Source organism: Pseudophryne corroboree, chromosome 6 (genome assembly GCF_028390025.1).
Source record: "Pseudophryne corroboree isolate aPseCor3 chromosome 6, aPseCor3.hap2, whole genome shotgun sequence".
Lineage (NCBI taxonomy): Eukaryota > Metazoa > Chordata > Amphibia > Anura > Myobatrachidae > Pseudophryne > Pseudophryne corroboree.
Genome location: NC_086449.1, coordinates 361,713,297 through 361,847,642, shown reverse-complemented (window position 1 = coordinate 361,847,642; position 134,346 = coordinate 361,713,297). Strand labels below are relative to the sequence as shown.

Here is a 134,346-nt window from a genome sequence, read left to right as displayed (position 1 = left end):
TAAAGAGATAGTATACTACTAATATTATATACTGGTGGTCAGGTCACTGGTCACTAGTCACACTGGCAGTGGCACTCCTGCAGCAAAAGTGTGCACTGTTTAATTTTAATATAATATTATGTACTCCTGGCTCCTGCTATAACCTATAACTGGCACTGCAGTAGTGCTCCCCAGTCTCCCCCACAATTATAAGCTGTGTGAGCTGAGCAGTCAGACAGATATATAATATATATAGATGATGCAGCACACTGGCCTGAGCCTGAGCAGTGCACACAGATATGGTATGTATGTGACTGAGTCACTGTGTGCTGTGTATCGCTTTTTTCAGGCAGAGAACGGATTATAAATAAAAGTGGTGGTCACTGGTCACTATCAGCAAAACTCTGCACTGTACACTACTGAGTACTCCTAATGCTCCCCAAAATTAGTAAATCAAGTGTCTAAACGGAGAGGACGCCAGCCACGTCCTCTCCCTATCAATCTCAATGCACGTGTGAAAATGGCGGCGACGCGCGGCTCCTTATATAGAATCCGAGTCTCGCGATAGAATCCGAGCCTCGCGAGAATCCGACAGCGTCATGATGACGTTCGGGCGCGCTCGGGTTAACCGAGCAAGGCGGGAAGATCCGAGTCGCTCGGACCCGTGAAAAAAAACATGAAGTTCTGGCGGGTTCGGATTCAGAGAAACCAAACCCGCTCATCTCTAATATGAACTAGAAGGCACTGTAATATTGCACATTATGAGCTGGGGAACTGTAATGTGGCACAATTTGAACTGGGGAACTGTAATGTGGCATAATGTAACTGGAGGCACTGTAATGTTGCATAATGTAAACTTGGGTCACTATAATGTGGAATAATATGAACTAAGGACACTGTGATTTGGCATAATGTAAACTGGGGGCCTTGAAATATTGCACAGTATGAACTGTGGGCACTACAGTGTGGTATAGTATGAAATAAGAGGACTACAACTACAATGTGGCATAAAGTGTTTTGGGTCCACCACAATGTGGCATAATATGAACTGGAGGCACTACAATGTAGCATTATGAACTGAGGAAACTTCAGTGTGACATAATATGTACTGGGGACACTATATAACATAATGTTAAGCTGGGGACCTGTGTATTACATAATGTGTACTGGTAGCACTTCAGTTGGGTACATTGTGTACTAGGGAACTACTATGTGGCATACAATGAAAAAGATAAGATAAGTTAGTTTATTGTCACTAAAACCATTAGAAATGCAGAAGTGAAATCACAATACAGTACACTTATGCTTCGATAGACAAATGAGAATTCAAACCAACAATTATGGAAGGGAAAAAAAGTGATTCTCATCCTGCTAGTATGGCAACCAAGACACCTGTAACGCTTCCCAGAGGGCAAGAGAGAAAAAATTGAGTAACAAGGGTGACTACAATCCCTAATTATCTTGTTAGCCTTAGCCAGACTCCATTTATTAAATATCTCCACCAATTTAGGCAGGGATAAACCAATAATCCTCTCATCAGATTTATGTACCCCACCCAATGTTCTACGATCAGCACATTTAGTATTACCATACCACACTGTGATTGCATATGTCAACAGACTCTCAATCACGCAGCTGTAGAAATTAACTAAAATCGTTTTTTTTTTTTTAAAACCCGCTGCTCGAAGTCTATGCAAAAAGAAAAGGCGTTGCTGAGCCTTTCCCGTCACAGCAGTGATATGCGAAGACCAGGGAACTACTATGGGGGGTAAATAACTAGGATACTACTATGGGGCATCTAAATGGGGACTATTTTCCATAACACGGTTGTAGCTAGCTTATCAACATAGACACCCCATCTAAGGGTCAATCCAATTAGCCGCTATAATATTGCGGGAGCGAATCATTGCAGCAGTGGCGCACCTTACTGCGGATCGAACTTGCTGTCCCATAGGGTAGTGACCAATTTTGTGCAAATTCAGGCAGAATTCATGCTGCAAAGGGTGCGAGATCAGGTGCTGTTGCCGGCGTTTAAACGCTGCGGCAACAGCATTCCACACCCTTTGCAGATAGTTGGATTGACCCTTCAAGTCTAAACCTGCTCTGCAATGGCCAGGGAGGAAATGAAGTGATAGTGTAGTGATATCATTATCTATCCTAAATTTATGAAGTTATAAGACTTATATTAATTCTTTGAGGGCGTCACATGCCAACTCCCCAATGTAGGGTAAGTTGGTATTCTGCTACATATTAGGCTATTTTCTGCCTTAATAATTATTATATTTACTTGTTTAAGAGGCATATGTAAATGATATGCGAAGGTACTATACATGGTATAGTGGAAATTTTTTTTTGTCCATATAATAGTTTTTAAATGGTTTCAATTAAAAGTTAGGTTTTATAATTACTATTTTCTATAAATGAGTGCGCCAACACAGGGTATTTCTTTCTTGTTCTTGGTGTTGTGATTATCAGTAGGATTCTACTGTACCCGTCCCTGGTGCACCACCAACCAATTATAATAACTAGCAATTTCAGCACTTAGAATACTCAAAGTTGGTTTTATTAATTTAAACTTCCAAATTTATTTTGATTGTTTATTGGTGTGGAAACATAATTGCATTCTATTAAGGAAATTAAGTGATTAAGACTATGAGCTATCTATATTGCTGCATGTCACTTCTCCATCCAGTGCTGCAGCTTGTCTCTCTCCCAGAGCTGTAACTAGACATTTGGGTGCCCTGTGCCAGAAAGAGAATTGGTGCTTCCCCCTCCCCCCAATTTTTTTCAATAGTGACACATAATATATACATATACACAAACATACACACAAACACACACACACACACACACACACACACACTTATAGTCCACTGCAAAAAAATGGATTTGGACACAAATTCTCTTTATACCACATTCATGCACTTAACTTGAGAGCTCACTGCATCTAGTTACAATACCCTATATTAAAAAACACATTTCAATATACTGCCATACCCAGGATTTAAACCTATAACCTGTTGAATTCCAATCAAACACCCTACTCACTGAGCTATTTGATCCTGCATTAAAAACATATGAACACTATATGACGCTACTGGTACTTTGTAAAAAAAATACAGTGAAAAGTGAAAGTAATTAAAACAGATAATTGACAAATGCCGCCAACAGCGCCCCCTACTCTGCAGCGCTATGTGCGGTGCCCCCTCTGCACACACCTAGTTATGGCCCTGCTCTCTCCCTTCCCCCTTGCTCTGGACCAAAGCATTCCATCCTCTGCTCCCCCCACTCCACGCCCAGTGTCCCTGCCACTGACAGCCTCTGCGTGACATTGTGGATAGTCCCTGACCTCAAAGTTCTCTGGGAGATGTAGTCTCTGAACCTTGTGTTTCATTTCACATGTGCAGTTTATCACATGCACCAGTGCTACATTCACAAATGAGTTACGTTGTTTTTTTTAATATTAATTTTTATTATTTTGTAGTTGAACAAAAATAAATGGGAATAGGGTACAGAATAGAAAAAGGGGGGGGGAGGGGGGCACACAGGCAATTCAACATGTACAGAATTGTGTAGAGAATAATAAGAGAGTCAACTAACAATAAGACCATGTGGAACTGAACTCATCCAACAGCAGCCGCATGTCAGTTTGTCAACCTAAGTTTCTCCGCTTCACGTATTACATCTGGCGGGTGGTTATGCCAATATGTAGTCCATGAAAGCCAGCGAAGAAGAGGACAAGATGTAGTGGAGGCATAAGCAACCCCTGCGGTTTCAAATTCACAATTAGACTGTATAGCCTTTTCTATCACAGTTATATGGGGGACCACGGGGGAGCGCCACTGACGGGCAATTAGGAGTTTGGTGGTGATAAGTATGTGACCCAAGACATATCGATCGCTCGGCGACAAGTCGCCATAATAGAGGTGAAGAAGAGCTAGGCGTGGGTGTGGGATTAGGTTGTGGCCCAATACCAAACTTATAAGATGAAAAACAGAGTTCCAAAGCTGGGCAATCGTTGGGCACTCCCAGAAAACATGCAATAAGGTGCCAACATTTCCACAATTGCGCCAACATAGATTAGACGTAGAAGGTTGCATCGCATGCAAACGGGAAGGGGTGAAATATAAACGATGGAGGAGTTTATCAAATAATTCCATATGAGAACTACATTTAGATATTTTAAAGCAAGTTTGGAAGATCGTCTCCCAGTCCTCCTCCGAGACGGGGCATCTAAGATCCGCCTCCCATTTCAATTGAAATTGGGCTTTCTGTAGTGGCCGAGGATTGATAATATAATTATACCATTTAGTGATGCCTCCCCTGCCCTCCCCAGTATCAAGGAAATTCTGAATAAGCTTAGGCAATGGGGATATGGTATGGGGGGAGCAGGAATACCCGTGAAGCCAGTGTCTAAGTTGTATATATTTATAAAATTCTCCACGTGGTAATGAAAATTTTTCTTGTATTTGAGCATAAGAGAGCAGGACGTTGTCCACCATTACATCGTGGAGGGACAAGATTCCCCTGGAAGTCCAGGCATCGAATCTTAGATCGGGTATCAGAGAGGCTATACCCGTCCTTCTAAGTACCACTTCCAGCCAGGCCTTCCGAGTAGACTGGACGGTGAGAGATCTAGCGGTTAATATTTTGCCCTCATTTTTCGGGAGTAGCAAAATATCAGTCATGGGGAGCGGGGAGACAGGCCCTTGTTCGAGGTGAACCCATGATTTATGTACAGAGTGTGAGTACCAGGCACCTATTTGTGCAAGTCGACACGCTAATTGATAGGAATGTATATCTGGATAGGCCAGGCCCCCCTCTCGTTTGGGTCGGGTCATCATTTTCCTGGCTAGTCTCGGTTTCCTACCTTTCCATACATAGGAACTAAATAAAGCATTAAATTTGGATAGGAGATAGGTAGGAGAATGGGGATGGCCCGAAATAGATACATAAGCCTAGGGAGAACCGTCATCTTCAGTACAGCTATCCGTCCTAACCATGATACATGTTGCATCATCCAATCGGAGACCAAACCGGTAAATTTATGTAATAATGGGGGGTAATTTGCAGAAATCAGATCATCTATTTTCTGAGTAATATGAATCCCCAGATATTTGAGGCTTCTATCCTGCCAAGAATATGTATAAGCAGCTTTCAACGCGGATAAAAGGGGAGGGGAAAAGTTAATAGGGAGCGCTTCCGTTTTGGTATTATTAAGTTTATAATAGGATATCGCAGAATAGTCGGACAAGAGTGCATGTAAAGCTCGCAGAGAGTTAGTAGTATCAGTGAGTGTCAAGAGGACATCGTCTGCAAAGAGACATATCTTATGTGATTGTCCTAAAAAGTCCATGCCTTTAATTAGGGCCATAGATCTGATTTTCTCTGCTAGAGGCTCTATCGCCAAAGCGAACACGAGCGGGGACAGGGGGCACCCTTGGCGCGTACCGTTTGTGATCCAAAAGGAAGGAAAGAGGAGTCCATTCACACACACTGTTGCCGAGGGATTAGAGTATAAGGCTAAAATGGAGGTGAGTACTCTGCCATCAAGTCCTAACTTACGTAGCACAGCTTGAAGATATCCCCAGTGAAGGCGATCAAACGCCTTCTCCGCGTCCAGCGAAAGCAACAATAAGGGATCAGCTGAAGCAGTGAAGGCGTCCATCACATTAATTACTCGTCTAGTGTTATCGGGGGATTGTCTACCGGGAACAAATCCCACCTGATCACGATGTACGAGAGCGGGGAGAAGAGGGTTGAGTCTGTTGGCCACTAATTTTGCATATATTTTCAGGTCAGTATTTAGTAGTGCGATGGGGCGGTTAGTTAGGCATCATAGCGGGGTTCTTCCCTGGCTTGGGAAAGGCAACCACACGAGCCTCCAACATTTCTACCGGAAAGCTCCCGACAGATGAAGCATGATTATAGAATAGGGGTGAGGGAGTCCTTAAAACATTTATAGAATTTATTAATGAACCCGTCAGGGACTGGCGCTTTATCCAACGGGAGTGAGTCAATCACTTGGTCAATTTCTTTACGGGACCAGGGCTGGTTTAGAGAGTGTAGGGTATCAGGGTCGAGTGAGGGGAGGTGTATGTCTTTCAAAAAGGCCGCAATATTAGCTGGTGTGGGTTGTGGGATAGAAGAGTCTTCTTTCAAGTTGTAGAGGGTTGAATAGTATGTGGCAAATGCTTCAGCAATTGCAGACGGATCCGTTATCTTAATGTTATTTAAATCGATAATCGATTTCACCCTCTCCTTAGCGGTCTTCCCCTTCAGCTTGCGGGCAAGCATTCTACCAGCCCTATCCCTCTGCATATAAAACTTTTGTCGCAGTCGGAAAAGATTTCTGTAGACTTCAGTTAGGGCCATTTTATTCATCTCATCCCTGATACGGATTAGATCACGATATATTTTCTTATTAGATGGGTTCGACTTAAGTTGGCTGTCTAAATCCTTAAGGCGGGTTTCAAGTTTTTCTGTTGTTCGCGGGAAGTTCTACGAATATAAGCAGCAGCTTGAATTGCTGCTCCCCGAACCACCGCCTTGAGGGCACACCAGTGCGTAAATATGGACGTGTCAGCTGGGATATTAGTCTCGATATATAGGGAGAGGGCCTGTGCTATAGATTGTTTAGCATCCGTGTTCGTGAGGAGATAGTCTCCAAGACGCCACGGGGTAGGAGAAGTCCTATGGCGTTGAGGATTCCAATGGACAGAGAGGGCAGAATGGTCAGACCATGATACTGGCAGGATAGAAGCCTTCGATACCTGTTGAAGGGTCCATTTATCTGATACTGCTAGGTCAATCCTAGAGAAAGAACCATGTACCGGGGAAATAAACGAGTAATCCCTACAGGCCGGATTTTTGGCCCTCCAAACATCGTAGAGGTCATATTCGTGTAAAATATTCCGGAAGGAATGGGAAATGTCTCGGAGCGGGCTTGCGCTGGAGACAGAGCGGGTCGAGGATCTATCCACCGTGGGGTCAGGGGCAATGTTAAAATCTCCCAGCAATAACAAAGCACCCGTTCAGTGCATCTGAAGGGTCTTAAAGAATTTCTTAAAGAAGGGTATTTGTTTGGTGTTAGGTGCATACAGCGTAGCTAAAGTGACTGGTTTGTCCTCCAATTTACCTGTCAGGATGAGGTATTTACCTTCTTGTTCTAAGATTTTATTTTCTAGAGAAAAATCACATGTATTAGAAAATAGAAAGGCCGCCCCCGCTTTTTTTTTTTAGGACCGTTGGACATATAGCAGGTGGGGAATTTTTTGTTCATAAGGGAAGGTGGTGATATAGACATGAAGTGGGTATCCTGTAAAGCCACTATGTGTGCCCTACATTTCGCAAAATGGTTTAGGGCCAGACGACGCTTGTTGGGTGAATTCAGACCTTTCACGTTCAAAGAGAGAACTTTAACCATTTTGCATCCTAGGTAACACTGCTATATTCAATCTACAGACATGAACTGTATAACGAGCTAAACAAGAATATATGTGTACCAAAACTTGGAGAGACAGGGAGAAGGGGAGAGATAGTAAAGGTAGAAAACAGTGTAGGCACCACATGGATGCCAAACAAGGTCGCCCAAATAGGCAACACATGGGGTCGAGGCAAGGGGAAGTACCCTCCCTCACTCCTATAACAATCAACATATAACAGCAACATCAGAAGAATACGGAATAAATGCAAAGTCCCGGGTAATGCATGGCGTCATCGCAGGGGTAGGCGAGCCCCGCTCGCTCCCCCAGGAGGCCGGGGTCACGTGCGAGAAGCGCCGTTGTGCTTAACGGCAGGGTCCACACCCGCGGCCCACCCCCCGAAGGGGGGGAACGGAGAGTGCAAGCCATCCACCGGTAGTAGGGTGCATCACATAGAAAGAAGGAACGTGGAAATGAAAATAGCAAGAACAACCTGAAGGAGGTTGAGAGCAGAAAGTTAAAGGCATATACGAGTCAGGAAGATCATGAAAAAGCTAATACAGAGAGCATAACCTAACAAAACTTACAACTCACATATAAATGCGGGAATATTTGCTCAGCAACCATTAAAGGCAGTAACCAGGAGAATAGAATAATGGCCTACAACAAAGTAGGATTGGGTAAAGAAATCAAGTCCAGCAACGACATACGACCTGGTTATAGCAGCGGTTCCTCAGGAGGGGCCGCCTACAATTGACCATTCTTGATCCAATTTGAGGGTCTTAGGAGCCTTTGCGGGTGTATCCTCCAATTTCCATGAGTCTAAAAGTCTCAAACTGGTCTCCGGCGTAGATATAACATTTGTAGCGCCGTTCCTTCTGACAAGTAATTTGGTCGGGAATCCCCAGCGATAGGGAATATCAGCTCTCCTCAATGCCACGGTCACCGGATAGAACGAGCGTCGCATGGCTAGAGTAGCTGCTGAGAGGTCACCGTATACTTGTAGATCTCCCAAGGTGGAGGCTTGTTTATCTGGTCACATAGCTGCCCATAGGATTTGTTCTTTGATGTGGAAATAATGCATCCTCATCAAGGTGTCTCTCGGAGCGTCCTTTGGGGCAGTTTTTGCCTTCGGGAGACGGTGGATGCGGTCAATGAGGAAATCATCGATGGAGTTAGTAGGGAGGAGATTCATTAAGAGATCTGTCACAAATTGTTTGAGGTCCGAGTTGGAGACCGTTTCTGGGATGCCGCGGAGCTTTATATTGTTACGGCGTGACCTATCCTCAAGGTCACAGGTCTTCCCTTGTAGGTCCGCGACTTCAGATTGTAGCTCTTCAAGTTGAGTGATCATTTCATTGTGGGACTTCACTACCTCCTCACATTTATTCTCGAGATGGTCCGTGCGCTGACCAATGGCATCGACTGTTTGTTGGCAGCACTGCAGCACCGTCTTAACTTCCATCGTGATATCATCCTTGAAGGTAGTCAGAAGTTGCCGCATAGAGCCGAGTGTGAGCGGTGCATCGTCATCCAGTTGTGAGAGTTTCGTCGGACCCACACGGGGAATCGCAGATGCGTCATCACGCTCCGGGGAGTGTTTGGAATGGGAATCTGATATGGGAGACCCTTTCGGACCCTGGGGTGCGGGAGATTGTTTGAAGAAAGCAACCGGACGCACCTGGGTCTGGTCTTTCTTGCATTTAGGCGGCATAATACCGGAGGGTATATCCCACAAAAGTAGACGTTAGCAGAGCAAATTGGATATAGGAGGACAGACAAAATTATGCCAGCTTGATAGTTGCTAGGATTCGTATCACAGCATCAGGAGCAAGGGAGAGGTTAAGACATTGCGATGGCGTTTACATCATCATCGTCATTATCATCACTGCCCGTATGGGGGAGGGCCCCCCTGCGTCCCCTACCACTTAGGTGCACTGACGGAAAAATCATATATATATACAGGGTAGGTATAAGCACCTAAGGTGTTCTGATAGTGAGGTCTGGAAGTGTATTAATGTAACAACTTCTGGAAATGAGGGTATGGAAGAGGGTGCTTGACATGCAGCAAGCATCCAGCATGCAAAGATATGTAGGCAGCACACTCTGGAAGCAGGACTGAATCTCCATGCAGGTCAGCAGACTCCAAGCCCGGGCCCTCACAGCTCCGGTTCCAGTGCTCCGTCCTGCTGCGTTGGTGGAAGTGGGGAGCGCTCCTGTAGGCAAGGGGCCCCCTCTCACTGTGGGGAACGGAGATCGGGGGACGGGCGGCGGAAGTAGCGCCAGCCACGTCCCGCCAGGAAGCACAGCCGCGCACGTCCCCGCTACACGGAGCCTCACAGCGGGCGCCGCGGCTAGCGGGCAGGGTATCGCACAGGGCGGGCCGAGAGGAGGCAATGCCAGATGAAATACCTTCAGGAGGGATAGGTGAAGGGTCGCCACCGACCACGTCCGTGGTCCAGGTCCCGCCGCGGCACTTCTGGTCTGGGTCAGTCCCCGGCTCGAGTCCCCGGCTCCAGCTAGGCAGGTAGGCCGCAACCCGAAAGGGCACAGGGGGCACCCGCCGGCTCTGCAAACCCACCCACCCAGTGAAGGGAAGCTGTTGTAAACTGCTGGTGGGTCTCTATGGGCAGTTGGTGGGGACTGTGTATGTTATAAAAAAGCACTAATGCAGGAGCTCTGTTCTAACACGTCCACGTTCTTTCACAGTTAAGCCACGCCCCCCACAAATGAGTTACGTTGTTGAATTGTTAACTGTGTTTAAAACCAAACGGAGTTTACAGCTGAAGAAGTATTCCAGTTCAATAAACCTGAATGTATTTTAGAAAACTGTGTGTTCTTAATGTGATTGGGGTCAGGTTGAACACATTCATGTTGCAGTGTACCTGATTCTCTCAAACCTACCAGAACCACCAGACACTGAAGGTGGGTGTTACACTAGCTCCTGCAGAATTTCACCAACAGGACCTAAATAAGGGGAACATAAACCACCAAAAGATGTTTGGGGGATACAGCCACCCACTAGGGTCCAATAGCAAAGCCCCAATCCCCCAAATGCTGCAGAATAGCAAACACTGGGGCTAATTCAGTGGGGATCACATGTGCGATCCCCTGCACCGTTTCCCGATTATCGGGAAACTGCACAGGCCCAGAACCCATTCTGTGCATGACCGAAACAATATAGGATAAATACAGATTCAGATCTAAATGTTGATGGGAGCTACCTTGAGTTTGTGAAAACAATATACAACAAATGTTTATTGTAAGAGAGCAAAAAACATCAACTCTTTTTGGGGGCACTCTTAAATGTAACAAACATGAACTATAATGTATACCTAAGAAGATATACTAGGTTAAAAATTACTTTTATTAATTATCATAAAATATTGAGCAGTGTATAATTTAATAACCATGAGTTCTAAATGTGGACTCACAGTTGGACAAATGTAAACATTTATAACAATACATAGAGCAGTGCTTTGATAAATAGTAAAATGTTTTCAACACTGGTGAAAAGTAACGTAAGATATAAATTCCTGCGGAATCATGTTTGTCCAGGATAACCTCAACAAGTCATCATTTTGCACAATTCTGCATATAACTTAAAGGAGTTAAACACTCATTCAATTCATATCTACAATTGTCAAAATATGTATAAATATAGAAAGGGCGTGGCCTGGCTGGCAAGAGGGAGAGACGTGTTTCCTGGTAGCTTCCACTGCACGCAGCATTATACTCATTTATTTACAGGGCACAGAAACTATTATTGTCCCAACTCTGACCGGTGATACCCCTCAGGCCACCCTAAGTGGAGTGTAGTAGGCTGCGGAGCTGGGGGACTGATCATCCAGTCCCCGCAGGTTGCGGCCTCCACTCACCGCTGAAGCCGTGGACTGACGTGGGAGGCGCATCTGCTGCAGGTACACAGGACATCCTCCGCCCTCACTTACATCTGCTTGGTGAGCTGCATCTCACAGTTCTCCGCCGTTTCACTGCTGCTTCCCGGGTCGCCGGTGGTGAAGGCCAGACGCGGACAGGACATTTCAGGGGGCGGCCCACCTCTACTCCGGAGGACTGGCTTTCTGCATCCCTGGGACTGGAAGAGGAACCTGGACCTCATGCTTAGTCTCCAGAGCTCCCTGCACATGGACAGTGCACAGCGCTACCCTGTACAGGCGGGGCGAGTGTGCTGCTGGAGCACAGTGTCTTACATATTTCCCTGCTCTATTATTATACTGCAGCAGAGTGTGAAAACCACTCTATAAATGCCACTCTATGTCCATCTTTAAGCTTATAAAGATTGAGCTACCAAGCTTATTATCTATCGCATAGGGTGCAGGGTTTTAAATAGCTTGTTGCTTGGACTGCAACAAATTGATCCAATGACTGGTGTGCATGTGCTGTGTGGCACTTTTTCTTGACTCACCCTGCTATGCAACCCAGCATTTGTTGAGTGCATCCTAGATGTTATGGTGCACTAAGACTTTTTCACGGTTACTGGACCATTGCTGTGAGTTGCTGGGAGGCTTTTCCCCTCTACTTCAAAGTGAAAGGCCCTGTCAGCCCCCAGATTTTCTTGTGTGGCCCTCACGATTCTGCATCATATGCTGCATGCGCTCTTTTATATACTATGTCATGCTCTTTGGAACGCTCTCCGGATATCCTGAATAAATGCATGTCCAGGGGAATGTTTCAAGGCCGGTCCTGACAGCTCACTGTTCTACTCACATAACATTTTGTTGATAACTTTTTGAGTTATTCTATTATCTCATGGTGATAGGCAAGAAAAACACCCTCGGTGATGGACGGAAATCGCAAAATGGAACTTCTGCTCTGCCAATGGGAACCCTGTCTTCGGCCATATGAGGCAATTTCTCCTGCCCCAGGGCTCTGTCTCTGCTGTGATCATTCTACACCTTCTACTCCATGGCTTTTCCCCGCCTCAATTCCTCCTCTCGAGCCAGAGAAAGCAATGTGGATCTAGACTCCACACCTGATATTGGTGGTGTTTCACAGATTCCACAATTGCTCCACTCCATGCCTACAAAGCAGGACTTTCAAAATGTGGAACGTTGACTTCGGGTGACAGTTTGATCCGAGATTGCCACTGTTCAATCTGAAGTATCGCACATAGGTACCCAACTATCCTCACTAAAAGGTTTCTCATTTGATTTCGCCTTGGCTCATAACGCCCTCTGAGCAGTTGTTCTTCGGCAAGCAACTGACCTTCCCCAACTACAAGAATGCCATGACAATTTTGATAATTGTGGGAGGAGGAACAATCTGAGCTTTAGCGGAATCTCAGAAGATAGTCCGCCCCAGTGTTTCCTCGACTTCCCTACTAGAGTCTTCAATTAACTCTTGGACCAAGATCCTAACTCCGTGATTGAGTTTGGTAGGGCGCATTGGGCCCTAAGACCCAGGGGAGCTCCATCGGATTGGCCAAGTGACACTATTTGTCGTTTACATTATTACTCACAGAAAGAGGACATCCTCCGCAAAGTCCGTCGTTTGTATGTAATAAAGATAGATGATCACCACATCCAATTCTTCCAATACTTATCCTGGTCGACCCTTCAAAAGCGTAGGGCACTGCATCCTCTTACTGCTGAACTGCGTAAGCTGGGGATCAAATACAGATGGGGATTCCCATTCAGTTTGCAAGTTTCATACAATGGCAGGCTGCATACTTTCAAAGATTTGACTGATTTTCCCTCTTTTTGCCAAGTTTTCGGTCTTCCCTTGGTCACCCTCCCGGATTGGCAGTAGCCTCTAGTACGTTCCATGCCACCAGAAATTTCTCACCCCAATAATGACTGTCAGCTTGTCCAACATAATCCAAAGCCACCGATGGACCAACGGGCTTCTAAAAAACATGACAGCACCTTGGCAGCTCCTGTGTAGTCTAGGCTGTTTATAACTATTATTTTGAGAATGTGTAGTGTCTTAGGGTAGTCCTAGAGATGAAGATGTTGCTCACTGTTGTGTTCTACCATTCTTCCTTTGGAATATGCATGGCGTCGACTGCAAAGGTACTTCCACATAGAGACTTCTCTTGGACACGCTACATATATCTATGCTAATCCCTTAAATATGCCTACTATTGATTGATGTGGTCCACTTATTCGACTGAGTGGAAAGTTACTGTTACAGTATATTCATTTCTTATTCTGACTGATGTTATGTGATTAGAACAAATGTTTCATTTAATGTTTATCACTTTAGCTTAGTTATTAGGGTGGGTATTGTCACTAACCCCTAGTACCCCTGTGCCACCCTGGTCTTCTTGGTCTCTAACGTGTTTTTCACCCAAGCACCCAAGTGGTGGTAGTGTGTTGTTTGCTTATTTTTCTGCGTGTTTCCCACTCACACTCCAGAGTGGGTTGTGTTCTCTGCAACTATTCTCTACTATATGTCTTATCCTTTTCTTGTCCTTTTTCTTCTTCATTTTCTCTCCCTCATTCTGTGTGGTCCTCTGCTCACAAAGAGTCGACTCCCCCTCCATAGCTTCAATATTGCTCTCCATATAATAAGTGATGGCTGCTAAGGCTAAAGCTATGACCATTAAATTAGTTTCTCTTAATGTGAAGGGCTTAAATGTTCCGGAGAAACGCTCTAGAGTGCTTAGAGATCTCTTTGCCTTACAGGTGGACGTTGTGTTCCTCCAGGAGACGCACTTCAAATCTGGTGCAGCCCTGATTCTTAAGGACCACAACTACCCATTTTCCTTTTATAATAACAATAGTAAAAGTAAGTCTTTGGGAGTCGCTATTTTATTATCTATAGGGTTACCATTTCAAGATTTGACCTCTACAGCTTTGGAGGAAGGAAGAACGCTCTTGGTCAACTAAGTAATAAACCTCTGTTGCGTAGGGGAGGAGCAGCTGAGAAGTATTGTCAGGTGCTATGACTACCTGATAAATGAAATATAGTTATGTAAAAAGAATAATATAACTGCGCTCCACAGATGGGTAAACAATGCAGGGTACAATATTATCTTTCACAATCTAAAAGTCATAAAATACTCCCCTATTTGGACAGATTTGGGTAATTGTCAAATTTCTGTTATGCACAATAGTGGTATTGTTTCTTCATTCCATGATATCCCAACATGTAATTTTTTTCTTACATAAAAGTGAAGAGATGGTACTTGTAAAGGTGTCTTTAAAAGTTGGTGCTCACATAAAAACTTACTTCTTTGGTCTTTAATGCACGCACATCATAGTATCTTTATCGCCTGATATGATCCTCACCCAATAATATTCATCATTCAAGGTATGTATAAAAAATTAACACATTATTCCAACATTAAAAGCATTCTTATAAAAAAAGCAGGTATCCAGTTCATTTAGAGGGAGTCACTGTTGTTAAATCCTCATCTCTACATACACCATTGGTGCTGGTGTTATAAACTCCCAGGAAAAAAAGTTCTGCACCCCTGGGTAAGACTTTTTTTCCCTGGGACTTTATAACACCAGGATCGTATCAGGCGATAAAGATACCTTGATATTAACATGCCTTAATATTGTACCCTGCATTGTTTACCCATCTGATCTTGGTCAAATGTAATATGTTTGGTCAGTCATATACCTTTATCAGTGTTTATGTTCCCAATCAATCACAACCCATGTTCCTGGCCAAAGTTTTGAATCAGATAGCCTCGCTGGTCGAGGGTATTCCGATAATAGGAGGCGACCTGAATTGGGCTCTTCAGCCAGAGATTGACATTTCAGGCTCCCCTGTTAGGTCCTCTCTAGCTACACACCAGAGAGTACATGATGCTCTGCATGACCACCAGTTGGTCGACACGTGTCGACTCCAACACCCCAGAGACAGGGACTATACGTTTTACTTGCGACCTCATGATATATTTTCCAGGATAGATTGCTTCCTACTACCTCATAGATTTCTACACTTACTCCGATCCACTGAGGTGGGGATGACCACATGGTCAGACCATGCGCCCATTTCCCTGACTCTGGAGACCTCCAATCCTGATCTCAGACAATGTACTTGGCGGTTGAATGAGCAAATCTTAATGGACTCGTGATTTAAATCTCAATTGACTGAGGCAATAGACGACTACTTTTTACTTAATGAAACGCTGGAGGTTTCCAGAGTCACGGTATGGGAAGCCAATAAACGTGTCTTACGTGGTAAGTTCATTCAGCTGGGCTCCATTATGAAACAGGAAAAGTTGGGTAAAAAAACTGCCTTGCTTCAACGACTGAAAGATCTGGAGACAACGCATAAGTTGGGAGCCTCATCTCAAGTATTGAGCTGAACGAGACTAGATCTGCCTTGAATGCTTGACTTCTTGAGGACATCAATAAGGATTATTGGCTTCGTAGTAACCGCTTTTTCCAGTGGAGGAACAAACTGGGTAAACTGCTAGACGCTGCATTCTCAAAGAGCCACTCTATGCATCTACATGGTAGTAGATTCAAAAGGAGCCCACCAAACCCTTACGAGAGATATTGCCGACACATTCCACTTCTACTACTCTAAATTGTATAATCTTCAGGACCCTATGTCCCAGGGCCGGTGCTAGGGTGTTCGGCGCCCCCCTGCAAACTATAAATTTGCGCCCTTCCATACTTTACAAAGGGACAGCACATATAATTCGCTCTGTAGCAGTGACACTTATACACATAATGCTCCCTGTAGTAGTAGTAGTGCCGCTTACACACATAATGCCCCCTGTAGCAGTGACGCTTACACACGTAACGCCCCCTGTACCAGTGACGCTTACACATAGAATACCCCCTGTACCAGTGACTCTTACACACGTAATGCCCCCTGTACCAGTGATGCTTACACACGTAACGCTCCCTGGACCAGTGACGCTTACACACGTAATGCTCCCTGTAGTAGTGCCACTTACAGATGTAACGCCCCCTGTACCAGTGACGCTTACACACGTAATGCCCCCTGTAGTAGTGCCACTTACACACGTAACTCTCCCGTGTAGCAGTGACACTTACACATGCAACACCCCCTGTACCAGTGACGCCTACACATGTAACGCCCCCTGTAGCAGTGACGCTTACACACGTAAAGCCCCCAGTAGTAGTGACGCTTGCACACGTAATGCCCCCCTGTAGTAGTGATGCTTACACACATAATGCCCCCCTGTAGTAGTGATGCTTACACACGTAATGCCCCCTGTAGTAGTGACGCTTGCACACGTAACGCCCCCTGTACCAGTGATGCATGCACACATAATGCCCCCTGTACCAGTGATACTTGCACATGTAACGCCCCCTGTACCAGTGACGCTAGCACACATAACGCCCCCTGTAGCAGTGACGCTTACAAGTAACGCCCCCTGTAGCAGTGATTTTAATACAAGACGCACCTGTAACAGTGATGCTTACACATATTATGCTGTCACAGACACACACACCACATACACACACATACTGTACATACATTACACACATACACAGTCACACATACACACACATACATATAGATACTGTATACACACACACACACACACACCACACACATACATATATACGCACACACACTTTCACTCACTCTCTTTCAAGCCACTTACATAAGGAAGTTTGGCACTTCATCCTTCTGTGTTGCAGTGCAGTCAGCAGCCTGGCCCAACTGCACTCTGTGAGTCTGTGACAGAGGAGGGGAGAGGAGTCTCCATGCTGCCGGCGCCACTACCTGTGGTAGACTGTGACAGGCGCAGCAGCCGGCAGCAGCAGGGACATTTGCTCAGCACATGGATACTGAGCAGGGAGAGCGCCTCTTCTTCCTGGCGCCTCCCGGCACTGCATCCCTTTGCTGAGCAGTTAGTGCCAGGCCTGCTATGTCTCCTGCAATCCTATCAGACTCCCGTGCACTGGTTGACCAATATCTCCAAGATGCCGGGTTTCCAACATTGTCGGAAGAAGATAGTGTTTGGATAGACACTCCTTTCTCTCTTCCAGAGTTAGAGCAGGCCCTTAAAGAGACACCCTCTGGGAAGAGCCCGGGTCTCGATGGTTTCACTATTTTCTATAATAAAGTCTTCAAAGACTCTCTCCTTTCCAAAATGCTGGCTGCTTTCAATGATATTACTCAAGTGTGTAGATTTTCACCACAAGCAATGGAAGCATTCATCACAGTCATACCAAAGGAAGGCAAAGACCCGACACAATATGCCAGCTACCGCCTGATCTCACTTCTTAACATGGATATTAAGTTGTATGCCAAATTGGTAGCCAATAGATTGAAGCTGCTACTCCCTAACAATGCTTCCAACATGCCATCATTTTCCGCCGCAGACATACAGTATGGATGGTCTACAGTTGCCTCATTTCTCACTGTACTACAGTGCCATTATTCTGAATGGGATTATGGAATGGTCTAGGACAAATAATATCAAACAATGGGTCCTTATAGAAAATGAAACCCTATCAACATTAATAGCACAATACCCCTGGTGTTCTAAGGTCCCGGTCATTTCCCACCCCACCATTGGCCCCACATCGACACGCTGGAATAGATTGCAGATTCTTCCATATATGTCCTCAAAATTTCCCCCTTTAACTCACCTATTTGACAATCCTGAGTTTTCCCCCGGAATATCTGGGGGGGTGGGGGTGGGGGTGGGGGGGTTGCTATATGGAAACTACACGGGGTAACACGTGTCGGCCAGCTGGTGGATTGAGGAGACATTATCCCCTTCCCCACAGTGCAGTCTAAATGGAATTTACCATCTTTGGAGATTTGGAGGTATCTACAGTTGAAGCACTTTGTATCAGGGAGTAGAGTTTGAGTGGCTACTACTAGATCTCTGACCATCTTTGAGAACATGTGCCTAGATCCTTCACGTCCACCACATTTTCTCTCAAGGTGCTACAGACACTTAATTGAACATCAGTTTTATGATCTTCCCAAATATAATAGATAATGGGAACAAGACCTGCAGATTGACCTGACAGAGGAATACTGGAAAAAGAGTTTCCAGGCTACTTTTGTTAGCTCAATTAGCTACTCAGTGATTGAGACTCAATTTAAAGTTTTATCCTGTTGGTACAGGTGTCCCCTCATATTGGTCAAAATGTTCTCTGGGGTACCGGATACTTGCTGGCAATGTAACAATGATACGGGTTCCCATTGCATATTTGGCGGGACTGTTGTTCACTCCACCCTTTTTGGGATAAGGTCATCTCCATCTCTAGGCTGATATTGGGTTAATAAGTCCCTTCTGAAACCGAGTTTTGGCTCCTCAATGTTTTCTCCGGCTCCTTGACAATTTATAAGCAGTCCCTATTAAAGTTCTTTAACAGCACTGCAAAAGCGGTCATCCCAGTTTGATGGAGGTCCATTACTCTGCCTACCATGAAGGAGGTGGCTAATAGAATTGACTTGTACTTTATACCCTCTCTTGCCTCTCTTTCTCTTCTTCTAATTTTTATCTTAGATTTTCTCTCTTTTTCTTTCTATGTATGTTCAAATTTACTGTTGTTTTGGTTGAACCCAATGTTTGACTAGCAATTAACCTAAGCTAAACGAGATAACTCTCTCTGCTTCGATTATATAGGATGCCTTGTATATTTCTGCTCATTATATGACAAACAAGCTTCTTGTCTTGTATTAACCTTTATTGCCTGCCTGGCTTGTCTGTTTTTGTATGTTAAAACTAATAAACATTTGTTGGAGAAAAAAAACAATGTATCGAGGCATGAATATAATATGCTCTCCAATCCCCTTAGGCGAGAGTCAAAGTATAGTAACAACAGTCCGGGAAGCAGACAATAATGATATATATGTCTCAGTAATACTGATAAACTATAAATATCCTGCCGCTTAGTTGTATCTATAGCAAAATACAGGTATAAGGTGTCAAATCAGAACTCCTGTCACCAATGTATCAGTATGGAATCATACAATATGGTGATGTTATCAGCAATTTGTCATTACATATTAAACTGAGAGGTCACATTATATATTCTATGCAGTATTTTATCACCAATCTGTCAGCACATAGCAAACTGAGAGTTCACAGTGTATACTCTATGCACTATTCTCACCAATCTGTCAGCACATAGCAGACCAGTGACGTGTTGTGGGGTGAGGCAGGTGAGGCAGAGCCTTTGCAGTCATACTAACGTTTGTGTCAGAGTTTTAACTGTATAAAGTATATGAAAAATACAAAGAATATGTTTGAAATATCTTCTTTGCATTATTCTAATAATTTTTATAGCCAAAACTCTGGAGTGAAAAGTCTATGGCAGGAGAGGCAGTGCCTCACCTGGCTATCTTTTCCGCACATCTCTGTTCAAAACTCACCAAATTTCCAGGAGTTTATACTGCTGCACCTGTGTATAATGCCCAGATGTATGCTTTGGCTCATGTATTGCATCTAAATCTGGCTCTGGTGCTAGCCAGTGCCTTCTGGGCTATTTAGCTCACCGCACGTCCCTGGAGCAGAGTGAACGTTCACTGTGTATGCTCTAGTAATTGAGTGAAAAATCAAACAACAAAGAGATATCAAACACTTAATATGCTAGGGATCTTTTAGATACACTCTGGTATTGATTGGTTATGCAGACATCTCTCTGATATAATAGGTAATGCGGTAGAATGTAAAAACAGGAGTGCTACATACCACTGACAGTGCCTGCCCTCATACCGTGTGATGGTCCAGTGAATAACTGCATAGAGGGGCAGTCATGGGCCACTGAATTAAGGAAAAAAGCTGCTTCTGCTATTTGAGCTTGTTAACCTGTGATACCGTTGATGCATTGCATTACAGGGGACCTTCACTGGACCAAATGAGAGACCAGAGAACAGGAGAAGGAAAGATACCTGTGCTGTAATGTGTCTCCTGTCAGACCTGACAGAAACGATGGTTAGGAATCGCATTTCGTCACGTGATGGGCAGCCTCGTGATTTCCCTTAGAAGCCAAAGTAATGTGGTAAGAAGCCAATCACACCTGGAGATAGTGGATTGGTGGCAGGTTCTGAGTTTGTAACATACCTGGAGCCAAGGCCGGACAGCCCATCTGGCAATTCTGGCAAATGCCAGAAGGGCTGATGGGCTTGTGGGCCGGTCGTGTCAGGCAGAGAGCCGGGAAGGCCGTGCGCAGAGCAGCCTCTCGCTCTCTGCTCTGGCCGCTCCCCTGCCTCCCCTCCCGTCTCCATAGAAATGGAGGCGTGCTGCAAGTCTACGCCCCCATGACTCACGGCATGTCCCCGTGTGATCGTGCACCCTGCCCATCTCCATGGATATGGGGCGTGCCACGAGTCCATGCTCTCTGACTTACACCACGACCACGACTTTAGTGTCATGCGTGCATGCACATGCCAGGGCTGAACTCTGAGCCCAGTCCGTCCCTGCCTGGAGCTGATGACACAGGGCAGACTGGCCCATGCTAGAGTGAATGAAACTAGAAGGGTGAATGATACTTTTCATTCAGTATTACCTATATGGGATATAGGAAGAGAGAGTAAATGTAGGTTTAACTTAGTATGCTACCTGACTGTAGTAGTAATACTTGAACAACCTAGCAGAATGAGTGCTTTATGAGAACTGGATGGATCGTCTCTGAACACACTATGACATGTATATATGCAATGGCAGCTGAAGGATCAGATGGTACTGTATGTGGTGAAGGAGACTGCATGCAGGAGGCTTGGTAAAGCAGACTGTAATAATGAACAGGTATATCGCAGGGGACAGAGAGCACACTGGTGTAGAGAGAAGCACCCTGTTATGAGCCACGGCTGCGGCTCACCAAGTCAGTGAGTCCCGATCGTACATCACTTCCACCTGGTTGTCCCTGGTGGTCCTCAGTTTCTCCTTGCCCTTATCTGCAAGAAATATCACCTGCACAGTGGTTGAGCACCATCTCATAGTGCCTCTGTTCTCGATGAGATCCTAGACCAGTCCTGACCCTGTCCCTCTGTGTACCTGTAGCATCCATACTCACTCTAAGTCATATCTTCAGCTCAATATCCTGTGTTCAATATCCTTTGTGAGCCCCTACTGCTAGAGGTAAAAGTCAAGATGGCAATCTAAGTACTGGTGTGCGTATTGTGCACTAAGGAAACAGCGGGGGGCTGTTATTGTTGGAAGGCCCTCTCACCAGCTCTAGGGGTCTCACACAATAGTGCTGGAGTTTCTACCATGCTGATTACAACAGGAGAATGTGGTAACTATAGTTACAGAATGGTGAGCGGTGATAACAGGCTGAACCCAATGGAGATAACTCAGGAACTAGGAACTGCTCCTGTCACAGGGGACCAGGATTCCTAGGAGACTTGTTGTACTGTCAATGGACAGGTGGCAGAGAGCAGTTTAAATAGGGAGCTCTAGCACAGGATTGGATGTGGAAGTCATGTGCAGTGAAGGGACGTTGTGAATGGTTGAAACCTGAAACTACTCAGCTGACCTTAAGCAAGATGGTGCTACTGAAATGAGCAAGCCAGTGAATCGGCAGCGCTGGGCAGGGTTAGAGGGTCTAAGTACTCGATTTGTGACAAATGGCAGTGTTCTACACTAATCATTTGTACGGCTAATCACAGCCTGGAAGCACTCCTTTTGAATGAATTAAATCAGTTATGGACAGTTACTGCCCAATTGATGACAGTAACGATTAAACAGGGGATCGTTCTTTGATAAACACACATATGTATGACATTTCAAGGATAGTCCCATTATAAATAGTATCTAATTTGGGAGAAATTGGTTATTCGTTTGAGTTGAAAACCAGAAAAAATATAATGTAGTAATCATTTTACACATAAGTGTGATGCTACAGACATATTGCAGATAAAAAAATAGATCATTTGATATGCCCCAATGATGATCAGATAATTTGATTGTAAATTAATACGTATAAGAACTATTGTTTAAGTGATGGTATCAATAAAAACATGTAGTATTAAAGTATGTAACATATTTCAATAATGGATTCAAAATATTATAGACATAATGGGGAGAATTCAATTGTTATAACCCCCGATCTCCAGTCTGAAGTGACGGGAGATCGAAGGGGGCGATATTCAATTGATTTCCCCTATCGTGCTTATCGCACCCATTAGTGTTTGGTTTAGCCGCGTAAGGCTGCTAAACACAACTAAACTAATGGGCCTGAACGGGAAAAGTGATGTCAGGTCCCTTTTCACACATTTCAGCTCACTACCCCCAACAGGTGCGATCTGATTTGCAAACCCAAGAAGCCAATCACGCCTGAATGGAGCTACAATTTAATAGCTCCATTTGGTGCCATCTAGTGGCTGTCGGTGGGAATAACATTTGACTCTCGCCCATTGAGTATAAATTATAATTTATAAAAAAAAAATATATATGTATTTTATATGTGAGTTAACTCATTTGAGGACATATTTATCATCACTTAATTTCTAATTAACATTTTCACCTACTTTCTTAATAAATTATGTTTGGTGCCATTCATCATAAAGGTAACACAGGAGATATCACAGATATCTTCTGCTAACCTTTACTCCCAATCTGGCCTGGTGTCCCCATACACTAGTAAAGGGACCTCATTCATCAAGCTCTAAAAATACATTTTCAGAGCACGACTCCGAGAGCATTCACTATCTGCAGATGGTGAATGCTCCCACAGCCCTGCAACGTACCCATGGGAAGCAGACCCAGCTTGTGAACAGGGATCCTTCTGGATCTCTCCTCCCAAGTCAGACTTCTTCAGATGGATGCTGGGGCTTTGTGCACCTGTGTAAGCACTAGTTCACCCATGCGCACTAGTACTAGCACTGCCAAATTTATTTTTCTGCTACAAAAGTAGCAGTGAAAAGATTTGTGGAGACAGCTGATTTTTCGATCAGCTGTCTCCACACTGGAGCAATGATGAATTGCTCCGATGCTTGCTTTGAGTCTCTTTACCACTTTTCAACTCCTATCTCTCTCCCCCCCACCACCTTGCCTACCCTCCTCAATGTCTGCCCTTGACTTTGCCAACCACTTCACATCTTAAAGGACATCATATCCCACCAAAGCGTCATTCCAGTCTTTCCCAGCCTATCTCTTCTCATCCATCCTACCAACTCTGACTTCTTTCTTCCTAGTATGGAGAGTCATCAGTCATGGCCATCATTTGGTCCTCCCCCTTCCACCTCCCACTAGATCCTATCCTCTCTCACCTCTTCTACCAACTCTCACCAGTTGCTGTTCCCATCTTGTCAATCTTCAATCTACCCCTTTCTTCGGGCACTGTACCATCTGCATATAAGCATGCCATTGTCTCCCCATTCTTAAAAAACACACCCTTGATCCTAACACTCTCTACAACTACCACCCCATATCTCTTCTCCCATTTGCCTCCAAATTCCTACAGCCTATTGTCAGCTAGCAACATATTGCATTTTTTCCCCTCCCACTAGCAGCTTGACCCATTTCAGTCTAGTTTTCATCCTCTCCACTCCACATTAACTGACCTCACAAAAGTCAGCAATGACCTCCTTGCTGCCAAATCCAAGAGCCAGCACTATCTGCTTATTCTCCCTGACCTCTCTGCTATTTTTGATACTGTGGACAACCCTCTTCTCTTGCAACTCCTACACTCACTCGGTCTGCATGATACTGTCCTCTCCTGTCTGTCGTTCTACCGCTCTGTTTTTCCCTTTGTCTCCTTTCATCTGCCTTCCCCGTCCTACATGCCCTGCACAGGCTCCCCTTCCAATTCAGAATCCAATTCAAACTTCTTACACTCACTTACATAGCCCTCATCTCTATTCACACACCCACCCACTTCACTCCCAAATAAAGGCTGGACCAGCAGCAGCCCCCCTTTTTCACCTAGGTAGGAGCCGTCCCTGGTAATGTAATTGAGACCGCAATCGTCTATACAGGGACGTAAACATCTGTCTTTTTTTTCACAAAGAAGAAGCCAGCACCTGCAGGCGAAGATGAAGGAAATACAGTATAAAACTCTTCTACAAATTTTCTCTAATGTACTTCAACATGGATTATGTGAGGAAAGTGGATATACTCTTTCCTGGAATGAGATCTCTTGGTCAATCCAATTTACTATGAGGAGGTAAGGTTTCAGCAGCCTGCTTACTAAAAACATATAGGATGTTTTTATTTGGTTGAGAAACTGCCAACACTTCTTTACTTGAAACAGTGTGGTGTGGGAGGATGCACTGCAAACATGACTTAGAACAGGACAGGCCCCATGTCAGGATTTGAGGGGTCACCCAAACAATATGAGGACTGTGACTGTGGAACCAAAGAAATATGAGAACTATAGCATTGGTGGCTTCACCTGCACAGCAATACTGCAACGCTCAAACACAGTGAACAAGATGGTGCAGCACATGTGCAGAGGCATCCTCGGAAGCCATCTTGGTAAAGTATGTTATCACTTCAGTAGAGGCAATATGGAGACAGAGCAGGAGCACACTCCATTTCCAACATTATGGACATCTGAACTAGCAGTGCTGTGCAGTTACCATGTAATTATGCCATATACATATGTGGAAAGCTAAAGGCATGGATATTACATTCCATCTTTGGATGTCAAAATATCGTGCTGCTACTGCTGTGTAAATCTGTTCATATTCATGTGGCAGTCGCTTTTACGTATAACAAGTGATATATGAAGCACCTCATGACTGAGTAAAAGGCCCAAAGGGTTAATTGTAAACCAGTGATCCAAGACTGCCTAGAATAATCAGCAGAAACTCCTCTACCTCTGTCCTATTCTCTGGTTAACAATTGATGGACCACTGTCACTCTTACATAATCATACACATAAATTACAGGCACTCAATCGCTTGCTCTTCCTTTGTGCATCTTGGTCTTCTCTTGGGCTTGCTTCCTCTCACAGGTAACCCCGAGGATGAAGGTGCTTCATTTGGTGAGTATCAATCATATCTGCATAGGAAATGTACTACTTCCAGGACTTCTGTTTACACCAATTCCATGGACATAGCACAATTGTACTGGTTTCTTGTCAGACATGGAAAAAGTACATTGTTAATCCAGTAATAGACCTACTTTTTTTTTTTTAAGTGAACTACTTGGAGTAAATAAGCATGTTTAACTCATGTTAAGTTTTGCTTCCAGGGCTGCCATCACAAATTGTGGGGTTCAGGACTGACAAAATAGGCAGAGCTCCTCTTCCCAATTACTGGCAGAGGATGTATATAAAAACCACATAATGCATGCACAGTTTAACACCATGCAGGTTATTCACAGCACAATAAACTGGTTGACAGGGAGCGGTAGATGGTGATGGAAAGGCAATGGGTGACAGGGAGTGGTAGACTGTGACAGGTACAGGATGACAGGGAGAGGTAGTGGGTGACTGGAGAAACAGTGGGTCACAGGGAGGCAGTGCATGACAGGGATAGGTAGAGGCTGACTGGGAGAGGCAGTGGGGGGCAGGGAGAAATAGAGGGTGACAGGAAGAGGCAGTGGGTGATAGAGAGAAATAGAGGGTGATAGGGAGAGGTAGTGGGTGACAGGGATAAATAGAGGGTGACAGGAAGAGGAGTGGGTGACAGGGAGAGGTAATGGGTGACAGGGAGAGATAGTGGGTGACTGAGGAGGTAGTGGTTGACTGAGGAGGCTGTGGGTGACAAGGGGAGGCTGGGGTTAACATGGGGATGCAGTGGGTGACAGTGGAGGCAGTATATATATATATATATACATATATATATATATGTATCTTTTTAAATTAATTTGTGCCTTGTTACGCTTCACCACACTTTGGGGGTAATTCAGACTGCATCGCTGCAGTGGCGAAAGCATCTCACTGGTGCAATCACCTCTGCCTGATTGACAGGCAGGAGGGGGCATGCCAACAGCATTAGAATGCCATTGGCGGGGCACGGCACGTACAACGGAGGCATGTCCGGAGCATTGGGGGGACAGGCTGCGGCGGTTGCGTGATGTCACATACAGCCGCTGCGACCCGGGACACAGCGGTTGGCCCCATGCCAGCGCACAGGAGCTGCGCTGGCAGGGGGCTACTTGTCAGGTACAAAAGCATTGCTGCCATGCAATGCTTTTGTACCTGTGCGGTGGGGGAAGAGGGCCTGACATGCGGGGCGGACTAGCCCTGTGCTGGGCGTACCCCCGCATGTCTGAGTAACTGATTGTAGATGTGCTAAATTTAGCACATCTACGATTAGGTCTGAATTACCTTTATTTTTTTGCTTCATTTCCTTTGCTTTTTTTCAAACTTCCTCTTTTCTTCTTCTGGGTAACTTCTGTGTACCTGGTCTGGGTCTGGTTTTGAAACTCTAGCAGACGGCACAACTCCCTGCATTGCAGCTATCACTGTACGGCTCTCTTAGAGCCTCATTTATCAAACAATATTAGCAACTTTTTCCCCAAAATATCTGCGATACCTGCTGCCATCCCTCCATTCCTGCAAACCATTCCAGAGATTGACACCCGCCCACCCCTTCCTGAAGCAACAAACCATCTGAAGATAGCGTTCGCCCGTTGCAGCCTATGGGCTACTCACAACATATATAGTTCCGGAGGGTTTGCCTAGGAGCACCACTTGTTGGGGGTGGCACAGCAGTCAGCACCCCCTCCTCCCCAAGAGCAGTTGGTGGTCACCCAGGGTGCAAGGCCAATGCCACTGCTCTTGAGCCATCACTCCCGGCTCTCTCTCAAAGCGACCCATACTGGCAAAAGCTGAGGGGAACAGCAGGAGCCAGGCGACCGGGGAGAGAGGCCTGGGCACCTACTGCAGCTTTTGTCTGACTCTGGCCGGAGTGTGAGAAAGGGGATGGGGGAGGAGGCAGCTGTAATGCTAATGCGAGTGGCTGGGAGATCCGGGGAATGTGTGGTGAGGGAAGGTAATGGGGCTGGAGGAAAAGGATGCAGGGAGTCAGGACGGCTGTGAGGAGAGCAGCAGTAGAGACCGCAGGCTGAGCATCCATTGCACACAGACAACTGTGGAGACCCCTTGGCACCTAGTCTATCAGTGGGGTTCCGTCAGGACAGGATGACCCCCCTCCTCAACTCGGACTGTATGGGAACAGTAACCCCAGACATCTCTTTGTGCAGCCTTACCTGTCACTGCCAGGCTGCTGGCTCCCCTGCTGTGCCGCTGGGTTTATGGGGGGGGCAGGGCATTGCAGCTGTGGTTCCCCTCACTCTCATTACTCTCCCAGTCCATGGGCTTGCATCTAGAAACTTCTGAGGCTCTCTATGTGTGGGGGTGTTTGGTTTGTTATATGAGGAGTGTGTGCCCCTTGTCATTACCTTGTTGTATAGTCCTTTCACTCACTGTGTTTCCCAGTGATGCTACCCCTACTCACTGACACAGGCGAGAAGATAACTGGTATATTGGAAGTGTCCACCTGTCAGATATAGGCAGTTGAACGGATAACTGGTGCACGGTATAAGCCGTAGGAAGTAGGAAGGATGCAGAGGTTGCCCAGGGCAACTGTAATTTCATAGACTGTGCTAGATAAATGACACTTAGGGGGCAATTAAATAGTTTCTCCCCGTGGCTGGCACTAAATGGCGCCCAAGGGAACAATTCAATTATTGCTCCATTTGGGCGCAATGAGCCACAGGGAGACACATTCTAGCTCACAGCCCCCCGTGTTAGTAAGCTTTAATGTGCAAAAAGTGACCCGTTTGGATACCCAAACGGTACTTTTTGTGTCACGCCCAACACATTGGTTGGGTTTAGCCATTTTATGCGGCTAAACCTGGCCTGTCTGGGCATGATTAGCACAATAAAAAAAACTATTGAATATCGCCTCCCGATCTCCTGTCACTTTAGACGGGAGATCGGGAGTGATAAACAATTGAATCGCCCTCTTAGAGGCTGGTTGGTTGCTTTGGGCAACGTCTTCACTTTGTCTCTCTCCAAGGCTCGAAACATCACCCCCTTGATGTGCCCACCTGTCAGGTATAGGCAGAAGAGAGGATAACAGTACATAGGATGGCGTGTGGTTCATAGGGTCGACCACACTTAGGTCGACAATAACTAAGTCGACACCCAAAATAGACTAAAACAAACAAAAACTGCTGAAAGCGCCTCGTAATAAATTGTTCTATATAAAAAAAATCCCCAATTTCAATGCGCTGCTGTGTAGGCACTGTGTATTTGCCTAATTGAAGGAATCTAGATTGAAAAAAAGAACTCAGCTGCGCAATGAAATTGGAAACATGAACAAAAGCTGACGTATGCGGAGATAAATTATAAAGAAAATTTAATATGACAATAAAAAAAAAATTCATACAATAAAACATATAGTCTGGACTTAAACGTTATAAGGAAAATAGTAAAATACCCTGTACTGGATATCAGATAAAACAAGCACTTGTGGTGTGAGCAGTAACAATATGCAACATTTGTATCCAACAAGTAGAAACAGTGGGGTAAATTTACTAAGATGAGAGTTCTATTTAAGATGGGATGTTGCCCATAGCAACCAATCAGATTCCAGGTATTATCTTCTAGAAGGTGCTAGATCACAGGTTCTCAAACTCGGTCCTCAGGACCCCACACAGTGCATGTTTTGCAGGTCTCCTCACAGAATCACAAGTGAAATAATTAGCTCCACCTGTGGATCTTTTTTAAAATGTGTTAGTGAGCAATTAATACACCTGTGCACCTGCTGGGTTACCTGCAAAACATGCACTGTGTGGGGTAATGAGGGCCGAGTTTGAGAACCACTGTGCTAGATAAAAGAGATGTAGGATCTGATTGGTTGCTATGGGCAACATCCCGTCTGAAATAGAACTCCCATTTTAGTAAATTTACCCCAGTATCTTTCTTACAGTACACTTTCTTAACTCACACAATTTATTGGACCCACTTCAGTCAAGCTATTGTCCCCAACAATCCACAGAGGCAGCACTAAGGCTGTGAATGCTCTGCTCACTGCTACTGTAAGTCTAAAGGCCATTACTCAATTCTTATTCTTCTAGATCTCGCTGCTGCTATTAACACTTTTAACAACTCTCTTCTCATACAAACACTACAATCCATAGGTCTTCAAGACACAGACCTTTTTTGGTTCTCATCCTACCTATCTAATCGCTCTTTCAGTGTTCATTTCTTTAAATCCACCTCCTCTTCACTACTTCTACCAGTTGAAGTACCGCATTGATTACTGCAGTGGTCTCTTAAGTGGTCTTCCAGTCACCACTACAATCCATTTTGTATGCAACTATAAGGCTAATCTTCATCGTCTTCTAATCTGCTTTGTCAGCCGCTCGATTGGTTACATGTGTTCTACCATATTCAATATAAAATACTTTTATTTACACATAAGGCTATTAGCCAGATGACACTAACATGCATCTCTGTGCTAATCTTAAAATATCTCCCAATCGGCCTCTTAGCACTGCACAAGATCTGCGTCTCTCATTCACATGCATTACTTGACCCCATTCACAAATATTGGACTTTTGTCGGGCTGCATGCCGTCCCACGCACAATAAGATACAAGTCTCCATGGGTTCAGAATGACATTGCATGCGGTCGGGATGCTGACAGTCACATGACTGACAATGGCATTCCAACGGGTTCACTACGATATGCCGGCGGTTGGGCTCCCGGCGACCAGCATACCGGCGCCGGGAGCCCGACCGCCGGCTTACCGACAGTGTGGCGAGCGCAAATGAGCTCCTTGCGGGCTCGCCGCGCTATGGGCACGGTGGCACGCTACGCACGCCATGCTATTTTATTCTCCCTCCAGGGGGGTCGTGGACCCCCACGAGGGAGAATAAGTGTCGGTATGCCGGCTGTCAGGATCCCGGCACCGGTATACTGTGCGCCGGGATCCCGTCAGTCGGCATACTGAAGACCACCCCATTCCAACAATGAGGATCCCAACATCAGAGGGGCTAAGTATTTTTACCCTTCTCCAACTCTAACCCTCTGGGAGTAGTTGCTAGGGATAACCCTCCGGGAGTGGCGGCTAGGGCTAACCCTGGGAGGGTGGTGGCAGCTTGGGCTCACTCCCCACCCTAGTGCCTAACTCTAACCCCCCTAGTGACTAACCCTAAACCCCCCAGACCCTAGCCTAAACCTCAATACTTACCTTTGGGGTGACAGCAGTCTGTGTTTTGGCGACGGTCTCCTGAGTGGTGTCGGGATTCCGGCATCGGTCACCGCTGACATCCTGACCGCCGGTATGCTGAACACATCCCATCTCCATACCTTCAAAACTCACCTCTTCTGGAAAGCTTATCAAATTCCAGAACCGCCCACATAACCTTCATAAGCTTTCCTACCTAATTACATCCCCTCTATACAGTCCACAATAACCTCACATTATTTTCTTTCTTCATTGTCACATGCTCCTGACCCTTGGTCAACATTGCTGTGTGACTATATCATACAGCCCATGAAGAACCTTTGCAATCTGGCTGAACCATTATGCAATTGGTAGCACCTACTGTATCGTTGTGTACCAACGCCTATTTCCCTATGCATTGTAAGCTTGGCAGCAGGGCCTTCTTAGCGCTATGTATGTCTGTTAATCCCCAGTTTTGTTCTATTACTGCTGTTTCCAACTGTAAAGTGCAACAGAATATGCTGCGCTAATATATAATAAAAAAGCTTATCTAATCAGATTGCAGCCAAGGGAGTAGGAGTCCTAGGGTAGGCGCCACCACATGAAGGAGCAACTGGGGCTGACAAACCCTGAGAGACACATCTAACTGTGTTACAATTATGTGAACACTCCTTACTGCACTACCAGCCCTATTTACCTTTCCAGGAGTCAAAAATGTAAGGCAATGATTCACAAAAATGTATATAAGGATGTATAGGCTCAAATTTTTGGTGCACAAATACAATAAGGAAATGTGGATGTCACCAAAAACAAAGACATACTACCAACTGTAAATGAGACTACCAATGTGTATAAACTATGACAAAACTTACTTATTTTTCACATTATCTATTGTAATTGTTTGTTTGCAGGATCCTTCCCTCACCTACCGACCAGAGACTGAGGGACAGCAGTACAGGAATTACAAAGTGAGTTTACAATATGACAAGCAAACATGTAGAGACAGTTGTCCAAGAGGAACTGAGATGCTCGTATATAGTAATAGGGGAATGATTAATGAGCCGCAGAATTATGGCTTCATTATGATAGGTATTAAATGCACAAGGCAAAACACTATCACTTTGTACCAGTGTACTTAGATGGTCTTCCTAGCATACTACAAAGTGGATGTCTATTTTCCATCCTTGGTAGACATCTTTGCAAAACAGTCGCTAAACAAAAGTGTAAACATCAAATCAATGTCCAACCTCCTTCCACATTACATCCACCCATATCATTAAATAAAATATTATTAATTTCCTCTTAAAATACTGTTCAGTCTAGTTTATTCTTATTCTAATTTTGTCCTAAAATAAATTCTGAGAATGACAGACCATCAGGAATGTATTCCATATATCACTTTTATGTTCTTAAACCTACTTTTTACTATGGGAATATTGCACCTAGAAATGTGCTTCGCCACTCTGGTACAGTTAATAGGGGCAATATCCCATTGAAAGATTTGGCTAAGACCTTGTTTATAGTGGAATGACATCAGTGGTGCAAGTAGAAATATTTTCTTAGTGGTACTGAGTGCAGAAAAATGGGCGTAGTCATGTGTTGTCAGGGGGCGTGGTTACATGCCACTAGTGGGAGTGGCTACATGACACTAGCGGCGTGGCCACACGACACAGCCCCTTATCTTTGCACTCTAGAGGCAAGGCTAGAAATATATAGTACTGCCCCCAGTATAATAGAAATATATAGTAAGGCCCCAATTTAAAAACAATATATAGTAATGCCTCTATTATAACAGGAATATATACTTTAGTAGTACCCCCTGGTATAATAGAAATATATAGTATTGCCCTCATAATAATATACATATATAGTAGTGTCTACATTATATTAGAAATTAATGACCCCACACAGTGATGCCAGAGACATGCCATGTAGCCCAAAAGTCGCTCAGTGCAGATGAGTCACACAAGCTGAGTGAATGGAAACAGCTGCACAGTCTCCTCTCTTCACGCCAGCCACAGCCGCCAGAGGAGGAATCGTGATGTGATGTCATGACGTCACCATTGTGCTCTCAGTAACCCTGACTGTGGGAGGCGCCGTCATGCTGCCAAACACAATGGTCTTGTTGCTATGTGGTGCATTATAATTGTGGTAATGGAGGTCACGGGTGCAAAGTGTGTGGCAGATGGTACTGCGTACCCACTGCCAATTTCTTAAGGGTACTCCGTACCTGAGCACACAAGCATACTTGCACCACTGAATGACATTGATAACTCCACCCAGGTTATAGACAATACTGTGGACGTTGGAGCACTACTTAAGATAATAATGTTCCTTTCTGCTGCGGGGGACACTGGGCTCCACAGGGAATGACATTGGGGTGTAGAGTAGGATCTTGATCCAAGGCACCAACAGGTTAAAAGCTTTGACCTTCTTCCCAGAATGCATAGCACCGCCTCCTCTATAACCCCGCCTCCGTGCACAGGAGCTCAGTTTTGTAGTTGGTGCCATGCAGTGCAGGCATACAACAGGTGGGCTGCTCCAGCAGCCCTCAGAAGAGCTTTTTTAAGTGAAAAATGAAGACTTCAAGGGCTGCAGCAGAGACACTCTGAGTGTTAGATGTCAGTCAGACATCTCTTGCTGCAGCTCCATCACCTCCCCCAGTGGCGCTGTATACTCCCGCGCCCTGGTTGCCGGGTACTTACAGCAGAGGCTCCGGTTTTCTTCAGTCAGGCACACTCACACCACCGCAGCTCTCCAGGATCACGTGGCCGCATTCAGGGAGGAGGTAAGTGGGTTCCCCAGGCGGGACCAGCTGTAAACCGCGATCCGGCGCGGCCGGTGGACACTGTGGCAGTACAGGGACCCCACTAGACCACCAGGGCAAAGGCACAGGTCGGATTCTCTCAAAAATCCATTTGCTAAGGCCCGCAGTACCCGGTGGTGAGTCCAGCAAGGGGATAAGGCTCTGACCTGTAGCCCCTCCCCCAGCCCCAGGGCGCCATTTAGAGTAAATGTTCCCGCTCTGGAGCTGCATATCTCTCTCTCCCTCATTCTCGTCAGCATTTGGGCGCCATTAGGACAAGCTGAGCTGATCCTGGGACTGTTTGGGCAAATCCTCCTCTGTAAAGCCGCCTGCATGTCAGCGCTGTGCATTTTACAGGACACTTAAGTATTCTACATGTCTGTTGACAGTGTTAGTTAAGAAAAAGTGCATTTAGTCAGGGTTATTTAGTACAAGTACCCTGTGATATACATCCAGTCTTTACTATGCATTGTTATATCTATTGAGTGTATAGCTGTACTCTGTATTGCTAGTCCAGTGCAGTTTTATTGCATGTCATAATTTCTGCATTGTACAATGTGACTATGTGTGTGTGCATATAGCTGCTGTGTGACCTCCATTTCGTGTATCTCTCTCAGATTGCTATCCCTATATTCTGTAACCTGAGGGGGCTAAGTGCGTCAGGATTATTACTTAATATAGGTGTTTCACAAGATATACTTATTGTGTATTTTTCTCTGTGATTTTTAGTCTCTGTTTGTGATAATACACACTACACAGGGGGTTCTTGTCAAGTGTTGTGCTGCTGATATTGTACTCGGTTGCCTTGAATTGAGCTTTCAGATATGTCAGCTACTGGAGGCGACGGAGCTAGGGCTGATCCCACATTGCGTGGTGGTGACGCTGCAGACACATTAGAGGAAAACATAGCAGCAGAGGGTTCAGGTTCTGGGGGTTCCCTACCCCCCAGTGGGACCGTTGCAATGGGGGTGCATAATGACCCACCTTGGGCTACTTTCTCCACGTTATTGAATACGTTGGTAATTAGACTTACGCCCCCTATGGGACCTCCTGTGCCGGTGCAACCGCTTATGGTCCCTGCGGTTAATCTGCCATGGGCAGATCAACTGTCCACTCAGTTACAGCACTTGAACCAATCACTGACTAAACAGAAATCTCACCCTCGCCCGCCTAAGACCAAGGGGTCCTCTAAGTGGGCTATTACTTCCTCACAATCCACCAACGTCCCAGACACCTCGTCTGATGAGGATAGCGTATATACTGAACCCACAGACACTGATACTGATAATTCTGATTGGGAATCTGTTTCACAGGTGGATGTTCCTGACTTGTTGGAGGCCATCAGGATAATTCTTCAAATTACTGATGACCCAGAGCCTGGTACTGCCCCTAAGAAACCGGACAGATTTAAACATCAGAAAGTGGTTAAACATGTTTTACCTCACTTTGACCATTTAGTTGACATACATCAGGAATCCTGGGAAAATCCAGGAAAGAAATTCACGCCTCACAAGAAGATGCTGGCTCGCTATCCCCTTGCGGCAGAGCTAAGTAAAAATTGGCAGACACTCCCGCCAGTGGATTTGTAAGTGGCACAGCTGGTGGTATCCTCAGCTCTACCTGTTACTACCGTCACGTCTCTGAAAGAACCGACGGATAAGCATGTGGAGGGTTGTTTAAAGCCGATTTACACCCTAGCAGGTGCTGCGCATCGGCCCACCATTGCAGCGACTTGTGCTGCAGAGGCTATTGAAGCATGGGCTCAGGAGTTGGAAGCTGAGCTGCCTTCCAACGTTTCTGATCATGCTAGACAATGTCTATCGTATATTGTCACAGCTTCTCATTACATTAAGGAGGCGGCTTCTGATGATGGAATTCTGGCGGCCAAGGCTTCTACTACATCCATTTTGTCTCGCCAGATTCTCTGGCTGCGGTCCTGGTCTGTAAATCTGGACTCTAAGAAAACCCTGGAAATACTCCCTTTTAAGGGAGACATTCTTTTCGGAGAAGACCTCAATAAGATAGTGGCTGACTTAGCCTCTGCTAAAACAGCTTGTCTAACTAGTACTGCTCCTTCGGTACCGAAGGCTAAGAGTACTTCCTTTTGCTCCTTTCGTCCTTCAGGGAAAGCAAAGGGTCAGGTGTACCCGAAACAGGCTCGCACTTCCAAACCCAATAAGCCCAAACCTAAACGGGCCTGGGCTGCCTGTCAGCCTGCTTCCAAAATGTCACAACTGAGGGCCTGAGCTGACGGAAGGCAGCCTCAGTTGTAGGGGCTGAGGTGTACCGGAACCTGGGAGGTTGTATCAGACCCCTGGACATGTAAGTAACATGAAGAGAAACCGCCCGAAGGCGTGACCACGACAACTTGAGTAAAAGTCAATGATATTTATTTATGACAAACTCCATGCATCACAGTAGCAGTAAAAGAAACATAAAAATCAGCAGAGAAATAATAATACAGTTCCTGGGTACTACAGGGTGGCAGGGGCCACAGAGCTCTGGTGGTATGAGACAGTTCTTATTATCTGCAAGTTGGAAAGTCCTTACCAGGCTCAACTGTAGCAATGAGGAAAGCCCAGGGTCGTACCAGCTGGTGTTCCAGGGAAAGCTGGACTGCTGTAGATAAAATGCTGCTGTGGGTACTGGTTAGAACCAGACAGGTGTTGGCACGGTGGATACTGGCTGGAACCAGTTAAATAATAAATAAAGCTTGAGAGCGATGCAATATAGATGAAATGTAGAATTTGAGAGCGGAGAAATAATAATACCGGTGGAGAGTGGTAAACTGCAGAAAGGACACCGGCCCTTTAAGAGAAGCTGTACACTGCTGGAAGCTGAGCTGGAAGCAGGTGATGTTGTAGCTGGAAACAGGTGAGTCCAGAATGGATCGGAGAGTCAGGCTACACCGCAGATGGAATGCTGGTGCGGGTCTCTATAGCAGAAGTCTGGAGACAGGAGCTGGAACCTGGAAGACATTCACAGAAGAGAAGAGAGACAAACTGGAACTAGGTTTGACAACCAAAGCACTGACGCCTTCCTTGCTCAGGCACAACCTATTTATACCTGCAGCAAGGAAGGCATTGGCTAGGCAATTATGCAAATTAATAATACTGACAACGGATTGGTAGGAAAGATCAGCTGACAGAATCCAAGATGGCTGCGCCCATGCAGACACTTGGAGGGAAGTTTGGATTGTAATCCATGTGGTCTGGAAAACAGTAATGGCGGCGCCGGCCACCGGAGACAGGAGACGCCAGGCTGACAGATGCACATCCAACCACGCGGACACAGCGGAGGCCGCGGCTGACGTAATCGCCACTCTGAATGCAGAAGCTCAGGGACGGCGGCGGAGGCCGCGGGAGACGCCATGCCAGATGTATAAGGCGTTACTGTGACTGCGTCCAGAGAGACAGGCGAGGATGCGGGAATGTGCACATCAGGATGACAGATGGGATCCGGTCCTGGAGCGCTGAGCCAGCCTTAGGAGGCATCTGATAGGTAAGAAATGGCGTCCAGATACCCGGATCGTGACAGCACCCCCCCCTTTAGGAGTGGCCCCAGGACACTTCTTTGGCTTTTGAGGAAACTTGGAATGGAATCTCCGGACCAAGGCTGGAGCATGGACATCAGAAGCATTGGTCCATGAACGTTCCTCAGGGCCATAACCCTTCCAGTCAATAAGATACTGAAGTTGACCGTAACGGTGACGTGAGTCCAGGATCTTGGCCACTTCATACTCAACGCCTCGTTGAGTTTGGACTTTCGGAGTTGGAGGAAGTGAGGAATGAAACCGATTCAAGATTAGCGGTTTCAACAGGGAAACATGGAATGTCCTGGGTATTTTTAAGAAAGGAGGTAACTGGAGTCTGTAAGCAACAGGATTGATGACTTGATCAATTTTAAAAGGACCGATGAAGCGAGGTGCAAACTTCATACTGGGAACTCTCAACCTCAAATTCTTCGTGGATAACCATACCCGATCACCCACCTTGAGAGCAGGAACTGCTCGACGCTTCTTATCAGCAAACTTCTTGTACCTGAACGATGCCTTGAGCAGAGCTGATCGTACGCTCTTCCAGATATTGGCAAACTGATGCAAGGTGATATCCACTGCGGGAACAGAAGTTGCTGGAAGCGGTTGGAACTCAGGGACTTTAGGGTGGAATCCAAAGTTGGTGAAGAATGGTGTTGAAGAAGATGAAGAATGATACTGGTTGTTATGACAGAACTCGGCCCAGGGAAGTAATTGAACCCAGTCATCTTGAGAGGAGGACACATAGATGCGGAGGAAGGACTCCAAGTCCTGATTCACCCTCTCAGTTTGACCATTGGTCTGAGGATGGTAAGCCGTGGAAAACTTTAGCTTGACTTGGAGGACTTGACATAAACTTCGCCAGAATTTGGCTGTGAATTGAACTCCTCGATCTGAGATAATTTCTTCTGGAAGACCGTGGAGTCGGAAGATCTCTTGTATAAATACTTGAGCCAACTTGGAAGCTGACGGAAGACCGGTGAGAGGAATGAAGTGTGCCATCTTGGTGAACCGGTCAACTACCACCCAGATGGTATTGAACTTGTTGCACATGGGCAAATCTGTAATAAAATCCATCGACAAATGGGTCCATGGTCGACGGGGAACAGATAGTGGAACCAGTTGCCCCGCAGGCGACTGGCGGGATACTTTATGTTGGGCACACTTTGGGCAAGATGCAATAAACTCCAAAACGTCCTTTTTCAGAGTTGGCCACCAATAGGACCTAGAGATAAACTCCAGTGTTTTTTGGATACCTGTATGTCCGGCAAAGCGGGAAGCATGGGCCCAATGCATGAGCTTCTTCCTTAGTGTCGGCTTCACAAAACTTTTCCCTGATGGGGGCGTAGAGTCCATCCCTACCGTGGAGAATGCCAACGGATTTATAATAGGATGCTTGTCTGAAGACTCTGACTCATTTTCTTGCTCCCATGAGCGGGAAAGGGCATCGGCCTTGCGATTCTGAGAGCCCGGACAGAACTGGAGTTTAAAGTCGAATCTGGAAAAGAAAAGTGCCCATCTGGCCTGACGAGGGTTGAGACATTGTGCGCCTTTTAGATATAGAAGGTTCTTGTGGTCTGTAAGTATAGTAATTGAATGGGAAGCTCCCTCCAACAGATATCTCCACTCCTCTAGAGCGAGCTTGATGGCTAGCAACTCCTGGTCGCCAATGGCATAGTTGCGCTCCGCTGGGGAGAACTTCCGGGAGAAGAAACTGCAAGGATGTAAATGGCCATCTTTAGCCCTCTGGGATAACACCGCTCCTACTCCAACGGAGGAGGCATCCACCTCTAAGATGAAAGGAGAGTCGATGTCAGGCTGTTTCAGGACAGGCGCAGAGATGAACCTCTGTTTCAAAAGATGAAAAGCTTGCATGGCTTCTTCAGACCACTTGGACGGGTTAGCACCCTTCTTGGTGAAAGCAGTAATAGGCGCCACAATGGTGGAAAAGTCTCGTATAAACTTTCGGTAATAATTGGCGAACCCTAAGAACCTCTGGACCCCTTTGAGGGTTAAGGGTACCGGCCAATTCTGGATTGCTTGTAGTTTCTCAGGATCCATCTCTAGTCCGGAACCGGACACAATGTACCCTAGAAACGGAATGGACTTGACTTCAAAGACGCATTTCTCTAATTTGCAGTAGAGATGATTGACACGGAGACGGGACAGAACCTCCTTTACCCAAAAACGATGTTCCTCTAAATTGTTGGCAAAAATGAGGATATCATCTAGATAGACCACAACATGACGGTATAGAATGTCTCTGAAGATCTCATTGACGAAATGCTGGAAGACAGCTGGAGCATTGCTCAATCCGAAGGGCATGACGAGGTACTCATAATGTCCGTCACGGGTGTTAAATGCGGTCTTCCACTCGTCACCCTCACGGATCCGGATGAGATTGTATGCACCTCTCAAGTCCAGCTTTGTAAAGATGGTAGCTCCGCTAACTCTGTCAAAGAGCTCAGTAATCAGGGGTAAAGGATAGCGGTTCTTGATGGTAATGTCGTTCAAACCTCTGTAGTCGATGCACGGCCGCAGACCACCATCTTTCTTTTTTACAAAGAAGAAGCCTGCGCCGGCTGGAGAAGAAGAAGGTCGAATGAACCCCTTTGCTAGGTTCTCTTTAATGTATTCCTCCATAGAATGCGTCTCAGGCAGAGACAACGGATAAGTTCGGCCTCGAGGTGGAACCTTCCCTGGAACGAGATCAATCGGGCAGTCCCATTCTCTATGAGGAGGAAGGATATCAGCAGAAGCTTTACTGAACACATCCGTGAAATCTTGATATGGAGGAGGTGGAACATCAGACGACCTGGGGGAGGAAGAACAGACAGGCAACACTTTAAACAAACATGTCTCAGCACAGGAGGGACCCCATGCCAGGATTTGCGTAGTCGTCCAATCAATTGTAGGATTGTGAAGACGGAGCCATGGAAGGCCCAGGACCACAGGATGTGTGGCTCTTGGAATCACTAAAAGTGAAATAAGTTCGGAATGAAGAACTCCCACTCTCAGACGAACTGGTAGAGTCCTTAGAGCAATAACTGTATCAAAAATTTTACTGCCATCCACGGCAGTTAAGGAAAAGGAGGAAGGAAGTCTCTCGGTGGGTAGGGACCACCGTTTAACATAGGCTTCGGTAATAAAGTTCCCAGCTGCTCCGGAATCAAGGAGGGCAGTGATGTTCCGATAACGTTGAGCAACTTGAAGCGAGACTGGGAGATTACAATCTTGAGGAGATCATTACTCCTAGCCGGCCCTCTCCTTGGCGAGCTAGGATTTGGAGTTTCCCGGACGTTTGGGACAGGCATTAATAGTGTGAGACGGAGCTGCACAATACAGACAGAGAGACTCAGAGAGACGTCTTCGGCGCTCAGCAGGAGTTAAACGGGAACGGCCAATTTGCATGGGTTCATCTTTAGTTGGTGACAGTTGGTGAGGAGGAGAAGCAGAAGATTTTGGAGCAGATGATCTTCCACGCTCCGTTGCTCTCTCTCTGAAACGTAAGTCAACTTTCGTACAAAGTGAGATTAGCTCATCTAACTTGGAGGGTAAGTCTCTGGTAGCTAACTCATCTTTAATACGCTCGGATAAACCATGCCAGAATGCAGCATACAGGGCCTCGTCGTTCCATGCCAGTTCAGATGCCAGGATCTGGAACTGTATAAGATATTGTCCTACAGTACGTGATCCCTGGCGTAAACGGAGAATCTCAGACGAAGCTGAAGTTACCCGGCCTGGCTCGTCGAAGATGCGCCTGAATGTTGACACAAATGCAGTGTAAGAAGATAGCAGGGTGTCGGACCTCTCCCATTACGGTGATGCCCAGTCAAGGGCTGAGACACTGAGAAGAGAGATGATGTAGGCAATTTTTGTACGGTCACTGGGAAAATTGCCAGGTTGTAGCTCAAACTGAATCTCACACTGGTTGAGAAATCCCCTGCAGAATCTTGGAGATCCGTCAAATTTTGCTGGCGTTGGAAGATGAAGACGTGGAGCAGAAACGGGTAAGGTGGGTGGGGTTATAGTTGGAGTCACTGTGGTTGACGCCCCAGATGCGCCTGATCCATGGAGAGTTGTCTGAATCCCATCCAGCCGAGTAGAGAGATCCTGGAGACAGCGGATGATGTGGCCCTGTGCAGCCTCCTGATGTTCAAGTCGGGCTGCCAGTTCTTGCATCGGCCTGGCCGCTTGATCCTGGTCTCCGGCTGGATTCATTAGGTCAGTGCTTACTGTCACAACTGAGGGCCTGAGCTGACGGAAGGCAGCCTCAGTTGTAGGGGCTGAGGTGTACCGGAACCTGGGAGGTTGTATCAGACCCCTGGACATGTAAGTAACATGAAGAGAAACCGCCCGAAGGCGTGACCACGACAACTTGAGTAAAAGTCAATGATATTTATTTATGACAAACTCCATGCATCACAGTAGCAGTAAAAGAAACATAAAAATCAGCAGAGAAATAATAATACAGTTCCTGGGTACTACAGGGTGGCAGGGGCCACAGAGCTCTGGTGGTATGAGACAGTTCTTATTATCTGCAAGTTGGAAAGTCCTTACCAGGCTCAACTGTAGCAATGAGGAAAGCCCAGGGTCGTACCAGCTGGTGTTCCAGGGAAAGCTGGACTGCTGTAGATAAAATGCTGCTGTGGGTACTGGTTAGAACCAGACAGGTGTTGGCACGGAGTGGATACTGGCTGGAACCAGTTAAATAATAAATAAAGCTTGAGAGCGATGCAATATAGATGAAATGTAGAATTTGAGAGCGGAGAAATAATAATACCGGTGGAGAGTGGTAAACTGCAGAAAGGACACCGGCCCTTTAAGAGAAGCTGTACACTGCTGGAAGCTGAGCTGGAAGCAGGTGATTGTCACGAACCGGTCTCTCACCTTTGCGGGTTCTGGGGTTCATCCGTTGCCAGTGCGGTTGCTCGCGGTGCTGTGCGCCCATGTGGGGACACGGCGTGATCAATGGCACAGGTAATGCAGAGTCTGGGAACTGTGAGTGCGGGGACCAAATGGCCTAAGGCACTGCGGTGTGTCTGCTGTATAGGAGGTGGCCATGTTGGAGACCAAATAGCTAATACTGAGCACTTGTGAAAACACCTGTGGGCAGGTGTAAGCCAATCCCGTGCTTGTGCTGCCTTTAAGTAGGCTGGGATTATGTTACTCTGAGCCAGTGCTTTGTTGTATCAAAGCTGTGCTCTAGCTCTGAGCTCTCTCCGTGCATTCCTGTGTGATTCCCGTGGTCCAGATATCGCCTCCGTTCCCAGAGGTCCGTCTGCAGCCTTCACTGCTGAAAGATCCACCGGCTCTCTGCTGTGCTGTCAGTTAATTGCACTCCTATTGGAAATAGTTGGATTCCCAGTGTCCTGCATGAGGTTACCTTGTCAGTCTGCCTATCATTCAAAGTCTGGAGGATTCTGTTTCTCTCAGCTGTTCGTTTGTTCAACTCTGCATTTAACCCATTCATCACCTTGTCTTCTACTACAGTTTCACAGTGATCTCCGGAACCCGCAAGTAACCCAATTCAGTACTTTTATTTGCTATGTTGTCATTACAAGGATAATTCATCACAGTCTCTCAGTTAACTCTCAAAGCTCCATTGCCAATTCTTACAGTTAATTCTCCATGTCTGCATTAACCAGTTAAACACAATCTGCAGTTCAGCATCAAAGCTTGTTTATATTTGCTATGTTGTCATAACAAGGATAATTCTTCAGTCTCTCAGTTAACTCTCAAAACTCCATTGCAAATCCTTACAGTTATCTCTTCATGTCTGCATTATCCAGTTAATCATATTCTGCAGTTCAGCATCAAAGCTCGTTTATATTTGGACAATCCAACATTTATTCATCAGCTTGTTTTGCATATGTTTCCATGAACATTTCTTTTATGTATTTTTGAGTTTTCTCTTGCATATTATTCCTGCAATACTTCAGTATAATATGATGATTAACAACTTGTCAGTTAACTCTTTACTGAATTGTTATTTTGAATAAATATATGAATCGGAACTTTCTTCGTCCTCCCTGCTTTCTTCATAGCCCAGCACCTACACCTGTGGTTGGTCCCGGGTTAACGGATTCACAAAAACACCCGGACCTGACAGTAAGCACTGGCCACATGGATCCGTCAAGTGACCAATTCGCAGGAGGCGGTGCTACGTCAGATATCCTTTCCCGTCTGGAAAACCAGGAGTCTATACAGACACAAATAGTGCAGTTTATGCAAACTATGGCAGACCGTTTAGAGACTCTTCATACGGCTATTAAAACGTCCCAAGTCCAGATTCTAACCCCGGATGTCCCAGTTACCACTACAGCTTCTCCTGTGACGCTGCCTACGTCCCGCTTGCAGTTACCCTCTCCGAGTAAGTTTGACGGAACTCCAAAACTTTGCAGAGGATTCCTGAATCAATGCGAGATCCAGTTTGAACTGATGTCTGCCAGTTTCCCATCAGCTCGTTCTAAGGTTGCATATATTATTGCCCTCCTCTCCGGTCAGGCTCTGGAGTGGGCATCACCATTATGGGAGAGAGGTGATCCTATCCTCTCTAATTACAAAGAGTTCGTATCTTCCTTCCGGAGAATCTTTGACGAACCAGGCAGGACCACCTCAGCATCCTTGGAGATTCTCCGTCTACGTCAAGGTTTACGTCCTGTCAGTCAATATATTATTCAGTTTCGCACGTTGTCTTCAGAGTTAAACTGGAATGAGGAGGCCCTGATCGCCGCGTTTTGGAATGGACTTTCAGAAAGAATCAAGGATGATTTAACTATCCGGGATGTGCCAATTAAACTGGATGAATTGATTTCTCTCTGTAACAAACTTGACCTACGCTACAGGGAGCGATGTTTAGAGAAATCCAGGGCAGAGCGATCCAGTCCACGTGATCATCCTAGACCTCGACAAGATTCTTCATCACAGTCTCTAGTAATGACTGAAGAACCTATGCAGATTGGGCGCTCTCGCCTCACAGAGGAGGAACGACTTCGTCGTCGACAGGGTAACCTCTGCATGTACTGTGGGTCCTCCGAACATTTAGTTAAATTCTGCAAACTCCGACCGGGAAACTCTCGCCTCCTAGCTTATTCAAGAGAGGTTAAGCTAGGAGTTACTTTAGAATCACGTTCTGGGAAAGAGCCGACCTTGTCTATTCAATTAGAAGTTCCAAGTTCTACAGTGAAAGTTTCAGCTCTCCTAGATTCCGGGGCAGCCGAGAACTTCATCTCCTCAGCCTTTGTCATACGGTCTAAAGTTCAAACCATGCCTCTGGAAGCAGCAGTTGCCGTTACAGCAGTGGATGGAAGTCGAATTCCAGATGGTATAATTACTCATCGAACCGTATGTCTCAAGATGAAAGTTGGTGAGCTCCATTCCGAATACCTCTCCTTCTACGTGATTCCCAAAGCCTCTCAAGATGTGATACTTGGTTTACCTTGGCTGCAGAAACATAATCCTCAACTTAATTGGCAAACCATGGAAGTCCTTTCATGGGGTAAATCTTGTACCAAGGACTGTGTAGCTACAATTGTACCTCTTCGGTCAATTAGCCTTTCCGATCTACCTCCGGTGTATCAATCCCTTGCGGATGTTTCCAGTAAGCAAGCAGCAGACTCTCTACCTCCTCATCGTGAATGGGACTGCCCAGTCGTATTGGTTCCGGGCAAGACCCCTCCTAGGGGACAAATTCATCCGCTATCCATCCCAGAGACGCGAGCTATCCGGGATTGGTCCACTCCTACAACTCTCAAGGGGATTCAGCGATTTCTTGGCTTTGCTAATTTCTATAGGAGATTCATTAAGAATTATTCTACGTTTGCTGCTCCTATCACAGCCCTAACTCGCAAGGGAGCAAATCCTACGAACTGGTCTTCTGAAGCAATCAAAGCCTTCTCTGATTTAAAGCAAGCCTTTGTGTCAGCCCCCATTCTTCGACAGCCTGATTTGAATCGTCCCTTTCTACTAGAGGTGCATGCATCTACAGAAGCAGTAGGAGCTGTGTTGTCACAAGTCTTTGAAGATAAAAAGGTCCATCCCTGCGGATATTTCTCCCGTAAGTTCCTCCCGGCAGAACGTAATTATGCAATCGGTGAGCAAGAGTTACTTGCCATCAAGTTGGCATTTGAGGAGTGGAGATACCTTCTAGAAGGAGCTCAACATCGCATTACAGTTTATACTGATCATAAGAATCTTCTGTATCTGCAGTCAGCTCAGTGTTTGAATCCACGACAAGCTCGATGGGCGCTTTTCTTCTCACGATTTGATTTCAAACTCACCTATCGTCCAGGGTCTCAGAACAAAAAGGCAGATGCCCTTTCCCGGTCCTTTGCTTCTTCTGAATTAAATGATGCTACCACGAATCAAGCCATTGTGAATCCTACGTCCTTCTTAATGACTCGAACCTCTCCAGTTCCTCCGCCTGGCAAGACCTTTGTCGCCACAAGTCTTCGAAAACGGCTGCTTACCTGGGCTCACTCCTCTTCCTTCATGGGTCATCCTGGGGTTCTAAAGACTCTCAAATTTATTCAACAGTCTTATTGGTGGCCACGTCTCAAAGCCGATGTCCAAGAGTTTATAGCAGCATGTCCTAAATGTGCCCAACATAAGAGTCCAAGAAGTTCTCCACCAGGGTTTCATCCATTGCCAGCCCTAGAGGTTCCAGCAGCAGATCAAGAGCTTCAACGTCTATCTAGCATCTGAAGTTGTGTACGTAAGTCCTTGGTCAAAACTTTCGCTCGTTATAAATCTTTTGTAGATAGAAAACGTAAAACTGTACCGAATTACAAAGTGGGAGACCAAGTTTGGATTTCTACGCGCAATCTCAAGTTCAAAGTTCCTTCTAAGAAATTTGCTCCCAAGTTCATTGGTCCATTTCCCATTGTAAAGGTACTCAACCCTGTGTCATACAAAGTCAAGCTGCCACCGTCTTTGAGAATTCCTAACGCCTTTCATACATCTTTACTGAAGCCTTTGATTCTCAATAAGTTCCGTACTACCCAGTCCAAATCTCCTAAAGTTCACTCTTTGCAGAATGAGGAATTTGAAGTTAAAGAGATTGTGGACTCACGTTCCCGATATGGACGTTTACAGTTTCTGGTCGACTGGAAGGGTTACGGTCCGGAGGAGAGATCCTGGGTTTTCTCTGAAGATGTTCATGCTCCAAGACTGGTACAGAAATACTTCTCCAAAAATCCTGACAAGGTTCAAAGGTGTTCGGAGACCACCCGTAGAAGAGGGGGTACTGTCACGAACCGGTCTCTCACCTTTGCGGGTTCTGGGGTTCATCCGTTGCCAGTGCGGTTGCTCGCGGTGCTGTGCGCCCATGTGGGGACACAGCGTGATCAATGGCACAGGTAATGCAGAGTCTGGGAACTGTGAGTGCGGGGACCAAATGGCCTAAGGCACTGCGGTGTGTCTGCTGTATAGGAGGTGGCCATGTTGGAGACCAAATAGCTAATACTGAGCACTTGTGAAAACACCTGTGGGCAGGTGTAAGCCAATCCCGTGCTTGTGCTGCCTTTAAGTAGGCTGGGATTATGTTACTCTGAGCCAGTGCTTTGTTGTATCAAAGCTGTGCTCTAGCTCTGAGCTCTCTCCGTGCATTCCTGTGTGATTCCCGTGGTCCAGATATCGCCTCCGTTCCCAGAGGTCCGTCTGCAGCCTTCACTGCTGAAAGATCCACCGGCTCTCTGCTGTGCTGTCAGTTAATTGCACTCCTATTGGAAATAGTTGGATTCCCAGTGTCCTGCATGAGGTTACCTTGTCAGTCTGCCTATCATTCAAAGTCTGGAGGATTCTGTTTCTCTCAGCTGTTCGTTTGTTCAACTCTGCATTTAACCCATTCATCACCTTGTCTTCTACTACAGTTTCACAGTGATCTCCGGAACCCGCAAGTAACCCAATTCAGTACTTTTATTTGCTATGTTGTCATTACAAGGATAATTCATCACAGTCTCTCAGTTAACTCTCAAAGCTCCATTGCCAATTCTTACAGTTAATTCTCCATGTCTGCATTAACCAGTTAAACACAATCTGCAGTTCAGCATCAAAGCTTGTTTATATTTGCTATGTTGTCATAACAAGGATAATTCTTCAGTCTCTCAGTTAACTCTCAAAACTCCATTGCAAATCCTTACAGTTATCTCTTCATGTCTGCATTATCCAGTTAATAACATTCTGCAGTTCAGCATCAAAGCTTGTTTATATTTGCTATGTTGTTATAACAAGGATAATTCTTCACAGTCTCTCAGTTAACTCTCAAAACTCCATTGCAAATCCTTACAGTTATCTCTTCATGTCTGCATTATCCAGTTAATCATATTCTGCAGTTCAGCATCAAAGCTCGTTTATATTTGGACAATCCAACATTTATTCATCAGCTTGTTTTGCATATGTTTCCATGAACATTTCTTTTATGTATTTTTGAGTTTTCTCTTGCATATTATTCCTGCAATACTTCAGTATAATATGATGATTAACAACTTGTCAGTTAACTCTTTACTGAATTGTTATTTTGAATAAATATATGAATCGGAACTTTCTTCGTCCTCCCTGCTTTCTTCATAGCCCAGCACCTACACCTGTGGTTGGTCCCGGGTTAACGGATTCACAAAAACACCCGGACCTGACAGTGATGTTGTAGCTGGAAACAGGCGAGTCCAGAATGGATCGGAGAGTCAGGCTACACCGCAGATGGAATGCTGGTGCGGGTCTCTATAGCAGAAGTCTGGAGACAGGAGCTGGAACCTGGAAGACATTCACAGAAGAGAGACAAACTGGAACTAGGTTTGACAACCAAAGCACTGACGCCTTCCTTGCTCAGGCACAACCTATTTATACCTGCAGCAAGGAAGGCATTGGCTAGGCAATTATGCAAATTAATAATACTGACAACGGATTGGTAGGAAAGATCAGCTGACAGAATCCAAGATGGCTGCGCCCATGCAGACACTTGGAGGGAAGTTTGGATTGTAATCCATGTGGTCTGGAAAACAGTAATGGCGGCGCCGGCCACCGGAGACGCCAGGCTGACAGATGCACATCCAACCACGTGGACACAGCGGAGGCCGCGGCTGACGTAATCGCCACTCTGAATGCAGAAGCTCAGGGACGGCGGCGGAGGCCGCGGGAGACGCCATGCCAGATGTATAAGGCGTTACTGTGACTGCGTCCAGAGAGACAGGCGAGGATGCGGGAATGTGCACATCAGGATGACAGATGGGATCCGGTCCTGGAGCGCTGAGCCAGCCTTAGGAGGCATCTGATAGGTAAGAAATGGCGTCCAGATACCCGGATCGTGACACAAAACTGATAAGCCTGCTGCAAGACGAGGCGGGCCTCCCTCTGGGGGATCCCAGGGTGGGGGGCTGACTTCTAGGGTTTACCCAGGAATGGTTGAAGACTACTCCCAATGCCTGGGTACGGGAAGTCCTCACTCGAGGTTATGCCGTATCCTTCAAGAATCGTCCCCTTCATCGATTTTGCCTGACAGATGTCCCTTCGGATGAGGTGAAGGCAAAAACTCTTCATGCGGTGGTACAGTCCTTCCTGGACACAGGAGTGGTGGTACAGGTGCCTCTGGCTCAGAGAGGCAAGGGGTACTATTCACCACTGTTCCTAGTCCCGGAACCGAATGGGTCCCCTCGGCCCATCCTCAACCTCAAGTCCTTGAACAAATTTGCGAGGGTCTCCAAGTTTCATATGGAAACTTTTCACTCTATTGTTCTGACCATGGAACCTGGGGATTATATGGTCTCCCTGGACATATAGGATGCTTACCTGCATATTTGCATTGCAATGTCGCATCAGCAGTACCTGAGGTTTGTGGTTGGCAACCTCCATTACCAATTTCGGGTGTTACCGTTTCATTTAACCATGGCTCAGAGAGTCTTCACTAAGGTCATGGCGGTAATGACGGCTGTTCTCTGCCGTCAAGGGGTCAGGATCTTGCCATATCTGGATGACTTGTTGATCCTGTTGAATTCCCAAGAAATTCTCCTACGCCATCTGGATCTGACGCGCCAGTTTCTGCAAGCCCACTGGTGGCTCATCAACTGGAAGAAATCTTCCCTGGTCCCTGCTCAGAGCATGGTGCACCTGGGGGCATTGTTAGATGCTCACAACCAGCAGTTGTTCTTGTCTCAGGAGAAAGTCCTTAAAACTTCAGGACAGGAATCGATGCTTCCTATCTCGTCCGCAAGTGTCGATACATTCGGCGATGCAAGTGCTAGGTCTCATGGTGTCGGCTTTCGACATGGTGGAGTACGCTCAATTCCATTCCCGCCCTCTACAGAAATTGATTCTTGCCAAGTGGGACTGCCTGCCTTATCGGATCAGGTCTCACATGATCTCCTTATCTACGGAGGTTCGTCTGTCACTGAGCTGGTGGCTTCAGGACCAACGATTGAGCAGGGGTCGTCCCTTCTGGATCACCAACTGGGTCCTTCTGACGACGGATGCCAGTCTAAGAGGTTGGGGTGTGGTGTTGGAGCAACACTCCCTTCAGGGTCGGTGGACCAAGGAGGAGTCTCTCCTCCCAATAAACATTCTGGAACTGCGGGTGGTATTCAATGCTGTGAACTTGGCACAGCATTTAATACAGTACAGACCTGTTCAAGTACAATCGGACAACGCCACCACGGTGGCATACATAAATCATCAAGGCTGCACTCGCAGCCACATGGCAATGAGGGAAGTTTCAAGAATTCTTCATTGGGCAGAACGCCATCTGCCAGCCATATCGGCAGTGTTCATTCCGGGGGTCCTGAACAGGGAAGCGGACTTCCTCAGTCATCAGGACGTACACGCCAGAGAGTGGAGCCTCCATCCAGAAGTATTTAAACTCCTAGTCGACAAGTGGGGCCTCCCAGATGTGGACTTGATGGCGTCTCGACACAATCACAAGGTTCTGGTCTTCGGGACAAGGGATCCTCAAGCAGCATTCGTGGATGCACTGGCAATTCCATGGAACTTTCGGCTGCCCTGCCCAGACTATTAAGGAGATTCAAGCAAGAAGGCGGAATCCTACTTCTGATTGCTTCAGCGTGGCCCAGACGGCACTGGTTCTCAGACCTTCAGGGTCTATCGTTAGAGCATCCTTTTCTGCTTCCACAACGACCAGACCTCCTCGTTCAGGGCCCTTGTGTCTACCAGGATCTGGCCCGGCTGGCTTTGACGGCGTAGCTCTTGAAGCTTCCGTCTTGAGGTCCAAAGGATTTTCTGAGGCGTTCATTCAAACTATGTTGAAGGTCCGGAAACCGGCTTCTGCTCGGATTTATCATAGGGTCTGGAATTCTTACTTTGCTTGGTGCGCCACTAACAATTATGATGCTTACAAGTTTAGTAAGGCCAAACTTTTGGTTTTTATACAACAATGCCTGGACTTGGTCCTTCGTCTGGCCTCCATCAAGGTTCATATTTCTGCCTTGTCGGTTTGGTTCCAGAGAAAAATTGCGACTTTACCTGATGTTCATACGTTCACTCAGGGTGTGTTACGGATTCAACCTCCTTATGTCCCACCTGTGGCTCCTTGGGACTTGTCGGTGGTTCTGGAGGCGCTACAAGAGTCTCCGTTTGAGCCTCTTGAATCTGCAGACCTTAAGTGGCTTTCTCTTAAGGCATTGTTTCTGCTGGCTATTGCCTCTGCTAGACGTTTGTCAGATCTGGGTGCCTTGTCTTGTAGGTCCCCATATCTGATTTTTCCCTGTGACCGGACGGTTCTTAGAACACGTCCCGGGTACTTACCTAAGGTGGTGTCTTCTTTCCACCTTATTCAGGAGATCGTGGTTCCGGCCTTTGCCTCTCCTGAACTGCATCCCTTCGGAAGTCTGATTCTCTCTTTGTACTGTTTGGTTTTCACAAACGTGGCTGGCCTGCTCACAAGCAGACCCTGGCCATATGGATTAGAATGAGGATTGCACATGCTTATGTACATGCTGGCCTTCCAGCTCCTGCTACCATCAAGGCCCATTCTACTTGGTCTGTTGGACCTTCTTGGGCGGCCGGCCGTGGTGCGACCCTTGAACAATTGTGCAAGGAGGCTACGTGGTCCTCAGTGAACACGTTCATAAGGTTCTATGCCTTCGATACTTCCGCCTCCCAGGATGCTTCCTTTGGACACCAGGCTCTTGTGCCCACTCCAGTGCATCCCCTCCTATGAGGAACTGCTTTAGGACATCCCCAATGTCATTCCCTGTGGAGCCCAGTGTACCCCGCAGCAGAAAACGAGATTTATGGTAAGAACTTACCATTGTTAAATCTCTTTCTGCAAGGTACGCTGGGCTCCACAGGGCTTCTTTGGGTTGGTATGGCATTAGCCGCTGACACTTTCTCCTGTTGTGAGAATGTGGTGTATGTGGCTACTAACAGTTGTCGTCTCTTTTACCTGCTACTGTATTGGACTGGTTAACAAAATCTGAGCTCCTGTGCACGGAGGCGGGGTTATAGAGGAGGCGGCGCTATGCATTCTGGCAAAAAGGTCAAAGCTTTTAGCATGTTGGTGCCTCGGATCAAGATCCTACTTTACACCCTAATGTCATGCCCAGTGTACCTCGCAGAAAGAGATTTAACAACGGTAAGTTCTTACCATAAATCTTGTTTTTTTTTTGTTTTTTTTTGCTTTATAAATACTTTTCAATAAATATTAACTTAGATAATGTAGAGAATAGGATTAGTTAACTGTAGGAACTGCACTTAATAGGGAGAATAGGAGGAATTTGGGGAAAATAACTGACAATTGTCAAGGACATTTTATCAAAATTTTAAGTTTTCATCATGTGACCCACACATGTGGAGTTGAGGTTAGACAAAATAAATCAGGAAGAGATAAAGGGGATTGAAGAGCTAAAATTCTGGATGCATATTGCTTTGAAATAGCTTTGGTATGTTATATAAGGTATTTATTGTAATCGCAGTCCATTTGTCCTAGGATGGCCCTCTGGTGGATAGAGTGAAAATGACTTACAGTCTTATGCACACATACCAAACAGTGGAGTTTGTGAAAGAAAAGGTGAGATCAACCTCATGCTAACCACAAATACATGAACATACAGAAACTTTCAGTGTTTGTTCAATCAGAAAACTATCAAGGAAACCAAAAGCCTATTATAAGTCACTATCTAAGGGTAAACTTCGTAGTACGCCCAACATGGCTGCCTCATCTGGTGCGCTGGTGGATGGGATGAAAAATACATGGACCTGATGGTTTTGTTTGGACCCTACTCTGAGCATTAGGATGCTGCAATCATCTCTTTTTGTGTCATCTTTTCTTGGGGTTAGATTATTCCACCTAGGGGGATCTTATGCACCGCACCCAAGATGGCTGCCTCACCTAGTACCTGTGGGAGTGCAATACACAATACATAGAAATTATTACCCAAAATGCCTACCCCAATCCTGCATTATGCTTAGTGTGCACTCACGGGTTTCTTTTATGTCTGTGTGGCTTGTCAATTGCTGTATTACTTAAATTCTCTGTATTATGGCCCTCATTCCGAGTTGTTCGCTCGTTAATTTTTTTCGCATCGCAGCGGTTTTCCGCTAACTGCGCATGCGCAATGTTCGCACTGCGGCTGCGCCAAGTAAATTTGCAAAGAAGTTTGGTTTTTTACTCACAGCATTACAAGGTTTTTTCTTCGTTCTGCTGTTGGTAGTGTGATTGACAGGAAGTGGGTGTTTCTGGGCGGAAACTGACCGTTTTATGGGAGTGTGTGAAAAAACGCTGGCGTTTTCGGAAAAAACGTGGGAGTGGCTGGAGAAACGGGGGAGTGTCTGGGCGAACGCTGGGTGTGTTTATGACGTCAAACCAGGAACGAAAAGGACTGAACTGATCGCAGTTGCAGAGTAAGTATCGAGCTACTCGGAAACTGCAAAGAAATTTCTGATCGCTATTCTATTCGCAATTCTGCTAATCTTTCGTTCGCAATTCTGATATGCTAAGATACACTCCCAGTAGGCGGCGGCTTAGCGTGTGCACTGCTGCGAAAAGCGGCTAGCGAGCGAACAACTCGGAATGAGGGCCTATGTACATTGTTTTTGATATCTGCAATGCACCTTGAGTCTTGTTGGATAAAGAGCGATATATAAATAAAATAATAATAATAATAATTATTATTCAGTTCTTGGCAAATGTAGTTGCGACTGTCAGTTGCGCACATCCAAAATAATTATTATAGCCCAACATGTATAGTTCTCCTACACTCCATGATGGGGAGCAATAGAAAATTGGTGATGGTGGCTGGCATTCCATACTGCACATCACCATGAAATGAATACCCCCTAAATATTGTGTTTTGTTTGTGTTCATTCTTGGAAAACAAATATGTGTAAAGCTACTGTCAGTGCATATAAATGACCTGACTGGCAATTTACAGTATAATCTACAGTCACAGCTCTACTATAAAGCTGGGTACACACTAGAGAATATTGTGGACGATGTGCCTGATTCTGACACATCGTTCCCGATATTGGGGGTCATTCCGAGTTGATCGCTAGCTGCTGTTGTTCGCAGCGCAGAGATCAGGCTTAAAATCGGCATTTCTGCGCATGCGTATGGGCCGCAGTACGCACGTGCGAAGTACTTTCACACAAAACTATGCAATTTTACACAAGGGCGAGCAACGCTTTTCTGCCGCTCTGTTGATCGGTGAGTGATTGACAGGAAGTGGGTGTTTCTGGGTGGTAACTGACCGTTTTCCGGGAGTGTGCTAAAAAACGCAGGAGTGACAGGTAAAAACGCAGGCGTGCCTGGGGAAACGGGGGAGTGGCTGGCTGAATGCAGGGCGTGTTTGTGACATCAAAGCAGGAACTAAACTGTCTGCAGTGATCGCAAGGTAGGAGTAGGTTTGGAGCTGCTCAGAAACTGCATGAAAATTTTTACGAGCAGTTCTGCTAACCTTTCGTTCGCACTTCTGCTAAGCTAAGATACACTCCCAGAGGGCGGCGGCCTATCATTTGCACTGCTGCTAAAAGCAGCTAGCGAGCGATCAACTCGGAATGAGGGCCATTGTCTAGTGTGTATGCACTATGTTGCTGACGATGCGTGAACCCGCCCGTCATCAGCAGCAGGGCCGTAACTACGTGTGTGCCAAGGGGGCTTGGCACACAGCGCAGTTGCCCTGAGGGCGCAACGGGCAGCGGCATGTAATGAGTCAAATTGACTCATTACATGCCGCCGAAGTCTGCGCCGTGCGCCCTGCTGTGTAGGGAGAAGAGGACCAGCGCCGGGCAGCGGAGAGAAGGAGGAGGAGGGAGGAGGAGCAGAGAGCCGCAGCAGCGCTATTTGATTGGTAGTAAGTGCCGCTGCAGCATCCCCCTCTCCTCCTGTATTGGCTGCCCGGCGCTGCTAAGGATGCTGGGATGCGGTTCCCCAGCATCCACAGCAGCGCCAGGCAACCAATACAGGAGGAGAGGGGGATGCTGCAGCGGCGCTTACTACCAATCAAATAGCGCTGCTGCGGCTCACTGCTCCCCCTCCCTCCTCCTCCTTCTCACCTCACACAGCCTGCACCGAGAGGAAGCTGCACGAGGAGCCTGTCAGCGGGGAGAAGGTAAGTATATCCCCCCCCTCTCTCTCTCTCTCTCTCTCTCTCTCTCTCTCTCTCTCTCTCTCACCGTCTGCCGCAATGTGTAAAATGGGGTCTCGTCTGCCGCAATGTGTAAAATGGGGTCTCGTCTGCCGCAATGTGTAAAATGGGGTCTCGTCTGCCGCAATGTGTACAATGGGGTCTCGTCTGCCGCAATGTGTACAATGGGGTCTCGTCTGACGCAATGTGTAAAATGGGGTCTCGTCTGACGCAATGTGTAAAATGGGGTCCCGGCTGCCGCAATGTGTAAAATGGGGTCCCGGCTGCCGCAATGTGTAAAAAGGAGGCCTGGCTGCCGCAATGTGTAAAAATGGGGACTGGCTGCCGCAATGTGTAAAAAGGGGGACTGGATGCCGCAATGTGTAAAAATGGGGACTGGCTGCCGCAATGTGTAAAAAGGGGGACTGGATGCCGCAATGTGTAAAAATGGGGACTGGCTGCCGCAATGTGTAAAAAGGGGGACTGGATGCCGCAATGTGTAAAAAGGGGGACTGGCTGCCGCAATGTGTAAAAAGGGGGACTGGCTGCCGCAATGTGTAAAAAGGGGGCCTGGCTGCCGCAATGTGTAAAATGGGGTCCTGGCTGCCGCAATGTGTAAAATGGGGTCCTGGCTGCCGCAATGTGTAAAATGGGGTCCTGGCTGCCACAATGTGTAAAAAGGAGGCCTGGCTGCCGCAATGTGTAAAAATGGGGACTGGCTGCCGCAATGTGTAAAAAGGGGGACTGGATGCCGCAATGTGTAAAAATGGGGACTGGCTGCCGCAATGTGTAAAGAGGGGGACTGGCTGCCGTAATGTGTAAAAAGGGGGACGCTGTCTGCTGTAATGTATAAAAGGGGCTCTACCTGGTGTAGTGGCGCTACTGTGCAGCGTAATTTGAATAATGTAGACTACTGTGCACCGTAGTATGAATTGCTGTTGTTTTGTGGCCACGCCCCTTCCCTGTGAAGCCACGCCCCTATAAAAAAATTTGCGCGCCACTGTCGTTTCTTGCACACAGCGCTAAAATGGCTAGTTACGGCACTGATCAGCAGCATTCTCCATCAGACCTGGCAGGTCCGACAGCGAAATCGCCTGTGAGGGCCATGCTGCCGAACGCATCCCTTCACTTGTCGCTGACAATATCCCGCTGGGTAGACGTCATTTAATATGTACCCAGCTTTACCTTTTAGGGGTCGTCAAACCTTGTTTGTTAGTTAAGTCCATTTTTATGCCTTTCATTTAAGTAGGTCCCTTTTGAACCTTTCTCTGACACCGGTTAAAGGTTTTAGTGTCTCATAATATTTAACAGTTCTGATGTTTTATATTTAATTTAAAACTGTGTCTGAGGATGCTACAAACTACTGTAGATGTAACGACAATTGCAGTGATTTGAAATATAAAATTAACCTAAAGGGGAGGAATAAGAAGTTAACTCTTGATGATGTTCTCCCTCTTTAAATTGCCAAATTAGAAGACAGACAATAATTGGATTATAGCTAGTGTGGAAGTATAAAAAGGTGGCATTATGCAATGGGTGATGTAAGCAGGCAAACTTTCGTTTTTGTGCCAATTGATATTGTAGCAAGACTTATGCAGATCTCACTTTGTTTAACCCACTCATTGTACCCAGTGCCAGATTAAGTTCCACATGGGCTATTGTGTGTCGCTGCAGCAGAGGCGGATTAAGGAAGGGGGGGGGGGGTTTGGCAGAGGATACGTTATTTCTCGGGGGTTCCGTGCCTGCCATCAACCACCAATTGATTGCTTGTATTTTTATTTTTTAATGAAGACATTGGATGTTTTCAATGGTTTCCTCCAACTCTTCCATCATGCACCTTGAAGCTGAGATACCTGGGACAGAGAGAGAGCAAGAGACACCTGAGGCAGATAGAGAGAAAGTCAGAGACACCTGGTGTTATAGAGAGAGCCAGAGACACCTGAGAGAGAGAGAGAGAGAGAGAGAGAGAGAGAGAGAGATACAGAGACACCTGGGACAGAGAGAGAGTCAGAGACACCTGGAGTAGAGAAAGAGAGAGAGCTGGAGTAGAGAAAGAGATACTTGGAGCAGAGAGAGAGAAAGAGACATGGAGCAGAGAGAGAGATACGTGGAGCAAAGAGAGAGAGAGAGAGACATGGAGCAAAGAGAGATATGTGGAGCAGAGAGACATGGAGCAGAGAGAGAAAGATGTGGAGCAGAGAGAGAGACAGACGTGGGACAGAGAAAGACGTGGAGCAGAGAGAGAGAGAGACGTGGAGCAGAGAGAGAGAGAGACATGGAGCAGAGAGAAAGAAAGAGACATGGAGCAGAGAGAAAGAAAGATGTGGAGCAGAAAGAGAGATGTGGAGTAGAGAGAGAGAAAGACATGGAGTAGAGAGAGAAAGATGTGGAGCAGAGAGAGAGATGTGGAGTAGAGAGAGAGAAAGACATGGAGTAGAGAGAGAAAGATGTGGAGCAGAGAGAGAGAGAGACGTGGAGCAGAGAGAGAGAGAGAGAGAGAGAGAGACGTGGAGCACAGAGAGAGAGATACGTGGAGCAGAGAAAGAAAGATGTGGAGCAGAGAGAGAGAGACATGGGACAGAGTAAAAGAGAGCAAGAGACTCCTGTGGCAGAGAGAGAGAGAGAGCAAGAGACACTTGAAGCAGAGAGAGACATGGAGCAGAAAGAGAGACACTTGGAGTAGAGAGAAAGAGACACTTGGAGCAGGGAGAGAGACCTGGGACAGTTAGAGAGAGAGAGAGAGAGAGAGAGAAAGACGTGGAGCAGAGAGAGAGAGATACGTGGTGCAGAGAGAGAGAGAGAGAGACATGGACCAGAGAGAGAGACATGGAGCCGAGAGACAAATATGTGGAGCAGAGAGAAAAAGATGTGGAGCAGCGAGAGAAAGATGTGGAGCATAGAGAGACACGTGGATCAGAGAGAGGCACATGGAGCAGAGAGAGAAAGCTGTGGAGCAGAGAGAGAGACGTTAAGCAGAGAGAGAAAGATGTGGAGCAGAGAGAGAGAGACATGAAGCAGAGAGAGACATGGAGCAGAAAGCAAGAAAGAGAGACACTTGTAGCAGAGAGCAAGAGAGAGAAAGATACACTTGGAGCAGGGAGAGAGACCTGGAGCAGTTAGAGAGGGAGAGATGGGCAGTGAATGAGGAAATTAATCTTGAGAGTGTAGGTGAGGCAGTAAATGAGGGATGGGATAATGAGAAATGGCATGGCAGGCAGAGCGTTTGGTAGAGTGACAGGCTGGATGGAGTAGACAGGATACCTGAGGAAGGTGACGGCTGTATGGGTGCCTGATAAATGCCGGCGCTGACCTCTTGTACACAAACACCTGCTCTGCTTACCTCACACCTGGCTATAGCAGCTCCCACTCTCTTTTTCCAAAGCCTTCCGTGGTTCCGCCATGCCAATGGAGGTGGCATGTCTGAGGAGTCAGGACACTAACACAGTCAGCGGTTCCCCTTCCTCCAGGTCTCAGCACATTTCTTAGGTTTATTCAGCAGCTCCAATCCGTCCGATGCTCTGCCTGATGACTGTCCTTCTCGGAGCTCACAGGTCTCTGGGCGTTGCCTGAGGCGCAATGCATATCCCAGCTTGCTGCTTTACACCAGCCCTGGGTGGGTGATCAGTATTCTTAACAAGCCATGCTCCAGCACCCCACACAGTCTGGCACCTAGGGATTATGCCCTGCTCGCCCCGCCATCGTTACACCACTGCTGCCATGATGTTGCCACCAGATACCACTCTAGACGTGGGGTGAAGAGCAGCCATTGACAAACAGCAGCTGCAGAACACCTCACACCACTGTTTGGCTGCATATTTAATCTTTGTTTAAGTACAGGACTGGCAGCTGAAGCAGCAGGACAGGACTTCAGATGAAGCAGGGAGCATGAGACTGAGACAACGCTGTGCGCTGTCCAGTGGGTGGAGTTTCGGGTGACGGGGTTCTCAGGAGCAGCCAAACCAAGGGGCGGAGCATAACATCGCCCAGGGGTGGAGCTTCAGGTGAAAGGGGAATTGAGTGTAAGAACCAGGGAGCGGAGTTTAAGGTCCGGGGACACAGCTTTGGATGCTATGTGAGAGCAGAGGAACTGTCAGGAACAGCTGCAGACTGACTAAGGAGGTGGGGTTTATCGTAACCTGGGGCGGAGCTTATTGCAGACCTGCAGTAGAGCGTGGGGAGACACGGAGTGGTTGGCTGTGCAGGGCTGCTAGCGGATTGGGAGGGGATGGGCAAAGCTTTGTTAATCCGGCCCTGATTCATACTTGCCTACCTGAACCTCTCCATGAGGGAGAAAATGCTCTGTTCCTGGACTTTCCTGGTAATGTATGATTGCCATCACCTGTGGTGAGCTAGTTAATTGATAAGAAAGGTGTTTCACCACAGGTGATGGCAATCAAACATTACCAGGAAAGTCCAGGAACAGAGCATTTTCTCCCTCATGGAGAGGGTCAGGCAGGCAAGTATGCCCTGATTGTACCTCTCACACAGGGGCCTATTTTTAAAAGTCCTCATTTTGGCCCATAAGTTAACATCTGTTATCATCGCTACAACATTAATTAACACGTAATTTATAATTATGGTATGCAACAACTTAGATGACATTGGGCCTAATTCAGCATGGATTGCAATTACAAGGTTGCTGCAAATGCAATCCTTAGCAATGCAAATGCTATGCACCGCTTTACTGCACTTGCAATAGCAATACTGCAATCGCATCGCAGTCCGGGATGAACATAATGACCATTGGTCGCAATGTTCACCTGCGGCGGAAGGCTGAGTAAGCCTGAGCTTACTCAGGCTAGCCATCGCAGGACGGCTTGCGAGGCCAAGGAAGCTGCATCTACTAGCAACGCAGTCCTTGGCTTTGCCACTTCCCCTAACCCTCCCTCACCACAGCCTAACCCAAATCCTCGCCATCCCCCCCCCCCCTGCAGCCTAGCACTAACCCCCCTCCCCAACCCACCTACCGGGGAGGTGGTGCCTAAACCTAACCCACCGTTCCCACAGCCTAAACCTAACAGTCCCTCCCCAACAGCCTAACCCTAACCCTCCATGGTGGTGCCTAAACATAACCCCCCTCCCTCCACGGCCTATAGCTAAGAGTCCCTGGCATACTTACGATCAGGATTCCCGCGGTCGGGATTCTGGCGTCGGAATTTTGACTCATGTTGGAGTTCCGGCGCCGGTATTTTGGCCACATGTCGGGATTCCAGTGCCAGTATTTCGACTGCCGGCATCCCAACCGTCGGCATGCTATGCTGAATGTATCCTCTGTGCATTATACTGTACTGCACCTTCCTAATAGAGTCACCTAACATCTGAGTAAGGTATTATCTAATAGCAGGATGTTCTTTTGAGGACCAGTTATCATTTAATAGAATTTATTATGAAGGGTTAACCATACTTGCCTACCTGACCCTCTCCATGAGGGAGAAAATGCTCTGTTCCTGGACTTTCCTGGTAATGTATGATTGCCATCACCTGTGGTGAGCTAGTTAATTGATAAGAAAGGGGTTTCTCCACAGGTGATGGCAATCATACATTACCAGGAAAGTCCAGGAACAGAGCATTTTCTCCCTCATGGAGAGGGTCAGGTAGGCAAGTATGGGGTTAACTTTCTGAAGACCAACTGACCTTTTTCTGTATCACACAGCAGAATGACATGTAAATAGTAATTTATTAACTTACGTATATGAAGTTCAATAGACATATCAGTGCAATGACCTGATTAACAAATAACTATGTAACACCTTTTCCTCCACAACACAGACAGGAAACATTAGCACGCACTTTAAGCATACCTCCGAACATGACCCTCTCCAGAGGGACAAAATGTTCTGCTCCTGGACTTTCCTCTTAATTTAGGAGGGCTATCACCTGTTTTGAGCAGGTTAATGGATAAGAAAGGTGTTTCAGCACAGGTGATGGCAATCATACATTAAGAGGGAAGTTGAAGAGCAGAACATTCTGTCCCTCCTGGAGAGGGTCATGTTGGGAGGTATGCTTTAAGTGACCCTATTTGAGGGGAGATGAAACTAATAGTATAGTACTCTGCGGGGGATCAGTATGATATGCCGGCTGCTGGAATACCGGCGGCGAGTGCAGCATGTCCCCTCGCAGGCTCGGTGCGCTCGCCAAGCTTCAGGCCCAGTGGTCCCCTTGGGTGGTGGTGTTGGGATTCCGGCGTCGGTCTCCTGAGAGCAGAAATCCCAACAACTAGGGTAGTCAGATCATCCCTTTAATCCTGAAGACCTGTGATATAAACAGGTTTTGTGGCTGATTAAAACCAGGTGGAATGCAGGCTTGAAGTTAATCAGCCACAGAACCTGTATTATTCATAGGTCTCCAGGATTAAAGGGATGAATTGGCAACCCTACCGACAACCCGGCAAATTGACTGCCTCTGCTCAGTATCATTCACTGTGTTCAAAATCTCCATAGGTATCACAGGAGCACATTAATCAGCCCCATTAATTTGTTCCCTGTGGCATGTGAATTGCAGCCAGCTGCGAGGCTTCTCCTATTCAATTAGCTGCAAGAATTGTAGCCGTGATCATTGTGGCTATTTTCTTGCAGCTTCAGAGAAGGTGCAAAGTTACGGAAATTGCTATTTTAAGATTAAAATGCTGGACTTGGTTCGGAACCCCTGGGTAATAATTACATGTCATTATTGGGGTGAAATCCTGCAAATAATGGGTTAAATGATGTGGGACAGGTATGTAGGGTTGTTGTATGGATGTGACTGGTTATTTTAACATTGCAGGTGGGAGTTACAGATTTCATTATATTTTTTTAAAGTGGCTTAAAATGAATAAAACAACTATTTACGTGCATTTTTATGCACCCCAAAAATAATTAGACCATTTGTTTGCTTTTGATAATTTTTAACTGTTTTTAACATATGGAAAATTCAGCCATTTGAAATCAAATATTTTTCTTTTGGACAGTAAAGATATCTATAGTTATTTATAATATCTATAATATTTTTTTTTAGGATACAGACTGATTTCCACTTTTTTTTTTTTTTTACATGTACAGGAGGTTTTTGCAGAATAAAATATTGCGCCAAATTGTATTGCAATTGGATAGTGCAAGAAACAGGAGCGCGCAGAGCTGCATTAATCCAAAATTGGGTGCAATAGTTTTGCTGCAAAATTCTTGTGCCCAGTTGAATATGTCCTACAGCAGTGGCAGAAGTACCAGAGACAATGGAGTCGGTCGCCAGAAGGGTTGCCACCTCATCCCTTTAATCCTGGAGACCTATGAATAATACAGGTTTTTTGGCTGATTAAATTCAAGCCTGCATTCCACCTGGTTTTAATCAGCCACAAACCCTGTGTACATCATCTTTCTGAATGGGCCCAAGTTCCATCTCTATAGCTTCACTGACCATAAGAATCATATTACATAGGAATGGCTGCAGTTACCATCAGGGCTGGTGCAAGGCTTCTCGGCACCCTAGGCAAAACTTCTGCCCTGCTGCCATCCGTCCCCCTTCCCCTCACACTACGCACACATACCTCCCAACATTACCCTCTCCAGGAGGGACACCATGCTCTGCTTCTGGACTTTCTCTTTCTCTATGATTGCCAGCACCTGTGTTGAACAGGTTAATGGATAAGAAAGGTGTTTCACCAGAGGTGCTGGCAATCATACATTATGAGGGAAGTCCAGGAGCAGAGCATTGTGTCCTTCCTGGAGAGGGTCATGTTGGGAGGTATGCGCACACCCACCTGCCCCTCAGGCATACCTCCCAACATGACCCTCTCCAGGAGGGACAGAATGCTCTGCTTGTGGACTTTTCTCTTAATGTTGCATTGCAGACACCTGTTTTGACCAGGTTACTGGCTAAGAAAGGTGTTTCACCACAGCTGCTGTCAATCCTAAATTAAGAGGGAAGTCCAGGAGCAGAGCATTGTGTCCTTCCTGGAGAGGGTCATGTTGGGAGGTAGGCCCTCAGGTAAAAGTGTGGAAGTGGCTTCTTAGAAGTTCCACAGCTGTCAAAAAGAGACCGTCCCCTACAAAAAAAAATTTTTCTAAATCCACGCATACTGACACAGATTCCGCTGACACATACACACTTACTGACACAGATACACTACCACCACTTACTGACACAAACATCACTTGTTGGCACATACAAACTTACTGGCAGATACCCCCTAACTGACACAGACACTAGTTACTGGCAGATACCTCCTACTGACACAGATGCCCCTGACATAGACACCAGTTATTGGCACATACATACCCAGACATACCTTACTGACACAGATACTTACTTACACAAAAATGTACTGACACAGATACTTACTGACATATACCCTTTACTGACACACACACACTACTTACTGATATACAGTATACCCATTACTGACACCACTTACTGGCATATACTGTACATAGACAACCCTTGCTGACAAAGATACAACTTACTGACACACACTACACAGAAACCACTTACTGACACAAATGCTTACTGACATACACACTACTTACTGACACACACACTGACACACACACACACACACACAACTTACTGACGAAAACACACATAGACACCACTTACTGACACACATGCACAGACACCACTTACTGACACAAATGGACATACTACACAGACAACACTTTCTGACACGAACGCACAGACACTACTTACTGACACATACACACAAACACCACTTGCTGACATAAATGCACACAGACACCACTTACTGACACACACAAACTACACAGAAACCACTTACTGACACAAATGCGCAGACACCACTTACTGACACACACAAACTACACAGACACTACTTTTTTGTATCGGATGTCACCTTTGATGTAATCTTTGATGTATGTCCAAGGCTGCTGTTTTGAAGCTTGTCATAACAATTGCTGGTGTAAACTACCAAGACCACAAATCCAATTTTCAATGCTAGCTCATTACGTGGAGCTGAGATGCTTGAACTTTGCTATAAAATTGTCCAACCACTTTTCTTAACAGTGTTAATATCGAGGATGAAAACAATGCAAAAGCACAAGAGGTAATGAGGGGGGGGGGGGGGTGCAAGGCAGTGGGTAACAATTTGCCCCCAGTAGTTAGCCCCCCAGTAGTTATCCCCCTTGTAGTTTGCCCCCAGTAGTTTAGCCCCCCTGTAGTAAATGCCTCTCAGTAGTAATGCCCCCCTGTGGTTGCCCCCAGTAGTTAGCCCCCCTGTAGTTAGCCCCCCTGTAGTTTGCCCCCAGTAGTTAGAACCCCTTGTAGTTTGCCCCAGTAGTTAGCACCCCTTGTAGTTTGCCCCCAGTAGTTAGCCCCCCAGTAGTTAGTTCCCTGTAGTACTGCCCCCCAGTAGTAATGCCCCCCCAGTAGTTAGCCCCCTTGTAGTTTGCCCCCAGTAGTTTAGCCCCCCTGTAGTAAATGCCTCTCAGTAGTAATGCCCCCCCGTGGTTGCCCCCAGTAGTTAGCCCCCCTGTAGTTTGCCCCCAGTAGTTAGAACCCCTTGTAGTTTGCCCCAGTAGTTAGCACCCCTTGTAGTTTGCCCCCAGTAGTTAGCCCCCCCAGTAGTTAAGCCCCCAGTAGTAATGCCCCCCTGTAGTAAATGCCTCTCAGTAGTAATGCCCCCCCGTGGTTGCCCCCAGTAGTTAGCCTCCCCTGTAGTTTGCCCCCAGTAGTTAGAACCCCTTGTAGTTTGTCCCAGTAGTTAGCACCCCTTGTAGTTTGCCCCCAGTAGTTAGCCCCCCAGTAGTTAGTCCCCTGTAGTTAAGCCCCCAGTAGTAATGCCCCCCCAGTAGTTAGCCCCTTTGTAGTTTGCCCCCAGTAGTTTAGCCCCCCTGTAGTGAATGCCTCCCAGTAGTAATGCCCCCCTGTAGTTTGCCCCCAGTAGTTAGCACCCCTTGTAGTTTGCCCCCAGTAGTTAGCACCCCTTGTAGTTTGCCCCCAGTAGTTAGCCCCCTTGTAGATTGCCCCCAGTAGTTTAGCCCCCCTGTAGTGAATGCCTCCCAGTAGTAATGCCCCCCTGTAGTTTGCCCCCAGTAGTTAGCACCCCTTGTAGTTTTCCCCCAGTAGTTAGCACCCCTTGTAGTTTGCCCCCAGTAGTTAGCACCCCTTGTAGTTTGCACCCAGTAGTTAGCCCCCTTGTAGTTTGCCCCCAGTAGTTTAGCCCCCCTGTAGTAATGCCCCCCTGTAGTTTGCCCCCAGTAGTTAGCACCCCTTATAGTTTGCCCCCAGTAGTTTAGCCCCCCTGTAGTTAGCCCCCTTGTAGTTTGCCCCCTGTAGTTAAGCCCCCCTGTAGTTAAGCCCCCTTGTAGTTTGTCCCCAGTAGTTAAGCCCCCCAGTAGTAATGCCCCCAAGTAGTAATGCCCCCCAGTAGTTAGCCCCCTTGTAGTTAGCCCCCTTGTAGTTTGCCCCCAGTAGTAATGCATCCCTGTAGTGTAGCCCCTAGTAGTTAGCCCCTTTGTAGTTTGCCCCCAGTAGAAGCGCCACTTTCACTCAAACATATGAAAAACACAAAAAAAACACAATACTCACAAAGCCCCGCTCCAGCGTCTGACTGCTGCAGTCCTTCCGGCTTCCGCTCCTTGGCACACACTGACAGAGCCGGGAGCTGGCGCTCAGTAGTGAGCTCCTGCGACCGGCTACCGCTGTGGAGAGAGCCTGGCGCCCGCTGGTTACACAATCTCAGCGGGCACCCGGCATCTCCCTGCAGCGCCGGTGACACATTGGGTTAGGTGAACCGGAGGAGGCGGAACAGCGTTCCGTCTCCAAGTGGAACTGATAGAACGCAGTTCCGCCCCGTTCTGGCTCACTTTAACCTCTGTCTAGGGGGTAATTCAGACCTGATCGCTGTCGTGCGTATTCTCACAGGCTGCGATCAGGTGTGCACTGCGCATGGACCGCAGCAACAGGGATCACCGGCCAGCGACGGTATGGTGCGAAAATTCCGAACGCGCCGGCGACCGCAAGGAGATTGCCAGGAAGAGGGCGTTTGTGGGTGGCAACTGACCATTTTCAAGGAGCGTCTGGGAAAACGCAGGAGGGACTAAGCGTTTGGGGTGAGGGTTTCTGACGTCAGCACCGGCCCCGATCATCGCAGCATCAGAGTAAGTCCTGGGCTGAGCAGAAACTGCACAAACTTATGTTTGTGCAGTTGTACTACAAATGCGATCGCACACCTGCACACACACAGAGGCGGATTGGCCATAGGGCTTACAGGGAAGATCCCCGGTGGGCCGACATACCAGCGGGACCTGTTTTGTTTGAGGACATGTGGTCCTATGTATAGACATAATGAATAAAATGCTAAATAATTTGCATATATGAAAATAACTTTGCCACTTAGCCTGTGATTGCAGATGATCTAGTGCAGGCATTCCCAACCGCGGTCCTCAAGGCACACCAACAGTGCAGGTTTTAGTGATATCCAGGCTTCAGCACAGATGGTTAAATCAAAATAACTGAGGTACTAATTAAGTCACCTGTGTTCAAGCCTGGATATCACTAAAACCAGAACTGTTAGTGTGCTATGAGGACCGCGGTTGGAAAACACTGATCTAGTGTATGCTCTGTCTGCCTGCTTGGCTGACATATAAGATTGAGTGAATAGTGATTGGGATACGGTTGGTGTAATAAGCAAGAAAATATATATTTCTAAAGAATGATATAGTTTCCTAAATTCTGAAGGTGTATTATATAATGTGCTCATAACATTTAATTTTATTTCCTTTTAACTTCTCCCTTGATGCTGGACATGCCCACTATCTGGAAAGTCTTGGGGGGAGGGTACTGCTGCCATGGCCCATGGCTAGACCTTACACCTCTGGTGCTGCCCATGTGGGGCCACTAGTGCAAATTTTTCCAGGGCCGCTTTTTGTCCCCAGTCCGTCCCTGCACACACACCATACCCTACCCCTGTAGGCAGCAACTACCTGATCGCATGGATGCAAAAAAACGCACCCTCTTCCCAAAGCACAACTGTCTGTGATTATCTTTCCTTATAAACTATTGGCATTTTTGCTGAATCTGTCCTGCTTTTTGGTTACGGTCAGTTCCTGATAAGCCATATTGTGCATGAAGTGTAAATAAATACATATTTCATTGTTAATAGTTATGAAACCTTAAATAGACCCATGTTTGTTACATTTTTATTTGTAAATTCTGCAAAATGCAGTGCTCTGTAATGGAACATGTGCATGTTAAATAAACTTTTCATATCTGTGTAAGTATAGCATTATTAATCAATTTGGCCCCATTGTTAGATAACTAACAACCAGATCTTTGCATTTTATGTGACATGTGACCTCTATTGACTGAAAGATAATGTCAGCTGCAACGAACTTATTGTCAGAAAAAAACCCAGTAAAGATCAAGCTGTTCATGGCAAAAAAGTCTCACTATCTGAGCCTGGCGCCTTTGATTCTCTGTGGTCTGAGATTTATGATTTCAATAGGTTCTAAGAGGCCTTTTTATAAAGTTAATTTTGAGATAAAGGTGATAATACAGTCACAAGTATTAGTGAACACACACACGTTCAATAGCTTATCTGTACGTACATTGAGAAGGTCAATAAGGTTTCTGACCAAGAGTTGCATACAACCCAGCATGTCCGTTATGTTGCCCAGCTCCCTCTCCTGGGCCTCCTTAAACTGCTGCCTCCTGCTAAGATCCACATCTAAAAAAAAAAAAATTACTAAAAAATATAGGGGAGGCTGCAAGGTTTCTCAGCACCCTAGGCAAAACTTCTGCCTACTGCCCCTTCCCCCTACCCACCCTTCAGATAAAAGGCATGCTGCTCTCACCCCCTCCCCCCTACTCTGTTAAATGTCTGCTGTTCTATCCCCCCCACCATCTGTGTGCATGGTGCTACTCATCCCTCCAGACTGTGTGCATGCCTGCTCCTTATCTCCCCCCCTCACCACACTGCTGCTCTCGCCCTCTTTCCTTATCAATGTAGAGAATGCACTGTGCAGCCACCTTACCTGCAGGCTGCAGTGCAGAGTTGGGACAGAGTAGTCTGTGAAAGAGCCTGGAATGAAGAGCAGTGCTGCATGTCACCCCCAGCCAGGACTCCAGGAGCTGTCAAAGTTACTGCCTGTGCCGGGTGGAGGTGGAGCTGAAGGCTGCAATACGGGAGCTTAGCAGTCGTGGCTACTGTAGGGCAGGTGGGGATTCCACACCCCTCTCTACACCCTCCACATGGCTGCATTTTTCTGCAAGTTCCTACTCTATCTCTCAAAATTATAACCATGGCAATTGCTATCACATTAGATTCTGTCCGAAATTGTAATTTTTTTTTTTTTAAATGACAATCATTTACAAGGCAAAACCAGGTTGATTTTGCCTTGTAAATGGATATCCGGTCTCTAGGTTGACCACACTTAGGTTGACAATGTTTAGGTCGACTACTATTGGTTGACAGTAAATAGGTCGACAGGGTTTCTAGGTCGACATGACAGAAGGTCGACATGAGTTTTTCACGATTTTTTTCATTTTTTTTACTTTTTCATACTTTACGATCCATGTGGACTACAATTGGGAACGGTAACCTTGCCTGAAGCTCGCGAGCCATGCGAGGGGACACTGTGCCCTAATTGGGGTTCCCGGTCACTCTACAGAGAAAACGACACTACATTAAAAAAAAACTAACAACTCATGTCGACATTGTTCATGTCGACCTAGAGACCCTGTCAACCTGCTTCCTGTTGACCAATAGTGGTCGACCTAGACACTGTCAACCTAAGTGTGGTCAACCCTATGATCCACACTCTTGTAAATGATTGCCGCTTTTAAAAAAAAGTATGAGTTTGTCTGGAATCTCGGAGTTCTGGACATCTTGCACTGCATTACAGATGGAGCCGCGCTCATCTGAGGCAGCTCCATCGCAGGCGTGCACTCCCGGCGTGACTAGGCGATCCATCCGTCTAGTCACGCCGGGAGTGCACAGAGACGCTTCCATTTTTAGCTTTTTTGTCTGGGTGCACGGACGAAGATGCTCTCTATTTAAGTGAATGGACGCGTCTCTGTCGCGGGTATGCGTGCCTGGCTGGATGGAGATGCTGTTGGCGGTAGGCGCGTCTAGTCACAGACGGAGCCACAACTTGCGTGTCTCCATCTGTACATCTGGCTATTGATATCCTAACCAGTTACATCCGCTATGCAGACCATACATTGCAAAGGTAAGCTGGCCGAAACATAGAAACATACATATGCGGCGGGATGTAATGCAGCCCGAGATAGACGGAGGTGTGGGTTACCCGCTGATCTCGGGCGTTTTTTTTTAAAGGGACAGTCAGTTACAAGGCATAGTTTTTGTCTTGTAAGTGATTGTTCCTTTAAAAAAACGTCCGAGATCGGCTGGCAAAATGTTGTATGTAGTATATGTGCTGTCTACCATACCCAGGGATCACAGCGCACTGTGCTCAGCTTGTCTATCTTCTATACGTCCGTCCCGAGACTTCTGTGAAACTAGCCAATGGGTACAGTAACTGAGGGTGACCTACAGCCACCTGATCAAATAATGTGGTGTAGCTGCTTGGTGTGGGAACCTTTGTTAATCTTGAAGAAACAAAGTGAAAAGTAAATAATAAGTGTAACAAATGTTCCATGTTCTGCTATATTTGAGCTAAATGTAATTGATGTGTGTTAGAAATGCTTTGTATCAGGCTAACGTATAAATGAGCTTATAATAGCATTAGGAATAATCTCACCTGACACATATGTTGTTCATCAATAGTGTCATGCTTTGAGACAGTCCTTACCTGGGTTCAGCGATGTGCCAGTGCGTGTGCTGATTGCAGTTGTTCGCTCTTCTGTGCAAATGTCCATGTCCCACCCATGACACGCCCAAAGTCTGGACTTCTGGCATACGCTAGCTAGGCAAATGCCCACTTTCCCCCTTGCAATACTTTACCATGTGTGCCTGGTTCACTGGATGGTGAGAAGTGATGATATTTTAAGCATGCGCCTGTGACCTTTCCCCATGAATCATGCATACTTTTAGGCCCCAAAATAGATGTTTTCATAATATTACTGCATTTTATAGAATCACGGTCACTTAATAAGGAGCTACTTACTGCTCTAGATGTCAGACATACAGTATCTGCTGTGAACCCTCAATTCTCACTCACAAAAGCAGTCCTTATAGCTTTCTATAGGGACTGCAAAAGTGCCCTATTTAACAAGCTTTGAAATGTAGCTTTTTGGAGCTGACACCCATTTGCTAATGCCTCCTTTATACAGTATACATGTAGCTCCTTCTATCTATGGCGAAGGTACAGCTGGAAAGGATCCCCAGACCCCAGAACACTAGAAGCTCCTCGCTCTCTCCTTTTTCGTAAATCCAGGAAATAAACTGAAACTCTTCGGACGTGCTGTCCCACTCCCAGCTAAATCATATCTGATGATTTTTGATCTTGCCACTCTGGAAGGGAGTTGCCAAGTTGGTGAGGTGGGGGACATATCACTGAAGAAGTGGGTGGTGTGGAGTTGTGATGGTACAATCACATCATCAGGGCCCTAACGCTGCTTGGACCTCCCATTCCACTTGGGAAGTGAGAGCCGCAAGGATGCTGTGAGCAGTCTTCAGGGCACTTGATTGCTCTTCCGGGTATCCGGGAGAGTCACCCGAAGTTCCAGAATGTCCCAGACCCTACAAGAGAGTAGGCAAATATTAGCTTACACTATCTTGATAAATTGCTCCAAACCATCTTTTCTAAATACAAGAGAAATTTGTGAAACAAACAAGTGCGCATACAAAAAACGCAGCCATTAGACGAGTATAAGATCTTATTTGTTGGTGCAATTATGCAAATATTGTTTAGAAGATCCTTAAGTATCTTAACGGCTACTTTGTGAATATAAGGCCAGTAATAGATGAGTGTTTCTTACGCAAGCATTTTAGTTACATAACTTTATTCCCCACTATAATATAAATTGTTTGGCTCCTGAAACATGTGCGTTCCTACATTTTACATATACTGTACTACCTCCAGGAACTTGGAACCTAAATTATTATGGTCAAGGAATTCCAACAATCATTGCACAATGTTTTACTTCTCTTATCTGACTCCATCATTATTTATGAATTAATAAACATGGGCAAATATACTACATATGCTGTAACCCATTGTAGTCAGTCTAATATTAGTTCTTAGATACACTACAAAGCTAAATACTGATAACTGATTGGTTGCTAAGGGTTACATAAACACATACACACACATCCTCTGTACTGATTTGTTCCTAGGGCGTCTGCTGGGGACTTACTATAATACCTTACTGTGGCTGTGGCAAATAACAAGAGATCTAATGCACATTTCTATAATGGTAGCAAGCTTCTGGTTAAATAGTCACAGACTGGGGTAAAGCTGCACTACCACATACACAGTATTTATTTTTTTACTAAAATGCCCTTTCACGGAGCTGGTTCACATATACTTCAATCTGAAAGCGCTGTCCATAACCCTTGCCAAGTCAGCACTCACATGTAGGTCTGTTAGAGTTAATAAAAAAAATAACCACCTGGTCTGTTTACAGAAATAATTATACTCCCATACTATCTATCCCACACATCCATCAAAATATAATTGCCATCACTAAGATTTTTTCAGGAGTTACTTACTGTACCACAACTAAGAAGCCATGAGTTCTCCCTACAATTACAACCCTATTACTATTGCCAAATAATTGAATAACCTGTAACACCTCTGTGCAGCATGTACTAGCTGTCTTTATGGACACAATGGATCCGATAAGAATCAACAGAGACTAATCTTATTAAATTACTGTTTAATATGAGAACAGTTATAATGCTTAACATAAAAATATTGAATATAGAAATGACATACAGATGATCTAATTAGGCAAAATACTGTAGGCGATGAGGAAACGAACAGTTTAACTGAATCTGACCATGAGGTGCTCGCAATACCTTCTGGTGCAATCTTGTTTCTAACATGGGTTCCTTGATTGAATACTGAATTCAGTTTGTCACTGCATTATGTGCTTACAATGGTCTGTCATAACTCCCTTCCTATTATCTTGATTTTCTGTGTTGATGCAAATGAGCTAGTCAATCAGCTAGTCTGCTAGTCACACATATTACTTTGGTGGGAGGAAGAGGGTTTGACGTTTCACAGAGCTTCATCACCCAAAACTCTCTACAACTGATCATAAACCATTATCTTCTTATTCCTTGTTCTATATCTCTGTGGAGATGCTCTGGTTCCAAATAGTTCACAAGGGAGGCCATAATCTTTTCTTTATACAAGTAATTAAATTGCATTTGGACAACACTTTACCAGTAGGTCCCTAGGCTTGATAATTATACTGTAGACCATATACTGTATTTAATATACACACCAAGGTTATAGGATATCTAATAACTCAAGATTGATTCAGAACATAATCATAATATGCCCCTACTACATACATACTTCAAATGCAAACTATGTCATTTCTGGCACAGGTCCCCCAATTGAATAGCCAGAACCACTTCTAATTTCAATAAACTATTTATATAAAAAAAAAGTGGTACTTACTAATCAATTGGTGGAACCTGCCAGAAAGGACAGCGTTTGCATTCTGTTGGAAAATATCTGGATGTTTTTTTCTCCTTTCAAGGCAACAAAAACCACCAATTGTTTGGACCTACTGTTGTAATTCCACAAGCAGTTAGGGCGCTGGTCTGTATATTTCTACCTACTCCATACCAACCTACTCTCCCGGAGTGTTCGTGAAACTTCTGAATTTCAGGTGGATCTCACTGTTGTTGCCTGGTGCCACCCACATTCTATGTGAAGTGGGTGGTCTGAGTGATTTGATGACACCGTTTGCACTGAATCAGGTCATTATGGTTCCGTCCCTCACCTTAAAATGCCAGGAATCGAGGACACTGTATACCGGGAGGTGGGGCCATGATGATGCAATCTCGGATGCTTCCTCATGTAATGTGATAGGGGTTTTTTTATTTAATATTTTCCACATACATAATAAGTGTTTAAATGTAAAATTTTGTGGTTCTATTAAAAACAAAATTGCTTTATTTGGTTAATTTTCTTGAATTTACATTTTAAAAAAAACACTTATTGGAATTGTGATTACATTTTATTTTACGTGTTAGAATGAGCAAACAGACTAATGTCAGAAAATTCAGAGTCTCCTGAGGAAAAACAAGGTATCATTTGTGTGGTTATTGCATAAAAAATTAAAATAAATAATCTGTGCTATTGATGCTAAAACGTGATGAATGCAGACATAAAAAAATTACCTCAAAACAGGGATGAGAAAATCCAAAAGCAGTAAAGGGAATAATTACATGTATATTAGAGCATGAATATAAATTTGTCATTGAAAAATAAAGTCTCAGACTTTTTAGATAAAAACATACTACCTGCATGTAATGAAATTGGTGTCAAGCAAAGTGTACTTCCCAGTACATGTTATTGGGACAATGTATATTGGTAGACAGCACTCATCTTTATTGGGCCTACTGTCATTTTAGCACGCATACTGGGGTTCTTGTACACATAAAAAGATGAGTGTTATGGAAGCCCTCAGTTTGCTGGATTGTCTGGTGGACGAGTCAGATCCTGATGTGGACTTCCCAAATTCCTTCCATGCTTACCAAACAGCAGAGGGCATTCGCAAAGCTCACCCAGACAAAGGTAAGTGCCAATTATTACTTCTTTTAGCAAATATCAGAAAATGTAACTAACATATTAGGAGGGAATTAGCTCCGTTAAATTTTCAGTCGGAAAAACTGAATTTACCGCAATATTTTTTTTCCAGGCAAACCAATTAGAGCCCATTCTGGGCTCCTGCCTTTTTTACACTCACCTATTAATGTGTTTTCTTCCTTCAGACTGGTTCCAGTTGGTTGGTTTGTTGCATGATATTGGAAAAATACTGGCCCTGGAAAATGAGCCTCAGGTAACTCATCTAATCAGTGAAACATATGTTGTATAATGATCACAGCGGCAAGTAATATCGTCAGGGTAAATCTACTGCTGACTAGAGTGACAGGCTTTGCATGTATGCGGTCTGTGTGTAGTTGTGTCTCCAGCATTATTTAATAATCTGTGCAGGGCCGTAACTAGGGTGGTGTGACATGCGCCACAGCACAGGACACCGCAACGCTGTTCTGCAGCACCTGTCAACTTTCTGTTTTAATCAATCTAATTTGCAACTTCCTCCTTTTTAATCCCCAGGATCACCTGGCCAGTGTCGTAACTAGATATTTTAGCGCTGTGTGCAAGAAACGGCATTGGTGCCCCCTGTTACGTAAAACAGGGGCAGTGCGCGCTGTAGGAACGCACAAAAAATATAGGGGTGTGGCTTCATGGGGAAGGGGTGTGGCCACAAAATAATACCAATTTATACTACGTGCACAGTAGTCTCCATTATTTAAATTACACTGCACAGTAGTGCCACTACACCAGGTAGAGCCCCTTTTACACATTACGGCAGACAGTCCCCCTTTTTACACATTACGGCAGACAGCGTCCCCCTTTTTAAACAGTACGGCAGACAGAATAGAGAGAGAGATAGATAGATAGATAGATAGATAGATAGATAGATAGACAGATACAGTATATACTTACCATCTCTCCCCGCTGGCTCAGGCAGTCAGGCTCCTCGGTGCAGGCTTCATGCAGCAGATCCCGGGCACGGGAGAAGGAGGAGGAGGAGGGGGGGGGGGGGCCCGAGCCACAGCAGGCTATGTAATTGGAAGCGGTGCCGCTGCAGCTGTCCTTCTCCTTCCGCATTGGCTGCGCTTCCCTCATCCCTCATCTCGCCTGCCTCCAGAGCTACTCCTCTCCTCTTCTCCTCTGGCGCAGCGCACACAGCACAGGCGGCTTGTAATGAGTCAGGTTGACTCATTACAAGCCGCTAACATAGAATGCTGGTCGTTATGTCCTCAGGGCGACTGCGCTGTGTGCCAGGCACACCTGGCACACGCGTAGTTACGGCTCTGCACCTGGCTGCCCCCATCTTCACCTCACGTCCCTAAGCATCTTCAGTCACACACTCCTATATTTAAAGCATACATTTTAAAATACTCTAAAACTTCCCATATAGGAGCATATAGCTCCATAAGTAAGGTATCTGGCTGCAATATGGAAGGTCATGTGTTTGAATCCTTGGTATGACAGTATTTTACAGGAGGATGTGACTGAAGGTCCTGGATATGACTGAAGAAATCTGTGATTTAAAATGAAGGATAATGTAACTAAATGACAAAGAGCTTTCAAATTAAGTGCATGAATGATGGTATAGGAGTATTGGTGTGCAAATCCATTTTCTTGGGAGTGATCTGTAAGTATAGGTGTTAAGTGTGTGTGTGTGTGTGTGTGTGTGTGTGTGTGTGTGTGTGTGTGTATGTGTGTGTATATGTGTGTGTGTATATATATATATATATATATATATATATATGATGTGGGAAGGGTCATCATAGCAAGTGCTTTCACAGGACACCAGGGCTCGCCTTATGTCCCTGTTTGAAAAATATGGAGGGGACGGACGTCAATGCTTTTTCTAGCCCAGGGCACCAAATATTTAGTTATGGCTCTAGTTTATATTCATTATTTGTTAATATCTTTGACAAACAGCTCAAATGCGAATATAACACTTCAGACATGGACTGTGGTCCTGACTCAGCGACCTACACTAATGCCGCATCAGCTGTGAATGTGTACGCAGTGACTTCGCGAAAACATGCAAATACTGTAGCTGCCTGGATCTGTAGCTGTGTACAAAGACGCAGCGCCGGCCACAGATCAGTCGATTATCAAACTTCAGAGGAGCTTTAAGGTCTTGCAGCATGGAAGTGAGACACTGGAGACACTGCAGCTATGTATGGGATTGCAGGCTGAGATATGCCCCTGAGACGGACAAAATACTCCGCCAATCCCTGTTACATCCCTCAAATAGTGCAAATAAATCCTCACTGCGATCATGGGTAGTGAGACTTAGACACATGCGCAGTTGGCCGTAATCACTCAGCTACGTAAAAATCGGGTATGCATCCATCTCTGAATCAGGTCCCATGTCTATGCAGCGGGGATGACTCTTTAGCATTTGGCAATACAGAAGTGGACTTGGTTAGGATGACATTACAATGCCCTGGGAAGCAGAAACTATCATTTCTCTTTGCAGTGGGCTGTTGTTGGTGACACTTTTCCAGTTGGCTGCAAGTTCCAGAAATCCATTGTATTTGCAGACACAACATTCAAAGACAATCCGGACACAAAGCACCCAGTATACAGGTGGGGAACTACTGTAGTGTATATACACAGCCTTGGGTACCAACTGTGCTGCGCGGCATTATGATGTTTACTTCTCCTTCCTCCCATACCTCTCTAATCACCACTACCAGCAACTCCTACATATAGAAACATAGAAACATAGAAACATAGAATTTGACGGCAGATAAGAACCACTTGGCCCATCTAGTCTGCCCCTTTTTTATTTTATCCTTTAGGCAATCTCAACCCTTTTTTAACCTTGATTCTTTGTAAGGATATTCATATGCCTGTCCCAAGCATGTTTAAATTGCCCTACAGTCTTAGCCTCTACCACCTCTGATGGGAGGCTATTCCACTTATCCACTACCCTTTCTGTGAAGTAATTTTTCCTTAAATTTCCCCTGAACCTCCCCCCCTCCAGTCTCAATGTATGCCCTCGAGTTCTAATACTTCTTTTCCTTTGAAGAATGTTTCCCTCCTGAACTTTGTTAAGACCCTTTATATATTTGAAAGTTTCTATCATGTCTCCCCTTTCCCTTCTCTCCTCCAAACTATACATGTTAAGATCTTTTAGCCTTTCCGGGTAAGTTTTGTGATGTAGGCCATGCACCATTTTAGTTGCCCTTCTTTGTACACTCTCTAATGTATTTATATCCTTCTGGAGATAGGGTCTCCAGAACTGGACACAGTATTCCAGATGGGGCCTTACCAATGACCTATACAGTGGCATTATCACTTCTTTTTTCCTGCTACTGATTCCTCTCCCAATGCAACCAAGCATCTGACTTGCCTTTCTCATTGCTTTGTTGCATTGCTTTCCTGCCTTCAAGTCACTTGAAATAGTGACTCCTAAATCTCTTTCCTCCTCAGTAGTTTCCATTATAGTACCCTTGATACTATACTTAGCCTTTGGGTTTTTGAGACCCAAGTGCATGATTTTGCATTTTTTAGCATTAAACTGTAGTTGCCACGTTCTTGACCATTTCTCAAGCCTACCTAGGTCATCAATCATTTGTTTGACCCCTCCCGGTGTGTCTACCCTGTTGCATATCTTTGTATCATCTGCAAAAAGGCATATCTTCCCTTCAATACCATCTGCAATGTCACCAACAAAGATATTAAAGAGAACTGGACCTAGTACAGATCCCTGGGGTACTCCACTGGTAACATTTCCCTCCATAGATTGCACTCCATTAACTACAACTGTCTGTTTCCTATCCTGCAACCAGGTTCTTATCCATTTCACTAATTTATAATCCACCCCCAGGCTTTCAAGTTTATTTAGCAGTCTGTGATGTGGGACAGTGTCAAATGCCTTACTAAAGTCTAGATATGCTACATCTACAGCTCCCCCTTGATCTATTATTTTCATCACAGAGTCAAAAAAGTCAATAAGATTTGTTTGGCATGATCTCCCACCAGTAAATCCATGCTGTTTTGGATCCTGTAAGTTGTTCGATTTAAGATATTCCACTACTCTTTCTTTTAATAGTTTTTCCATTACTTTCCCTACTACTGATGTAAGGCTTACTGGTCTGTAGTTACTTGCTTCTTCCTTGCTTCCACTTTTGTGCAGTGGAACTACATTTGCTCTTTTCCAGTCCTCTGGAATATCACCTGTATTTAGTGACTGGTTAAATAATTCTGTTAAAGGTGTAACCAGGACATCTTTTAGCTCTTTGAGTATCCTTGGGTGTATTCCATCTGGTCCCATTGATTTATCCACTTTTAGTTTTGAAAGTTCTGTTAGGACCTTCTCCTCTGTAAATGTATTTTCATCTACCTTATTTTTATGAATGTCCTTGCAATTTAACTGTGGCCCCATCCCTTCTTCTGCAGTAAATACTGAGCAAAAATAATTATTTAGGTGATCTGCTATTGCCTTGTCTCCCTCCACCAAATGCCCACTCTCTGTCTTAAGTCTTATTATTCCTCCATTTGATTTTCTTCTTTCACTTATATACTTAAAAAAAGTTTTGCCCCCTTTATCTACTGACTGGGCCATTTTCTCCTCAGCTTCTGCCTTTGCACGTCTGATCACTTTCTTAGCATCCTTCCGTCTGTCCAGATACTCCTCTTTGTCGTTATTATTTTGAGTCTGTTTGTATTTCCTAAAAGCCATCTTTTTTGCTTTCACACTAGTTGATACTACTTTTGTGAACCACACTGGCTTCCTTTTCCTGGTGCTTTTCCTAACCATTTTGATACAAAGGTCTGTTACACTTAGTAATGCACTTTTAATTTTTTTCCACCTCTCCTGCACCCCTTCCAAGTTCCTCCAGTCTGCCAATGAATCACTTAAACATCTCCCCATTTTTGCAAAGTCTGCATTTCTAAAATCCAACACCTTTGTTTTTGTGTGAGAGGAGTTGGATCCTGTCTTTATACTAAACCATACTGCTTGATGATCACTGGATCCCAGGTGCTCACCCACATATATATCAGATATTCTATCACCATTTGTAAGAATTAGATCTAATATTGAGTCTTTGCGAGTGGGCTCCCTCACCAATTGCTTGAGAGATGCTCCCTGTAAGGAATGTAGAAATTTGCCACTTGTAGCTGAACTTGCAAAAGACCCCTCCCAATTTACATCAGGTAAATTAAAGTCTCCCATGATTATGACTTCTCCCTTAAAAGCCATTTTAGAGATGTCCAACAATAGGTTCCTGTCCAAATCCTGCCCCTGGCCTGGTGGTCTATAGATCACCCCAATGCGAATAATGTCCTTCTTCCCAGTTTCTATGGTGACCCAAAGGGCCTCAGTTTTGGCTTCAATATTTTGTATTAAAGTGGCATTTATGCTTTTTTTCACATACATTGCTACCCCTCCTCCTATTCTTCCTATTCTATCTTTCCTAAATAAATTGTATCCTGGTATAGTTAAGTCCCAGTCATGATTCTCATTGCACCAAGACTCTGTAATAGCCACAAAATCCAGGTTATCCCTTGTCATTATCGCAATTAGCTCTGGAATTTTGTCTCCTAAGCTCCTAGCATTTGCAGACATAGCTTTAAAAAATGTTTCTGTGCATTTGTTAGTAGTAGCCATGTCCAGAGCGTACAAAATGAATGACAAGTTTAAAGTTGAAATTACCTGTTTGGGGATGTTGCTCAGTATTTGTTTTCTTTTACTAATCAGTAATCATACTCTGTCCTTTACACCACTACTATACCTTACTAAATATAAAGACATAGTACACCTGACCACAATGGGTTAATGTTCAAAAGAGGTAATCACCAGTTAGTATGCAATACTAAACTGTTTCACTGAGCAACTTCCCCACACATGCAATGACATTTTCAAGAAATCATTACATAAAGAAACATACATAAGTTTGCATAAGAGAGAACTGTAGTGAGCAGATTGGGGATGCCTTTTCCTAGGTTTTGTAAAAACGGATGATATATTACATTCAGAATAGATTTGGGCAAATGGTACAAAAAAGTCACACTTTATATTGTAGTAAATAGCTCTGGAACAAAAAGAAATTGACATAAGTATTAGACATTTCCTACTATTTTCTACTGAAAAACTAATGTATATTGATTTATTTGTACAGCACAGAATATGGAATCTACAAGCCCAACTGTGGCCTGGAAAATGTTCTCATGTCCTGGGGCCATGATGGTAAGATACTACTACGTTTCGAAAACTATTACATTGGTTAACGTGGTGGTTCTCAAACTTGTAGAGGTGCCCTGGGTTGGTGGTCCAGGATCAATTCAAATTATTTATGGTCAATGTAGTAGACAAACAATATGTGGACAAACAGAAGTGAATCCTGTCCCTCACCACATAACTGAACCTGAGGATAACATATAAACACAATTTACTTAATTTCATTTTTTTTCCTGAATTTCTCAGTAAGAAACTTTTGGCCTAGGGGTGCCGTGAAAAAAACTCTTACGCTTTAGGGTGCCGTGACTCAAAAAAGTTTGGGAACCACTGGGTTAACGCAAACCTCGACTGAGCCAGATATGCTCAGTGGAGAGTGGTGCATGCCTCTCACAGCTTGTAGGTGTATCCGTATATATTTGTAATTAGACGAACACAACTGCATTGTATGGAGAGATGCACTATACAGTAGTACAACTGCAGTGAAACAGCTGCCTTAGGTTGCCAGTTATGTCATATTGACCATTCTCCACAACCACAGCATTGTAATGAAGAGGTGGACATAAAATATAATGTAACTACTAGATAGATTTATGAAAGACTTGTTTATTACTGTTTAATATAGGGACAGAGTATATTTACAGAGTAACCTACATACCTAAAGGTTTAACAAAGAATTTAAGGATTTTTCCATGTTATTATTTTAAAACTAGGTACTTCATCGCGCCCTACGGGCGCTCTTCACACTGTCGCAAAGGGCTACGCCCCCTTAACCCTTGCATGCCTTTCCGGGGGTGGGGTAGGGGTTCCGGAGGCGCCGCGGGTAGGGGATGGGCAGGTGCGGGAGGTGCGGTGGATGGGGAAGGGGGTCTGGAGGCGCTGCAGGTGGTGGAGGGACAGGTGCGGGGGTGCCGTGGGTGGGTGAGGGGTGGGAGAGTGGGGGAGTGGGGGGACCGCGGATGGAGGAGGGTGTCTGCAGATGCTGCTGGTGGAGGGGGGGCAGGTGTGGGGGGAGACATATATGGGGGGTGGATGGTGGAGGGGGTCTGGAGGTGCTGTGGGTGGTGGAGGGGCGGGGGAGTGGGAGCCGCGGGTGGTGTAGGGGGTCTGGAGGCACAGCGTGTGGGGGAGGGGTGGAGTGCTGCATGTGGTGGAGGGGAAGGTGCGGAGGTGTGGTGCATTGGGGAGGTGTCTGGAGGCGCTGCGGGTACTGTACCTGCCAAAAAGGTAGTTGGAGGGTATACAGTAACAGGGCCAGGACAGGGGTGACAGGGTCAGAACAGGGGTGACGGGGCCAGGACAGGTGTGACAGGGTCAGAACTGGGGTGACGGGGCCAGGACAAGGGTGACGGGGCAAGGACAGGGGTGACGGGGCCAGGACAGGGGCGGCAGGACCAGGACAGGGGTGACAGGGCCAGGATAGGGTTGACAGGGCAAGCACAGGTGTAACAGGGCCAGGATAAGGGTGACAGGGCCAGGATAAGGGTGAAAGGGCCAGGATAAGGGTGACAGGGCAAGGCCAGGGGTGACAGGGACATGACAGAACACAGGGCACGGGAGAGATTGGTATTAGGGCCAAAACAGTGGTGACAGTGACAGACAGATGTGTCTTACCGGAGTCACTGCTGCTGGCTGCTGCTGTTCCACTCCAACCTGTTGGGATCTGCTGCTGGTGGAGACTTGGCATGGCTGACTCTCTCAGGCTGGAGTCCTGCTTCATCTGCCCGCCCGCATCCCTCCCCCCACTCCTCAGTCACACACCGCGGACCTCACGTGGCTACCGGGCACTGTGGTAAGGGGAGACTGGGAGTGACTGGTTAGCCCCCAGGAGATGCTGCGGCTGGAGGGAGGAGGGGGTCATAGCATGCACGCGGCGCGGACCTCGCGGCTGCCGGGCACTGTGGTAAGGGGAGACTGGGAGTCACTGGTTAGCCCCCAGGAGACGCTGCAGCTGGAGGGAGTCAGAGCCTGCAAGCAGCGTGGACTTCTGCAGCGCTGCCTGCTGGCTAAAGTGTGTGAAGGAGCTGGGCGCACCTCACTGCGGGCGGCAGCGCTGCAGTTAGCGGTGGGGTTGCTGGGGCTGGAGATAACAGAGGCAGTACGGAACCTGCACAGCGGCACGTGCCCCACAAAACTGCAGCTAAGAAGCGTGGAGTGTGCCAGAAAGTGATGCTCCTCCGCTCCAGAGAGACCCTGCTGAGTTTTCTGATGTGGGGGTTCAAGCACACAGTGAGCCGGTGCCCGTCTGTCTGTATGGCATACCCCCTCACACACCCCCATACCTCCCAACTGTCCCGATTTTCACGGGACAGTCCAATTTTTTTGGGTCTGTCCCGCTGTCCCACCCGCGGGCCGCAGTGTCCCGCGGTGGGAGGGGGGGAGGCAGTTGGGAAGCTCCTGTACTCGCTGTTCTGCTTAGCAGAGCAGCGGTGAATAGACGCTGTGCGCATGCGCATAGCGTCTATTTAGTGGAGACAGAGAGAGAAGGGGCATCAGGGGGTACGGATTAAGGGGGGGTCTGGCAGCAGAGCCGGATTAAGGGGGGGCCCAGGGGGTACGTACCGTAGGGCCCCACAGTTTTAGGGGGCCCCCTGGCTGGAGTAGCTCTGTCCCAGCTCTGAAGCTCCCCCGTCCTGCCAGCAACAGCAGCAGCATTGTGCTAGTCAGTACACGCTGCTGCGTGTTGGCAGGTCTGTGGTGTTGCAGGGAGGCAGCAGCCTCCCTGCTTTCTTCTGCCTGTGCGGGTGTGTAGGGGGAGTGACCACCCCCTCTGGATTTACCCCTAGCTGAGGGACCTAAATCCCATTAAAAAAAAATCCAATTCCCGGAATTTGCATAAGGGGGCGTGGCCATGCGTCCCGCGATTAGGCCACTTCCCCAAACCCACAGCAGGCACATCAATGAGATAGGGCCCCCCTGTCTCAAGTGCCCTGGGCTCCCCAGACCCATAACCCACTCCTGGGGGCAGGCCAGCAGCTCACAGAGCGTTGGGCATGCCCCCTCACTGACGAAAACGGGGGCGTGACTCGCGATCGCCGGTCCTCTGCAAAACCACGCCCCCTTTTCACCGCGCGTGTGTCCCTCCTTCTGCCTGAAGAAAGCTGGGAGGTATGCACCCCTGCCTGTGCCATGGCCATACCATCTGTTTCTGCTCCTAGTCTCCTATAGATTTGCCCAGATCTGTGACTCATTTGACTAACTCTGCCCAGTGTTGTGACTCCGCCCAGCGTTAGCAAATGAGGCACAAAGTCACAGATCTGGGCTATTATATAGGAGATATATTAAATGTTGAAAATATCACATGGTATTATGTATAATATCCAAATTAACTACCCCTAACTATTATTATTGTTGTACTATTAATCATTTATTTATTATTTAGTTTAGTTCCATTAATTCATGTATTTCTGCTCAGAAAATTATCTGGGAGCTCTGTTCAAACTTCATTCAGAAAATGTATTATTAGTTTATTTAAGATTTTTGCTTTATCTTTTTTTTTTTCGGTAGAATACCTGTATAATGTGTTGAAGTTTAACCAGTGCACCATTCCAGAAGAGGTAAAATCTTGTCTGTGTCTTGTGTGTTACTCTACTGTATTATGGTATTTTCATAAAAAATGACCTAAACCGCCAGAATAACATTGTGTGTGAAATGTAGGATAATGAATAGCTTTGATGCACAACGCTACACACTTTTCACATGTTTGTGTTTGTGTATGTCAAGTCCTGAGTATTCTAGGTGCAACCTGCAGTGATGACTATCTCCCCATATTATTGGAGGGGGTTGAGTACGGGATGTTGGCGGTTAGAATACAGACAGCTGCAGCCCAACAAATTTTAGCAAGTTTGCTAACCCTTCTAGTTACCTTCCCTACCCGCAGCCTAACTCTAACCCTCCCCTCCCGCAGCCTAACCCTAACCTTGCCCCTAGTTCCTAACTAACTCCCTCCCTGCAGCCTAACACTAACTCCCCCCCCCCCCCCCATATTTACATTTGAGATGATGATGAGTCAGAATTCTGAGAAGTATTGGTATTCCTGGTGCTGGTCGTCTGACTGCTAAAATCATGCCTGTTGGTTGACCTCATGGATGAAGGGGATCTCCCAATTTTGAAGTGGCGATGAGCCTGAAGATCCATGATCCCCAAGGGGCCCCAATGTCTGGGATCAAAGGCAATGATGCTGAGGTGGGGGGAGCGGGTACTGATTACCCAGGCATGACAGGGGGATGGAGGACATCAGTAGCCATTTTTGTCATTTTATTTTGTCTTTATTATAACTCAGTGGATGGCGTGCTGGGAAGGGGGTAGGGGGAGTAGGATGGGTGTCACCAGGCAGTGTATTATCATGTCTCTCTCAGTCACTTACCGCCATCGTGCCATTGCAGAGCTGTTGTCTTGTGAGATGATGACATAATCATCTTGCGAGCCTCTGTCTGCAGCTGGCTTCGGGCAGCCTCTTTATCATCAGCAGGCTCCATGCAGTGGGTGGGCGGGGACTGGGAAGGACAGGTAGGCTGGCTGGCCATGGGTGTAAGTCCTGTGGTGAAGCAGTATTAGGTGAGAAAAGTGACAAGTTCAATGAGTCTGTGACTGACCCTTCCAATCACCCAACATCACAAACTGCTCTACTCCTTGACTTACCTCTTAATTTATAATTGCCGTCACCGGTTGTGAAACACCTTTCTTCTCAATTAACCTGTTCAAAACAGGTGACCGCAATCATAAATGAATAGAAAAGTCCACGAACAGAGCATTTTCTCCCTTCTGGAATGGGTCATGTTGGGAGGTATGTCTTCGGGAAGATGGCGCTGCACTTTAAAAGCAAAGACTCTAGCAATATGCTTTGCTCTCTAGTGCACATGTGCCTTCTTCTCAAAAATCGCTGAGAAGATTGTGTGGGTTGAGGAAGAGGTACCTGCTTCCTGGAGCAAGCTAGATAGGAAGAGGTTGCCCCCTGCTACTCACTGCCAGATCCCCGCAGCCGGCTTCTGCTGTCCCAGCCAGCTCCATCTCTCCTAATTGATTTATGGTGGGAGGGGACATAGCCATGGTCTAGGGTTGACCCATGAGGCTCAGCAGGGTCACACCTCCTCCAGGCATCAGTGAGGAGAGACTGAGCCAGCTGGGAGAGCGGATGTGCCCTACAGCAGCACAAGGTCAAGAAAAAAGAAGCCGTCCATGGGGTCTGGTTATGGGCGTGTGGCTGGCAGCATAACTGGGTGCAAGTAGAAGGCCAAGCCCCGGAAGTAGCCCAGACCAGATAGCAGCCATACTTCCTGCACCTACTGTGGCTACACCTATGGATATGGGGTCTATGTACTAATCCTTGGAGACAGATAATATGGATGGAGATAAAGAACCAGCCAATCAGCTCCTAACTGCCATGTTACAGGATGTGTTTGAAAAATGTCAGGAGCTGGTTGGTTGGTAACTTTATCTCTGTCTTCTTTATCTCTCTCGAAAGCTTAGTACATACTGTATTTAGAGCTCTGAAATGACATTTTACTGATACTTGTATTTCAGGGTATGTACATGATCAGATTCCACTCGTTTTACCCCTGGCACACAGGAGGGGATTATAAACACCTTTGTAATGAGAAAGACCTTAAGATGTTACCTTGGGTTCAAGAGTTCAAGTGAGTATTAAAGAATCTGCTGCTTCTAGTGTCCTACCACTTCTTAGTCCTCTCTTGCAGCCCTTCAGTATGTCAATGTTATTTGTGTAAAGATGTTGTTATGTAGTGCACCCTATATTGCAATGAACAAATCCTTTTTCAAATGTATAGCATGTATTATATAATTAGGCCTGTACTTATCTTGGCCTTGCAGAAGTTGCCATATGTGTAGTGGTGAAAGTGGGTCCGCGTATGAGGGTAACCCCTACCTGCATTACTTTTATTGCTGTAATTGTTTCACTATCACATTCTAGTCACTTACAACTCCACTTCTGTCACTACGAATATGTGTATATAAAAAAAAAGACAAATAAGCACAATGCAATGGACATTGGGAATAAAGCACTTCTCCCAACTTGCAGGTGTATGCTAGTTGTCCTTATAAAAGTAGCATACTGTAATTGGACTTTGTGTAACTTCAGTACTGTATGCATCGCATATTACTTATATTTAAAAAAAAAATGTTTACAGTTAACTCAAATCTCATTGAAAAATTCCCACTTTTGGTTGGGTACGATATCCTGGCACTCCCTATCCCGACGGTCAGAATCCCAATGGTCAAAATCCTGATGGATTTCTGTGAGTATTCTAACCCTAAGCCACCCCTCTCGCAGCCTAACCCTCCCACTAGTGGCTAGCGCCAACTTTAATACTCACCGTCGGGTTTATGACTGTCGGGAATCCGCAGCCAGAATTATGACCATCAGGATGTGAGCGTCAGTATCCTGACTACATCCTGATCTGATAACTACAATCATAATAATGGTCATTAAATAGACTGATATTCTAGAGTTACATGTACCACATATAAACACACTTTTAATTGTGTATTTTCCTACAGTAAATTTGACCTTTACACAAAGAACGAAGAGATGCCAGATGTGGAGAACCTGCAGAAATATTACAAGGACTTGATAGACAAGTACTGCCCTAGAGTATTGTGCTGGTGATATTTTCAGTTCAGACAACAAGTTTCACATACTCTTGATCCACTTAAAATAATGTACTATAACCTGTACATTTGCCAACTCTGTGATGTGTTTGTTCATTATATCCTGACAATATATCATATATGTGACAAATATAAGGTATTACATGCTGAATAATTGCTAATTCCTAAGTAAATAAATAAAGAGTAGACACTGTACCACAATTTCAGTGATGTAAGTCTGTTAAAATCCTAGGTCACATCTGATTTGGGATCTAGGGTGTAATTCAGATCTGATTGCTGGGCAGCGATTTTTGCAGCCCTGCGATCAGATAGTCACCGCCTACACAGGGAGTGGGTTTTCGCTGTGCCGATGTGCGTTCGCATGTGTAGCAGAGCTGCACAAACTGATTTTGTGCAGTCTCTGCGCAGACCAGGACTTACTCAGCTGCACATCAGGATGACCGGGGCTGGATTTAACGACAGACACCCTCCCTGAAAACGCATGATTCCACCTGCGTTTTCCCTGACACTCCCAGAAAACGGTCAGTTGCCAACCACAAACGGCCTCTTCCTGTCAATCTCCTTGCGATAACCTGTGCGAATGGAATTTCCACACCATCCCATCGCAGGGCGCTGATGCCTGTTGCACCCATGTGACGCGCCATCGCAGTGCGGTGCATGCGCAGTTCAGATGTGATCGCCCGCTGTGCGAAAATGCACAGCAACGATCAGATCTGAATTACCCCCTTAATTCTGTTAACGAGCTGTTAGACATTTGCTTGTTTTCAGGAGTCTAACTTGCCAATACACCAAACTACAGTAATTACTGACTGAAAATAAAACCGTCAGCAACCAATCAGGTGTATTTTATGTTCAGTTTCATATTAGGGCCAATGAAAGGAATTGAACTTGCCTACCATATGGTAGTACTGCTCTCTAGTGGATTGAAGTAGAAATGTTAGTCTATATAGTTGACCTAATACTGCATTGTTTATAGCCCCAAAATAACCTGCTGAATGAAAATAGCTAATGTGAAAGTAATGTGTACATTAGTGGGCATGTTATAAAACATGTTTGGAAGATAACAGTGAGTGTGAATACCCAATATTTGCCAAGCACGGTGTTGGCGGAAGTGTTCCAGATTTAATCTAGGCACAAATGAACAATGACAATGATCCTGATGCCTGACGGCAGGCACAACCTGGGCCTGATTCAGATGTGGTTGGAGAAGCTATCACTGCTGCTTACATAGAAGCACAACAATAGCAGTGATATGGTAATTCAGCCGGAGGCATCACGCACCCTACTGCATTACTGATCTGAACTGTGTCCATAGATGCAGTATCGGATCCTCCCCTCTGCGCCCTCGACCCGCTGTGTGACCCATGGGGTCCCACAAGCCAGCCGCACCAAGACCTACCTAGAGGCCAGGAAATCTGCATCCTCTGATGGAGATCCTAACCTTGTCCCTCCCCTGTAATGCAAGCAAAATGCCTCCATTTGGAGAAACGAAGGACAACGCTGCCCCCTCCCCGTCCAAACACACTAACAGTCTGATGTCGTAGTGCGAACGACGTCGCAAACCTGTACTGCCCCTTTGTACTTTGCTGCAGGAACAGCTACTCCATCTACATCTGAATTAGGTCCCCTGTGTGACCAGTATGGTGCATCAGGCCAGACAGTCTCTTTGTACAACCACATTTTTTATTTCTGAACAGTTTCTTATATAGCGCAGTAAATTCCGTAGTGCTTGACTATTGGAATTACCATTTTACATTCTTAGTAATAATCTCTGCTGATTATCAAATCATGTACAGTAGAATAGTGCAAATACAAATCAATCCATCTATCAATAATCTAAATGCAGTGCAACTCTTGTTATTTGGTAAAATGGTTGTTTGCTCAACATGCAACTGACAGTTCCTAACATAGTAGCCTTGGGGGGGTGGGGAGGCGTATTATACCCGCACGTATCGTGCGGGTATAATGCTTCCCGCTTCAGGGGCAAACACAGGATTTGTAAAGGGGGGTTTCCATCAGATAAATTTCCCCACGATTTCCTCAGCAGCAACATCAAATCACACAGTGATATTTTAGGACTTTCTACGGGATACGTTTAATTTGCCGGCTGTCGGGATCCCGGCGGTCAGGATACAGACGCTGGAATCCCGCAGCCAACAATGCCACCAGACAGAATCCCGGTGCAACAGGCTTATTCCCACTTGTGGGTGTCCACGACACCCATAGAGTGGGAATAGATCCTGTGGCGAGCGCAGAGAGTCACTGAGCCCGCATCGTGGCGAGCGCAGCAAGCCCACAAGGGGATTCTTATCGCTGGCATTCTGGTGGACAGGATGCCACAGTCCGGATCCTGACAGCCAGCATCCCAATGATTTTAGACTTCAGGTGCTATTAATATATTTTTATCTCAATCAAGTAGCCTACAGTAATTTTATATATACATCATTTTTATATTATTATTTGCTCTTTATATTGAAATAATGTATTCAATTAGTTATGTTCCCATTTTTGTTTTTGCTGGTGCTATTAACCTTGTAAATTCAGCTAGAAAAAGGCAAAATAGTATCACTGTGCTAAATTATAGTCTGGGGTGCCTGGGGACACTTGCAGGGGTGACTTGGATTGGTGGTCCAGGACTACTTCCAATTATTTATGGTCAATGTAATAGGCAAAACCAGTGTTGGTGGTCTCCAATCATAAAATATGTGGACAAAGTGAAGCAAATCTTGTTCCTCACCACACAACTGACCCTAAGGATGGCAAATACTGTAACCATAATTTACTTAACTTAATATTTCTTTCTAAATTTCTCAATAACAAACTTTTGGCCTAGGGGTGCTGTGAAAAAAATTCTGATGCTCTAGAGCGCCGTTATTCAGAAATGTTTGGGATTCACTTGTCTAGCACTTATAATATATATGTATGTATATATACACAGCAGAAAGGAGAGCACTCCCAGTGAAATAAATTATAGTCCCGGTGCCCGCGGTAGGAGTTTTCAGCCGAAAATCCAATATATACACAGGTAGTCCGCAGCACACAGTAAATAAATAAGGCAAATACAGCAGATGTACATATGTAACTAGATATATATGTGCAGCAGAAAGGAATGGGGTTAAACGACCAATGGTGCAAAAGATAATTAATAGGGGAGCAATACCCAATGTATAATAAAATATATACAATTTATTGTAACAACAGGAGCGTAAAGGTAAAAAATATATATAAAAACTTCACATGTGACAAATTCATGAAAAAATAAAACAGATTTTTTTATGAAAACACAGATAAAAAATTAGTCATTTAAAAAAGCATATATATGAATAAAAATCTATATATAAATCTCTTATCTCAATTGGAGGTCATCTAAGGTGTTGGGCCAACGTGTTTCGTCATACTTACTTCAAGGGGTGAAGAAGTCTGTATGACGAAACGCGTTGAACCAACCCCTTAGATGACCTCCAATTGAGATAAGAGATTTATATATATTTTTTTTAATTCCTATATATGCTTTTATAAATGATTAATGTTTTATCTGTGTTCTCATAAAAGAAATCTATTTTTTTCCATGAATTTGTCACATGTGAAGTTTTTATATATATTTTTTACCTTTACGCTCCTGTTGTTACAATAAATTGTATATATTTTTATATACATTGGGTATTGCTCCCTTATTAATTATCTTTTGCACCATTGGTCGCTTATCCCCATTCCTTTTTGCTGCACACATTTTTTACGGGGACCTACCACCCCCTGGAACTTTGGGGAACAGCTGACACCCTTATATATTTGGGAGTGCTTTTTTACACCTAGTACATATATATATATATATATAAATATACTAGAGATGAGCGGGTTCGGTTTCTCGGAAACCGAACCCCCCCAAACTTCACCCTTTTTACACGGGTCCGAGGCAGATTCGAACCTTCCCTCCTTGCTCGGCTAACCCGAGCGCGCCCAAACGTCATCATCCCGCTGTCGGATTCTCGCGAGATTCGGATTCTATATAAGCAGCCGCGCGTCGCCGACATTTTCACTCGTGCATTGGAGATGATAGGGAGAGGACGTGGCTGGCGTCCTCTCCGTTTATTGTTGAACTTGATTGCTTTATTGCTTAATTGTGGGGAGGACTGGGGAGCAGCTGTTAGGAGGAGTACAGTGCAGAGTTTTGCTGATAAGTGACCACCAGTTTTTATCCGTTCTCTGCCTGAAAAAAACGCTCCATACCATATCTGTGCTCAGTATGCTGCATAATATATCTGTGCTCACACTGCTTAATTGTGGGGACTGGGGAGCAGCTGTATTATATAGCAGGAGTACAGTGCAGAGTTTTGCTGACAGTGACCACCAGTATACGTTGTCTGCCTGAAAAACACTCCATATCTGTGCTCAGTGTGCTGCTTTATTGTGGGGACTGGGGACCACCAATATAATTAATATTATATAGGAGGAGTACAGTGCAGAGTTTTGCTGACCAGTGACCACCACTATACTATATATAGCAGTACGGTAGGCCACTGCTGTACCTACCTCTGTGTCGTCATTCATTAAGTATACTATCCATCTACATTCTATACCTGTGGTGCATTTTAGTTTTGCAGTTTGCTGACACAGTGACCACCAGTATACTATATATAGCAGTACGGTAGGCCACTGCTGTACCTACCTCTGTGTCGTCATTCATTAAGTATACTATCCATCTACATTCTATACCTGTGGTGCATTTTAGTTTTGCAGTTTGCTGACACAGTGACCACCAGTATACTATATATAGCAGTACGGTAGGCCACTGCTGTACCTACCTCTGTGTCGTCATTCATTAAGTATACTATCCATCTACATTCTATACCTGTGGTGCATTTTAGTTTTGCAGTTTGCTGACACAGTGACCACCAGTATACTATATATAGCAGTATGGTAGGCCACTGCTGTACCTACCTCTGTGTCGTCATTCATTAAGTATACTATCCATCTACATTCTATACCTGTGGTGCATTTTAGTTTTGCAGTTTGCTGACACAGTGACCACCACTATACTATATATAGCAGTACGGTAGGCCACTGCTGTACCTACCTCTGTGTCATCATTCATTAAGTATACTATCCATCTACATTCTATACCTGTGGTGCATTTTAGTTTTGCAGTTTGCTGACACAGTGACCACCAGTATACTATATATAGCAGTACGGTAGGCCACTGCTGTACCTACCTCTGTGTCATCATTCATTAAGTATACTATCCATCTACATTCTATACCTGTGGTGCATTTTAGTTTTGCAGTTTGCTGACACAGTGACCACCAGTATACTATATATAGCAGTACGGTAGGCCACTGCTGTACCTACCTCTGTGTCGTCATTCATTAAGTATACTATCCATCTACATTCTATACCTGTGGTGCATTTTAGTTTTGCAGTTTGCTGACACAGTGACCACCAGTATACTATATATAGCAGTACGGTAGGCCACTGCTGTACCTACCTCTGTGTCGTCATTCATTAAGTATACTATCCATCTACATTCTATACCTGTGGTGCATTTTAGTTTTGCAGTTTGCTGACACAGTGACCACCAGTATACTATATATAGCAGTACGGTAGGCCACTGCTGTACCTACCTCTGTGTCATCATTCATTAAGTATACTATCCATCTACATTCTATACCTGTGGTGCATTTTAGTTTTGCAGTTTGCTGACACAGTGACCACCAGTATACTATATATAGCAGTACGGTAGGCCACTGCTGTACCTACCTCTGTGTCGTCATTCATTAAGTATACTATCCGTCTACATTCTATACCTGTGGTGCACCTCTTTTTTTCTTTGCATCATGTGCTGTTTGGGGACAATTTTTTTTGAAGTGCCATCCTGTCTTGATTGACACTGCAGTGCCACTCCTAGATGGGCCAGGTGTTTGTGTCAGCCACTTGTGTCGCTTAGCTTAGTCACACAGCGACCTTGGTGCGCCTCTTTTTTTCTTTGCATCATGTGCTGTTTTTTTGAAGTGCCATCCTGCCTGACACTGCAGTGCCACTCCTAGATGGGCCAGGTGTTTGTGTCGGCCACTTGTGTCGCTTAGCTTAGCCATCCAGCGACCTCGGTGCAAATTTTAGTACTAAAAATAATATTGTGAGGTGTGAGGTGTTCAGAATAGACTGGAAATGAGTGGAAATTATGGTTATTGAGGTTAATAATACTATGGGATCAAAATGACCCCCAAATTCTATGATTTAAGCTGTTTTTTAGGGTTTTTTGAAAAAAACACCCGAATCCAAAACACACCCGAATCCGACAAAAATTTTTCAGTGAGGTTTTGCCAAAACGCGTCCGAATCCAAAACACGGCCGCGGAACCGAATCCAAAACACAAAACCTGAAAAATGTCCGGTGCACATCACTAAAATATACACACCTTTATACGAATTTGAAGTGTCATCATTGCCTGATAAAATCAGGTCCATTTCACAAGTGGCGCAGTATTTTTCTATGATAGATATGTATAATGCATAAACCCAATCAATTAGTGCATTAGTGCAAATGTTGGTATACTGTGTTTAAAGTCCTTATGAATATGAAGTAATGATTGATTAAAGGCAAAAGATCCTTACTAAGGTCAGCTAGGAAGGGATCAGTCTGTGTGGTCACATTCAGATTAGGCAGCTTCACAAGACTTGTGACCATTAGCTCTGGTTCTCCTGCCGCTGGCTGAGGGAGGTCAGTGTGTGCAGCTCTACTCAGAGGGCCAAAGAATCGCGGCAAAATGCCATGAGTGGATGGAGCTATGTTTGTGAGCCGCGATTAGCAATAAAATTAATTTGATCCATGGGGGGGGGGGGGGGGTACTCAGAAACCCCCCTGCGTGCGCCAGTGCATCAGACTAGTGCTAATTAGTGATGAGCGGGTTCGGTTTCTCGGAAACCGAACCCCCCCGAACTTCAGCCTTTTTACACGGGTCCGAGGCAGACTCGGATCTTCCCGCCTTGCTCGGTTAACCCGAGCGCGCCCGAACGTCATCATCCCGCTGTCGGATTCTCGCGAGGCTCGGATTCTATCGCGAGACTCGGATTCTATATAAGGAGCCGCGCGTCGCCGCCATTTTCACACGTGCATTGAGATTGATAGGGAGAGGACGTGGCTGGCGTCCTCTCCGTTTAGACTAGAGTACTAGAGACACTTGATTTACTAATTTTGGGGAGCATATTAGGAGTACTACTTGCTGATAGTGTGACCAGTGACCACCAGTTTAATTAATCCGTTCTCTGCCTGAAAAAAAACGATACACAGTGTGACACAGTCACATACCATATCTGTGCTCAGCCTCAGTGTGCTGCATCATATGTAATACTGTATATCTGACTGTGCTGAGTGCTCACTGCTCACACAGCTTAATTGTGGGGGAGACTGGGGAGCAGTTATAGCAGGAGTACATATTTTAAGTACAGTGCACACTTTTGCTGCCAGAGTGCCACTGCCAGTGTGACTGACCAGTGACCACTGACCACCAGTACATTGTGATTGTCTGCTGACCACCAGTATATTGTGATTGTCTGCCTGAAAAAGTTAAACACTCGTCGTGTGGTGTTTTTATAAACGCATTCTGCTGACAGTGTCCAGCAGGTCCGTCATTATATAATATATACCTGTCCGGCTGCAGTAGTGATATATATATATATTTTATATCTCATTATCATCCAGTCTATATTAGAAGCAGACGCAGTACGGTAGTCCACGGCTGTAGCTACCTCTGTGTCGGCAGTCGCTCGTCCATCCATAATTGTATACCACCTACCCGTGGTGTTTTTTTTTTTTCTATCTTCTTGATACTAGTAGCTTACTTTAGGAGTCTGCAGTGCTGAGCTGACAGTGACCAGCAGGTCCGTCATTATATAATATATACCTGTCCGGCTGCAGTAGTGATATATATATTTTTTATCTCATTATCATCCAGTCTATATTAGCAGCAGACGCAGTACGGTAGTCCACGGCTGTAGCTACCTCTGTGTCGGCAGTCGCTCGTCCATCCATAATTGTATACCACCTACCCGTGGTGTTTTTTTTTTCTATCTTCTTGATACTAGTAGCTTACTTTAGGAGTCTGCAGTGCTGAGCTGACAGTGACCAGCAGGTCCGTCATTATATAATATATACCTGTCCGGCTGCAGTAGTGATATATATATATTTTTTTATCTCATTATCATCCAGTCTATATTAGCAGCAGACGCAGTACGGTAGTCCACGGCTGTAGCTACCTCTGTGTCGGCAGTCGCTCGTCATCCATAAGTATACTAGTATCCATCCATCTCCATTGTTTACCTGAGGTGCCTTTTAGTTGTGCCTATTAAAATATGGAGAACAAAAATGTTGAGGTTCCAAAAATAGGGAAAGATCAAGATCCACTTCCACCTCATGCTGAAGCGGCTGCCACTAGTCATGGCCGAGACGATGAAATGCCATCAACGTCGTCTGCCAAGGCCGATGCCCAATGTCATAGTACAGAGCATGTAAAATCCAAAACACCAAATATCAGTAAAAAAAGGACTCAAAAATCTAAAATAAAATTGTCGGAGGAGAAGCGTAAACTTGCCAATATGCCATTTACCACACGGAGTGGCAAGGAACGGCTGAGGCCCTGGCCTATGTTCATGGCTAGTGGTTCAGCTTCACATGAGGATGGAAGCACTCAGCCTCTCGCTAGAAAAATGAAAAGACTCAAGCTGGCAAAAGCACAGCAAAGAACTGTGCGTTCTTCGAAATCCCAAATCCACAAGGAGAGTCCAATTGTGTCGGTTGCGATGCCTGACCTTCCCAACACTGGACGTGAAGAGCATGCGCCTTCCACCATTTGCACGCCCCCTGCAAGTGCTGGAAGGAGCACCCGCAGTCCAGTTCCTGATAGTCAGATTGAAGATGTCAGTGTTGAAGTACACCAGGATGAGGAGGATATGGGTGTTGCTGGCGCTGGGGAGGAAATTGACAAGGAGGATTCTGATGGTGAGGTGGTTTGTTTAAGTCAGGCACCCTGGGAGACACCTGTTGTCCGTGGGAGGAATATGGCCATTGACATGCCTGGTGAAAATACCCAAAAAATCAGCTCTTCGGTGTGGAAGTATTTCAACAGAAATGCAGACATTTGTCAAGCCGTGTGTTGCCTTTGTCAAGCTGTAATAAGTAGGGGTAAGGATGTTAACCACCTCGGAACATCCTCCCTTATACGTCACCTGCAGCGCATTCATCATAAGTCAGTGACAAGTTCAAAAACTTTGGGCGACAGCGGAAGCAGTCCACTGACCAGTAAATCCCTTCCTCTTGTAACCAAGCTCACGCAAACCACCCCACCAACTCCCTCAGTGTCAATTTCCTCCTTCCCCAGGAATGCCAATAGTCCTGCAGGCCATGTCACTGGCAATTCTGACGAGTCCTCTCCTGCCTGGGATTCCTCCGATGCATCCTTGCGTGTAACGCCTACTGCTGCTGGCGCTGCTGTTGTTGCTGCTGGGAGTCGATGGTCATCCCAGAGGGGAAGTCGTACTCGTAAGACCACTTTTACTACTTCCACCAAGCAATTGACTGTCCAACAGTCCTTTGCGAGGAAGATGAAATATCACAGCAGTCATCCTGCTGCAAAGCGGATAACTGAGGCCTTGGCATCCTGGGCGGTGAGAAACGTGGTTCCGGTATCCATCATTACTGCAGAGGCAACTAGAGACTTGTTGGAGGTACTGTGTCCCCGGTACCAAATACCATCTAGGTTCCATTTCTCTAGGCAGGCGATACCGAAAATGTACACAGACCTCAGAAAAAGACTCACCAGTGTCCTAAAAAATGCAGTTGTACCCAATGTCCACTTAACCACGGACATGTGGACAAGTGGAGCAGGGCAGGCTCAGGACTATATGACTGTGACAGCCCACTGGGTAGATGTATGGACTCCCGCCGCAAGAACAGCAGCGGCGGCACCAGTAGCAGCATCTCGCAAACGTTAACTCTTTCCTAGGCAGGCTACGCTTTGTATCACCGCTTTCCAGAATACGCACACAGCTAAAAACCTCTTACGGCAACTGAGGAAGATCATCGCAGAATGGCTTACCCCAATTGGACTCTCCTGTGGATTTGTGGCATCGGACAACGCCAGCAATATTGTGTGTGCATTAAATATGGGCAAATTCCAGCACGTCCCATGTTTTGCACATACCTTGAATTTGGTGGTGCAGAATTATTTAAAAAACGAGAGGGGCGTGCAAGAGATGCTGTCGGTGGCCAGAAGAATTGCGGGACACTTTCGGCGTACAGGCACCACGTACAGAAGACTGGAGCACCACCAAAAACGCCTGAACCTGCCCTGCCATCATCTGAAGCAAGAAGTGGTAACGAGGTGGAATTCAACCCTCTATATGCTTCAGAGGTTGGAGGAGCAGCAAAAGGCCATTCAAGCCTTTACAACTGACCACGATATAGGAGGTGGAATGCACCTGTCTCAAGCGCAGTGGAGAATGATTTCAACGTTGTGCAAGGTTCTGCAACCTTTTGAACTTGCCACACGTGAAGTCAGTTCAGACACTGCCAGCCTGAGTCAGGTCATTCCCCTCATCAGGCTTTTGCAGAAGAAGCTGGAGACATTGAAGGAGGAGCTAACACAGAGCGATTCCGCTAGGCATGTGGGACTTGTGGATGGAGCCCTTAATTCGCTTAACAAGGATTCACGGGTGGTCAATCTGTTGAAATCAGAGCACTACATTTTGGCCACCGTGCTCGATCCTAGATTTAAAACCTACCTTGGATCTCTCTTTCCGGCAGACACAAGTCTGCTGGGGTTCAAAGAACTGCTGGTGACAAAATTGTCAAGTCAAGCGGAACGCGACCTGTCAACATCTCCTCCTTCACATTCTCCCGCAACTGGGGGTGCGAGGAAAAGGCTCAGAATTCCGAGCCCACCCGCTGGCGGTGATGCAGGGCAGTCTGGAGCGACTGCTGATGCAGGGCAGTCTGGAGCGACTGCTGATGCTGACATCTGGTCCGGACTGAAGGACCTGACAACGATTACGGACATGTCGTCTACTGTCACTGCATATGATTCTCTCCCCATTGAAAGAATGGTGGAGGATTATATGAGTGACCGCATCCAAGTAGGCACGTCAGACAGTCCGTACTTATACTGGCAGGAAAAAGAGGCAATTTGGAGGCCCTTGCACAAACTGGCTTTAATCTACCTAAGTTGCCCTCCCACAAGTGTGTACTCCGAAAGAGTGTTTAGTGCCGCCGCTCACCTTGTCAGCAATCGGCGTACGAGGTTACATCCAGAAAATGTGGAGAAGATGATGTTCATTAAAATGAATTATAATCAATTCCTCCGTGGAGACATTGACCAGCAGCAATTGCCTCCACAAAGTACACAGGGAGCTGAGATGGTGGATTCCAGTGGGGACGAATTGATAATCTGTGAGGAGGGGGATGTACATGGTGATATATCGGAGGATGATGATGAGGTGGACATCTTGCCTCTGTAGAGCCAGTTTGTGCAAGGAGAGATTAATTGCTTCTTTTTTGGTGGGGGTCCAAACCAACCCGTCATTTCAGTCACAGTCGTGTGGCAGACCCTGTCACTGAAATGATGGGTTGGTTAAAGTGTGCATGTCCTGTTTATACAACATAAGGGTGGGTGGGAGGGCCCAAGGACAATTCCATCTTGCACCTCTTTTTTCTTTAATTTTTCTTTGCGTCATGTGCTGTTTGGGGAGTAGTTTTTTGAAGGGCCAGCCTGCGTGACACTGCAGTGCCACTCCTAGATGGGCCAGGTGTTTGTGTCGGCCACTTGGGTCGCTTAGCTTACTCACACAGCTACCTCATTGCACCTCTTTTTTTCTTTGCGTCATGTGCTGTTTGGGGAGTAGTTTTTTGAAGGGCCAGCCTGCGTGACACTGCAGTGCCACTCCTAGATGGGCCAGGTGTTTGTGTCGGCCACTTGGGTCGCTTAGCTTACTCACACAGCTACCTCATTGCGCCTCTTTTTTTCTTTGCGTCATGTGCTGTTTGGGGAGTAGTTTTTTGAAGGGCCAGCCTGCGTGACACTGCAGTGCCACTCCTAGATGGGCCAGGTGTTTGTGTCGGCCACTAGGGTCGCTTAGCTTACTCACACAGCTACCTCATTGCGCCTCTTTTTTTCTTTGCGTCATGTGCTGTTTGGGGAGTAGTTTTTTGAAGGGCCAGCCTGCGTGACACTGCAGTGCCACTCCTAGATGGGCCAGGTGTTTGTGTCGGCCACTAGGGTCGCTTAGCTTACTCACACAGCTACCTCATTGCGCCTTTTTTTCTTTGCGTCATGTGCTGTTTGGGGAGTAGTTTTTTGAAGGGCCAGCCTGCGTGACACTGCAGTGCCACTCCTAGATGGGCCAGGTGTTTGTGTCGGCCACTAGGGTCGCTTAGCTTACTCACACAGCTACCTCATTGCGCCTCTTTTTTTCTTTGCGTCATGTGCTGTTTGGGGAGTAGTTTTTTGAAGGGCCAGCCTGTGTGACACTGCAGTGCCACTCCTAGATGGGCCAGGTGTTTGTGTCGGCCACTTGGGTCGCTTAGCTTAGCCATCCAGCGACCTCGGTGCAAATTTTAGGACTAAAAATAATATTGTGAGGTGTGAGGTGTTCAGAATAGACTGAAAATGAGTGGAAATTATGGTTATTGAGGTTAATAATACTTTGGGATCAAAATGACCCCCAAATTCTATGATTTAAGCTGTTTTTGAGGGTTTTTTGAAAAAAACACCCGAATCCAAAACACACCCGAATCCGACAAAAAAAATTTGGTGAGGTTTTGCCAAAACGCGTTCGAACCCAAAACACGGCCGCGGAACCGAACCCAAAACCAAAACACAAAACCCGAAAAATTTCCGGCGCTCATCACGCGCTGTGTCTCTTCCCCAACCGGCTAATCTGAGCATGCTCGAAATCTATTATTTCAAGATTTCCGGTGCAGCCCGGAATCGGCAGCCGCCGTAGCCGGGGGACAGAGCTGTCAGCTTGCAGCTGTTGAAATCGACAGCTACAGGTGCTGGAACGGTCAATGCAATTAAGCGTTGCCCTGCCTCTTGGGATGCTATTAGCTGTCAAAATCGATAGCAGCAGGTATCGGAATGTGTAGTGCAATTGACTGTTGCCTTGCATATTGGTGTGCTGTTTTTAGATAGCAGCGCTGATATAGACAGGGGCCCCTGTCATTGAGAACAGACCACGACTGTAATATATTGGGGGGGGGGGGGTGTAGGAGCGGTATCAGCACACATAATGCTGATAACCCTAATCCGCCCCCCCCCCCCCCCCCCCAATATCGCTGCATAATACATCTACTCCAAGAAACTGCCAAGACTGATACAAAGAGGTATATTTACTAAAGGCCGATTTCCTCTGATTTTAAATTAATGGAAATCAGTGCTGTGCTTCCAGAGCTAAAAAAAAATATATTTATTAACATTTAGAAATGAATATTAAAAATCAACTGTTAGTAAATTTGTGTTTCAGCCACTGAAACAAAACATTGATTGAGAACAATTTTTTTTATCGTTCTGACATCGATAAAAGTGTACCTTTATTTGATAACCCCCCTAGAGTATCATAGTCTGACACAGAGATGTATGCAAATGCATTCACAGTTGGGAATGTGTACGCAGCGGCTGTACGAAAATATGCAAATGTCGCTGTCACCTGGATCTGTAGTGAGACGTCTAGTGGTGGCTTTACAGATCTCAGCAGCTGCATACAAAGATGCATCATCTGTTATAGAATAGGCGATTATGGAAGTTCTGAGTAACCTTAGAGACACAGATTTAATCTACAGGTTGAGTTTCCCATATATGAAATGTTTGTGACCAGAAGTATTTTGGATTTTTCAGTATTTTGGAATATTTGCATACATCTTGGGGATGGGACCATTGGTGGCGGCACATCAGGCTGATGAGGCCAGGTGATTATTTTTTTCCATCATTATGACTTATTTATTTAATATTTTATTTTTAACCTGATGGGAGTGGGACAATGGGCAGCAAATTATGGTCCGGGAGGTGGTAGTGGGGTGAGGTTGCAGCTGCTTTGGTGGTCTTGAGGCATCTGGACTGGCAACAAAATGAAGAAGCAGTGAAGTGATTGGGGAGGGCCAATAATGTGCCCCTAAATCCGCCCCTGGATGGGACCCAAGTCTACACATGAAATGTATGTGTTTCATATACACATATACTGAAGGTAATTTTATACAATATCTGTAATAATTTTGTGCATGAAACAATGTTTGTGTACACAAAGCCATCAGATAGCAAAGGTGTCACTATCTCAGTTGCATTAAAAAAAAACTTTTGGATTTCGTATATAGGATTTTTTGATATGGAAGAATAAACCTATTTAAAAGATGGAATTAAGAACTGATTAAGGGGTCTATTCATGTAGCCGTGAAAAGAGTGGAGAAACAGACCAGTGGAGAAGTTGCCCATGGTAACCAATCAGCATCTCCCTTACATTTTATAGAATTTACTTAATAAAGGCTTCCTACAAAACTGATTGGTTGCCATATGCAACTTCTCCACTGGTCCTTTTCTCCACTCTTTTTGCTGCCTCATGTATAGACCCCTAAGTGGTTGATGTATTAAGCAATGAAAAGAGTGGAGAAGTGGACCAGTGGAGAAGTTGTCTATGGTAACCAATCAGTGTTGAGGTAAGACTTATCAAGTACATTTTATAACATATATATATACTGCTATGGGCCACTGCACTCTTTTCACTGTTTGATGCATCAACCCATAAACTTTGATTATTCAATTTTGTATGAATTGCTTTTTTTTTCTTGATGATCAATAAAATTATACCGTTCTACATTTCGCTGGGAAGCTGGAGTAAGCAACTTTGGAGTCTTTTTGGTCCATATATCTATATCTATCAATATCTGCCCACCCCCATGCAGGTGTGCTTGGTGACTGTCTTCACCTATGAAAAGCCAGTGAGCAGGTGAGCTTTAAATCAGTTACCATCTGTTAGCATACCTTAAGCTTATTTCTAAAGTGATAGCAGTTGCCATATTTATACACGGTCCAGTCACATTATTATCATCACCAGCTAATAGCCAGAGTAACCGCTATGTGCAGCACAAACAGCAGCTAGGTGGGCTGAAATGTGATTTTAGACACACGTCTGATAGCTCTCAGATTACTTTTGACAGTGAGCTGCTTCACTGTAGTGTGTCAGACGGTCCTCACGCACCTTCGTAGCCGTCATTCACCTCTCACATCAGTGGCGCGTGGTGCTCAGGAGTTTCCACATTGGTTATTCGCAATGGTGCCATTTGTCCAGTCATGATACACCTTCACCACAGCAGCAAGCGAACAGTTCACATACTGCGCTGTTTCAAAAATACTGCTAGCCTTGGCCTGAAAGCCGATAATCATCACTTTTCGCAACTCGGATAAATTGCCCCTTTTACACATGACAGTAACGAGTGATATGTGTGCAGACGGCCTATCTCACACCTCATATACCCACCAAGCCAGCACACAACACGTGACATACTTCAAGGGCTACGTGCTGCCGCCGTCAAATGTAGAAGGTGATCATAATGATGTGACTCGACCGTATATATATATATATATATATATATATACATAAAATGGTGAGGTACAGTGCCACTTGTATACCCCTCAGTTAGTTTGAATCAGTCTGATAAAGAGACATTCCCTGTAATATAGAGTGTCAGCTGACCCCAAGTAGGTAGCAGTAGTAAACTGCTAGGTGAGAAACGTATACAGATATGATGGGGATATGAGTGGTGTCGTGACAGTACTAATAATCAATTGATATAATCAATTAACAAATTAACATGAGCACTTTATTTAAGACAAAGTATATAAAGAGCATAAAATTCAACAGACTGTAGGTGGAACTATACTAAAACAATAAAAATCAGCCTATTGAAAGTAAGTAAAAGAAATATGGTATAACGAAAAATAAATAAATATATATATACATATATATAGACCTTGGAAAGGCTCGGCACTCACTTGTGGGAAGCAGATTACTTGCTGTGGTGCCATCCAGGGAATAGATGCTCCTGTAACAATGCTTGATAATGGCGGCACTCAGCAGACTCTTTCAATAATGCAGAAAGCCTTTTATTTATGGTCCTACGCCGTTTCGGGGAAACCCCGTCTTCAGGGACAAACAGTACATACAAACATACCAACAGAACATACTTATATACCCCCCTAAGTGGTACTAACAAGTGCTCATTGATTACAAATTACAAGTCACTCACCTGCCCGGCGCTGTCATTCCCGCCGCGTCTGGCCGCTGGTACAAGCGGGTCTCCTGTGGATGACGTCAGCGGTCAGCGCCGGACAGCGTGAGACATCAGAGGCAATCTGTGTGGGTGTTGCTAAGCAACTGCTGTGTGTGACTACAAAATATAAAGAAATAAGAGTTACATACATATACAGGTTAAAAACAGATCCCTAACTAACAATAACAACATCTACTAAGGTTAAAATCTACTAAGGTTAAAATAGAAGGAGATTAATTACACTGGAGGTTGTTAGTAGTTACATTTACTGAATAAGATTATTGAATTAAAGACGCTAGCGATCACCAGTGTCTAATATAAGTATATATTTAAGTATTTTTTACTAGGCATTTATACTAAGGTTATCTAAGCCTATGGGTGGATGACACGCTAACTCACTGATAGCAGAATATGTAATATATAATATTTGGACCCTTCAATTTGATCATGGGCTGAAAAAACTCTTTATGATAGTATTTGCACAGAATATTTACAAGAAACACTGGAGACCTAAGGTCTCATTCAGGCCGCCAGGGGATATTGTATTTAATTCAAAAATCCAACGGCTCTCCCTCTGCATGAGGATCTTGTTGCGATCTCCTCCTCTATGTAATGGAGGTACATGATCTATGATAATGGCACGTATGCTGGCTATATTATGTTTAGCCAACAAACAGTGACGTGCCACTGGTTGTTCACTCATTCCTTTTTCCACAGCTTGCTTGATCGCGCTTCTATGTAAGGCCATTCGCTCGCGGAATTGACGCTGTGTCTTACCGACATAGGCCAAACCGCATGGGCATTTCAACATATATATCACATGGGTGGTCGTACAAGTCACCCGGTGACGAATTTTAAACATTTTACCTGTATGGGGGTGATAAAAGTTAGCCCCTGTCAATAAGGTATTACACGTGGAGCAGCCTAAACAGCGAAAACATCCCACTTTGGGGCGTAAGAAGTGGGTCTGTTGTTGTCTAGTGATTGGAAATATGTCTAATTTAACAATTCTATCTCCAATGTTAGATCCCCTGGTAAAGCTAGGTAAAACCCTGGAATCCAGTAAGCCTGGAAGGGTTTTATCCGTATTAATTATGGGCCACAATTTTTTGACCTGTCGTGTAATCGCTGTGGTGGCAGCTGTGAATTTATTAACCCATGGAATAATTTGGGATCTATGCTTTTCATCCTCCAAAGAAGGTTTGTGCAATAGGGAGTCCCTGGACAACTTCATCACTTTATGTTTACTCGCCACTAATTCGTGTCGTGGATAGCCCCGTTGTTCAAACTTTTGGACCATCTGGTCCATAGTGCTTTCAACCTGTGTTGGGTCTGAAATAATTCTTCTTGCACGTAGAAATTGTGATTGGGGCAATCCCTTACGTAACGAAAGGGGGTGTGCACTCGCATGGTGTAACAATGAGTTACGATCTGTGGGTTTCGTGTACAGCGTTGTTTGCAATTGACCTGCCTGTATGGAAATGATAACGTCCAGAAAATGTATTTCCAGACGTGACACCTGATACGTAAATTTCACCGGACCCATTGTATCATTATGGTCATTTAATAAACTTTCCAGTTGTTCCTGGGATCCCCGCCAGAGGATAAGTAGGTCATCTATGTACCTCTTGTAGAGGTACATGGATGTATTGACAGGAGCCTTAAATAATGTTTGTTCTATGGAATACATATAGGCATTGGCGTACGATGGGGCCACAGGGGACCCCATCGCACAGCCAAGTACCTGCAAGTAAATACGACCATCAAAATAAAAATAGTTACGTGTCAATACCAAAGTGAGTAATTTCAGAAAAAAATCCACTGCTGGCCCATGATAATCAGGATTGTCAGTGATCAGACTGCGAACAGCCTCCACACCTGCACTGTGTGGGATGCAAGTGTAGAGGCTGGTCACGTCGGCACTGCACAAAATTAAGTCATCCGGTGGTGTGCCTAGAGCTTGCAGACACACCAATAAGGATGTAGTATCTTTAAGATATGAGGGTATCTTCTGAATACAGGGATTTAGATAAGCATCTAAAAAGATGGCTACTGGGTGATAAAGGGATTGTAAAGCTGACACTATCGGTCGGCCAGGGGGGCTAGTTAACGACTTATGTACTTTAGGTACAGTGTAGAACAGCGGAATCTTGGGGTATTCAACCGTCAAAGCTCGTTTTTGATCACTGGATAAAATACCTGAATCACTGGCACTGGTTAACAATTCATCTAACTCTTGTTTAAATCTACTTGTCGGATCATACGTCAAAAGACTATAAGTCTGTTGATCAGACAATTGACGTTTACTTTCTGAGGCATAATCAGACAAATCCTGGATAACTATAGCCCCCCCCTTGTCCGCACTACGTATAATTATATCAGTTCTCTTAGAGAGGTCATCCAATGCAGAAAGTTCCTGTCTGCTCAAATTAGAATGGTATGGTTTAACCCCCTCCTTCTGGTATGCGAGTTCTGTAAGACGGGAGAAGGTCTTGATAGACGGGCTATTTGTTTTTGGATCAAATCTAGATCTAGGCATGATCTTCTTCAGCTTCTCTGGAATTGGAATATCTGGTATAGGACGGGTATTCGCCCCAAAATGTTCTTTTAAACGCAAGGACCTGTTAAATTTGAAGTTCTCTACCTTTGCCATAAAAGGATCAGGTTTGACGGTGGGCACAAAAGATAAGCCTCTTGATAAGATTTTATATTCAATTTCTGTCAACGGACTAGAGGACAAGTTGACAACCAAGTCCGTGTTTATCGCGGGGGGCGTCTTGTGTTGTGCCCTTTTGTTCTGCCCCGCCCTCCTCGTCCGCGGGGGGGTTTTGGCGGAATGCCTGAACGAGTGGCCATGCCTAAAGGGAAGGCTGCTTTTCCTGAAGACGACGATCCATTGCTGGCCTCTCCATCACTAGCGGTAGTGCTTGCTCCTGATTGGTCCGGGTAATTTTGCCGACGCCGATATCTTTTATTGTAATATGGTCGGTCTTGTGTAGTGCCCGTGTTGTTCAACCAGGAGTAAACTCTTCTTTGTTGGTAGTCTTGTTGGACTTTATACAATTTTTCTTTCTTGTATTTGATGAGGTCACTCCTATATTGATCCATGTGGGCTTGCAGTTTTTCCAACCAGTTGGTAGTAGTATCTTGTGCCAAAGTAGCTTTGTGGGAACCTTCAAACTCTTCCAGTTGTTTTTTAATTGCCGTGAGTTCTCGCGTTGATTCTTCCACTACTAGGAGTGACAGGTCCATGGAACATTTGTTCAATATAGCTATCCATTTCCGGCAAAATGGGATGCTATATCGCCCTATGGTGGGGGTGTTCCGGATCCTGAAGCCTCGTGGGATCTGATTATTACGATAATAATCAGAAAGGCTAATGCCGTGGTACATAAAGTCACATTCACGTTGCTTGAGTCGCTGCCATTGCCGAAATAACTCCTCCTTCGAAGTGGCTTGTGGGTCATCTTCCAACTTCCTCGTAATTAAAATAGCCTGGGCCTCTGCATCTGAAAAGCTGAAGCGTCCCTTAGCATCAGCTTGTGCCAGTTCCCATGCTGCCTCCATGTCGGCATTAGTATCTGTCATCATGTGAGCGTGTGTGTCACACATATATATATATACATATATATATATATACACATTATATATATATATATATACACACATATATATACACACACACACACACACACACATATATATATATATATATATATATATATATATATATATATACACATACACATCCAAATGTCCCGGCACTCTGCTATCTGGCCAGGTGTTTACCTTGCTCAGGTGCCCTCCTCAGAGGATTGCACCCTTATACATGAATGAATTGGAGGGCAGGCGGCACTCACGAGACTTGAACCGGCATACATAAACCAAACAGTGCTTTATTCCAGGTCAAAGTTTCGGGGACCTTGACCCCTTCCTCCGTTCAGTTCATTTTCTTATATTCTGTAGTGGCAGTTTGCCAATAAACAAGGTTAGAAGCAGTACAGTGGATTAGGGTTAGGAAACATTTGACATTTTCATTCTTCTTTTGCCGTTTGTGAACACACTTTTCAGATATTATCTTCTAGCAATGAAATGTGTCCTGACTAAATAATCCTACCAAGCAAACATGATAAAATGGCAATAAATATTTACATGTGACTGCGTAGAGGTGGAAGTTAGGTCTAATACCTCTGCAAGTATATTTAATCTTAAAGAACTGTTTGAGTTTCCATTGTCTACATAAACCGCAAAACAAATTTACCAAATAATTATCCACTACCTGAATTGTGAAATAGATGTAAGAGAAATCTCGCCATGGCTTGAATCTTATACACATAGAAAAAACAAACAAGACAGACAGACAGACAGGTCTGTCACAATCCCCAATACACACATAGGGTGAGCAGTAATGGTGATAATTCCCAGTAATCTATCAAGTATATTGTAAATGCTAAATTGTTTTCTCACAAATATTTAAAATGCCCGCTCTAATATATATTGTAAACACCTGCACATCTTATTACCATGTGCCATGAATGTGCACTATACATAGCAAAACACTGCATCCCATAAGAGAAAACAATACACCCACACATTATCTGAGTTCCAAAGCTCATTGATGTATATATTTGTTATTAAAAGGATATAGATTCAATATATTACAAAGTACAGTATACCTATAGTTACATGGTTACACTCACACAGTAAGCAGTTAAAACATACAGTTACATACAGTTACATGCCAGCATACAATACCATTCCCTCAATGTATCTTATATCTCTCTCTCTCTCTGTAAAGTAATGCTGGGACTCCATCTTCCTCTGAGATCGAAAAGCAACTGCCCTACTGTGTGGTCAGCAATGTGTTATCTAGTTTCTGGGGGAGGGATTCATGATGAGTCACTAGTCTCTTTGTATGTGCTAATCAGGTTCAGCCTTGAAGACATCCAAAGGGGCTGGCCTGAGCTTCCTATCCACTGTCCTAATAAGAGTGATTTTTAGCTTTCATACATGTAATCATAATTATCCGCTGCAATGTCCCACAACTTCACAACAAGCATCAAATTAATCTACACATCAATCTGGTTGCTTCAATAGTAAACATGACTGGTCTATCTTGTTTCGTTCAAATAATACACATACATGACATTACTTCATTATATATAATTTTAAATCATCATGATGTCTGGCGCTTGATATTATTATAGTTATGTACTGTATGAAATAAGTGTCGAATCCATCTCTGTGGCATGTCCGTGTAAATGCGTGTGTTACCATATATGGCTGTGCTCGCTGCGCGTATTTGCAAGTATAACGACTTATATGTGTGTAGCTTGTATGTTCTTTTTATGTAATATTTTTGACTTCGACAGTCCACCCTTTGGCAGTAAACAATAACTGCCATCAATTATTAACATAAGAAAAAATATTTCATACCATAATCGGTGACCTAGACACAAGTATGTATGCATTTCGCTAATCAGACACTTGACTATATTTGGGGAAGACAGGGAGGAGGACGAGACATCCTCTATATGCAGTCGGCGGTCACGGGACCACTGGTTGGGTGTGGGATAACATTCAACCTATAGAGTATGCTGGGACAGTGTTTTGGCCTATAATGTCTGATTTGCGATGAACATTTCACACATACATGTACCTACGTCTTTGTACACTGATGTTTGGATTCGATTGAGGTTCTGCTGGGTAGATGAAGAAGACACAAACAAATCGTGACAGTGACATATAAAATTTTCATGATCTACATATTTCTATCATTTTCTGAACATTGTTTCCATTTCTGGAACGTATGCTAGGTCTGTTTAATAATTGGACAAGGGTTATAAGTAGTGTCCTTCCTAAATAACATAAACCTTCAGAGTTCAGGGAGAGCCACTCATAAACCTTTCTTCTACATATATTAATGAGCTCTTTATCTGCAATGTGTGAATAGCCATTGTCTGATTGTTCCTGATTACCTCTGAACTCCATAACTACTAGACCTTTGATTTTTCTCTGATTTTAACATACTGATCAGCTAATCCTGGGATCCTATAAGGAGATCACTCCTTCCTACAGAACCAGTTCCAGTCCCACACTCGACTCCTCATAAAAAAAACCCTCGGAAAAATAAGATTTTACTCACCGGTAAATCTATTTCTCGTAGTCCGTAGTGGATGCTGGGGACTCCGTAAGGACCATGGGGAATAGACGGCTCCGCAGGAGACTGGGCACATCTAAGAAAGATTTAGGACTATCTGGTGTGCACTGGCTCCTCCCCCTATGACCCTCCTCCAAGCCTCAGTTAGGAACTGTGCCCGGAAGAGCTGACACAATAAGGAAGGATTTTTGAATCCCGGGTAAGACTCATACCAGCCACACCAATCACACCATATAACACGTGATAGGAACCCCGGTTAACAGTATGATAACAAAATGGAGCCTCTGAAGAGATGGCTCACAACAAAACCCGATTTTTGTAACAATAACTATGTACAGGTATTGCAGACAATCCGCACTTGGGATGGGCGCCCAGCATCCACTACGGACTACGAGAAATAGATTTACCGGTGAGTAAAATCTTATTTTCTCTGACGTCCTAGTGGATGCTGGGGACTCCGTAAGGACCATGGGGATTATACCAAAGCTCCCAAACGGGCGGGAGAGTGCGGATGACTCTGCAGCACCGAATGAGAGAATTCCAGGTCCTCCTCAGCCAGGGTATCAAATTTGTAGAATTTTGCAAACGTGTTTGCCCCCGACCAAGTAGCTGCTCGGCAAAGTTGTAAAGCCGAGACCCCTCGGGCAGCCGCCCAAGATGAGCCCACCTTCCGTGTGGAATGGGCTTTTACAGATTTAGGCTGCGGTAAGCCTACCGCAGAATGCGCCAGCTGAATAGTGCTACAAATCCAGCGCGCAATAGACTGCTTAGAAGCAGGAGCACCCAGCTTGGTGGGTGCATACAGGATAAACAGCGAGTCAGTCTTTCTGACTCCAGCCGTCCTGGAAATATAAATTTTTAGGGCCCTGACTACGTCCAGCAACTTGGAATCCTCCAAGTCCCTAGTAGCCGCAGGCACCACAATAGGTTGGTTCAAGTGAAAAGCTGAGACCACCTTTGGGAGAAACTGAGGACGAGTCCTCAATTCTGCCCTATCCATATGGAAAATCAGATAAGGGCTTTTACAAGACAAAGCCGCCAATTCTGAAACCCGCCTGGCCGACGCCAAGGCCAACAGCATGACCACTTTCCACGTGAGATATTTTAAATCCACAGTCTTAAGTGGTTCGAACCAATGTGATTTCAGGAATGCCAAAACCACATTGAGATCCCAAGGTGCCACTGGGGGCACAAAAGGAGGCTGAATATGCAGTACTCCTTTGACAAAAGTCTGAACTTCAGGCAGTGAAGCCAGTTCTTTTTGGAAGAAAATCGACAGAGCCGAAATCTGGACCTTTATGGACCCCAATTTGAGGCCCAACGTCACCCCTGCTTGCAGGAAGTGCAGGAATCGACCCAGTTGAAATTCCTCCGTCGGGCCTTCATGGCCTCACACCAAGCAACATATTTTCGCCAAATGCGGTGATAATGTCTTGCGGTGACATCCTTCCTGGCTTTGATCAGGGTAGGGATGACTTCCTCCGGAATACCCTTTTCCTTCAGGATCCGGTGTTCAACCGCCATGCCGTCAAACGCAGCAAGTCTTGGAACAGACAGGGTCCCTGCTGCAGCAGGTCTTGTCTGAGCGGCAGAGGCTAAGGGTCCTCTTTAAGCATCTCTTGAAGTTCCGGGTACCAAGCTCTTCTTGGCCAATCCGGAACCACGAGTATGGTTTTCACTCCTCGCCTTCTTATTATTCTCAGTACCTTGGGTATGAGAGGTAGAGGACACCCATGGTGTCACTAGAGCGTCCACCGCTATCGCCTGAGGGTCTCTTGACCGGGCGCAATATCTTTTCAACTTCTTGTTGAGGCGGGACGCCATCATGTCTACCTGTGGTTTTTCCCACCGGTCCCCATTCTCCCGGGTGGAGGCCGTGCCTGCTGAGGAAGTCTGCTTCCCAGTTGTCCACTCCCGGAATGAACACTGCCGTCAGTGCCAACACATGATTCTCTGCCCATCTGAGAATCCTTGTGGCTTCTGCCATCGCCATCCTGCTTCTCGTGCCGCCCTGTCTGTTTACATGGGCGACCGCCGTGATGTTGTCTGACTGGATCAGTACCGGCTGGTTTTGAAGCAGGGGTCTTGCCTGGCTTAGGGCATTGTAAATGGCCCTTAGCTCCAGGATATTTATGTGGAGAAATCTCCTGATTTGAACACAGTCCTTGGAAATTTCTTCCCTTTGTGACTGCCCCCCAGCCCCGAAGGCTGGCATCCGTGGTCACCAGGACCCAGTCCTGTATTCCGAATCTGCGGCCCTCTAGTAGATGAGCCCTCTGCAGCCACCACAGCAGCGACACCCTGGTTCTGGCCGATAGGGTTATCCGCTGTTGCATCTGGAGATGGGACCCGGACCATTTGTCCAACAGGTCCCACTGGAACGTCCTTGCGTGGAACCTTCCGAATGGAATTGCTTCGTACGAAGCTACCATTTTTCCCAGGACTCGTGTGCATTGATGTACCGACACTTTTCCTGGTTTTAGAATGTCTCTGACCAGAGATGACAATTCCTCGGCTTTTTCCAGTGGAAGAAACACTCTTTTCTGGTCTGTGTCCAGAATCATTCCCAGGAACAGAAGACGTGTCGTCGGGACCAGCTGTGACTTTGGAATGTTTAGAATCCAGCCGTGCTGTTGTAGCACTTCCTGAGAAAGTGCCACCCCCACTATCAACTGTTCTTTGGACCTCGCCTTTATCAGGAGATCGTCCAAGTACGGGATAATTAAAACTCCCTTCTTGCGAAGGAGTATCATCATTTCGGCCATTACCTTGGTAAAGACCCTCAGTGCCGTGGATAACCCGAACGGCAGCGTCTGGAACTGATAGTGACAGTCCTGTACCACAAATCTGAGGTACTCCTGGTGCGGAGGGTAAATGGGGACATGCAGGTACGCATCCTTGATGTCCAGGGATACCATGTAATCCCCCTCCTCCAGGCTCGCAATAACCGCCCTGAGCGATTCCATCTTGAACTTGAACCTTTTGATATAAGTGTTCAAGGTTTTTAAATTTAAGATGGGTCTCACCGAACCGTCCGGTTTCGGTACCACAAACATTGTGGAGTAGTAACCCTTTCCTTGCTGAAGGAGGGGTACCTTGACAATCACTTGCTGTGAATACAGTTTTTGAATAGCCACCAACACTGCCTCCCTGGCAGAGGGAGTTGCCGGCAAGCAGATTTTAGGAAACGGCGGGGGGGAGACGTCTCGAATTCCAGCCTGTACCCCTGAGATACTACTTGAAGGACCCAGGGATCCACTTGTGAGAGAGCCCACTGTGTGCTGAAAAACCTGAAACGTGCCCCCACCGTTCCCGATTCCGCCTGAGCAGCCCCAGCGTCATGCTGTGGACTTACCGGACGCAGGGGAGGACTTCTGCTCCTGGGAACCAGCTGTGTGCTGCAGCTTTTTCCCCCTTCCTCTGCCCCTCGGCAGAAAGGATGAGCCTCTAGCCCGCTTATTTTTCTGGGGCCGAAAGGACTGTACCTGATAATACGGTGCTTTCTTTTGCTGTGGGGTAGCCTGTGGCAAAAAAGTCGATTTCCCAGCAGTAGCTGTGGAAACGAGGTCTGAAAGACCTTCCCCAAAAAGTTCCGCCCCTTTATAGGGTAAAACTTCCATGTGCCGCTTGGAGTCGGCATCACCTGACCATTGCCTAGTCCATAACCCCGTCTGGCGGCAATGGACATAGCGCTTATTTTTGATGCCAGCCGGCAAATATCCCTCTGTGCATCCCGCATGTATAAGACCGCGTCTTTTATATGGTCAATCGTTAGCAAAATATTGTCCCTATCCATGGTATCAATGTTTTCCGACAGGGAGTCTGACCACGCAGCAGCAGCAGCACTGCACATCCAAGCTGATGCAATAGCGGGTCTCAATATAATGCCAGTGTGTGTGTATATAGCTTTTAGGGTACTTTCCAGCTTTCTATCAGCCGGTTCTTTTAGGGCGGCCGTATCTGGAGACGGTAGTGCCACCTTCTTTGATAAGCGTGTCAATGCTTTATCTACCCTAGGGGGTGTTTCCCAGCGTGACCTATCCTCTGTCGGGAAAGGGTACGCAGCCATTAACCGTTTAGAAATGATCAATTTCTTATCTGGGGAAGTCCACGCTTCCTCACACACCTCATCTAATTTGTCAGATGCAGGAAAAACTACTGGTAATTTTTTCTCACCAAACATAATACCCTTTTTTGTGGTACCTGGGGTATCATCAGAAATGTGTAAAACATTTTTCATAGCCTCAATCATATAACGGGTGGATCTATTGGAGGGTACACTCGTCTCATCATCGTCGACACTGGAGTCGGTATCCGTGTCGACATCTGTATCTGTCATCTGAGGTAGCGGGCGTTTTATAGCCCCTGATGACATTTGAGACGCTGGAACAGGCACAAGCTGAGTAGCCGGCTGTCCTATGTCGTCAAACCTTTTATGTAAGGAGCTGACACTGTCACGTAATTCCTTCCATAAGTCCATCCACACTGGTGTCGACCCCGCAGGGGGTGACATCACATTCACAGGCATTTGCTCCGCCTCCACATCATTATCCTCATCATACATGTCGACACAGCAGTACCGACACACAGGGAATGCTCTTACAGAGGACAGGACCCCACAAAGCCCTTTGGGGAGACAGAGGGAGAGTATGCCAGCACACACCAGGGCGCTATATAACACAGGGATATCACTATACAGAGTGTTTTCCCCTATAGCTGCCTATAATATATATATACTGCACCTAAATTGTGCCCCCCCCTCTCTTTTTTACCCTTTCTGTAGTGCAGGACTGCAGGGGAGAGCCAGGGAGCTTCCTTCCAGCGAAGCTGTGAGGGAATAATGGCGCCAGTGTGCTGAGGGAGTTGGCTCCGCCCCTTTTTTGGCTGGCTTTCTCCCGCTATTTTATCGTTTCTGGCAGGGGTTAATATACACCTATATAGCCTCTGGGGCTATATATGGTGTTAGTTTTGCCAGCCAAGGTGTTATTATTGCTGCTCAGGGCGCCCCCCCCCAGCGCCCTGCACCCATCAGTGACCGCAGTGTGTGGTGTGCATGAGGAGCAATGGCGCACAGCTGCAGTGCTGTGCGCTACCTTGGAGAAGACAGAAGTCTTCAGCCGCCGATTTTCCGGACCACCTTCTTGTTTCTGGCTCTGTAAGGGGGACGGCGGCGCGGCTCCGGGAACGGACGACGAGGTCGGGTCCTGTGTTCGATCCCTCTGGAGCTAATGGTGTCCAGTAGCCTAAGAAGCCCAAGCTACCACCACTTAGGTAGGTTCGCTTCTTCTCCCCTTAGTCCCTCGTTGCAGTGAGCCTGTTGCCAGCAGGTCTCACTGAAAATAAAAAACCTAAACTATACTTTCTTCTAGGAGCTCAGGAGAGCCCCTAGTGTGCATCCAGCTCAGCCGGGCACAGAAATCTAACTGAGGCTTGGAGGAGGGTCATAGGGGGAGGAGCCAGTGCACACCAGATAGTCCTAAATCTTTCTTAGATGTGCCCAGTCTCCTGCGGAGCCGTCTATTCCCCATGGTCCTTACGGAGTCCCCAGCATCCACTAGGACGTCAGAGAAAATAGAATATCCTGAAAAAAAAATGTTTGTCAGCGGGAAAGAGAGAAAAGAGAAATAGAACAAAACAACTCTTGTTCATAACAAGTCAATTACAATGACTGGTCTTTCTGCAATCCTTTAGTACGCTCAGGTAGTGTTCAACAGTGCCGCCTCTCAGTCTTCACGGAACAGAGTCTCTAATGATACTTTTGCGATCTCTTTGCCTTGCTCTTTGAACACACAGTTCACTTGGAACATGCAGTTCACTTTGCTCTCCACCTTAAACTTTGAACACACAGTTCACTTCGAACACACAAACTCGATGAATGTGAGCAATAAACTACTTTGTCACAAGTTCTCTCCGGGTCAGCGACCTTCTTGCAGTGGGACGAGTAGACCCAAGTCTCTCTTTCGGCGACCTATAGTGCTGTCAACAAAACTTGGTATGGTCCTTCCCACCAGGGCCGGTGCTAGGGTGTTCAGCGCCCCCCTGCAAATTATACATTTGCGCCCTCCCTTACATATGTAATAAAGTGATAGCGTGCTCCCGCAAAAGAAGGGGTATGGTCTCACAAGGATGGGTGTGGCATTATTTGAATTAGGGGTACTATTGTGTGGCATGGCCACTCAGTAGTACCCCCAATTCAAATTACGCCGTGCAGTAGCACAATCTTATTCACATTACACCATATGTAGTGCCCTTGATTCATATTACACCACATAGTAGAGCCCCATAGTCACATTATGCAACACAGTAGTATCCATTGTACTCATTAGGCTACACAATAGTAGTCCCCATTATGCACAATGCCCACAGTAGTGTCCCTTACTACACATAACATCCACAGTAGTAGTGCCCCTTCCACATGATGCCCACAGCAGTAGTGCCCAGGGGTGTAGAGAGCTGTGGCGATCCCAGGTACTGTTTTGAGGGTGTGGCACAATTGCGGGAGGTGTGGCCATGCCTCCTTCTAATAATTAATTATAAAAATAAGTATTTTCAGCGACGGGCAATCCAGAGGGGGGTGGCATGATCAATGTGATCACTCCCATCGTACCCCCCTCTACAGGCAGAGGAGACTGCTGCTGCTAAGCCCAGCCACCACAAAGCAGCACGTGCTGGCTGGAGAATAAAGCTGCTGTTGCTGACAGGTAAGGTGGGCAGTGGGAGAACAGAGGACCCAGGTTCCTCCATCATGTCCAGGCAATTAGTACCTGCCCACCCCGTCTCGGTAACAGTGGTAGTGCCCCTTTCACGGAACACCCACAGTAGAAGTACCGCTTACACATAGACCACAGTAGTAGTGCCCCTTACCCATAACAGTCACAGTATTAATGCCACACATAATGCCTAAAGTAATAGTGCCCCTTACACATATCCCCACAGTAGTAGTGGCACACATAATGCCCACAGTAGCAGTGTCCTTACACATAATACCATATAGTCACAGTACTGCACTTACCTGAAGCCCCATTCCTGCTGCAGCCGCCGTCCGACAGCTCCTTGTGCTCGGCACCACGCACAGCAGCAGCCCAGAACATAGAAGACTTTCCCCACAGCTGCGGCTATCTCTCCCCCTCCCCAATCACAGTGGTGGCTATTTCTTTCCGCCATAACCAGCCATCACAGCCGCAGCTCTCTCTCCCCCCCCCCCCCCTCCCTAATCATAGCTGCAGCGATGTCTCCCCATCCCTACCCAATCACAGCTGTGGCTGCTCTACCCTCTCCCTCCCTGCCCAGTCACATCTGAGGCTTTCTCTCTCTCCTCCCTCCCCCAAGCTGCGGCTATGTCTCCTCATCCCTCCCCAATATTAACTGTGGCTATTCTACCTAACCCCCGCCCCCCCCCCCCCCTCACCTCCAGTCACAGCTGTGGCTTTCTTTCTCTTCAATGGCCCCCCATCACACCCGCGCATATTGTTCTCTCTCCCCCCCCCCCCCCCCCTTTGGCAATCACAGCCGCTGCTAAGTCTCCACTCCAATCACATGTCTCCACTCTCCTCCAATCATAGCTGCGGCTTTGTTTCCCGTCCAGTTACAGCGGCGGTTATGTCTCCCCCCTTCACATTTGCTTCTCTCTTTCCCCCCGCTCCTGCCCACGGAGTGAATAGGTTGCACGGCAATAGTGGACTAACTGCTTGCTCTTCAGCGGGGCGCTGCTGGCACCGCTGCCTTACACAGTGTGATTGGCGCAGCGGCGTCTGGCAGCAGCGGACAGCCACACGCTATGGAGAGGGGGAGAGCGCCTCTCAGGCCCGGCGCCTCCCTGCGTTGCATCACCTCGCTGAGCGGGTTGCGCCGGGCCTGCTTCCCACCTGTTTATTAGGCAACCTGAGCGTAAGAACAATCACACAGTCTCTTGGTTCACAATCAAGACAGTTAGTATTTGGCATACCAGCAATCAACAGTTTCAAGTTCTTTTGTCAAGTTCTCAAATGCTGGCTCATCTCAATAAGGTACTGTACTGTCACCTCATTGGTGTATTTCTGATCATTGTGCGGATCAATCATGACATGAGGTTGTCTTCCAAAAAAAAAAAAAAAAAAACACAAATACCAATACCAAAACCAAATTTCGAAGAGGGTGATTCGTTAAGTGAAGATCTGGGAGTGGTTCCGAAGCTACATAATACTAGAGGCAGTATCTATGATCACAATAGTACAATTTCAAGCTTTGCTCCTACTTCTAGGGGTACCATTATCTACACACAAATTTCTGCGCAATTTTTCTTTGCGGTAAACACAGCAGCATCTGTGGCGGCAGGAAATGCCTCTACCCAGTTTGAGAAAACATCAGTGCACACCAATACATAACAATAACTCCTAAAGGTTGTTAACTGTACGAAGTCGACTTGTATTTCCTAAAAAGATCCGTCTGCAGGAGGGATATGGGATGGCTTTGTTGGTATTGCTTTACCAATATTCTTCCTCAAGCAAGCAAGACAGGTAATTGCTCTCTTACCTGCATGAGACTAGAATCCTGGCACACACCAGTAGGCTCTCATCAGCCTGCACCTACCCTCTTTGCCTAGATGAGTCAGACCGTGTGCCACCTCAGCTAGACTTGGAAGGTATGCTCTGGGGGCTACTGGCTTACCGTGTCCACCTGCCCACAGTCCTGAGGACTCCTGGCCATACCCCTTTGTCCTCCAGACTGCCTTTTCCTGTGGGGAACACACATTTTTGTATCTTAATTTACTATCGTGTGTTTGCAATGTAGAGTACCATGAGCATAACTCAAAAAGAAAAAGAAAAAATAAACATCTCTAGAGGAGAGAAAGAAGAAGAAAATGAAAAAGAAAAAGAAAATGTCAGGTTTGCCATTCACCAACAGGCATATCAGTGTCTATACAAAATTTCCCTTCACCAGTATTCCCATTCTCCACCCTTTGTGCATGACACGGCACACTGCAGTAATACTGGTGTCATCGTGCTGTTGAGATATACTGGGTTCGGGCAGAACTCTGAAGGACCTAGGCATGTGGAGTTTGAACTGTACTTGGGTCCATGTATTGTACTACCCTGTGTGAACGCAAAAGATGAAGAGGAAACTGTAGAGAAACAGAATAAAGGTTGGTGACAGATGAGTTTGTAGAGGTGAAGAAGATTTTATAAAAATTTGACAACTGGATTGGGTACTACGGGGAAGTGATTCTCTACTTGGTCTATACCCCTAAAAAAAAATTCTGTGTGTCTTATCTCTACTGGGACTATCCCAGCCATCAATCCAGTGTCCTGTCCATCCTAAGTTCATAGGGAACCCGGTATCTGTGAGATAATTTCCTCTACCTGTGATGGACATGCATCTAGAACAGTAGAATGCGACATTAGTCTTCAAGTTTTGTCAAAGGGTAATGTTGCATTTATTTGGTTCTTAACATTAGCCGAATCTGTGTTTTCTATATGGCTTATGATTCCATACTATATGTCCCTTGGTCCCGTCTATGTGTTTAATAATGTGGCTTGTGTTTTCTGTCTAGGGGATCTATATTGACGATGTGTCCTACTACTCCTACAATCTCTGGCAAAATGCCCTTCCTTCCTACAAGTGTAACATATTATTGACCATTAGGGATCTGGGGGTTTGGACTGATGGGTCTTTCCTGTATGTGCTAGTATACTTACCGTCCTCAACCTCTCCACCTGTTGTTCTCTGCGCCTAGCACTATTCTTGTGATGTTCAATAGCACACTATCTAAGCTTATCTACTGTGACCCCTTTCCAATTTTGCAAAGAAGTCTGCACCCTGACACTCAATGCCTTATTGAGCCCGTCCATTTGCACAGAGACAGCCACTTCCCATTTGCCGAATTAGTGTTTACCAGTGGTCTTATCCAGATGGAGAGTTTTCTATTACTGCAAGAGACAAAAACAAAAACAAAAATTTAACAAGCTTCTAGGTCATGCGAAGTATTTCATTCAATCCTTCTCATCCCGTATTAAGGGTCTGTACATGGTCCAACAAACATTTCCGAGCTCATATTTACTAGGGGTATTACTAGGAATGAATACTTCTTATATGGTAACTGAAAGAAATACCCTGGGGTTACCTGGTCTCTGTCCGCTTTTCTACTGGCAAATACTAATGTGCGGACAGGTTTTTCTCTATTTCTGACGTTACTTTCTTGATTTTTTTTTTTTGGGGGGGGGGGGGGGGGTTTACTATATATGTACACAAATGATACCATACTTACCTGTTCCACTGGTCTCAGCCACTTCCCCCACAGGCTACTGCTCTTCTTTTACCAGTTGGATACTCCTCTGGGTGCATGAGAAATGGCTGAAAACAATCAGGTCACCTTATCCTCCTAAATAAAACTTCAACATTCATTAGTACATATATAGGTTACAGTCATATTTTTCATATTTTTATTATTTTTTATAGTTTGTATGCTGGCCGTAACTGCGTCCACATCTACATATGGCGGTGTACTTGCATTCTTTTTTTTTTCTTCCTACTTGTTTATTGTTGCTACAAGTTCAAACAGTTCTTATATTTCCATTCTTGTCTTATATGACTTTGGTTAGACATACCGCCTGCAATACCTTAGGATCAAACTCACCAACCCCTCTTGCTGCCACAGGTTTAAACAATTTGTATAAATAACAAATAAGCAGGTGCGCGGCCAACAGCAGCAGGTAGGAGGAAGGTCAGTTCCTCAAAAACTAAATAGTAGAAAAGAAAATGGGTACCAGCGCTGGCTGAATGGGGTCAAGTTGATATATTATCAACAATACTAAAAGTAATAATAGTAATAATAACAACAATGATTATAATGATAATAATAATGCGGATGGTTTGTTCTATGTAAAAAAATAACAATTTAATAACATCTCATATAAGACAATTCTAAAAGAAGAGGAATTCCTCTCGCCACTAGGTGGCGATAAAAGCTTTTGAGCCCTGCCTATCTGGATTTGAATTTATCTGCTCCATCTGGACTCCGTTCTCCCAACCGGCCCGCAAAAGCCGTGTCCTCCTTGGCACTATTTGGACTTTCTCCCATCACTGGATTTCTCCATTAAACTGGCTATACCCCTACAGCTACATTACGGACTTGTTCCAATGCTGATGCACATCAACAAGGGGATCTGGTAAATATCCACCCAGTACAGTGAATGCACAGAGGGAGGTTGTCCTAGCCTTTAGGATTGGACATACTTCAATATTGGAGAATGTGAATTTATGAATTTTGTCCAGATAAGCTATATTCAAGCTTTTATCGCCACCTAGTGGCGAGAGGAATTCCTCTTCTTTTAGAATTGTCTTATATGAGATGTTATTAAATTGTTATTTTTTTACATAGAACAAACCATCCGCATTATTATTATCATTATAATCATTGTTGTTATTATTACTATTATTACTTTTAGTATTGTGGATAATATATCAACTTGACCCCATTCAGCCAGCGCTGGTACCCATTTTCTTTTAAACAATTTGTATGTCTGACCCTTTGTTTTTGGGATTTAAGAAGACATATTTTACTGCTTAAGTTCTGCAATACCTTTGGTTCAAAGCTGCCCACCCTAGGGAATGGTACCCTATCTTTGTCAGTCATACATTCCCATTCAGACAAAAAGTCTTCAGTGTGTGGACCATTTTTCCCACACATAATACTTTTTCCTTTAAACTTCGCTGACCCCCTGGGCCGCGGCTCTTCAACCTGAACCCTGGTTAAACGTCCCTTACTTGAGCAACTGGCTCCCATAATTGTGGGCCTTTTCCCACAAACACCAAAATACTCAATATAAGGTGACGGTGAAAGTTCTCCGAGCGCTCTTCACCCGCTCACGCCCACGTTGGCCAGTACTACCATACACTGTTGATAGCGAAGGCAATGTACCCAATTTAGGGCCCCTATTGACCTATATTTACTGGAAGTTTTTAGGAATAACTTACCCTTTCCAGTAAAGTATCTGTCGTAGGAGATATTCCTGAGAGAGACCAGCGAAAACTCCCTATGCGCTTTATTATACACAAATCACGCTTGCGTATGCTCTATACAGCGCTAATGATACCGTGATTCTACGCAAAAGCTCGTAAAAAGGATATCACATTGCGCTATATATCGCACCCACAAACACGCGGTCCAATCGCACAGCATATAGGTACTTGTTACTTATCTGCCGTACGACCACTGGAATCGAGTCACAAGCTGCGAAACCTCAGCCGGAGCGTATCAAAAACTATATGGGTCACAACACAATTCCCTACCATGCTCCTGTGTAAGTCTCCTCACGACTTACGTATTAAACCTTATACTAACGTGAGTCAGCCGCCTCACGCCACCAAGCCTCCACTCACTCGGTGTACCACACGACGGGATCCCGAATTTCCTGGGTTCAAATATCCACTCACTCCTACGTTCGCTCACTCAAATACACTTTGGTTTTTTCTGTACAGAAAATGTCAATTCATTCAGATAGGCAACTTTACCCCAGAGGCAATACAGTTTTTAAACTAAATTTAGAGTAAGAAAGATTTTAACCAAGGTTAAAATCAGGCGCAAGGTGGGCTGGTATTCTAATTGTAGTAGCTGCTTTAAAACAGGTCTAGTCAATCCTGTAAGCACTAGAAACAATGAACAACAAAAAAAGTAGCAGCGCTATACAATTAATGGTATAATAATCATCATATAAAATCCATTGATTGTGGTGGAGATTAAGACACGTGGAGATAAATAGATTAAAGGTGAAAAAGAACAGTTATTTAATAAAAATGCATACAATGTTATCAATTGAGAGAAAAATGTAGAATTAAAAAGCAAACAGAATCACCATGAAGCTGCCCCAATCATAATGTCCGTTCATTTTTTGTGGACTGTAAGTAAGAATGATGGAATAAGGTAAAATCTGGGCTGATAGCACAGTCCTGATAGCAATATTACCACATTGGTTACCGCTGGAGGAGGGGGTCCCCTGGATAGCGTCCCTTTAAACGGGTAAAATCGTTGGGATCCTGTGTCCTCACCAGATTGCGGAATCCTCAGTGCTGAGTGGCAGGCCAGTGTCACCAGTTGGCAAGATGTTCACCTGTTTGTCTGCAGATTCTTGTGAAAGTCCACTAAAGTTCCGGACGTGGCAAGTGCAGCTTCCAATTGATGGGGGCGATCCTGATTAAAACATCTGATGCGTTTCGCTGCAGGACCTGCAGCTTTCTCAAAGGTGATCTGGTCAGTGCAAGGGTTTCTGTATTTTTACCCTAAAATGGCTACTAATTGGCCACACCTGTTTAATCCATTCAACTCCAACTAGTCAATCTCCTCCACAAAACATATATAAATAATATATAAAATACAATACAAGTTAGACTCTTTCATAGTGTGCAGTTTTTCCATTGTTAATATGCTTAGAAAAGACATAAGTTTATTCCATCTATATATATTACTTCCGGGTCACTATATACCTTAATGATCATGTGATTCCCTTAGCTCCGATTTTGTAATCAATTCGGGTCACACAGTGCTGTTGCCTAGCAACCCTGATGCATGACCTTACACTCTATATAATCCCCAGGGTAGCCCCAAACAATCTTATCCACTTTGATCTAGTTAAAGGATCAACCTCAAATGTAAATGGTGCCGGTGTGAAGGGGATTACCACTTTCCCCTCCACGGAGCGACGGGCGGCAGAGCGGCGGGCGGAGGAGCGGCGGGCGGTTTCCAGTCTGGAGGGGCTTGCATCCGAAAGGATTCAAGCCCCTCCAATCCCAGCGGCGTATTTCAAACGGCGCGCCAAGCGCGAGCCAATCAGGGCTCGCGCCTCAGCCGCCAATCAGAGCTCGCCGCGGCGAGCCAATCGGGGCTCGCCGCGTCATAGCTCCGCCCGCTCCCGGCGCCATATAAGAGGCGCTGCGGAGCGGGACCAGTCAGTCGGACGGCGGACGAGGACAGAAGAGGAAGAAGAGCTCCTGCGGAAGAAGACGTCGGCGGAGAAGAAGACATCGGCGGTGCGGAAGAAGACGTCGGCGGTGCGGAGGAAGACGTCGGCGGAGGCACCCAGGAAGACGGAAGACGGCGACCAGCGGCGGATGTCCGGCGGAGAGTGCTGCAGCGTGTGGAGAGCAAAAGAGCTAACGAAGCTCCCCGCTGCAGCCTCTCCCTCCGCGACAGGTAGGCGGCCCTGGGCCACCTCTACCTATATATAATCCTCCCTAAAGCACCAGGGACAGGCACTAGGCCTGCGGGCAGAGTCAGGCCCTGTCGGCCTGTGTGCACGTTAGGCAGGCCTCCGGCCTGTGCCCACTCCAGGCCCCAGGCCTGTGCCCTCCCTCCAGGCCTCAAGCCTGTGCCCTCTCTCCAGGCTCCGGCCTGTGCTCTCTCCAGGCCCCAGGCCTGTGCCCTCTCTCCAGGCCCCAGGCCTGTGCCCTCCCTCCAGGCCTCAAGCCTGTGCCCTCTCTCCAGGCCCCAGGCCTGTGCCCTCCCTCCAGGCCTCAAGCCTGTGCCCTCACTCCAGGCCCCAGGCCTGTGCCCTCACTCCAGGCCCCAGGCCTGTGCCCTCACCCCAGGCCTGTGCCCTCACTCCAGGCCTCAAGCCTGTGCCCTCACTCCAGGCCCCAGGCCTGTGCCCTCACTCCAGGCCCCAGGCCTGTGCCCTCACTCCAGGCCCCAGGCCTGTGCCCTCACTCCAGGCCCCAGGCCTGTGCCCCTCCTTCAGGCTCCTGCCTGCGCCCTTCCGGCTGGAAGTGGGCTGTGCAGCAGCTCTCGAGGGGTCAGAGGTTGCTGTTTGAAGCCGACCGGCCCCACGCGGTGTATGACCCAGGGGATTGGAAGTGTGGAGTAACGTTCCCGTCCCACACGTCGCCATCCCCCGGTCATCGGAAGTGGGCCAGTCTGTTCCAGACCCCCGCCCTCCCTTGTGAACCGAAGGCACCGGCTGGTGTCCAACATCCGGAAGGTAGGACTAGTAAATCGGGGTATACTGTTAGGCCGGGGAAGTGTTCCACTGACTTGCCGGGTAGTGCACGTGTTAATTAGTACAGTCTCCGTTGATTGGGGCAGAACCAGTAGCCTCCAGTTGTTTGAGTTAGTTTGTTAGGCAGGCGTAGTTGGCTGTATCGTTGTTAGCCGTAGAGTAGCCTGCAGGTAGGGAGGTTGTTCTTCTTGTCCCAACAGGAGTGGAGAGGTGCGACAATCAAGGTGACCCGCAAGTTGGAAGTGAGTATCACCCTGTGTCTGTCTGTCGGTCATCCCCCCTGTATACCGGTCCGGAGGGTTTGCTCGCGGACGCGAGGACCCCCCTCTCACCACACAACGTGCGAGAGTGCGAGTGTGTGAGAATTGGGTAGCTGAGGCCTATTGGCCAGTGATGACCTTCCGCCCAGCCGGTTAAGGTCGCGGCTACCCCTGACGTGTCCCGTACTCCAGGCGGAGGTCGGGCGTACGTCTCAACCGACATATTCCTCTCTTTCCAGACCCCTGTCGTCCGCGGTGAGGTGGTGTCCGCCCTGAGGAGTGGTCTCGAGAGTGAAGTCTCTGGCGTGCCTGGAAATCGTCTGCGGCGGCGTTGCACAGGTGGGTGGAGTGACGACACCTGCACAGCAGCAGGCGGTACATCCTTGTTAGCCGCTCACACTTGGCGTAGTCGGCAGGATGGACGAAGATCGGTCACTACCCACGGCCGAGAAGCCGTGGACAGATGCGCCGAAACCACGCACTCGGAGAGGCTCGACTGCCAGCTCCACTGATGTGGTGGCGAGGGGAACGGACGACGAGCGACGGAGGTCATCGCGTCGACTCAACGTCGGACCAGCCCTCGCCCACCTACCCCGTTACGACGGTCGCAATATGACCTTAGAGGACTGGAAGGCCCGACTAGAGGCGACATTCCTCATCTATCGGGTGCCCGACGACCTGCAGGTGCCCCTCGCCCTGAATTCTCTGGAAGGCGAGGCTCGTCGGACGATTCTCTTGCGGCCCGACGATGAACGCGAGGAGCTGGAGGAGATCTATAATATCCTGGGGGATATTTATGGCGACACCTCCTCGGCGGGGACCCTCCGGCAGCGTCTGTTTGGCCGGTTCCAGAGGGAGGATGAGTCCATCCCCCAGTATGCAAACGCGCTCCAAGAGATGATGGGAGAAGTGCGTCGGAAAGACCCCGATGGGTTTGGGGCGCTCACCAACACCAGCCAAATATTGCGGGACCAGTTCGCCATGGGACTCCGGAACGTGCCCCTGAGGCAGGTGATGCTGGATAAGATATCCCAGGATGACACCCTGACCTTCCATCAGGTGGAGATCGACGCCGTAGCCAGGGACCGCAATGCCAATTACGGGCCACACGCCGTTTTTCCCCAGTGGGTACAGCCGATCTCCGCGCCCGTGGCTAGCCGGGAGACCAATCCCTTAGAGACCTGCGTGCAAGACCTGAAAGAGGCCTTCCTTCGGGTGACTAAAGAAATGAGGGAAGAGGTCTCCCAGCTGAGGGAGGAAGTGTACCGGCGTGACCAGCGGGGCACGGAGTCCCGTGAGCGGGACACCAGGCGGCCCCGTGGGCGAGGCGCGGAACCGGACGGCCGTCCGGGAGAGGGCCGGGGCCCTCGTTGTTACCGATGCCATCGGTATGGGCATATTGCGCGGACCTGTACCGAAGCAATCCCGGAGGCACAGTTAAACTGACCTCCCTCGCGGTAACGGGACCACCCGTGGGGGGGAGCGATGGGGAGAGATCAGCCATTAACGAACAGGCTGAATTGGTAGGAGAGTGTCCCGTGGTAGTCAGCCGCCTCGGCGGGAAAGATCAGTCCTGCTTGTTGGATACCGGCTCTCAGGTATCCACCATTTCTGAGGCCTGTTTTCTTGAACATTACGCCCATCTTAAAAGTGAGGTGTCCGAGAGCTTCATTACCCTCACGGCGGCTAATAACCTACCCATTCCCGTGGTGGGGGTGGTGTGGATGGAGATGGTAGTTTGTGGCCGAGAGCTGGGTAGGAAGGGGCTGCTGGTAGTCAGCAGCCCGGGACTGAGCCATGGCCCAGTGATCCTCGGGATGAATGTACTCCGACATCTCGACCAGCTCTTGTTCCAGGAAAATGGGCCACAATATTGGAGGAACCTGGGAGTCCAGCGCCCCGTCCAGCAGGCACTCCAACAAGTGGGACGACGGGGAACCAGGGCCCTAGGGACAATCGAAGAGCACCTGGGCCTTTTGAAGGTCGGTCACCACCAGCGCCTGGAGTTGCCACCTCGCCAGGAAGTCCTGATCCCTCTGGAAGTGCGGACCCATCAGCGCCTAAATGGCATGGAGGTGATGGTCGAGCCCACTGATGTGCTGAGGGTAGGGTCTGGAGTGATGGTGGCACGGACCGTGTCGGTGGTGACCGGTGGAAAGGTCTCCGTCCGCTTTTGCAATCTTACCGACCAGCTTTGCCGAGTCCCGGCTGGGACAGTTATCGCTCAGGTGGTGGCGATTCACGAGAATAGCGTTCAGGGTATGCGTAAACTGTCCCTACGGCCAGAGGCTTCCGAGGCATGGGCGTTATCCGTTCAAGTGGAGGAGCAGGAGGGGCCCTGCCCCGAGTGGAACGGTACCATGATCCGTACACAGATGGACGTGTCGCTGGAAGAGTGCGCGGCCGGGGACGTAGCCAAGCTGGACCAGATGCTCTGGAACCGTCAGAAGGTGTTCTCCCGGCATGAGGAAGATTTTGGGTATACGGAGGACCTGCAGCATGAGATCCGCACCGGAGACGCCCCCCCGGTTCGGGAGCGGTATCGGCCGATACCGCCCCGGTTGTACCAGGAAGTAAAGAGCATGTTGCGTCAGATGCTGGACAACCACGTGATCCAGGAGAGCAAAAGTCCCTGGGCTGCACCCATAGTCTTAGTCCGGAAGAAGGACGGGACTATCCGGTTCTGTGTGGACTACCGGAAGCTGAACAGTTGCACCGTCCGGGACGCTTACCCTCTCCCTAGGATCGAGGAGTCCCTAGCTGCACTGGGCAATGCAAAGTTTTTTTCGACCCTGGACCTGGCCAGTGGATACTGGCAAGTGCCGGTGGCCCCCCAGGATAGGGAGAAGACCGCATTCGTCACTCCCATGGGGTTGTTCGAATTCTGCCGCATGCCGTTTGGGTTAAACAATGCACCCGCCACATTCCAGCGGATGATGGAACGGTGCTTGGGAGACTTGAACTTTGAAGCCTTGCTGATTTACTTGGACGACATCATTGTGTTCGCCCCGACCTTGGAGGAACACTTTGCTCGACTCGACCTGGTTCTTCAGCGGTTGGAAGCATACGGCCTGAAGCTCAAGCCCCGGAAGTGCCACCTGTTGAAATCCAGCTTGGAGTACCTCGGGCATGTAGTGTCACGTGATGGGGTGTACCCAACCCCCAGCAAAGTGGCGGCCGTCCAGGAATGGAAGGTGCCCACCACCGTCACGGAATTACGGGCATTTCTGGGCTTGGTGGGGTACTACCGGCGCTTCATCAAGGATTTCGCCCGGATCGCGGAACCCCTACATGCCTTGCTTAGGGGGATTGCGACCACTAAGAAAGCTGCCCTGGAGACTTGGGGAGAAGCGCAGAACCTGGCCTTTGACCAACTGAAAGGAAGTCTCACGGAAGCTCCAGTGTTGGGGTACGCAGACTTCGAGAAGCCCTTCGTCCTATACACGGATGGGAGTCTACAGGGGTTGGGCGCGGTCTTGGCTCAGGTCCAGGATGGGCAGGAGCGGGTGATTGCTTACGGCAGTCGTAGCCTGCGAGAGACCGAAAGGAACCCAGACAACTACAGTTCCTTCAAGTTGGAGCTACTGGCAGTGGTGTGGGCCGTGACCGAGAAGTTTGCGGAGTACTTGACCGCCACCCACGTGGATATTTTCACGGATAACAACCCCTTGGCGTACCTGGAGACCGCCAAGTTGGGTGCCTTGGAGCAACGATGGGTGGCCAGGTTGGCCAAGTTCTCCTACAAAATCCGCTATCGACCGGGGAAGAGTAATGCCAACGCAGATGCCCTGTCTCGTTTTCCGGTGGAAACCCCCGAACCTGGTGGGGAAGAAGAGGACTGCGGCGAAGAAATGCCGGATCTCACTCGTGTGCGGCAGGCCACGGCCGGAGAGTTGTACCGACAAAACGCCCAGACTGCCTTGCTTAGGTACACGGAGATGGACTGGGCACAGGAACAGCAGGCTGATGAGGATTTGGACCTCGTTCGACAGTGGGTACAGAGGGGTCATGTGCCATCCCGCCAAGAGCAGGATGGACTGACCGGGTTCTGTAGGAAGGTGGTACGTCGTTGGGACCATTTGCGGGTCTGCGCTGGTACCTTGCGGAGACGCTGCTACTTGGAACAGGAAATGCGTACTGTGGAGCAGATGGTCGTGCCAGAAGCCCGGGTGCGGTCGCTGGTGGAAGAGGCGCACGAGCAAGGGGCCCATTTGGGACCCTATAAGACATACCATTGGTTGAGACGCCAATATTTCGCCCCCCGGCTGCAAGCGGTCGTGGACCAGGTGTGTCGTGAGTGCAGGCGGTGTGCGGTAGTTAAACCACCGGAACAACACGTGCCCATCCAGACGATCCGGACCAGTCGGCCACTGGAGATGCTGATGATCGACTACGTGTTGGTCGGGGAATCTGTAAGTGGGCACCAGTATGCCTTGGTAATGACTGACCACTTCACTAAATTCACGGTAGTGGTTCCCACCCGAAACCAGACCGCAGAGTCGGCAACACGAGCGATCGTCGAACATTTCATTCGGCAGTACGGTTGTCCTGAGCGGATCCATTCGGACCAGGGTGCCTGTTTCCAGGGGCAGCTGATGGAGCGCCTCTGCCAGCTTTATGGCGTTCAAAAGTCCCGCACGACACCTTACCATCCGCAGGGGAATGGCGCCTGCGAGAGATTCAACCGGACTCTGCTGCAGATGCTCCGCGTGTTGGAGCGTGCCGAGAAGCAGCGATGGCCCGAACGTGTTCAGGAGCTGGTCTGGACTTACAACAACAGAGTTCACCACACCACGGGATTTTCACCTTTTTTCTTGTTGTTCGGCCGACCCGGACGGGAGGCACACGACTTACAACTGTCCGGGACTGAGGAGGTAACGCCCCTCGCCCCTGCCGAATGGGTCGAGGACCATCGCCTACGTCTGAAGGCGGCGCACGAGTTGGCTGGGAAGCTGATCGCCGACCACCAGCATCCACCTGTGAGGTCCCACGAGCCTGGATCGTTGGCCGTGGGCCAGCGAGTGTTGGTGCGAAAGGTTCGCCCAGGGGGGAAATTGTCCGAACGGTGGGAAGTAACCCCATACCTTGTTCGCCGTCGCTTGGACCCGGGGGGACCAGTGTATCAAGTGGAGTCTACCGATGGGACGAGACGCCTGCGCACGTTACATCGTAGTAAACTGCGACCTTGTCCGTTCCCGGATCCGGCGAGCGGGGCTGAGTCCCCGGCAGCGGAGGACGGGTTAGGGGCCCCTATCGAGGACGCTCTGACCCCTCTGTCAGACGAGGAATGGTGGTTGCCGGTGGAGGAGAATCATCCGGAGGAGGCATCGGAACCTCAACCCCCAGCCGAAGTAGTGGCCTCTCCCCTGCCAAGGCGCTCTCTGCGCTCAAATAGGGGCGTTCCGGGCCCTCGCTACGCGGATCCGAACTTTGTGTGGTCGGATTCTTGCTTTGTGGAGACCACAAAGGACAAAGGGGGGGGAAATGTGAAGGGGATTACCACTTTCCCCTCCACGGAGCGACGGGCGGCAGAGCGGCGGGCGGAGGAGCGGCGGGCGGTTTCCAGTCTGGAGGGGCTTGCATCCGAAAGGATTCAAGCCCCTCCAATCCCAGCGGCGTATTTCAAACGGCGCGCCAAGCGCGAGCCAATCAGGGCTCGCGCCTCGGCCGCCAATCAGAGCTCGCCGCGGCGAGCCAATCGGGGCTCGCCGCGTCATAGCTCCGCCCGCTCCCGGCGCCATATAAGAGGCGCTGCGGAGCGGGACCAGTCAGTCGGACGGCGGACGAGGACAGAAGAGGAAGAAGAGCTCCTGCGGAAGAAGACGTCGGCGGAGAAGAAGACATCGGCGGTGCGGAAGAAGACGTCGGCGGTGCGGAGGAAGACGTCGGCGGAGGCACCCAGGAAGACGGAAGACGGCGACCAGCGGCGGATGTCCGGCGGAGAGTGCTGCAGCGTGTGGAGAGCAAAAGAGCTAACGAAGCTCCCCGCTGCAGCCTCTCCCTCCGCGACAGGTAGGCGGCCCTGGGCCACCTCTACCTATATATAATCCTCCCTAAAGCACCAGGGACAGGCACTAGGCCTGCGGGCAGAGTCAGGCCCTGTCGGCCTGTGTGCACGTTAGGCAGGCCTCCGGCCTGTGCCCACTCCAGGCCCCAGGCCTGTGCCCTCCCTCCAGGCCTCAAGCCTGTGCCCTCTCTCCAGGCTCCGGCCTGTGCTCTCTCCAGGCCCCAGGCCTGTGCCCTCTCTCCAGGCCCCAGGCCTGTGCCCTCCCTCCAGGCCTCAAGCCTGTGCCCTCACTCCAGGCCCCAGGCCTGTGCCCTCACTCCAGGCCCCAGGCCTGTGCCCTCACCCCAGGCCTGTGCCCTCACTCCAGGCCTCAAGCCTGTGCCCTCACTCCAGGCCCCAGGCCTGTGCCCTCACTCCAGGCCCCAGGCCTGTGCCCTCACTCCAGGCCCCAGGCCTGTGCCCTCACTCCAGGCCCCAGGCCTGTGCCCCTCCTTCAGGCTCCTGCCTGCGCCCTTCCGGCTGGAAGTGGGCTGTGCAGCAGCTCTCGAGGGGTCAGAGGTTGCTGTTTGAAGCCGACCGGCCCCACGCGGTGTATGACCCAGGGGATTGGAAGTGTGGAGTAACGTTCCCGTCCCACACGTCGCCATCCCCCGGTCATCAGAAGTGGGCCAGTCTGTTCCAGACCCCCGCCCTCCCTTGTGAACCGAAGGCACCGGCTGGTGTCCAACATCCGGAAGGTAGGACTAGTAAATCGGGGTATACTGTTAGGCCGGGGAAGTGTTCCACTGACTTGCCGGGTAGTGCACGTGTTAATTAGTACAGTCTCCGTTGATTGGGGCAGAACCAGTAGCCTCCAGTTGTTTGAGTTAGTTTGTTAGGCAGGCGTAGTTGGCTGTATCGTTGTTAGCCGTAGAGTAGCCTGCAGGTAGGGAGGTTGTTCTTCTTGTCCCAACAGGAGTGGAGAGGTGCGACAATCAAGGTGACCCGCAAGTTGGAAGTGAGTATCACCCTGTGTCTGTCTGTCGGTCATCCCCCCTGTATACCGGTCCGGAGGGTTTGCTCGCGGACGCGAGGACCCCCCTCTCACCACACAACGTGCGAGAGTGCGAGTGTGTGAGAATTGGGTAGCTGAGGCCTATTGGCCAGTGATGACCTTCCGCCCAGCCGGTTAAGGTCGCGGCTACCCCTGACGTGTCCCGTACTCCAGGCGGAGGTCGGGCGTACGTCTCAACCGACATATTCCTCTCTTTCCAGACCCCTGTCGTCCGCGGTGAGGTGGTGTCCGCCCTGAGGAGTGGTCTCGAGAGTGAAGTCTCTGGCGTGCCTGGAAATCGTCTGCGGCGGCGTTGCACAGGTGGGTGGAGTGACGACACCTGCACAGCAGCAGGCGGTACATCCTTGTTAGCCGCTCACACCGGCTCTCCTTCACATCGGAGAGCCGATCCCGAAACGGTAGTAACAGCGCGATCGTGTCCGTGCCGAGTATACAAACCTCCGGCACAGGACACATCACTTCCGCTCGCGGAGAAAATCCCCGGTCCATAACCAGGCAACCGCATCAACAGCTGGTCACCTGACCTGCGGACTGCATCGTCTGTACACTTCTCAGCTTAAAGTGCAGAGACCGGGATACGAAATACCCCAAGTCAATTCTGATGACTAGTTGCGTAACACGTCAGTTCTATTCTCAAAACGTGGTGCAAAATTAGAATTTAGTTTCTTTGGCAGTACTTCAGAAAGTCTTGATTGCCTGTTTGTCGGCATCAGCTCTCTCTATACAACCTTCCCCAATATGAGGCTGGTCATATTATGCACATGACTGTTACTCCAATCAAGCAGTTTTCTCCCGGGAGCCATCAGATCAATGATATTTTGCTTGTGCATAAACATGGGACAAGCATGGATATAGCGCCTGTGCAAAGCATTGAACAACACTCTGATAGAGAAAGAAAGATCGCATTACTTGTGGCTGATGCTCACTATACATTGATGGTCAGTTACCTGTCTACAGAACTTCAGATTTGTATCCAGGAGCATAACAATGTCAGTGGGATTCTAAAACGGATGTATACTTGCATTTTGCTACTAATTTTGAAGAGTGCAAGGAATTCTTGACTCATTAACCTACAGTTCAAGCTACAAGCATCATTGTTCCACACAGTTCAATCAATCTCCCTGTAGACTCACCAGGCTTTGTCTTAAGCTACACCATACTATGAGAAGGATGATCTATTAACGAGTAACTAGATCACACTGCCAAAACTTCCACAATGTGATCGTTCAGTCACCCAGAACGCCATTGAATCATTGGTTTCCATACCAACATCAGAGAACTCATGGGGGCTGGAGGCAAGCAACAACTTGTCATTCCATGGTGGCATATTTATCATATCTTGGAGAGAGATAAAGTACCAATCACCTCCTAACTCATTTTTCAAACTCAGCCTGTATATGGACAGTTAGGAGCCGATTGGTACTTTATCTCCATGCTTTGATACATATGCCCCATTTATAGACAAGTTGCTGCTTGCCTCCAGTCCGAGAGGATTGGCTGATATCGGTAAATATGAGCTATCTTGCTAAGACCATTCCACCTCCATATATAGCACATTGCCACTTGTATTTGGCTCCACAACCACATTCAGGAGCACCTGCTTCAGCTACAAATGACGTCTCCTGCCAATGCCAATTGGTGCAGAGGCAAAACCAGCTAAATTCTTTGATGAATCTATGCAGCTATGAAGGTTTCTTTTTCTGAGGGGAAAAAAGAACTAGTTACCAACAGAACAGCAGATGATCATTGTGGGCATCCAGAAAGAGAGCCTTGGAGCAATTTTTCCTACAAATTCTTTTCTACAATATTAGCAATCCATCGCCCTTTCCATGGAAGGCTTATTCTGTAGCTTCCACTTACTTCTTGGAATACTGCACCATGAAGAATTTCATAGATTTGGACTTTATTATTTATTAATCCCATTGCGCTTTACAATCAGAGACAACAGTAATAAAACAAAACTATGAAATAACAGTAGAGGTAGGAAGGCCCTGCTTGCAAGCTATACTGAAATAGGTATTGATACACAAGGATAGGTGTTATCTACTGCATAATGGTCCACCACATTGCAAAGGTCCTTGGCGGGCTGTATGATGTGGTCACACAGCAGTGTTGGCCAGGGGTCAGGAGCAGGGCCGGTTCCTTGTGGCGCCCAGGGCAAAAGTTTCCTTTGGCCAACCCCCCCCCCCAGGTAAAACAGAGTTAGTGCGCACCCATAAATAGGGGCATGGCTTCATAGGGAAGGGGCGTGGCCACAGTTGTGGCCCCTGTAGTTATGCCCCCAGTAGCGCCGCTTACAAACGCATAAAAAAAACCAACCCCCCCACAATACTTACCAGCCCCGCTCCTGCTGCGCTGCCCTCTGTCTCTCCGATAGCAGCGCCACACAGACATTAGAGGTCAATTATGACATCTAGCGTTTGACAGTAAATGTGTGTGATGGAACCTGTGGTAGAACAGTGTATTTGAAAAATTTGAGATAGTAATATTCCAGACCCATATTCTTTACTGTTACCAGACCTGTAGGTGTGTGTGTGTGAATACCACTGTGTGACATTGGTGCAGGGGAGTCAGTGTCTGATTGTGTGAGCCATGTTTCAGTTGAAGTTGTTAGATATGAAGAGGTCATGGATGGATGTTAATTTGTTACAAACATAGTATGCAATACATAAGGCTTGATCCGCAAGATGGAATGCTCCATATTTCAGAATAGAAGGTCAATAGCTGTAGGAGCTGGAGACAGAAGACCCATATCACCTGTTTATTAACCTACAAAATAATCAAGTTAATTTGTGTTGCTTCCTGTAACTGAGAGAGAAAACAAAGGTTCTCATTCTTTATCACACAAACTGTAATGAGATCACAAGTTCTGGGCAACTGTTGCAAATGGAATACAAATGTGACGATATACCCATATTCAGAGTTGTACAAATCTGTGCGATCGTACTGCCCCAGTCCTCAGCATTTACACCTACTGTATCCCATACTAGGTGCAGGAGATGTGACTAAATTTGGGGGGATATGGTCATTAGATTGACCACACTTGGTCAACCACTATTGGTCGACATGGAAAAAGATCGACATGCATTTTTCATTTTTTTTGTTTAATTTTTTTTTACTTTTTCATACTTTACAATTGACGGAGACTACGATTGGGAATAGAAGCTTGCTTGCCATGCCAGGGGACACGTGCCCTAATTGGGGTTCCCTGTCACTTTACGAAGAAAACAACACAAAAAAAGTAAAAAAAACTCATGCCGACCTTTTTACATGTCGACCTTGCTCAAGTCAACCTAGTGACCACATCGACCAATAGTGGTCGACCTATTGACCCATACCCAAATTTGGGATGTAAATCAGAATCAGGTCGCAACTCTGGCTACACGACAGACGCATTTGGGGGAATTTAAATGTTTGAAAACTCGGTTGGGTGTCTGTTTTTTCCTGTCTATTAGATAGGAAAAAAACAGACACCCAACTAACTTTTCAAACAATTAAATATCCCCCATAGAATGCTTATTTTACGCATAAATGCCCTGTTGCCAACCAATAACACCCAATCAGCAGCATAGAAAAGATTTCAGATGTGTATTGGTCAGAATTGCCTGTAAGCCCAAAAAGTCCAAATTGTGCACAACTGCTGTGTGACAGTAAGACAACCAACTTTATACCTCCAATAAAGAATACAAAAACAAAAAAACTATCCGCTAACCACTGTGTCACAAACTAGAATAATGTGAGGCAACTGTTATTCATAAGTCTCTCACTTTTGCAGCCATACTGCAGAATATCAATCCCAGACTCACCAGTAT

At 46.6% G+C, this 134,346-nt stretch overlaps 1 protein-coding gene across 4 annotated transcripts; it reads left to right on the top strand.

Moving 5' to 3' along the window:
• Positions 1–27,034: 27,034 nt before the first annotated feature.
• On the top strand, positions 27,035–85,983 carry MIOX (myo-inositol oxygenase). 4 transcript variants are annotated; one of them, XM_063930445.1, is made up of 10 exons: positions 27,035–27,133; positions 31,313–31,369; positions 51,675–51,755; positions 72,794–72,956; positions 73,154–73,221; positions 75,448–75,557; positions 79,100–79,167; positions 82,663–82,712; positions 84,679–84,791; positions 85,672–85,983. In XM_063930445.1, the coding sequence occupies exons 3-10, from the start codon at positions 51,702–51,704 to the stop codon at positions 85,778–85,780; spliced, it is 735 nt and encodes a 244-aa protein (XP_063786515.1). In that variant the 5' UTR covers positions 27,035–27,133; positions 31,313–31,369; positions 51,675–51,701; the 3' UTR covers positions 85,781–85,983. The 4 variants fall into 4 exon arrangements, with proteins under 4 accessions (XP_063786515.1, XP_063786516.1, XP_063786518.1 ...); XM_063930446.1 differs by lacking the exon at positions 27,035–27,133 and adding an exon at positions 27,287–27,389; XM_063930448.1 differs by lacking the exons at positions 27,035–27,133; positions 31,313–31,369; positions 51,675–51,755 and adding exons at positions 54,210–54,294; positions 72,413–72,466.
• Positions 85,984–134,346: the final 48,363 nt, after the last annotated feature.

Coding starts and splice junctions, on each gene's coding strand:
- MIOX (XM_063930445.1), top strand. CDS start 51,702: ATGACTTACAGTCTTATGCACACATACCAAACAGTGGAGTTTGTGAAA. Junction 72,957..73,153: donor CAAAGCTCACCCAGACAAAG/GTAAGTGCCAAT, acceptor TTCTTCCTTCAG/ACTGGTTCCAGTTGGTTGGT. Junction 75,558..79,099: donor ACAAAGCACCCAGTATACAG/GTGGGGAACTAC, acceptor TTATTTGTACAG/CACAGAATATGGAATCTACA.